Consider the following 144,179-nt stretch of genomic DNA (forward strand, 5'->3'; position numbering starts at 1 on the left):
GAAGAAGAAATATCTCGAAATATGTCCGTCAGGCCCCTTCCCTTGAGATAAATCTGCAAATATCTCGGAAACGAAGCGAGCTATGGCAAAATGTTAAGAGACCTTTTTCGTAGAGAATTAAGTTTCCTACTTTTTATGTTCTATGATATTTTTTGATCAGATGCGTAGTTCTCGAGATATATCAAGATATTTAAAAGTTCCGAAGCCGCACCAACAGAATAGAGATACAGAAACACCGTGGCCCCTTTCTTTGAGATAACTCTGCACTAGTGCGAGCCGCAAATGCCACTTCCAGCTTAGCTGTGCAGAAGAAGAACAACAAGAAGAAGAAATATCTCGAAATATGTCCGTCAGGCCCCTTCCCTTGAGATATATCTGCAAATATCTCGGAAACGAAGCGAGCTATGGCAAAATGTTAAGAGACCTTTTTTGTAGAGAATTATGTTTCCTACTTTTTACGTTCTATGATATTTTTTGAGCAGACGCGTAGTTCTCGAGATATATCAAGATATTTAAAAGTTCCGAAGCCGCACCAACATAATAGAGATACAGAAACACCGTGGCCCCTTTCTTTGAGATATCTCTGCACTATTGCGAGCTGCAAATGCCACTTCCAGCTTAGCTGTGCAGAAGAAGAACAACAAGAAGAAGAAATATCTCGAAATATGTCCGTCAGGCCCCTTCCCTTGAGATAAATCTGCAAATATCTTGGAAACGAAGCGAGCTATGGCAAAATGTTAAGAGACCTTATTTGTAGAGAATTATGTTTCCTACAATTTATGTTCTATGATATTTTTTGATCAGATGCGTAGTTTTCGAGATATATCGAGATATTTAAAAGTTCCGAAGCCGCACCAACATAATAGAGATGCAGAAACACCGTGGCCCCTTTCTTTGAGATAACTGTGCACTAGTGCGAGCCGCAAATGCCACGTCCAGCTTAGCTGTGCAGAAGAAGTACAACAAGAAGAAGAAATATCTCGAAATATGTCCGTCAGGCCCCTTCCCTTGAGATAAATCTGCAAATATCTCGGAAACGAAGAGAGCTATGGCAAAATGTTAAGAGACCTTTTCTGTAGAGAATTAAGTTTCCTACTTTTTATGTTCTATGATATTTTTTGATCAGACGCGTAGTTCTCGAGATATATCAAGATATTTAAAAGTTCCGAAGCCGCACCAACATAATAGAGATACAGAAACACCGTGGCCCCTTTCTTTGAGATATCTCTGCACTATTGCGAGCCGCAAATGCCACTTCCAGCTTAGCTGTGCAGAAGAAGTACAACAAGAAGAAGAAATATCTCGAAATATGTCCGTCAGGCCCCTTCCCTTGAGATATATCTGCAAATATCTCGGAAACGAAGCGAGCTATGGCAAAATGTTAAGAGACCTTTTTTGTAGAGAATTATGTTTCCTACAATTTATGTTCTATGATATTTTTTGATCAGAAGCGTAGTTTTCGAGATATATCGAGATATTTAAAAGTTCCGAAGCCGCACCAACATAATAGAGATACAGAAACACCGTGGCCCCTTTCTTTGAGATAACTCTGCACTAGTGCGAGCCGCAAATGCCACTTCCAGCTTAGCTGTGCAGAAGAAGAACAACAAGAAGAAGAAATATCTCGAAATATGTCCGTTAGGCCCCTTCCCTTGAGATAAACCTGCAAATATCTCGGAAACGAAGCGAGCTATGGCAAAATGTTAAGAGACCTTTTTTGTAGAGAATTAAGTTTCCTACTTTTTATGTTCTATGATATTTTTTGATCAGATGCGTAGTTCTCGAGATATATCAAGATATTTAAAAGTTCCGAAGCCGCACCAACATAATAGAGATACAGAAACACCGTGGCCCCTTTCTTTGAGATAACTCTGCACTAGTGCGAGCCGCAAATGCCACTTCCAGCTTAGCTGTGCAGAAGAAGAACAACAAGAAGAAGAAATATCTCGAAATATGTCCGTCATGCCCCTTCCCTTGTGATAAATCTGCAAATATCTCGGAAACGAAGCGAGCTATGGCAAAATGTTAAGAGACCTTTTTTGTAGAGAATTATGTTTCCTACAATTTGTGCTCTATGATATTTTTTGATCAGAAGCGTAGTTTTCGAGATATATCGAGATATTTAAAAGTTCCGAAGCCGCACCAACATAATAGAGATACAGAAACACCGTGGCCCCTTTCTTTGAGATAACTCTGCACTAGTGCGAGCCGCAAATGCCACTTCCAGCTTAGCTGTGCAGAAGAAGAACAACAAGAAGAAGAAATATCTCGAAATATGTCCGTCATGCCCCTTCCCTTGAGATAAATCTGCAAATATCTCGGAAACGAAGCGAGCTATGGCAAAATGTTAAGAGACCTTTTTCGTAGAGAATTAAGTTTCCTACTTTTTATGTTCTATGATATTTTTTGATCAGATGCGTAGTTCTCGAGATATATCAAGATATTTAAAAGTTCCGAAGCCGCACCAACAGAATAGAGATACAGAAACACCGTGGCTCCTTTCTTTGAGATAACTCTGCACTATTGCGAGCTGGAAATGCCACTTCCAGTTTAGCTGTGCAGAAGAAGAACAACAAGAAGAAGAAATATCTCGAAATATGTCCGTTAGGCCCCTTCCCTTGAGATAAACCTGCAAATATCTCGGAAACGAAGCGAGCTATGGCAAAATGTTAAGAGACCTTTTTTGTAGAGAATTAAGTTTCCTACTTTTTATGTTCTATGATATTTTTTGATCAGATGCGTAGTTCTCGAGATATATCAAGATATTTAAAAGTTCCGAAGCCGCACCAACATAATAGAGATACAGAAACACCGTGGCCCCTTTCTTTGAGATAACTCTGCACTAGTGCGAACCGCAAATGCCACTTCCAGCTTAGCTGTGCAGAAGAAGAACAACAAGAAGAAGAAATATCTCGAAATATGTCCGTCAGGCCCCTTCCCTTGAGATAAATCTGCAAATATCTCGGAAACGAAGCGAGCTATGGCAAAATGTTAAGAGACCGTTTTTGTAGAGAATTAAGTTTCCTACTTTTTATGTTCTATGATATTTTTTGATCAGATGCGTAGTTCTCGAGATATATCAAGATATTTAAAAGTTCCGAAGCCGCACCAACATAATAGAGATACAGAAACACCGTGGCCCCCTTCTTTGAGATAACTCTGCACTATTGCGAGCTGCAAATGCCACTTCCAGCTTAGCTGTGCAGAAGAAGAACAACAAGAAGAAGAAATATCTCGAAATATGTCCGTCAGGCCCCTTCCCTTGAGATATATCTGCAAATATCTCGGAAACGAAGCGAGCTGTGGCAAAATGTTAAGAGACCTTTTTTGTAGAGAATTATGTTTCCTACTTTTTATGTTCTATGATATTTTTTGATCAGACGCGTAGTTCTCGAGATATATCAAGATATTTAAAAGTTCCGAAGCCGCACCAACATAATAGAGATACAGAAACACCGTGGCCCCTTTCTTTGAGATATCTCTGCACTATTGCGAGCTGCAAATGCCACTTCCAGCTTAGCTGTGCAGAAGAAGAACAACAAGAAGAAGAAATATCTCGAAATATGTCCGTCAGGCCCCTTCCCTTGAGATAAATCTGCAAATATCTCGGAAACGAAGCGAGCTATGGCAAAATGTTAAGAGACCTTATTTGTAGAGAATTATGTTTCCTACAATTTATGTTCTATGATATTTTTTGATCAGAAGCGTAGTTTTCGAGATATATCGAGATATTTAAAAGTTCCGAAGCCGCACCAACATAATAGAGATACAGAAACACCGTGGCCCCTTTCTTTGAGATAACTGTGCACTAGTGCGAGCCGCAAATGCCACTTCCAGCTTAGCTGTGCAGAAGAAGAACAACAAGAAGAAGAAATATCTCGAAATATGTCCGTCAGGCCCCTTCCCTTGAGATAAATCTGCAAATATCTCGGAAACGAAGCGAGCTATGGCAAAATGTTAAGAGACCGTTTTTGTAGAGAATTAAGTTTCCTACTTTTTATGTTCTATGATATTTTTTGATCAGATGCGTAGTTCTCGAGATATATCAAGATATTTAAAAGTTCCGAAGCCGCACCAACATAATAGAGATACAGAAACACCGTGGCCCCCTTCTTTGAGATAACTCTGCACTATTGCGAGCTGCAAATGCCACTTCCAGCTTAGCTGTGCAGAAGAAGAACAACAAGAAGAAGAAATATCTCGAAATATGTCCGTCAGGCCCCTTCCCTTGAGATATATCTGCAAATATCTCGGAAACGAAGCGAGCTGTGGCAAAATGTTAAGAGACCTTTTTTGTAGAGAATTAAGTTTCCTACTTTTTATGTTCTATGATATTTTTTGATCAGATGCGTAGTTCTCCAGATATATCAAGATATTTAAAAGTTCCGAAGCCGCACCAACATAATAGAGATAGAGAAACACCGTGGCCCCTTTCTTTGAGATAACTCTGCACTAGTGCGAGCCGCAAATGCCACTTTAAGCTTAGCTGTGCAGAAGAAGAACAACAAGAAGAAGAAATATCTCGAAATATGTCCGTCAGGCCCCTTCCCTTGAGATATATCTGCAAATATCTCGGAAACGAAGCGAGCTATGGCAAAATGTTAAGAGACCTTTTTTGTAGAGAATTATGTTTCCTACAATTTATGTTCTATGATATTTTTTGATCAGAAGCGTAGTTTTCGAGATATATTGAGATATTTAAAAGTTCCGAAGCCGCACCAACATAATAGAGATACAGAAACACCGTGGCCCCTTTCTTTGAGATAACTCTGCACTAGTGCGAGCCGCAAATGCCACTTCCAGCTTAGCTGTGCAGAAGAAGAACAACAAGAAGAAGAAATATCTCGAAATATGTCCGTCATGCCCCTTCCCTTGAGATAAATCTGCAAATATCTCGGAAACGAAGCGAGCTATGGCAAAATGTTAAGAGACCTTTTTTGTAGAGAATTAAGTTTCCTACTTTTTATGTTCTATGATATTTTTTGATCAGATGCGTAGTTCTCGAGATATATCAAGATATTTAAAAGTTCCGAAGCCGCACCAACATAATAGAGATACAGAAACACCGTGGCCCCTTTCTTTGAGATAACTCTGCACTAGTGCGAGCCGCAAATGCCACTTCCAGCTTAGCTGTGCAGAAGAAGAACAACAAGAAGAAGAAATATCTCGAAATATGTCCGTCATGCCCCTTCCCTTGTGATAAATCTGCAAATATCTCGGAAACGAAGCGAGCTATGGCAAAATGTTAAGAGACCTTTTTTGTAGAGAATTAAGTTTCCTACTTTTTATGTTCGATGATATTTTTTGATCAGATGCGTAGTTCTCGAGATATATCAAGATATTTAAAAGTTCCGAAGCCGCACCAACATAATAGAGATACAGAAACACCGTGGCCCCTTTCTTTGAGATAACTTTGCACTATTGCGAGCTGTAAATGCCACTTTCAGCTTAGCTGTGCAGAAGAAGAACAACAAGAAGAAGAAATATCTCGAAATATGTCCGTCAGGCCCCTTGCCTTGAGATAAATCTGCAAATATCTCGGAAACGAAGCGAGCTATGGCAAAATGTTAAGAGACCTTTTTTGTAGAGAATTATGTTTCCTACTTTTTATGTTCTATGATATTTTTTGATCAGACGCGTAGTTCTCGAGATATATCAAGATATTTAAAAGTTCCGAAGCCGCACCAACATAATAGAGATACAGAAACACCGTGGCCCCTTTCTTTGAGATATCTCTGCACTATTGCGAGCTGCAAATGCCACTTCCAGCTTAGCTGTGCAGAAGAAGAACAACAAGAAGAAGAAATATCTCGAAATATGTCCGTCAGGCCCCTTCCCTTGAGATAAATCTGCAAATATCTCGGAAACGAAGCGAGCTATGGCAAAATGTTAAGAGACCTTATTTGTAGAGAATTATGTTTCCTACAATTTACGTTCTATGATATTTTTTGATCAGAAGCGTAGTTTTCGAGATATATCGAGATATTTAAAAGTTCCGAAGCCGCACCAACATAATAGAGATACAGAAACACCGTGGCCCCTTTCTTTGAGATAACTGTGCACTAGTGCGAGCCGCAAATGCCACTTCCAGCTTAGCTGTGCAGAAGAAGAACAACAAGAAGAAGAAATATCTCGAAATATGTCCGTCAGGCCCCTTCCCTTGAGATAAATCTGCAAATATCTCGGAAACGAAGCGAGCTATGGCAAAATGTTAAGAGACCGTTTTTGTAGAGAATTAAGTTTCCTACTTTTTATGTTCTATGATATTTTTTGATCAGATGCGTAGTTCTCGAGATATATCAAGATATTTAAAAGTTCCGAAGCCGCACCAACATAATAGAGATACAGAAACACCGTGGCCCCCTTCTTTGAGATAACTCTGCACTATTGCGAGCTGCAAATGCCACTTCCAGCTTAGCTGTGCAGAAGAAGAACAACAAGAAGAAGAAATATCTCGAAATATGTCCGTCAGGCCCCTTCCCTTGAGATATATCTGCAAATATCTCGGAAACGAAGCGAGCTGTGGCAAAATGTTAAGAGACCTTTTTTGTAGAGAATTAAGTTTCCTACTTTTTATGTTCTATGATATTTTTTGATCAGATGCGTAGTTCTCCAGATATATCAAGATATTTAAAAGTTCCGAAGCCGCACCAACATAATAGAGATAGAGAAACACCGTGGCCCCTTTCTTTGAGATAACTCTGCACTAGTGCGAGCCGCAAATGCCACTTCCAGCTTAGCTGTGCAGAAGAAGAACAACAAGAAGAAGAAATATCTCGAAATATGTCCGTTAGGCCCCTTCCCTTCAGATAAATCTGCAAATATCTCGGAAACGAAGCGAGCTATGGCAAAATGTTAAGAGACCTTTTTTGTAGAGAATTAAGTTTCCTACAATTTATGTTCTATGATATTTTTTGATCAGAAGCGTAGTTTTCGAGATATATCGAGATATTTAAAAGTTCCGAAGCCGCACCAACATAATAGAGATACAGAAACACCGTGGCCCCTTTCTTTGAGATAACTTTGCACTATTGCGAGCTGTAAATGCCACTTTAAGCTTAGCTGTGCAGAAGAAGAACAACAAGAAGAAGAAATATCTCGAAATATGTCCGTCAGGCCCCTTCCCTTGAGATATATCTGCAAATATCTCGGAAACGAAGCGAGCTATGGCAAAATGTTAAGAGACCTTTTTTGTAGAGAATTATGTTTCCTACAATTTATGTTCTATGATATTTTTTGATCAGAAGCGTAGTTTTCGAGATATATTGAGATATTTAAAAGTTCCGAAGCCGCACCAACATAATAGAGATACAGAAACACCGTGGCCCCTTTCTTTGAGATAACTCTGCACTAGTGCGAGCCGCAAATGCCACTTCCAGCTTAGCTGTGCAGAAGAAGAACAACAAGAAGAAGAAATATCTCGAAATATGTCCGTCATGCCCCTTCCCTTGAGATAAATCTGCAAATATCTCGGAAACGAAGCGAGCTATGGCAAAATGTTAAGAGACCTTTTTTGTAGAGAATTATGTTTCCTACAATTTATGTTCTATGATATTTTTTGATCAGAAGCGTAGTTTTCGAGATATATCGAGATATTTAAAAGTTCCGAAGCCGCACCAACATAATAGAGATACAGAAACACCGTGGCGCCTTTCTTTGAGATAACTCTGCACTAGTGCGAGCCGCAAATGCCACTTCCAGCTTAGCTGTGCAGAAGAAGAACAACAAGAAGAAGAAATATCTCGAAATATGTCCGTCATGCCCCTTCCCTTGAGATAAATCTGCAAATATGTCGGAAACGAAGCGAGCTATGGCAAAATGTTAAGAGACCTTTTTTGTAGAGAATTAAGTTTCCTACTTTTTATGTTCTATGATATTTTTTGATCAGATGCGTAGTTCTCGAGATATATCAAGATATTTAAAAGTTCCGAAGCCGCACCAACATAATAGAGATACAGACACACCGTGGGCCCTTTCTTTGAGATAACGCTGCACTAGTGCGAGCCGCAAATGCCACTTCCAGCTTAGCTGTGCAGAAGAAGAACAACAAGAAGAAGAAATATCTCGAAATATGTCCGTCATGCCCCTTCCCTTGAGATAAATCTGCAAATATCTCGGAAACGAAGCGAGCTATGGCAAAATGTTAAGAGACCTTTTTTGTAGAGAATTAAGTTTCCTACTTTTTATGTTCTATGATATTTTTTGATCAGATGCGTAGTTCTCGAGATATATCAAGATATTTAAAAGTTCCGAAGCCGCACCAACATAATAGAGATACAGAAACACCGTGGCCCCTTTCTTTGAGATAACGCTGCACTAGTGCGAGCCGCAAATGCCACTTCCAGCTTAGCTGTGCAGAAGAAGTACAACAAGAAGAAGAAATATCTCGAAATATGTCCGTCAGGCCCCTTCCCTTGAGATATATCTGCAAATATCTCGGAAACGAAGCGAGCTATGGCAAAATGTTAAGAGACCTTCTTTGTAGAGAATTATGTTTCCTATAATTTATGTTCTATGATATTTTTTGATCAGAAGCGTAGTTTTCGAGATATATCGAGATATTTAAAAGTTCCGAAGCCGCACCAACATAATAGAGATACAGAAACACCGTGGCCCCTTTCTTTGAGATAACTCTGCACTAGTGCGAGCCGCAAATGCCACTTCCAGCTTAGCTGTGCAGAAGAAGAACAACAAGAAGAAGAAATATCTCGAAATATGTCCGTCAGGCCCCTTCCCTTGAGATAAATCTGCAAATATCTCGGAAACGAAGCGAGCTATTGCAAAATGTTAAGAGACCTTTTTTGTAGAGAATTAAGTTTTCTACAATTTATGTTCTATGATATTTTTTGATCAGAAGCGTAGTTTTCGAGATATATCGAGATATTTAAAAGTTCCGAAGCCGCACCAACATAATAGAGATACAGAAACACCGTGGCCCCTTTCTTTGAGATAACTTTGCACTATTGCGAGCTGTAAATGCCACTTTCAGCTTAGCTGTGCAGAAGAAGAACAACAAGAAGAAGAAATATCTCGAAATATGTCCGTCATGCCCCTTCCCTTGAGATAAATCTGCAAATATCTCGGAAACGAAGCGAGCTATGGCAAAATGTTAAGAGACCTTTTTTGTAGAGAATTAAGTTTCCTACTTTTTATGTTCTATGATATTTTTTGATCAGATGCGTAGTTCTCGAGATATATCAAGATATTTAAAAGTTCCGAAGCCGCACCAACAGATTAGAGATACAGAAACAACGTGGCTCCTTTCTTTGAGATAACTCTGCACTATTGCGAGCTGGAAATGCCACTTCCAGTTTAGCTGTGCAGAAGAAGAACAACAAGAAGAAGAAATATCTCGAAATATGTCCGTTAGGCCCCTTCCCTTGAGATAAACCTGCAAATATCTCGGAAACGAAGCGAGCTATGGCAAAATGTTAAGAAACCTTTTTTGTAGAGAATTAAGTTTCCTACTTTTTATGTTCTATGATATTTTTTGATCAGATGCGTAGTTCTCGAGATATATCGAGATATTTAAAAGTTCCGAAGCCGCACCAACATAATAGAGATACAGAAACACCGTGGCGCCTTTCTTTGAGATAACTCTGCACTAGTGCGAGCCGCAAATGCCACTTCCAGCTTAGCTGTGCAGAAGAAGAACAACAAGAAGAAGAAATATCTCGAAATATGTCCGTCATGCCCCTTCCCTTGAGATAAATCTGCAAATATGTCGGAAACGAAGCGAGCTATGGCAAAATGTTAAGAGACCTTTTTTGTAGAGAATTAAGTTTCCTATTTTTTATGTTCTATGATATTTTTTGATCAGATGCGTAGTTCTCGAGATATATCAAGATATTTAAAAGTTCCGAAGCCGCACCAACATAATAGAGATACAGACACACCGTGGGCCCTTTCTTTGAGATAACGCTGCACTAGTGCGAGCCGCAAATGCCACTTCCAGCTTAGCTGTGCAGAAGAAGAACAACAAGAAGAAGAGATATCTCGAAATATGTCCGTCATGCCCCTTCCCTTGAGATAAATCTGCAAATATCTCGGAAACGAAGCGAGCTATGGCAAAATGTTAAGAGACCTTTTTTGTAGAGAATAATGTTTCCTACAATTTACGTTCTATGATATTTTTTGATCAGAAGCGTAGTTTTCGAGATATATCGAGATATTTAAAAGTTCCGAAGGCGCACCAACATAATAGAGATACAGAAACACCGTGGCCCCTTTCTTTGAGATAACTCTGCACTATTGCGACCTACAAATGCCACTTCCAGCTTAGCTGTGCAGAAGAAGAACAACAAGAAGAAGAAATATCTCGAAATATGTCCGTCAGGCCCCTTCCCTTGAGATAAATCTGCAAATATCTCGGAAACGAAGCGAGCTATGGCAAAATGTTAAGAGACCGTTTTTGTAGAGAATTAAGTTTCCTACTTTTTATGTTCTATGATATTTTTTGATCAGATGCGTAGTTCTCGAGATATATCAAGATATTTAAAAGTTCCGAAGTCGCACCAACATAATAGAGATACAGAAACACCGTGGCCCCTTTCTTTGAGATAACTCTGCACTATTGCGAGCTGCAAATGCCACTTCCAGCTTAGCTGTGCAGAAGAAGAACAACAAGAATAAGAAATATCTCGAAATATGTCCGTCAGGCCCCTTCCCTTGAGATAAATCTGCAAATATCTCGGAAACGAAGAGAGCTATGGCAAAATGTTAAGAGACCTTTTCTGTAGAGAATTAAGTTTCCTACTTTTTATGTTCTATGATATTTTTTCATCAGATGCGTAGTTCTCGAGATATATCAAGATATTTAAAAGTTCCGAAGCCGCACCAACATAATAGAGATACAGAAACACCGTGGCCCCTTTCTTTGAGATAACGCTGCACTAGTGCGAGCCGCAAATGCCAGTTCCAGCTTAGCTGTGCAGAAGAAGAACAACAAGAAGAAGAAATATCTCGAAATATGTCCGTCATGCCCCTTCCCTTGAGATAAATCTGCAAATATCTCGGAAACGAAGCGAGCTATGGCAAAATGTTAAGAGACCTTTTTTGTAGAGAATTAAGTTTCCTACTTTTTATGTTCTATGATATTTTTTGATCAGATGCGTAGTTCTCGAGATATATCAAGATATTTAAAAGTTCCGAAGCCGCACCAACATAATAGAGATACAGAAACACCGTGGCCCCTTTCTTTGAGATAACGCTGCACTAGTGCGAGCCGCAAATGCCACTTCCAGCTTAGCTGTGCAGAAGAAGTACAACAAGAAGAAGAAATATCTCGAAATATGTCCGTCAGGCCCCTTCCCTTGAGATATATCTGCAAATATCTCGGAAACGAAGCGAGCTACGGCAAAATGTTAAGAGACCTTTTCTGTAGGGAATTATGTTTCCTACAATTTATGTTCTATGATATTTTTTGATCAGAAGCGTAGTTTTCGAGATATATCGAGATATTTAAAAGTTCCGAAGCCGCACCAACATAATAGAGATACAGAAACACCGTGGCCCCTTTCTTTGAGATAACTGTGCACTAGTGCGAGCCGCAAATGCCACTTCCAGCTTAGCTGTGCAGAAGAAGAACAACAAGAAGAAGAAATATCTCGAAATATGTCCGTCAGGCCCCTTCCCTTGAGATAAATCTGCAAATATCTCGGAAACGAAGCGAGCTATGGCAAAATGTTAAGAGACCGTTTTTGTAGAGAATTAAGTTTCCTACTTTTTATGTTCTATGATATTTTTTGATCAGATGCGTAGTTCTCGAGATATATCAAGATATTTAAAAGTTCCGAAGTCGCACCAACATAATAGAGATACAGAAACACCGTGGCCCCTTTCTTTGAGATAACTCTGCACTATTGCGAGCTGCAAATGCCACTTCCAGCTTAGCTGTGCAGAAGAAGAACAACAAGAATAAGAAATATCTCGAAATATGTCCGTCAGGCCCCTTCCCTTGAGATAAATCTGCAAATATCTCGGAAACGAAGAGAGCTATGGCAAAATGTTAAGAGACCTTTTCTGTAGAGAATTAAGTTTCCTACTTTTTATGTTCTATGATATTTTTTGATCAGATGCGTAGTTCTCGAGATATATCAAGATATTTAAAAGTTCCGAAGCCGCACCAACATAATAGAGATACAGAAACACCGTGGCCCCTTTCTTTGAGATAACGCTGCACTAGTGCGAGCCGCAAATGCCACTTCCAGCTTAGCTGTGCAGAAGAAGTACAACAAGAAGAAGAAATATCTCGAAATATGTCCGTCAGGCCCCTTCCCTTGAGATATATCTGCAAATATCTCGGAAACGAAGCGAGCTATGGCAAAATGTTAAGAGACCTTTTTTGTAGAGAATTATGTTTCCTACAATTTATGTTCTATGATATTTTTTGATCAGAAGCGTAGTTTTCGAGATATATCGAGATATTTAAAAGTTCCGAAGCCGCACCAACATAATAGAGATACAGAAACACCGTGGCCCCTTTCTTTGAGATAACTCTGCACTAGTGCGAGCCGCAAATGCCACTTCCAGCTTAGCTGTGCAGAAGAAGAACAACAAGAAGAAGAAATATCTCGAAATATGTCCGTCAGGCCCCATCCCTTGAGATAAATCTGCAAATATCTCGGAAACGAAGCGAGCTATGGCAAAATGTTAAGAGACCTTTTTTGTAGAGAATTAAGTTTCCTACAATTTATGTTCTATGATATTTTTTGATCAGATGCGCAGTTCTCGAGATATATCAAGATATTTAAAAGTTCCGAAGCCGCACCAACATAATAGAGATACAGAAACACAGTGGCCCCTTTCTTTGAGATAACTCTGCACTATTGCGAGCTGCAAATGCCACTTCCAGGTTAGCTGTGCAGAAGAAGAACAACAAGAAGAAGAAATATCTCGAAATATGTCCGTTAGGCCCCTTCCCTTGAGATAAACCTGCAAATATCTCGGAAACGAAGCGAGCTATGGCAAAATGTTAAGAGACCTTTTTTGTAGAGAATTAAGTTTCCTACTTTTTATGTTCTATGATATTTTTTGATCAGATGCGTAGTTCTCGAGATATATCAAGATATTTAAAAGTTCCGAAGCCGCACCAACATAATAGAGATACAGAAACACCGTGGCCCCTTTCTTTGAGATAACTCTGCACTAGTGCGAGCCGCAAATGCCACTTCCAGCTTAGCTGTGCAGAAGAAGAACAACAAGAAGAAGAAATATCTCGAAATATGTCCGTCAGGCCCCTTCCCTTGAGATAAATCTGAAAATATCTCGGAAACGAAGCGAGCTATGGCAAAATGTTAAGAGACCTTTTTTGTAGAGAATTGTGTTTCCTACAATTTATGTTCTATGATATTTTTTGATCAGAAGCGTAGTTTTCGAGATATATCGAGATATTTAAAAGTTCCGAAGCCGCACCAACATAATAGAGATACAGAAACACCGTGGCCCCTTTCTTTGAGATAACTCTGCACTAGTGCGAGCCGCAAATGCCGCTTCCAGCTTAGCTGTGCAGAAGAAGAACAACAAGAAGAAGAAATATCTCGAAATATGTCCGTCAGGCCCCTTGCCTTGAGATAAATCTGCAAATATCTCGGAAACGAAGCGAGCTATGGCAAAATGTTAAGAGACCTTTTTTGTAGAGAATTAAGTTTCCTACTTTTTATGTTCTATGATATTTTTTGATCAGATGCGTAGTTCTCGAGATATATCAAGATATTTAAAAGTTCCGAAGCCGCACCAACATAATAGAGATACAGAAACACAGTGGCCCCTTTCTTTGAGATAACTCTGCACTATTGCGAGCTGCAAATGCCACTTCCAGGTTAGCTGTGCAGAAGAAGAACAACAAGAAGAAGAAATATCTCGAAATATGTCCGTTAGGCCCCTTCCCTTGAGATAAACCTGCAAATATCTCGGAAACGAAGCGAGCTATGGCAAAATGTTAAGAGACCTTTTTTGTAGAGAATTAAGTTTCCTACTTTTTATGTTCTATGATATTTTTTGATCAGATGCGTAGTTCTCGAGATATATCAAGATATTTAAAAGTTCCGAAGCCGCACCAACATAATAGAGATACAGAAACACCGTGGCCCCTTTCTTTGAGATAACTCTGCACTAGTGCGAGCCGCAAATGCCACTTCCAGCTTAGCTGTGCAGAAGAAGAACAACAAGAAGAAGAAATATCTCGAAATATGTCCGTCAGGCCCCTTCCCTTGAGATAAATCTGAAAATATCTCGGAAACGAAGCGAGCTATGGCAAAATGTTAAGAGACCTTTTTTGTAGAGAATTGTGTTTCCTACAATTTATGTTCTATGATATTTTTTGATCAGAAGCGTAGTTTTCGAGATATATCGAGATATTTAAAAGTTCCGAAGCCGCACCAACATAATAGAGATACAGAAACACCGTGGCCCCTTTCTTTGAGATAACTCTGCACTAGTGCGAGCCGCAAATGCCGCTTCCAGCTTAGCTGTGCAGAAGAAGAACAACAAGAAGAAGAAATATCTCGAAATATGTCCGTCAGGCCCCTTGCCTTGAGATAAATCTGCAAATATCTCGGAAACGAAGCGAGCTATGGCAAAATGTTAAGAGACCTTTTTTGTAGAGAATTAAGTTTCCTACTTTTTATGTTCTATGATATTTTTTGATCAGATGCGTAGTTCTCGAGATATATCAAGATATTTAAAAGTTCCGAAGCCGCACCAACAGAATAGAGATACAGAAACACCGTGGCTCCTTTCTTTGAGATAACTCTGCACTATTGCGAGCTGGAAATGCCACTTCCAGTTTAGCTGTGCAGAAGAAGAACAACAAGAAGAAGAAATATCTCGAAATATGTGCGTTAGGCCCCTTCCCTTGAGATAAACCTGCAAATATCTCGGAAACGAAGCGAGCTATGGCAAAATGTTAAGAGACCTTTTTGTAGAGAATTAAGTTTCCTACTTTTTATGTTCTATGATATTTTTTGATCATACGCGTAGTTCTCGAGATATATCAAGATATTTAAAAGTTCCGAAGCCGCACCAACATAATAGAGATACAGAAACACCGTGGCCCCGTTCTTTGAGATATCTCTGCACTATTGCGAGCTGCAAATGCCACTTCCAGCTTAGCTGTGCAGAAGAAGAACAACAAGAAGAAGAAATATCTCGAAATATGTCCGTCAGGCCCCTTCCCTTGAGATAAATCTGCAAATATCTCGGAAACGAAGCGAGCTATGGCAAAATGTTAAGAGACCTTTTTTGTAGAGAATTAAGTTTCCTACTTTTTATGTTCTATGATATTTTTTGATCAGATGCGTAGTTCTCGAGATATATCAAGATATTTAAAAGTTCCGAAGCCGCACCAACATAATAGAGATACAGAAACACCGTGGCCCCCTTCTTTGAGATAACGCTGCACTAGTGCGAGCCGCAAATGCCACTTCCAGCTTAGCTGTGCAGAAGAAGAACAACAAGAAGAAGAAATATCTCGAAATATGTCCGTCAGGCCCCTTCCCTTGAGATAAATCTGCAAATATCTCGGAAACGAAGCGAGCTATGGCAAAATGTTAAGAGACCTTTTTTGTAGAGAATTATGTTTCCTACAATTTATGTACTATGATATTTTTTGATCAGAAGCGTAGTTTTCGAGATATATCGAGATATTTAAAAGTTCCGAAGCCGCACCAACATAATAGAGATACAGAAACACCGTGGCCCCTTTCTTTGAGATAACTCTGCACTAGTGCGAGCCGCAAATGCCACTTCCAGCTTAGCTGTGCAGAAGAAGAACAACAAGAAGAAGAAATATCTCGAAATATGTCCGTCAGGCCCCTTGCCTTGAGATAAATCTGCAAATATCTCGGAAACGAAGCGAGCTATGGCAAAATGTTAAGAGACCTTTTTTGTAGAGAATTAAGTTTCCTACTTTTTATGTTCTATGATATTTTTTGATCAGATGCGTAGTTCTCGAGATATATCAAGATATTTAAAAGTTCCGAAGCCGCACCAACAGAATAGAGATACAGAAACACCGGGGCTCCTTTCTTTGAGATAACTGTGCACTATTGCGAGCTGGAAATGCCACTTCCAGTTTAGCTGTGCAGAAGAAGAACAACAAGAAGAAGAAATATCTCGAAATATGTGCGTTAGGCCCCTTCCCTTGAGATAAACCTGCAAATATCTCGGAAACGAAGCGAGCTATGGCAAAATGTTAAGAGACGTTTTTTGTAGAGAATTAAGTTTCCTACTTTTTATGTTCTATGATATTTTTTGATCAGACGCGTAGTTCTCGAGATATATCAAGATATTTAAAAGTTCCGAAGCCGCACCAACATAATAGAGATACAGAAACACCGTGGCCCCGTTCTTTGAGATATCTCTGCACTATTGCGAGCTGCAAATGCCACTTCCAGCTTAGCTGTGCAGAAGAAGAACAACAAGAAGAAGGAATATCTCGAAATATGTCCGTCAGGCCCCTTCCCTTGAGATAAATCTGCAAATATCTCGGAAACGAAGCGAGCTATGGCAAAATGTTAAGAGACCTTATTTGTAGAGAATTATGTTTCCTACAATTTATGTTCTATGATATTTTTTGATCAGAAGCGTAGTTTTCAAGATATATCGAGATATTTAAAAGTTCCGAAGCCGCACCAACATAATAGAGATACAGAAACACCGTGGCCCCTTTCTTTGAGATAACTCTGCACTAGTGCGAGCCGCAAATGCCACTTCCAGCTTAGCTGTGCAGAAGAAGAACAACAAGAAGAAGAAATATCTCGAAATATGTCCGTCAGGCCCCTTGCCTTGAGATAAATCTGCAAATATCTCGGAAACGAAGCGAGCTATGGCAAAATGTTAAGAGACCTTTTTTGTAGAGAATTATGTTTCCTACTTTTTATGTTCTATGATATTTTTTGATCAGACGCGTAGTTCTCGAGATATATCAAGATATTTAAAAGTTCCGAAGCCGCACCAACAGAATAGAGATACAGAAACACCGTGGCTCCTTTCTTTGAGATAACTCTGCACTATTGCGAGCTGGAAATGCCACTTCCAGCTTAGCTGTGCAGAAGAAGGACAACAAGAAGAAGAAATATCTCGAAATATGTCCGTCAGACCCTTTCCCTGCAGATAAATCTGCAAATATCTCGGAAACGAAGCGAGCTATGGCAAAATGCTAAGAGACCTTTTTTGTAGGGAATTATGTTTCCTACAATTTATGTTCTATGATATTTTTTGATCAGAAGCGTAGTTTTCGAGATATATCGAGATATTTAAAAGTTCCGAAGCCGCACCAACATAATAGAGATACAGAAACACCGTGGCCCCTTTCTTTGAGATAACTCTGCACTAGTGCGAGCCGCAAATGCCACTTCCAGCTTAGCTGTGCAGAAGAAGAACAACAAGAAGAAGAAATATCTCGAAATATGTCCGTCAGGCCCCTTCCCTTGAGATAAATCTGCAAATATCTCGGAAACGAAGCGAGCTATGGCAAAATGTGAAGAGACCTTTTTTGTAGAGAATTAAGTTTCCTACTTTTTATGTTCTATGATATTTTTTGATCAGATGCGTAGTTCTCGAGATATATCAAGATATTTGAAAGTTCCGAAGCCGCACCAACATAATAGAGATACAGAAACACCGTCGCCCCTTTCTTTGAGATAACTTTGCACTATTGCGAGCTGTAAATGCCACTTCCAGCTTAGCTGTGCAGAAGAAGTACAACAAGAAGAAGAAATATCTCGAAATATGTCCGTTAGGCCCCTTCCCTTGAGATAAACCTGCAAATATCTCGGAAACGAAGCGAGCTATGGCAAAATGTTGAGAGACTTTATTTGTTGAGAATTAAGTTTCCTACTTTTTATGTTCTATAATATTTTTTGATCAGATGCGTAGTTCTCGAGATATATCAAGATATTTAAAAGTTCCGAAGCCGCACCAACATAATAGAGATACAGAAACACCGTGGCCCCTTTCTTTGAGATAACTCTGCACTAGTGCGAGCCGCAAATGCCACTTCCAGCTTAGCTGTGCAGAAGAAGAACAACAAGAAGAAGAAATATCTCGAAATATGTCCGTCAGGCCCCTTCCCTTGAGATAAATCTGCAAATATCTCGGAAACCAAGCGAGCTATGGCAAAATGTTAAGAGACCTTTTTTGTAGAGAATTAAGTTTCCTACTTTTTATGTTCTATGATATTTTTTGATCAGATGCGTAGTTCTCGAGATATATCAAGATATTTAAAAGTTCCGAAGCCGCACCAACAGAATAGAGATACAGAAACACCGTGGCTCCTTTCTTTGAGATAACTCTGCACTATTGCGAGCTGGAAATGCCACTTCCAGTTTAGCTGTGCAGAAGAAGAACAACAAGAAGAAGAAATATCTCGAAATATGTCCGTTAGGCCCCTTCCCTTGAGATAAACCTGCAAATATCTCGGAAACGAAGCGAGCTATGGCAAAATGTTGAGAGACTTTATTTGTTGAGAATTAAGTTTCCTACTTTTTATGTTCTATAATATTTTTTGATCAGATGCGTAGTTCTCGAGATATATCAAGATATTTAAAAGTTCCGAAGCCGCACCAACATAATAGAGATACAGAAACACCGTGGCCCCTTTCTTTGAGATAACTCTGCACTATTGCGAGCTGGAAATGCGACTTCCAGTTTAGCTGTGCAGAAGAAGAACTACAAGAAGAAGAAATATCTCGAAATATGTCCGTTAGGCCCCTTCCCTTCAGATAAATCTGCAAATATCTCGGAAACGAAGCGAGCTATGGCAAAATGTTAAGAGACCTTTTTTGTAGAGAATTGAGTTTCCTACTTTTTATGTTCTATGATATTTTTTGATCAGATGCGCAGTTCTCGAGATATATCAAGATATTTAAAAGTTCCGAAGCCGCACCAACATAATAGAGATACAGAAACACAGTGGCCCCTTTCTTTGAGATAACTCTGCACTATTGCGAGCTGCAAATGCCACTTCCAGCTTAGCTGTGCAGAAGAAGAACAACAAGAAGAAGAAATATCTCGAAATATGTCCGTCAGGCCCTTTCCCTTCAGATAAATCTGCAAATATCTCGGAAACGAAGCGAGCTATGGCAAAATGCTAAGAGACCTTTTTTGTAGAGAATTATGTTTCCTACAATTTATGTTCTATGATATTTTTTGATCAGAAGCGTAGTTTTCGAGATATATCGAGATATTTAAAAGTTCCGAAGCCGCACCAACATAATAGAGATACAGAAACACCGTGGCCCCTTTCTTTGAGATAACTCTGCACTAGTGCGAGCCGCAAATGCCACTTCCAGCTTAGCTGTGCAGAAGAAGAACAACAAGAAGAAGAAATATCTCGAAATATGTCCGTCAGGCCCCTTCCCTTGAGATAAATCTGCAAATATCTCGGAAACGAAGCGAGCTATGGCAAAATGTTAAGAGACCTTTTTTGTAGAGAATTAAGTTTCCTACTTTTTATGTTCTATGATATTTTTTGATCAGATGCGTAGTTCTCGAGATATATCAAGATATTTAAAAGTTCCGAAGCCGCACCAACATAATAGAGATACAGAAACACCGTGGCCCCTTTCTTTGAGATAACTTTGCACTATTGCGAGCTGTAAATGCCACTTCCAGCTTAGCTGTGCAGAAGAAGAACAACAAGAAGAAGAAATATCTCGAAATATGTCCGTCAGGCCCCTTCCCTTGAGATAAATCTGCAAATATCTCGGAAACGAAGCGAGCTATGGCAAAATGCTAAGAGACCTTTTTTGTAGAGAATTATGTTTGCTACAATTTATGTTCTATGATATTTTTTGATCAGAAGCGTAGTTCTCGAGATATATCGAGATATTTAAAAGTTCCGAAGCCGCACCAACATAATAGAGATTCAGAAACACCGTGGCCCCTTTCTTCGAGATAACTCTGCGTTTAGTGCGAGCCGCAAATGCCACTTCCAGCTTAGCTGTGCAGAAGAAGAACAACAAGAAGAAGAAATATCTCGAAATATGTCCGTCAGGCCCCTTCCCTTGAGATAAATCTGCAAATATCTCGGAAACGAAGCGAGCTATGGCAAAATGTTAAGAGACCTTTTTTGTAGAGAATTAAGTTTCCTACTTTTTATGTTCTATGATATTTTTTGATCAGATGCGTAGTTCTCGAGATATATCAAGATATTTAAAAGTTCCCAAGCCGCACCAACAGAATAGAGATACAGAAACACCGTGGCTCCTTTCTTTGAGATAACACTGCACTATTGCGAGCTGGAAATGCCACTTCCAGTTTAGCTGTGCAGAAGAAGAACAACAAGAAGAAGAAATATCTCGAAATATGTCCGTTAGGCCCCTTCCCTTGAGATAAACCTGCAAATATCTCGGAAACGAAGCGAGCTATGGCAAAATGTTGAGAGACTTTATTTGTTGAGAATTAAGTTTCCTACTTTTTATGTTCTATAATATTTTTTGATCAGATGCGTAGTTCTCGAGATATATCAAGATATTTAAAAGTTCCGAAGCCGCACCAACATAATAGAGATACAGAAACACCGTGGCCCCTTTCTTTGAGATAACTCTGCACTATTGCGAGCTGCAAATGCCACTTCCAGGTTAGCTGTGCAGAAGAAGAACAACAAGAAGAAGAAATATCTCGAAATATGTCCGTCAGGCCCCTTCCCTTGAGATAAATCTGCAAATATCTCGGAAACGAAGCGAGCTATGGCAAAATGTTAAGAGACCTTTTTTGTAGAGAATTAAGTTTCCTACTTTTTATGTTCTATGATATTTTTTGATCAGATGCGTAGTTCTCGAGATATATCAAGATATTTAAAAGTTCCGAAGCCGCACCAACATAATAGAGATTCAGAAACACCGTGGCCCCTTTCTTCGAGATAACTCTGCGTTTAGTGCGAGCCGCAAATGCCACTTCCAGCTTAGCTGTGCAGAAGAAGAACAACAAGAAGAAGAAATATCTCGAAATATGTCCGTCAGGCCCCTTCCCTTGAGATAAATCTGCAAATATCTCGGAAACGAAGCGAGCTATGGCAAAATGTTAAGAGACCTTTTTTGTAGAGAATTAAGTTTCCTACTTTTTATGTTCTATGATATTTTTTGATCAGATGCGTAGTTCTCGAGATATATCAAGATATTTAAAAGTTCCGAAGCCGCACCAACAGAATAGAGATACAGAAACACCGTGGCTCCTTTCTTTGAGATAACTCTGCACTATTGCGAGCTGCAAATGCCACTTCCAGGTTAGCTGTGCAGAAGAAGAACAACAAGAAGAAGAAATATCTCGAAATATGTCCGTCAGGCCCCTTCCCTTGAGATAAATCTGCAAATATCTCGGAAACGAAGCGAGCTATGGCAAAATGTTAAGAGACCTTTTTTGTAGAGAATTAAGTTTGCTACTTTTTATGTTCTATGATATTTTTTGATCAGATGCGTAGTTCTCGAGATATATCAAGATATTTAAAAGTTCCGAAGCCGCACCAACATAATAGAGATACAGAAACACCGTGGCCCCCTTCTTTGAGATAACGCTGCACTAGTGCGAGCCGCAAATGCCACTTCCAGCTTAGCTGTGCAGAAGAAGAACAACAAGAAGACGAAATATCTCGAAATATGTCCGTCAGGCCCCTTCCCTTGAGATAAATGTGCAAATATCTCGGAAACGAACCGAGCTATGGCAAAATGTTAAGAGACTTTATTTGTAGGGAATTATGTTTCCTACAATTTATGTTCTATGATATTTTTTGATCAGAAGCGTAGTTTTCGAGATATATCGAGATATTTAAAAGTTCCGAAGCCGCACCAACATAATAGAGATACAGAAACACCGTGGCCCCTTTCTTTGAGATAACTCTGCACTAGTGCGAGCCGCAAATGCCACTTCCAGCTTAGCTGTGCAGAAGAAGAACAACAAGAAGAAGAAATATCTCGAAATATGTCCGTCAGGCCCCTTCCCTTGAGATAAATCTGCAAATATCTCGGAAACGAAGCGAGCTATGGCAAAATGTTAACAGACCTTTTTTGTAGAGAATTAAGTTTCCTACTTTTTATGTTCTATGATATTTTTTGATCAGATGCGTAGTTCTCGAGATATATCAAGATATTTAAAAGTTCCGAAGCCGCACCAACATAATAGAGATACAGAAACACCGTGGCCCCTTTCTTTGAGATAACTCTGCACTAGTGCGAGCCGCAAATGCCACTTCCAGCTTAGCTGTGCAGAAGAAGAACAACAAGAAGAAGAAATATCTCGAAATATGTCGGTCAGGCCCCTTCCCTTGAGATAAATCTGCAAATATCTCGGAAACGAAGCGAGCTATGGCAAAATGTTAACAGACCTTTTTTGTAGAGAATTCAGTTTCCTACTTTTTATGTTCTATGATATTTTTTGATCAGATGCGTAGTTCTCGAGATATATCAAGATATTTAAAAGTTCCGAAGCCGCACCAACATAATAGAGATACAGAAACACCGTGGCCCCCTTCTTTGAGATAACGCTGCACTAGTGCGAGCCGCAAATGCCACTTCCAGCTTAGCTGTGCAGAAGAAGAACAACAAGAAGAAGAAATATCTCGAAATATGTCCGTCAGGCCCCTTCTCTTGAGATAAATCTGCAAATATCTCGGAAACGAAGCGAGCTATGGCAAAATGTTAAGAGACCTTTTTTGTAGAGAATTAAGTTTCCTACTTTTTATGTTCTACGATATTTTTTGATCAGATGCGTAGTTCTCGAGATATATCAAGATATTTAAAAGTTCCGAAGCCGCACCAACATAATAGAGATACAGAAACACCGTGGCTCCTTTCTTTGAGATAACTCTGCACTATTGCGAGCTGGAAATGCCACTTCCAGTTTAGCTGTGCAGAAGAAGAACAACAAGAAGAAGAAATATCTCGAAATATGTCCGTCAGGCCCCTTCCCTTGAGATAAATCTGCAAATATCTCGGAAACGAAGCGAGCTATGGCAAAATGTTAAGAGACCTTTTTTGTAGAGAATTAAGTTTCCTACTTTTTATGTTCTATAATATTTTTTGATCAGAAGCGTAGTTTTCGAGATATATCGAGATATTTAAAAATTCCGAAGCCGCACCAACATAATAGAAATACAGAAACACCGTGGCCCCTTTCTTTGAAATAACTCTGCACTATTGCGACCTGCAAATGCCAGTTCCAGCTTAGCTGTGCAGAAGAGGAACAACAAGAAGAAGAAATATCTCGGAATATGTCCGTCAGGCCCCTTCCCTTGAGCTAAATCTGCAAATATCTCGGAAACGATGCCAGCTATGGGAAAATGTTAAGAGACCTTTATTGTAGAGAATTAAGTTTCCTACTTTTTATGTTCTATGATATTTTTTGATCAGATGCGTAGTTCTCGAAGTATATCAAGATATTTAAAAGTTCCGAAGCCGCACCAACATAATAGAGATACAGAAACAACGTGGCCCCTTTCTTTGAGATAACTCTGCACTATTGCGCGCTGCAAATGCCACTTCCAGCTTAGCTGTGCAGAAGAAGAACAACAAGAAGAAGAAATATCTCGAAATATGTCCGTCAGGCCCCTTCCCTTGAGATAAATCTGCAAATATCTCGGAAACGAAGCGAGCTATGGCAAAATGTTAAGAGACCTTTTTTGTAGAGAATTAAGTTTCCTACTTTTTATGTTCTATGATATTTTTCGATCAGAGGCGTAGTTCTCGAGATATATCAAGATATTTAAAAGTTCCGAAGCCGCACCAACATAATAGAGATACAGAAACACCGTGGCCCCTTTCTTTGAGATAACTCTGCACGATTGCGAGCTGGAAATGCCACTTCCAGTTTAGCTGTGCAGAAGAAGAACAACAAGAGGAAGAAATATCTCGAAATATGTCCATCAGGACCCTTCCCTTGAGATAAATCTGCAAATATCTCGGAAACGAAGCGAGCTATCGCAAAATGTTAAGAGACCTCTTTTGTAGAGAATTATGGTTCCTACAATTTATGTTCTATGATATTTTTTGATCAGAAGCGTAGTTCTCGAGATATATCAAGATATTTAAAAGTTCCGAAGCCGCACCAACATAATAGAGATACAGAAACACCGTGGCCCCTTTCTTTGAGATAACTCTGCACTATTGCGAGCTGCAAATGCCACTTCCAGCTTAGCTGTGCAGAGGAAGAACAACAAGAAGAAGAAATATCTCGAAATATGTCCGTCAGGCCCCTTCCCTTGAGATAAATCTGCAAATATCTCGGAAACGAAGCGAGCTATGGCCAAATGTTAAGAGACCTTTTTTGTAGAGAATTAAGTTTCCTACTTTTTATGTTCTATGATATTTTTTGATCAGATGCGTAGTTCTCGAGATATATCAAGATATTTAAAAGTTCCGAAGCCGCACCAACATAATAGAGATACAGAAACACCGTGGCCCCTTTCTTTGAGATAACTCTGCACGATTGCGAGCTGGAAATGCCACTTCCAGTTTAGCTGTGCAGAAGAACAACAACAAGAAGAAGAAATATCTCGAAATATGTCCATCAGGACCCTTCCCTTGAGATAAATCTGCAAATATCTCGGAAACGAAGCGAGCTATGGCAAAATGTTAAGAGACCTTTTTTGTAGAGAATTATGTTTCCTACAATTTACGTTCTCTGATATTATTTGATCAGAAGCGTAGTTTTCGAGATATATCGAGATATTTAAAAGTTCCGAAGCCGCACCAACATAATAGAGATACAGAAACACCGTGGCCCCTTTCTTTGAGATAACTCTGCACTATTGCGACCTGCAAATGCCAGTTCCAGCTTAGCTATGCAGAAGAGGAACAACAAGAAGAAGAAATATCTCGGAATATGTCCGTCAGGCCCCTTCCCTTGAGATAAATGTGCAAATATCTCGGAAACGAAGCGAGCGACGGCAAAATGTTAAGAGACCTTTTTTGTAGAGAATTAAGTTTCCTACTTTTTATGTTCTATGATATTTTTTGATCAGATGCGTAGTTCTCGAGATATATCAAGATATTTAAAAGTTCCGAAGCCGCACCAACATAATAGAGATACAGAAACACCGTGGCCCCCTTCTTTGAGATAACGCTGCACTAGTGCGAGCCGCAAATGCCACTTCCAGCTTAGCTGTGCAGAAGAAGAACAACAAGAAGAAGAAATATCTCGAAATATGTCCGTCAGGCCCCTTCTCTTGAGATAAATCTGCAAATATCTCGGAAACGAAGCGAGCTATGGCAAAATGTTAAGAGACCTTTTTTGTAGAGAATTAAGTTTCCTACTTTTTATGTTCTACGATATTTTTTGATCAGATGCGTAGTTCTCGAGATATATCAAGATATTTAAAAGTTCCGAAGCCGCACCAACATAATAGAGATACAGAAACACCGTGGCTCCTTTCTTTGAGATAACTCTGCACTATTGCGAGCTGGAAATGCCACTTCCAGTTTAGCTGTGCAGAAGAAGAACAACAAGAAGAAGAAATATCTCGAAATATGTCCGTCAGGCCCCTTCCCTTGAGATAAATCTGCAAATATCTCGGAAACGAAGCGAGCTATGGCAAAATGTTAAGAGACCTTTTTTGTAGAGAATTAAGTTTCCTACTTTTTATGTTCTATAATATTTTTTGATCAGAAGCGTAGTTTTCGAGATATATCGAGATATTTAAAAATTCCGAAGCCGCACCAACATAATAGAAATACAGAAACACCGTGGCCCCTTTCTTTGAAATAACTCTGCACTATTGCGACCTGCAAATGCCAGTTCCAGCTTAGCTGTGCAGAAGAGGAACAACAAGAAGAAGAAATATCTCGGAATATGTCCGTCAGGCCCCTTCCCTTGAGCTAAATCTGCAAATATCTCGGAAACGATGCCAGCTATGGGAAAATGTTAAGAGACCTTTATTGTAGAGAATTAAGTTTCCTACTTTTTATGTTCTATGATATTTTTTGATCAGATGCGTAGTTCTCGAAGTATATCAAGATATTTAAAAGTTCCGAAGCCGCACCAACATAATAGAGATACAGAAACAACGTGGCCCCTTTCTTTGAGATAACTCTGCACTATTGCGCGCTGCAAATGCCACTTCCAGCTTAGCTGTGCAGAAGAAGAACAACAAGAAGAAGAAATATCTCGAAATATGTCCGTCAGGCCCCTTCCCTTGAGATAAATCTGCAAATATCTCGGAAACGAAGCGAGCTATGGCAAAATGTTAAGAGACCTTTTTTGTAGAGAATTAAGTTTCCTACTTTTTATGTTCTATGATATTTTTCGATCAGAGGCGTAGTTCTCGAGATATATCAAGATATTTAAAAGTTCCGAAGCCGCACCAACATAATAGAGATACAGAAACACCGTGGCCCCTTTCTTTGAGATAACTCTGCACGATTGCGAGCTGGAAATGCCACTTCCAGTTTAGCTGTGCAGAAGAAGAACAACAAGAGGAAGAAATATCTCGAAATATGTCCATCAGGACCCTTCCCTTGAGATAAATCTGCAAATATCTCGGAAACGAAGCGAGCTATCGCAAAATGTTAAGAGACCTCTTTTGTAGAGAATTATGGTTCCTACAATTTATGTTCTATGATATTTTTTGATCAGAAGCGTAGTTCTCGAGATATATCAAGATATTTAAAAGTTCCGAAGCCGCACCAACATAATAGAGATACAGAAACACCGTGGCCCCTTTCTTTGAGATAACTCTGCACTATTGCGAGCTGCAAATGCCACTTCCAGCTTAGCTGTGCAGAGGAAGAACAACAAGAAGAAGAAATATCTCGAAATATGTCCGTCAGGCCCCTTCCCTTGAGATAAATCTGCAAATATCTCGGAAACGAAGCGAGCTATGGCCAAATGTTAAGAGACCTTTTTTGTAGAGAATTAAGTTTCCTACTTTTTATGTTCTATGATATTTTTTGATCAGATGCGTAGTTCTCGAGATATATCAAGATATTTAAAAGTTCCGAAGCCGCACCAACATAATAGAGATACAGAAACACCGTGGCCCCTTTCTTTGAGATAACTCTGCACGATTGCGAGCTGGAAATGCCACTTCCAGTTTAGCTGTGCAGAAGAACAACAACAAGAAGAAGAAATATCTCGAAATATGTCCATCAGGACCCTTCCCTTGAGATAAATCTGCAAATATCTCGGAAACGAAGCGAGCTATGGCAAAATGTTAAGAGACCTTTTTTGTAGAGAATTATGTTTCCTACAATTTACGTTCTCTGATATTATTTGATCAGAAGCGTAGTTTTCGAGATATATCGAGATATTTAAAAGTTCCGAAGCCGCACCAACATAATAGAGATACAGAAACACCGTGGCCCCTTTCTTTGAGATAACTCTGCACTATTGCGACCTGCAAATGCCAGTTCCAGCTTAGCTATGCAGAAGAGGAACAACAAGAAGAAGAAATATCTCGGAATATGTCCGTCAGGCCCCTTCCCTTGAGATAAATGTGCAAATATCTCGGAAACGAAGCGAGCGACGGCAAAATGTTAAGAGACCTTTTTTGTAGAGAATTAAGTTTCCTACTTTTTATGTTCTATGATATTTTTTGATCAGATGCGTAGTTCTCGAGATATATCAAGATATTTAAAAGTTCCGAAGCCGCACCAACATAATAGAGATACAGAAACATCGTGGCCCCTTTCTTTGAGATAACTCTGCACTATTGCGAGCTGTAAAGGCCACTTCCAGCTTAGCTGTGCAGAAGAAGAACAACAAGAAGAAGAAATATCTCGAAATATGTCCGTCAGGCCCCTTCCCTTGAGATAAATTTGCAAATATCTCGGAAACGAAGCGAGCTATGGCCAAATGTTAAGAGACCTTTTTTGTAGAGAATTAGGTTTCCTACTTTTTATGTTCTATGATATTTTTTGATCAGATGCGTAGTTCTCGAGATATATCAAAATATTTAAAAGTTCCGAAGCCGCACCAACATAATAGAGATACAGAAACACCGTGGCCCCTTTCTTTGAGATAACTCTGCACTATTGCGAGCTGCAAATGTCACTTCCAGCTTAGCTGTGCAGAAGAAGAACAACAAGAAGAAGAAATATCTCGAAATCTGTCCGACAGGCCCTTCCCTTGAGATAAATCTGTTAATATCTCGGAAACGAAGCGAGCTATGGCAAAATGTTAAGAGACCTTTTTTGTAGAGAATTAAGTTTCCTACTTTTTATGTTCTATCATATTTTTTGATCAGATGCGTAGTTCTCGAGATATATCAAGATATTTAAAAGTTCCGAAGCCGCACCAACATAATAGAGATACAGAAACACCGTGGCCCCTTTCTTTGAGATAACTCTGCACTCTTACGAGCTGCAAATGCCACTTCCAGCTTCGCTGTGCAGAAGAAGAACAACAAGAAGAAGAAATATCTCGAAATATGTCCGTCAGGCCCCTTCCCTTGAGATATATCTGCAAATATCTCGGAAACGAAGCGAGCTATGGCAAAATGTTAAGAGACCTTTTTTGTAGAGAATTACGTTTCCTACAATTTATGTTCTATGATATTTTTTGATCAGAAGCGTAGTTTTCGAGATATATCGAGATAGTTAAAAGTTCCGAAGCCGCACCAACATAATAGAGATACAGAAACACCGTGGCCCCTTTCTTTGAGATAACTCTGCACTAGTGCGAGCCGCAAATGCCGCTTCCAGCTTAGCTGTGCAGAAGAAGAACAACAAGAAGAAGAAATATCTCGAAATATGTCCGTTAGGCCCCTTCCCTTGAGATAAATGTGCAAATATCTCGGAAACGAACCGAGCTATGGCAAAATGTTAAGAGACTTTATTTGTAGGGAATTATGTTTCCTACAATTTATGTTCTATGATATTTTTTGATCAGAAGCGTAGTTTTCGAGATATATCGAGATATTTAAAAGTTCCGAAGCCGCACCAACATAATAGAGATACAGAAACACCGTGGCCCCTTTCTTTGAGATAACTCTGCACTATTGCGAGCTGGAAATGCCACTTCCAGTTTAGCTGTGCAGAAGAAGAACAACAAGAAGAAGAAATATCTCGAAACATGTCCGTCAGGCCCCTTCCCTTGAGATAAATCTGCAAATATCTCGGAAACGAAGCGAGCTATGGCAAAATGTTAAGAGAGCTTTTTTGTGGAGAATTTAGTTTGCTACTTTTTATGTTCTATGATATTTTTTGATCAGATGCGTAGTTCTCGAGATATATCAAGATATTTAAAAGTTCCGAAGCCGCACCAACATAATAGAGATACAGAAACACCGTGGCCCCTTTCTTTGAGATAACTCTGCACTATTGCGAGCTGCAAATGCCACTCCCAGCATAGCTGTGCAGAAGAAGAACAACAAGAAGAAGAAATATCTCGAAATATGTCCGTCAGGCCCCTTCCCTTGAGATAAATCTGCAAATATCTCGGAAACGAAGCGAGCTATGGCAAAATGTTAAGAGACCTTTTTTGTAGAGAATTAAGTTTCCTACTTTTTATGTTCTATGATATTTTTTGATCAGATGCGTAGTTCCCGAGATATATCAAGATATTTAAAAGTTCCGAAGCCGCACCAACATAATAGAGATACAGAAACACCGTGGCCCCTTTCTTTGAGATAAGTCTGCACTATTGCGAGCTGCAAATGCCACTTCCAGCTTAGCTGTGCAGAAGAAGAACAACAAGAAGAAGAAATATCTCGAAATATGTCCGTCAGGCCCCTTCCCTTGAGATAAATCTGCAAATATCTCGGAAACGAAGAGAGCTATGGCAAAATGTTAAGAGACCTTTTTTGTAGAGAATTAAGTTTCCTACTTTTCATGTTGAATGATATTTTTTGATCAGATGCGTAGTTCTCGAGATATATCAAGATATTTAAAAGTTCCGAAGCCGCACCAACATAATAGAGATACAGAAACACCGTGGCCCCTTTCTTTGAGATAACTCTGCACTAGTGCGAGCCGCAAATGCCACTTCCAGCTTAGCTGTGCAGAAGAAGAACAACAAGAAGAAGAAATATCTCGAAATATGTCCGTCAGGCCCCTTCTCTTGAGATAAATCTGCAAATATCTCCGAAACGAAGCGAGCTATGGCAAAATGTTAAGAGACCTTTTTTGTAGAGAATTAAGTTTCCTACTTTTTATGTTCTACGATATTTTTTGATCAGATGCGTAGTTCTCGAGATATATCAAGATATTTAAAAGTTCCGAAGCCGCACCAACATAATAGAGATACAGAAACACCGTGGCTCCTTTCTTTGAGATAACTCTGCACTATTGCGAGCTGGAAATGCCACTTCCAGTTTAGCTGTGCAGAAGAAGAACAACAAGAAGAAGAAATATCTCGAAATATGTCCGTCAGGCCCCTTCCCTTGAGATAAATCTGCAAATATCTCGGAAACGAACCGAGCTATGGCAAAATGTTAAGAGACTTTATTTGTAGGGAATTATGTTTCCTACAATTTATGTTCTATGATATTTTTTGATCAGAAGCGTAGTTTTCGAGATATATCGAGATATTTAAAAGTTCCGAAGCCGCACCAACATAATAGAGATACAGAAACACCGTGGCCCCTTTCTTTGAGATAACTCTGCACTATTGCGAGCTGGAAATGCCACTTCCAGTTTAGCTGTGCAGAAGAAGAACAACAAGAAGAAGAAATATCTCGAAACATGTCCGTCAGGCCCCTTCCCTTGAGATAAATCTGCAAATATCTCGGAAACGAAGCGAGCTATGGCAAAATGTTAAGAGAGCTTTTTTGTGGAGAATTAAGTTTGCTACTTTTTATGTTCTATGATATTTTTTGATCAGATGCGTAGTTCTCGAGATATATCAAGATATTTAAAAGTTCCGAAGCCGCACCAACATAATAGAGATACAGAAACACCGTGGCCCCTTTCTTTGAGATAACTCTGCACTATTGCGAGCTGCAAATGCCACTCCCAGCATAGCTGTGCAGAAGAAGAACAACAAGAAGAAGAAATATCTCGAAATATGTCCGTCAGGCCCCTTCCCTTGAGATAAATCTGCAAATATCTCGGAAACGAAGCGAGCTATGGCAAAATGTTAAGAGACCTTTTTTGTGGAGAATTAAGTTTGCTACTTTTTATGTTCTATGATATTTTTTGATCAGATGCGTAGTTCTCGAGATATATCAAGATATTTAAAAGTTCCGAAGCCGCACCAACATAATAGAGATACAGAAACACCGTGGCCCCTTTCTTTGAGATAACTCTGCACTATTGCGAGCTGCAAATGCCACTCCCAGCATAGCTGTGCAGAAGAAGAACAACAAGAAGAAGAAATATCTCGAAATATGTCCGTCAGGCCCCTTCCCTTGAGATAAATCTGCAAATATCTCGGAAACGAAGCGAGCTATGGCAAAATGTTAAGAGACCTTTTTTGTAGAGAATTAAGTTTCCTACTTTTTATGTTCTATGATATTTTTTGATCAGATGCGTAGTTCCCGAGATATATCAAGATATTTAAAAGTTCCGAAGCCGCACCAACATAATAGAGATACAGAAACACCGTGGCCCCTTTCTTTGAGATAAGTCTGCACTATTGCGAGCTGCAAATGCCACTTCCAGCTTAGCTGTGCAGAAGAAGAACAACAAGAAGAAGAAATATCTCGAAATATGTCCGTCAGGCCCCTTCCCTTGAGATAAATCTGCAAATATCTCGGAAACGAAGAGAGCTATGGCAAAATGTTAAGAGACCTTTTTTGTAGAGAATTAAGTTTCCTACTTTTCATGTTCAATGATATTTTTTGATCAGATGCGTAGTTCTCGAGATATATCAAGATATTTAAAAGTTCCGAAGCCGCACCAACATAATAGAGATACAGAAACACCGTGGCCCCTTTCTTTGAGATAACTCTGCACTAGTGCGAGCCGCAAATGCCACTTCCAGCTTAGCTGTGCAGAAGAAGAACAACAAGAAGAAGAAATATCTCGAAATATGTCCGTCAGGCCCCTTCTCTTGAGATAAATCTGCAAATATCTCGGAAACGAAGCGAGCTATGGCAAAATGTTAAGAGACCTTTTTTGTAGAGAATTAAGTTTCCTACTTTTTATGTTCTACGATATTTTTTGATCAGATGCGTAGTTCTCGAGATATATCAAGATATTTAAAAGTTCCGAAGCCGCACCAACATAATAGAGATACAGAAACACCGTGGCTCCTTTCTTTGAGATAACTCTGCACTATTGCGAGCTGGAAATGCCACTTCCAGTTTAGCTGTGCAGAAGAAGAACAACAAGAAGAAGAAATATCTCGAAATATGTCCGTCAGGCCCCTTCCCTTGAGATAAATCTGCAAATATCTCGGAAACGAAGCGAGCTATGGCAAAATGTTAAGAGACCTTTTTTGTAGAGAATTAAGTTTCCTACTTTTTATGTTCTATAATATTTTTTGATCAGAAGCGTAGTTTTCGAGATATATCGAGATATTTAAAAATTCCGAAGCCGCACCAACATAATAGAGATACAGAAACACCGTGGCCCCTTTCTTTGAGATAACTCTGCACTAGTGCGAGCCGCAAATGCCACTTCCAGCTTAGCTGTGCAGAAGAAGAACAACAAGAAGAAGAAATATCTCGAAATATGTCCGTTAGGCCCCTTCCCTTGAGATAAATGTGCAAATATCTCGGAAACGAACCGAGCTATGGCAAAATGTTAAGAGACTTTATTTGTAGGGAATTATGTTTCCTACAATTTATGTTCTATGATATTTTTTGATCAGAAGCGTAGTTTTCGAGATATATCGAGATATTTAAAAGTTCCGAAGCCGCACCAACATAATAGAGATACAGAAACACCGTGGCCCCTTTCTTTGAGATAACTCTGCACTATTGCGAGCTGGAAATGCCACTTCCAGTTTAGCTGTGCAGAAGAAGAACAACAAGAAGAAGAAATATCTCGAAACATGTCCGTCAGGCCCCTTCCCTTGAGATAAATCTGCAAATATCTCGGAAACGAAGCGAGCTATGGCAAAATGTTAAGAGAGCTTTTTTGTGGAGAATTAAGTTTGCTACTTTTTATGTTCTATGATATTTTTTGATCAGATGCGTAGTTCTCGAGATATATCAAGATATTTAAAAGTTCCGAAGCCGCACCAACATAATAGAGATACAGAAACACCGTGGCCCCTTTCTTTGAGATAACTCTGCACTATTGCGAGCTGCAAATGCCACTCCCAGCATAGCTGTGCAGAAGAAGAACAACAAGAAGAAGAAATATCTCGAAATATGTCCGTCAGGCCCCTTCCCTTGAGATAAATCTGCAAATATCTCGGAAACGAAGCGAGCTATGGCAAAATGTTAAGAGACCTTTTTTGTAGAGAATTAAGTTTCCTACTTTTTATGTTCTATGATATTTTTTGATCAGATGCGTAGTTCCCGAGATATATCAAGATATTTAAAAGTTCCGAAGCCGCACCAACATAATAGAGATACAGAAACACCGTGGCCCCTTTCTTTGAGATAAGTCTGCACTATTGCGAGCTGCAAATGCCACTTCCAGCTTAGCTGTGCAGAAGAAGAACAACAAGAAGAAGAAATATCTCGAAATATGTCCGTTAGGCCCCTTCCCTTGAGATAAATGTGCAAATATCTCGGAAACGAAGCGAGCTATGGCAAAATGTTAAGAGACCTTTTTTGTAGAGAATTAAGTTTCCTACTTTTTATGTTCTATGATATTTTTTGATCAGATGCGTAGTTTTCGAGATATATCGAGATATTTAAAAGTTCCGAAGCCGCACCAACATAATAGAGATACAGAAACACCGTGGCCCCTCTCTTTGAGATAACTCTGCACTATTGCGAGCTGAAATGCCACTTCCAGTTTAGCTGTGCAGAAGAAGAACAACAAGAAGAAGAAATATCTCGAAATATGTCCGTCAGGCCCCTTCCCTTGAGGTAAACCTGCAAATATCTCGGAAACGAAGAGAGCTATGGCAAAATGTTAAGAGACCTTTTTTGTAGAGAATTAAGTTTCCTACCTTTCATGTTCTATGATATTTTTTGATCAGAAGCGTAGTTTTCGAGATATATCGAGATATTTAAAAGTTCCGAAGCCGCACCAACATAATAGAGATACAGAAACACCGTGGCCCCTTTCTTTGAGATAACTCTGCACTAGTGCGAGCGGCAAATGCCACTTCCAGCTTAGCTGTGCAGAAGAAGAACAACAAGAAGAAGAAATATCTCGAAATATGTCCGTCAGGCCCCTTCCCTTGAGATAAATTTGCAAATATCTCGGAAACGAAGCGAGCTATGGCCAAATGTTAAGAGACCTTTTTTGTAGAGAATTAGGTTTCCTACTTTTTATGTTCTATGATATTTTTTGATCAGATGCGTAGTTCTCGAGATATATCAAGATATTTAAAAGTTCCGAAGCCGCACCAACATAATAGAGATACAGAAACACCGTGGCCCCTTTCTTTGAGATAACTCTGCACTATTGCGAGCTGCAAATGTCACTTCCAGCTTAGCTGTGCAGAAGAAGAACAACAAGAAGAAGAAATATCTCGAAATCTGTCCGACAGGCCCTTCCCTTGAGATAAATCTGTTAATATCTCGGAAACGAAGCGAGCTATGGCAAAATGTTAAGAGACCTTTTTTGTAGAGAATTAAGTTTCCTACTTTTTATGTTCTATCATATTTTTTGATCAGATGCGTAGTTCTCGAGATATATCAAGATATTTAAAAGTTCCGAAGCCGCACCAACATAATAGAGATACAGAAACACCGTGGCCCCTTTCTTTGAGATAACTCTGCACTCTTACGAGCTGCAAATGCCACTTCCAGCTTCGCTGTGCAGAAGAAGAACAACAAGAAGAAGAAATATCTCGAAATATGTCCGTCAGGCCCCTTCCCTTGAGATATATCTGCAAATATCTCGGAAACGAAGCGAGCTATGGCAAAATGTTAAGAGACCTTTTTTGTAGAGAATTACGTTTCCTACAATTTATGTTCTATGATATTTTTTGATCAGAAGCGTAGTTTTCGAGATATATCGAGATATTTAAAAGTTCCGAAGCCGCACCAACATAATAGAGATACAGAAACACCGTGGCCCCTTTCTTTGAGATAACTCTGCACTAGTGCGAGCCGCAAATGCCACTTCCAGCTTAGCTGTGCAGAAGAAGAACAACAAGAAGAAGAAATATCTCGAAATATGTCCGTTAGGCCCCTTCCCTTGAGATAAATGTGCAAATATCTCGGAAACGAACCGAGCTATGGCAAAATGTTAAGAGACTTTATTTGTAGGGAATTATGTTTCCTACAATTTATGTTCTATGATATTTTTTGATCAGAAGCGTAGTTTTCGAGATATATCGAGATATTTAAAAGTTCCGAAGCCGCACCAACATAATAGAGATACAGAAACACCGTGGCCCCTTTCTTTGAGATAACTCTGCACTATTGCGAGCTGCAAATGCCACTCCCAGCATAGCTGTGCAGAAGAAGAACAAGAAGAAGAAGAAATATCTCGAAATATGTCCGTCAGGCCCCTTCCCTTGAGATAAATCTGCAAATATCTCGGAAACGAAGCGAGCTATGGCAAAATGTTAAGAGACCTTTTTTGTAGAGAATTAAGTTTCCTACTTTTTATGTTCTATGATATTTTTTGATCAGATGCGTAGTTCCCGAGATATATCAAGATATTTAAAAGTTCCGAAGCCGCACCAACATAATAGAGATACAGAAACACCGTGGCCCCTTTCTTTGAGATAAGTCTGCACTATTGCGAGCTGCAAATGCCACTTCCAGCTTAGCTGTGCAGAAGAAGAACAACAAGAAGAAGAAATATCTCGAAATATGTCCGTCAGGCCCCTTCCCTTGAGATAAATCTGCAAATATCTCGGAAACGAAGAGAGCTATGGCAAAATGTTAAGAGACCTTTTTTGTAGAGAATTAAGTTTCCTACTTTTCATGTTCAATGATATTTTTTGATCAGATGCGTAGTTCTCGAGATATATCAAGATATTTAAAAGTTCCGAAGCCGCACCAACATAATAGAGATACAGAAACACCGTGGCCCCTTTCTTTGAGATAACTCTGCACTAGTGCGAGCCGCAAATGCCACTTCCAGCTTAGCTGTGCAGAAGAAGAACAACAAGAAGAAGAAATATCTCGAAATATGTCCGTTAGGCCCCTTCCCTTGAGATAAATGTGCAAATATCTCGGAAACGAAGCGAGCTATGGCAAAATGTTAAGAGACCTTTTTTGTAGAGAATTAAGTTTCCTACTTTTTATGTTCTATGATATTTTTTGATCAGATGCGTAGTTTTCGAGATATATCGAGATATTTAAAAGTTCCGAAGCCGCACCAACATAATAGAGATACAGAAACACCGTGGCCCCTCTCTTTGAGATAACTCTGCACTATTGCGAGCTGAAATGCCACTTCCAGTTTAGCTGTGCAGAAGAAGAACAACAAGAAGAAGAAATATCTCGAAATATGTCCGTCAGGCCCCTTCCCTTGAGATAAACCTGCAAATATCTCGGAAACGAAGAGAGCTATGGCAAAATGTTAAGAGACCTTTTTTGTAGAGAATTAAGTTTCCTACTTTTCATGTTCTATGATATTTTTTGATCAGATGCGTAGTTCTCGAGATATATCAAGATATTTAAAAGTTCCGAAGCCGCGCCAACATAATAGAGATACAGAAACACCGTGGCCCCTTTCTTTGAGATAACTCTGCACTAGTGCGAGCCGCAAATGCCACTTCCAGCTTAGCTGTGCAGAAGAAGAACAACAAGAAGAAGAAATATCTCGAAATATGTCCGTTGGGCCCCTTCCCTTGAGATAAATGTGCAAATATCTCGGAAACGAAGCGAGCGATGGCAAAATGTTAAGAGACCTTTTTTGTAGAGAATTAAGTTTCCTACTTTTTATGTTCTATGATATTTTTTGATCAGATGCGTAGTTTTCGAGATATATCGAGATATTTAAAAGTTCCGAAGCCGCACCAACATAATAGAGATACAGAAACACCGTGGCCCCTCTCTTTGAGATAACTCTGCACTATTGCGAGCTGAAATGCCACTTCCAGTTTAGCTGTGCAGAAGAAGAACAACAAGAAGAAGAAATATCTCGAAATATGTCCGTCAGGCCCCTTCCCTTGAGATAAATCTGCAAATATCTCGGAAACGAAGAGAGCTATGGCAAAATGTTAAGAGACCTTTTTTGTAGAGAATTAAGTTTCCTACTTTTCATGTTCTATGATATTTTTTGATCAGAAGCGTAGTTTTCGAGATATATCGAGATATTTAAAAGTTCCGAAGCCGCACCAACATAATAGAGATACAGAAACACCGTGGCCCCTTTCTTTGAGATAACTCTGCACTAGTGCGAGCGGCAAATGCCACTTCCAGCTTAGCTGTGCAGAAGAAGAACAACAAGAAGAAGAAATATCTCGAAATATGTCCGTCAGGCCCCTTCCCTTGAGATAAATCTGCAAATATCTCGGAAACGAAGCGAGCTATGGCAAAATGTTAAGAGACCTTTTTTGTAGAGAATTAAGTTTCCTACTTTTCATGTTCAATGATATTTTTTGATCAGATGCGTAGTTCTCGAGATATATCAAGATATTTAAAAGTTCCGAAGCCGCACCAACATAATAGAGATACAGAAACACCGTGGCCCCTTTCTTTGAGATAACTCTGCACGATTGCGAGCTGGAAATGCCACTTCCAGTTTAGCTGTGCAGAAGAACAACAACAAGAAGAAGAAATATCTCGAAATATGTCCATCAGGACCCTTCCCTTGAGATAAATCTGCAAATATCTCGGAAACGAAGCGAGCTATGGCAAAATGTTAAGAGACCTTTTTTGTAGAGAATTATGTTTCCTACAATTTACGTTCTCTGATATTTTTTGATCAGAAGCGTAGTTTTCGAGATATATCGAGATATTTAAAAGTTCCGAAGCCGCACCAACATAATAGAGATACAGAAACACCGTGGCCCCTTTCTTTGAGATAACTCTGCACTAGTGCGAGCGGCAAATGCCACTTCCAGCTTAGCTGTGCAGAAGAAGAACAACAAGAAGAAGAAATATCTCGAAATATGTCCGTCAGGCCCCTTCCCTTGAGATAAATCTGCAAATATCTCGGAAACGAAGCGAGCTATGGCAAAATGTTAAGAGACCTTTTTTGTAGAGAATTAAGTTTCCTACTTTTCATGTTCAATGATATTTTTTGATCAGATGCGTAGTTCTCGAGATATATCAAGATATTTAAAAGTTCCGAAGCCGCACCAACATAATAGAGATACAGAAACACCGTGGCCCCTTTCTTTGAGATAACTCTGCACTAGTGCGAGCCGCAAATGCCACTTCCAGCTTAGCTGTGCAGAAGAAGAACAACAAGAAGAAGAAATATCTCGAAATATGTCCGTTAGGCCCCTTCCCTTGAGATAAATGTGCAAATATCTCGGAAACGAAGCGAGCTATGGCAAAATGTTAAGAGACCTTTTTTGTAGAGAATTAAGTTTCCTACTTTTTATGTTCTATGATATTTTTTGATCAGATGCGTAGTTTTCGAGATATATCGAGATATTTAAAAGTTCCGAAGCCGCACCAACATAATAGAGATACAGAAACACCGTGGCCCCTCTCTTTGAGATAACTCTGCACTATTGCGAGCTGAAATGCCACTTCCAGTTTAGCTGTGCAGAAGAAGAACAACAAGAAGAAGAAATATCTCGAAATATGTCCGTCAGGCCCCTTCCCTTGAGATAAATCTGCAAATATCTCGGAAACGAAGAGAGCTATGGCAAAATGTTAAGAGACCTTTTTTGTAGAGAATTAAGTTTCCTACTTTTCATGTTCTATGATATTTTTTGATCAGAAGCGTAGTTTTCGAGATATATCGAGATATTTAAAAGTTCCGAAGCCGCACCAACATAATAGAGATACAGAAACACCGTGGCCCCTTTCTTTGAGATAACTCTGCACTAGTGCGAGCGGCAAATGCCACTTCCAGCTTAGCTGTGCAGAAGAAGAACAACAAGAAGAAGAAATATCTCGAAATATGTCCGTCAGGCCCCTTCCCTTGAGATAAATCTGCAAATATCTCGGAAACGAAGCGAGCTATGGCAAAATGTTAAGAGACCTTTTTTGTAGAGAATTAAGTTTCCTACTTTTTATCGTCTATGATATTTTTTGATCAGATGCGTAGTTCTCGAGATATATCAAGATATTTAAAAGTGCCGAAGGCGCACCAACATAATAGAGATACAGAAACACCGTGGCCCCTTTCTTTGAGATAACTCTGCACGATTGCGAGCTGGAAATGCCACTTCCAGTTTAGCTGTGCAGAAGAACAACAACAAGAAGAAGAAATATCTCGAAATATGTCCATCAGGACCCTTCCCTTGAGATAAATCTGCAAATATCTCGGAAACGAAGCGAGCTATGGCAAAATGTTAAGAGACCTTTTTTGTAGAGAATTATGTTTCCTACAATTTACGTTCTCTGATATTTTTTGATCAGAAGCGTAGTTTTCGAGATATATCGAGATATTTAAAAGTTCCGAAGCCGCACCAACATAATAGAGATACAGAAACACCGTGGCCCCTTTCTTTGAGATAACTCTGCACTATTGCGACCTGCAAATGCCAGTTCCAGCTTAGCTGTGCAGAAGAGGAACAACAAGAAGAAGAAATATCTCGGAATATGTCCGTCAGGCCCCTTCCCTTGAGATAAATGTGCAAATATCTCGGAAACGAAGCGAGCTATGGCAAAATGTTAAGAGACCTTTTTTGTAGAGAATTAAGTTTCCTACTTTTTATGTTCTATGATATTTTTTGATCAGATGCGTAGTTCTCGAGATATATCAAGATATTTAAAAGTTCCGAAGCCGCACCAAGATAATAGAGATACAGAAACACCGTGGCCCCTTTCTTTGAGATAACTCTGCACTATTGCGAGCTGCAAATGCCACTCCCAGCATAGCTGTGCAGAAGAAGAACAACAAGAAGAAGAAATATCTCGAAATATGTCCGTCAGGCCCCTTCCCTTGAGATAAATCTGCAAATATCTCGGAAACGAAGAGAGCTATGGCAAAATGTTAAGAGACCTTTTTTGTAGAGAATTAAGTTTCCTACTTTTCATGTTCTATGATATTTTTTGATCAGAAGCGTAGTTTTCGAGATATATCGAGATATTTAAAAGTTCCGAAGCCGCACCAACATAATAGAGATACAGAAACACCGTGGCCCCTTTCTTTGAGATAACTCTGCACTAGTGCGAGCGGCAAATGCCACTTCCAGCTTAGCTGTGCAGAAGAAGAACAACAAGAAGAAGAAATATCTCGAAATATGTCCGTCAGGCCCCTTCCCTTGAGATAAATCTGCAAATATCTCGGAAACGAAGCGAGCTATGGCAAAATGTTATGAGACGTTTTTTGTAGAGAATTATGTTTCCTACAATTTAGGTTCTATGATATTTTTTGATCAGAAGCGTAGTTTTCGAGATATATCGAGATATTTAAAAGTTCCGAAGCCGCACCAACATAATAGAGATACAGAAACACCGTGGCCCCTTTCTTTGAGATAACTCTGCACTAGTGCGAGCCGCAAATGCCACTTCCAGCTTAGCTGTGCAGAAGAAGAACAACAAGAAGAAGAAATATCTCGAAATATGTCCGTCAGGCCCCTTCCCTTGAGATATATCTGCAAATATCTCGCAAACGAAGCGAGCTATGGCAAAATGTTGAGAGACCTTTTTTGTAGAGAATTATGTTTCCTACAATTTATGTTCTATGATATTTTTTGATCAGAAGCGTAGTTATCGAGATATATCGAGATATTTAAAAGTTCCGAAGCCGCACCAACATAATAGAGATACAGAAACACCGTGGCCCCTTTCTTTGAGATTACTCTGCACTATTGCGAGCTGGAAATGCCACTTCCAGTTTAGCTGTGCAGAAGAAGAACAACAAGAAGAAGAAATATCTCGAAATATGTCCGTCAGGCCCGTTCCTTTGAGCTGAATCTGCAAATATCTCGGAAACGAAGCGAGTTATGGCAAAATGTTAAGAGACCTTTTTTGTAGAGAATTATGTTTCCTACAATTTATGTTCTATGATATTTTTTGATCAGAAGCGTAGTTTTCGAGATATATCGAGATATTTAAAAGTTCCGAAGCCGCACCAACATAATAGAGATACAGAAACACCGTGGCCCCTTTCTTTGAGATAACTCTGCACTATTGCGAGCTGTAAATGCCACTTCCAGCTTAGCTGTGCAGAAGAAGAACAACAAGAAGAAGAAATATCTCGAAATATGTCCGTCAGGCCCGTTTCCTTGAGATAAATCTGCAAATATCTCGGAAACGAAGCGAGCTATGGCAAAATGTTAAGAGACCTTTTTTGTAGAGAATTAAGTTTGCAACTTTTTATGTTCTATGATATTTTTTGATCAGATGCGTAGTTCTCGAGATATATCAAGATATTTAAAAGTTCCGAAGCCGCACCAACGTAATAGAGATACAGAAACACCGTGGCCCCTTTCTTTGAGATAACTCTGCACTATTGCGAGCTGCAAATGCCACTTCCAGCTTAGCTGTGCAGAAGAAGAACAACAAGAAGAAGAAATATCTCGAAATATGTCCGTCAGACCCCTTCCCTTGAGATGTATCTGCAAATATCTCGGAAACGAAGCGAGCTATGGCAAAATGTTAAGAGACCTTTTTTGTGGAGAATTATGTTTTCTACAATTTATGTTCTATGATATTTTTTGATCAGAAGCGTAGTTTTCGAGATATATCGAGATATTTAAAAGTTCCGAAGGCGCACCAACATAATAGAGATACAGAAACACCGTGGCCCCTTTCTTTGAGATAACTCTGCACTATTGCGAGCTGCAAATGCCAGGTCCAGCTTAACTGTGCAGAAGAAGCACAACAAGAACTAGAAATATCTCGGGATATGTCCGTCAGGCCCCTTCCCTTGAGCTAAATCTGCAAATATCTCGGAAACGATGCGAGCTATGGCAAAATGTTAAGAGACCTTTTTCGTAGGAAATTAAGTTTCCTACTATTTATCTTCTATGATATTTTTTGATCAGATGCGTAGTTTTCGAGATATATCGAGATATTTAAAAGTTCCGAAGCCGCACCAACATAATAAAGATACAGAAACACCGTGGCCCTGTTCTTTGAGATAACTCTGCACTATTGCGAGCTGCAAATGCCACTTCCAGCTTAGCTGTGCAGAAGAAGAACAACAATAGGAAGAAGTATCTCCGAATATGCCCGTGAGGCCCCTTTCCTTGACCTAGATCTGCAGATATGTAATGTACATTTAATACCAATATCATTATTACGATATCTACATGAGATATAATGTAATGTACTGATTACTACCCGCAGATCAATGTACATTTAATAACAATATCATTATTGCCATATCTACATTAGATATAATGTAATATACTGATTCATTCCCACAGATCAATGTACATTTAATAACAATATCGTTAGTACGATATCTACATTAGATTTGTAGTGCACATTTAAAAACAATATCATTATTACCATATCTACATTAGATATAATGTAATATACAGATCCATTCCCACAGATCAATGTACATTTAATAACAATATCATTAGTACTATATCTACATTCGATATATTGTAATATACTTATTCGTTCCCACAGACCAATGTACTGTTACGTCGCGAGCGAGAGAGAGAGAGAGACGGCGCGCGACGTACAAAATAAGAAAAATTTTTGATTTTACGTGAGGTTAATTAAATTGTTGGCTGATACGCGGTTGAGAACGGTATTAGCGGCTGCCACCAGTCCTAATCGCTTGAGACGATGTTAGATCTTTCGCGATTAGAACAATAAAAGAGTTGATAGATTAATTAATAGTTAATTAAGAATTTATTTGGGTTCGTCAATGCTCTAGTCCCATACGGGCCCGTCGTGTGAATTTGTACGGAGATGGTAGGCGTGAAAATGCAGGAAAAGAAGTGGCTTGAAGCGTAAATGAATTAAAACAGTTTAGGCGTAACAAAAATATAATCTCAAAAAAAGGTAAACGTGACAATAAAATGGTTGGTTAACAGAAAATGCGAGCTGTTTGAAATACAAGGGAAAATAAATGCATTGTTAAGAAAGGTTTAGGTTGTATGAAAGTGAGACTATTGATTATGGAATAGTTAATGTTTGATTAAACGATTCGACGATTCGAGCGACGATGTCGTATAAAGAATTAAACGCGAACAAAAGGAAAGAACGGTCCCAGAGGGTAAACTACCAGAATCACGGTTTCGTGGGGCCGCCTTCTTTTGTGTGAAATCGGAGTTTTCTAAATATTTTAAATATTCGATACCTTATGTCTCTATTGTGAACGGAACGATCTAGAGGGAAACTTTCCAGAATACGCGGTTTCGTAGATCGCCCGTTTTGCCTCGCTACGTCCAGATTCGTCGTATTAGATAAAATGAAATGGACAACTTACCAGGAAACAAGATGAAATAATATCTAATAATAGTGAGTGATAGACGCTTTCTTTTGCTGGTGTCGTTGAGAAATCTGGAAATCAAAGAAAAGATGAGGAAACTGCCACTGCACCACGCGTTCGCGATCGGCCTTTATTACGGTGTTACGAGACGAATTCAAACTATTACAAACGAACACAAAGTATTTTTAAATCAACGCGGCGCAGAAAAAGAAAGAAAAATAATTAATACACGAGACGATATAAAATGAAAGAGAAAAGATAGAATTTGAAGAGTATGAAAAGAATTTAACGTATCCGTTTGAGTCCTTGTCACAAAACCCCGAACCGAAACTCTCTCGACACTCTGCCTTGAAGAGGACTTGCCGAGCAATCTAATTACGCGGGTTTTGATTAACAACTCTATCTCTACGCGAACACGGGCTCCCCGTCACGCACCTTGCGACTTATCGACGAAGAGTGATTTGCCTCCGTCAAGCGATCGTGTCTGAGGGTTCGACCCGCGATCAAGGGCCCAAAGTGGGGACATCATTTGGCAAATCGGGGTACGTGACGGAGGGGAAATCCCGCGCGTATTGGGCTAATTGGCCGCTCTTCCTAGTTCCCTCAGCCCTTCCTGGCTTTTCCTTCTACCTTCGTCCAAGGTTGTCCATTTCTTTCTACCCCTCTAACGCTACAACAGGTTTCATGCGTCGCAATTCTAAAGTTCTGGAATATTCGAAATCTATTACGACTTAGTTCATTCGTGTTTGCTTAATTAAAGTGGCCTTTACAATGATATTTCCGGTATCGAAAGAGATCTTTGTTTTATTAGAAGAGCACAAGATCGGAGAAGCGCGAACAGGTAACGATGAGAAGAAATAAATTAGCAAGGCCCTTCCTTGCGCCCCTCACGTGGAAAGTTCCAGATGCAGCGTACCCGATGAGGAACGCAAGGTCGGGATAAATGAAAATTAGCAAAAAATGTACATTTAATAACAACATCATTAGTACTGTATCTACATTATATATGTAATGTACATTTAAAAACAATTTCATTATTACCATATCTACATTAGATATAATGTAATACACAGATCCATTCCCACAGATCAATGTACATTTAATAACAATATCATTGGATCTATATCTACATTCGATGTAATGTAATATACTGATACATTCCCACAAATCAATATACATTTAATAACAATATCATTGGTACTATATCTACATTCGGTATAATGTAATATACTGATCTCTACCCACAGATCAATGTACATGTAAGTACAATATCATTATTACCATATCTTCATTAGATACAATGTAATATACTGATTCATTCCCACAGATCAATGTACATTTAATAACAATATCATTAGTACTATATCTACATTCGATATAATGTAATATACTTACTCGTTCCCACAGATCAATGTACATTTAATAGCAATATCATTATTATCACATCTACATTAGATATAATGTAATATACTGATTCCTTCCCACAGATCAATGTACATTTAATAACAATATCATTGGTACTATGTGTACATTCTATATAATGCGATATACTGATTCATTCCCACCGATCAATGTACATTTAATAACCATATCATTGGTACTATGTCTACATTCGATATAATGTAATATACTGATTCATTCCCACAGATCAATGTACATTTAATAACAATATCATTAGTACTATATTTACATTAGGTATGTAATGTACATTTAATAACAATATCACTAATACCATGTCTACATTAGATATAACGTATAATACTGATTCCTTCCCACAGATCAATGGACATTTAATAACAATATCATCGGTACTATAGCTACATTCTATACAATGTAATATATTGATTCATTCCCACAGACCAATGTACATTTAATAACAATATCATTGGTACTACATCTACATTAGATATGTAATGTACATTTAATAACAATATCATTATTACCATATCTACATTAGATATAATGTAATACACTGATTCCCACCCACAGATCAATGTTCCTTTAATATCAATATCTCTATTACTACATCTACATTAGATAAAATGTCACATACAGATTCATTCCCACAGATCAATGTACATTTAATAACAATATCGTGAACACTATATCTACCTACGATATAATGTAATATACTGATTCATCCCACAGATCAATGTGCATTTAATAACAATATCATTAGTACTATATCTACATGAGATATGTAATGTACATTTAATAACAATATCATTAGTACTATATCTACAATCGATATAATGTAATATACTGATTCATTCCCACAAATCAATTTACATTTAATAAGAATACCATTAGTCCTATATCTACATTCGATATAATGTAATATACTGATTCATTCCCACAGATCAATGTTCATTTAGTAACAAAATCATTAGTACTATATCTACATTAGATATGTAATGTACATTTAATAACAATATCATTAGTACTATATCTACATTCGATATAATGTAATATATTAATTCATTACAACAGATCAATGTACATTTAATAACAATATCATTGGTACTATGTGTACATTCTATATAATGCGATATACTGATTCATTCCCACCGATCAATGTACATTTAATAACCATATCATTGGTACTATATCTACATACGATATAATGTAATATACTGATTCATTCCCACAGATCAATGTACATTTAATAACAATATCATTAGTACTATATTTACATTAGATATGTAATGTACATTTAATACCAATATCACTAATACCATGTCTACATTAGATATAACGTATAATACTGATTCCTTCCCACAGATCAATGGACATTTAATAACAATATCATTGGTACTATAGCTACATTCTATACAATGTAATATATTGATTCATTCCCACAGATCAATGTACATTTAATAACAATATCATTGGTACTACATCTACATTAGATATGTAATGTACATTTAATAACAATATCATTATTACCATATCTACATTAGATATAATGTAATACACTGATTCCCACCCACAGATCAATGTTCCTTTAATATCAATATCTCTATTACTACATCTACATTAGATAAAATATCACGTACAGATTCATTCCCACAGATCAATGTACATTTAATAACAATATCGTGAACACTATATCTACCTACGATATAATGTAATATACTGATTCATTCCCACAGATCAATGTTCATTTAGTAACAAAATCATTAGTACTATATCTACATTAGATATGTAATGTACATTTAATAACAATATCATTAGTACTATATCTACATTCGATATAATGTAATATATTGATTCATTCCAACAGATCAATGTACATTTAATAACAATATCATTATTACTATATCTACATTAGATATAATGTAATATACTTATTCGTTCCCACAGATGAATGTGCATTTAATAACATTATCATTAGTACTGTATCTACATTAGATATGTAATGTATATTTAAAAACAATATCATTATTACCATATCTACATTAGATATAATGTAATATACAGACTCCTTCCCACAGATCAATGTACATTTAATAACAATATCATTATTACTATATCTACATTATAAATAATGTCATATACAGATACATTTCAACAGATCAATGTACCTACATTTAATGCCAATGTCATTATTACGATATCTACATGAGATATAATGTAATATACTGATTGCTACCCACAGATCTATGTACATTTAATAACAATATCATTGGTACTATATCTACATTAGATATGTAATGTACATTTAAAAACAATATCATTATTACCATATCTACATTAGATATAATGTAATATGCTGATTCCTTCCCACAGATAAATGTACATTTTCTAACAATATCCTTGGTACTACAGCTACATCCTATATAATGTAATATATTGATTCATTCCCGCAGATCAATGTACATTTAATAACACTACCATTAGTACTATATCTACATTAGATATGTAATGTGCATTTAATACCAATGTCATTATTACCATATCTAGATTAGATATAATGTAATGTACTGATTACTACCCACAGACCAATGTACATTTAATAACAATATCATTATTACTATATCTACATTATAAATAATGTCATATACAGATACATTCCAACAGATCAATGTGCCTACATTTAATACCAATGTCATTATTACGATATCTACATGAGATATAATGTAATGTACTGATTACTACACACAGATCAATGAACATTTAATAACAATATCATTATTACCATATCTACAATAGATATAACGTAATATACGGATTCCTTCCCACAGATCAATTTACGTTTAATAACAATATCATTGGTACTATATCTACATTCTATATAATGTAATATATTGATTCGTTCCCACAGATCAATGTACATTTAATAACAATATCATTATTACTATGACTACATTAGATATAATGTCATATAATGATACATTCCAACAGATGAATGTGCCTACATTTGGTACCAATGTCGTTATTACCATATCTACACTAGACATAATGTAATATCCTGATTCCATCCCACAGATCAATGTACATTTAATAACGATATTATTATTACCATATCTACATTAGATATAATGTAATATACTGATACCTTCCCACAGATCAATGTACATTTATAAACAATATCATTATTCACATGACTACATTAGATATAATGTCATATAGTGATACATTCCAACAGATCAATGTGCCTACATTTTGTACCAATGTCATTATTACGATATCTACATGAGATATAATGTAATGTACTGATTACTACCCACAGATCAATGTACATTTAATAACAATATCATTATTACTATGACTACATTACATATAATGTCATATAATGATACATTCCAACAGATGAATGTGCCTACATTTGGTACCAATGTCGTTATTACCATATCTACACTAGACATAATGTAATATACTGATTCCATCCCACAGATCAATGTACATTTAATAACGATATTATTATTACCATATCTACATTAGATATAATGTAATATACTGATACCTTCCCTAAGATCAATGTACATTGATAAACAATATCATTATTACTATGACTACATTAGATATAATGTCATATAGTGATACATTCCAACAGATCAATGTGCCTACATTTTGTACCAATGTCGTTATTACCATATCTACACTAGATATAATGTAATATACTGATTAATCCCCACAGATCAATGTACATTTAATAACAATATCATTAGTACTATATCTACATTATATATGTAATGTACATTTAATAACAATATCATTAGTACCATATCTACATTATATGTGTAATGTACATTTAATAACAACATCATTAGCACTATATCTACATTATATATGTAATGTACATTTAATAACAATATCATTAGCACTATATCTACATTCGATATAATGTAATATACTGATTCCCTCCCACAGATCAATGTACATTTAATAACAATATCATTATTACTATATCTACATTCGAAATAATGTAATATACTGATTCGTTCCCACAGAACAATGTACATTTAATAACAATATCATTAGTACTATATCTACAGTAGATATGTAATATACATTTACAAACAATGCCATTATTACTATATTTCCGTTGGACATAATGTAATATACTGATTCCTTCCAACAGATCAATGTATATTTAATAACAATATCCTTAGTACTATATCTACATTCGATATAATGTAATATAGTTATTCGTTCCCACAGATGAATGTGCATTTAATAACAATATCATTAGTACTATATCTACATTGGATATGTAATGTGCACTTAATAACAATATCATTATTACCATATCTACACTAGATATAATGTAATATACTGATTAATCCCCACAGATCAATGTACATTTAATAACAATATCATTAGTACTATATCTACATTAGATATAATGTCATATAGTGATACATTCCAACAGACCAATGTACCTACATTTAGTACCAATGTCATAATTACCATATCTACACTAGATATAATGTAATACACTGATTCCCACCCACAGATCAATGTTCCTTTAATATCAATATCTCTATTACTACATCTACATTAGATAAAATGTCACGTACAGATTCATTCCCACAGATCAATGTACATTTAATAACAATATCGTGAACACTATATCTACCTACGATATAATGTAATATACTGATTCATTCCCACAGATCAATGTTCATTTAGTAACAAAATCATTAGTACTATATCTACATTAGATATGTAATGTACATTTAATAACAATATCATTAGTACTATATCTACATTCGATATAATGTAATATATTGATTCATTCCAACAGATCAATGTACATTTAATAACAATATCATTATTACTATATCTACATTAGATATAATGTAATATACTTATTCGTTCCCACAGATGAATGTGCATTTAATAACATTATCATTAGTACTGTATCTACATTAGATATGTAATGTATATTTAAAAACAATATCATTATTACCATATCTACATTAGATATAATGTAATATACAGACCCCTTCCCACAGATCAATGTACATTTAATAACAGTATCATTGGTACTATATCTACATTGAATATAATGTAATATACTCATTCATTCCCACAGATCAATGTACATTTAGTAACAATATCATTAGTACTATATCTACATTAGATACGTAATGTACATTTAATAACAATATCATTATTACTATATCTACATTAGGTATAATGTAATGTACTGATCACTACCCACAGATCAATGTACATTTAATAACAATATCATTATTACTATATCTACATTATAAATAATGTCATATACAGATACATTTCAACAGATCAATGTACCTACATTTAATGCCAATGTCATTATTACGATATCTACATGAGATATAATGTAATATACTGATTGCTACCCACAGATCTATGTACATTTAATAACAATATCATTGGTACTATATCTACATTAGATATGTAATGTACATTTAAAAACAATATCATTATTACCATATCTACATTAGATATAATGTAATATACTGATTCCTTCCCACAGATAAATGTACATTTTCTAACAATATCCTTGGTACTACAGCTACATCCTATATAATGTAATATATTGATTCATTCCCGCAGATCAATGTACATTTAATAACACTACCATTAGTACTATATCTACATTAGATATGTAATGTGCATTTAATACCAATGTCATTATTACCATATCTAGATTAGATATAATGTAATGTACTGATTACTACCCACAGACCAATGTACATTTAATAACAATATCATTATTACTATATCTACATTATAAATAATGTCATATACAGATACATTCCAACAGATCAATGTGCCTACATTTAATACCAATGTCATTATTACGATATCTACATGAGATATAATGTAATGTACTGATTACTACCCACAGATCAATGTACATTTAATAACAATATCATTATTACCATATCTACAATAGATATAACGTAATATACGGATTCCTTCCCACAGATCAATGTACGTTTAATAACAATATCATTGGTACTATATCTACATTCTATATAATGTAATATATTGATTCATTCCCACAGATCAATGTACATTTAATAACAATATCATTATTACTATGACTACATTAGATATAATGTCATATAATGATACATTCCAACAGATGAATGTGCCTACATTTGGTACCAATGTCGTTATTACCATATCTACACTAGACATAATGTAATATACTGATTCCATCCCACAGATCAATGTACATTTAATAACGATATTATTATTACCATATCTACATTAGATATAATGTAATATACTGATACCTTCCCACAGATCAATGTACATTTATAAACAATATCATTATTCAGATGACTACATTAGATATAATGTCATATAGTGATACATTCCAACAGATCAATGTGCCTACATTTTGTACCAATGTCATTATTACGATATCTACATGAGATATAATGTAATGTACTGATTACTACCCACAGATCAATGTACATTTAATAACAATATCATTATTACTATGACTACATTACATATAATGTCATATAATGATACATTCCAACAGATGAATGTGCCTACATTTGGTACCAATGTCGTTATTACCATCTCTACACTAGACATAATGTAATATACTGATTCCATCCCACAGATCAATGTACATTTAATAACAATATCATTATTACTATATCTACATTCGAAATAATGTAATATACTGATTCGTTCCCACAGAACAATGTACATTTAATAACAATATCATTAGTACTATATCTACAGTAGATATGTAATGTACATTTACAAACAATGCCATTATTACTATATTTCCGTTGGACATAATGTAATATACTGATTCCTTCCAACAGATCAATGTATATTTAATAACAATATCCTTAGTACTATATCTACATTCGATATAATGTAATATACTGATTCATTCCCACAGATCAATGTACATTTTATAACAATATCATTAGTACTATATCTACTTTCGATATAATGTAATATATTGATTCATTCCTACAGATCAATGTACATTTAATACCAATATCATTATTACGATATCTACATTAGATATAATGTCATATACAGAATCATTTCCACAGATCAATGTACATTTAATAACAATATCATTACCACTATATCTACATTAGATATGTTATATACATATAGGAACTATGCCATTATTACTATATCTGCGTTGGACATAATGTAATATACTGATTCCTTCCCCCAGATCAGTGAACATTTAAGAACAATATCATTAGTACTATATCTACATTCGATATAATGTAATATACTTATTCGTTCCCAAAGATCAATGTACATTTCATAACAATGTCATTAATAATGATATTGTTATTAAGCGTACATTGATCTGTGGGAATGAATCTGTATATGAAATTGTATCTAATGTAGATATAGTGATAATGATATTGTTATTAAATGTATGTTGATCTGTGGAAATGAATCAGTCTCTTACATTATATCGAATGAAGATATAGTACTAATGATATTGTTATTAAATGTACATTGATCTGGGGGAAGGAATCAGTATATTGGATTATGTCCAACGCAGATATAGTAATAATGGCATCGTTTCAAAATGTATATTACATATCTAATGTAGTTATAGTACTAATGATATTGTTATTAAATGTACATTGATCTGTGGGAACGAATAACTATATTACATTATATCGAATGTAGATATAGTACTAATGATATTGATATTATATGTACATTGATCTGTGGAAATGAATCTGTATATGACATTATATCTAATGTAGATATAGTGCTAATGATATTCTTATTAAATGTACATTGATCTGTGGGTAGTAATCAGTATATTACGTTATATCTAATTTAGATATGGTAATAATGACATTGGTATTAAAGGTAGGTAGATCGATCTGTTGGAATGTATCTGTATATGACATTATAGCTAATGTAGATATAGTACTAATGATATTGTTATTAAATGTACATTGATCTGTGGGAATGAATCTGTATATGACATTATATCTAATGTAGATATAGCGCTAATGATATTCTTATTAAATGTACATTGATCTGTGGGTAGTAATCAGTATATTACGTTATATCTAATTTAGATATGGTAATAATGACATTGGTATTAAATGTAGGTACATCGATCTGTTGGAATGTATCTGTATATGACATTATAGCTAATGTAGATGTAGTACTAATGATATTGTTATTAAATGTACATTGATCTGTAGGAATGAATCTGTATATGACATTATACCGAATGTAGATATGGTATTAACGACATTGGTATTAAATGTAGCTACATTGATCTGTGGGAATGAATCACTATATTACATTATATCGAATGTAGATATAGTACCAATGATATTGTTATTAAATGTACATTGATCTGTGCGAAGGAATCAGTATATTACTTTATACCGAATGTAGATAAAGTACTAATGATATTGTTATTAAATGTACATTGATCTGTGGGAATGAATCTGTATATTACATTATATCCATGTAGATATAGTAATAACGATATTGTTATTAAATGACATTGATCTGTGGGAGTGAATCAGTATATTACGTTATATCATATGTAGATATAGTACTATTGATATTGTTATTAAATGTCCATTGATCTGTGGGAATGAATCAGTATATTACATTATATCTCTGGTAGATATCGTAATAATGACATTGGTATTAAATGTAGGTACATTGATCTGTTGGAATGTATCTGTATATGACATTATATCTAATGTAAATATAGTAATAATGATATTGTTATTAAATGTACATCGATATGTGGGAAGTCGATATGTCGAAATATGTCCGTCAGGCCTCTTCCCTTGGGTTAAATCTGCAAATATATCGGAAACAATGCGAGCTATGGCAAAATCTTAAGAGACCTTTTTTGTAGGAAATTAAGTTTCCTACTATTCATGTCCTATGATATTTTTTGATCAGATGCGTAGTTTTCGAGATGTATGGAGATATTTAAACGTTCCGAAGCCACACCAACATAAGAAAGATACAGAAACACCGTGGCCCCTTTCTTTGAGATAACTCTGCACTACTGCGAGCTGCAAATGCGAGTTCCAGCTTAGCTGTGCAGAAGAAGAACAACAAGAAGAAGAAATATCTCGGAATATGTCCGTCAGGCCCCGTCACTTGAGCTACATCTGCAAATATCTCGGAAACGATGCGAGCTATGGCAAAATGTTGAGAGACCTTTGTTGTAGGAAATTATGTTTCCTACTATTTATGTTCTATGATATTTTTTGGTCAGATGCGTAGTTTTCGAGATATATCGAGATATTTAAAAGTTCCGAAGCCGCACCAACATAATAGAGATACAGAAACACCGTGGCCCCTTTCTTTGAGATAACTCTGCACTATTGCGAGCTGTAAATGCCACTTCCAGCTTAGCTGTGCAGAAGAAGAACAACAAGAAGAAGAAATATCTCGAAATATGTCCGTCAGGCCCCTTCCCTTGAGATATATCTGCAAATATCTCGGAAAGGAAGCGCGCTATGGCAAAATGTTAAGAGACCTTTTTTGTAGAGAATTATGTTTCCTACAATTTATGTTCTATGATATTTTTTGATCAGAAGCGTAGTTTTCGAGATATATCGAGATATTTAAAAGTTCCGAAGGCGCACCAACATAATAGAGATACAGAAACACCGTGGCCCCTTTCTTTGAGATAACTCTGCACTATTGCGAGCTGCAAATGCCACTTCCAGCTTAGCTGTGCAGAAGAAGAACAACAAGAAGAAGAAATATCTCGAAATATGTCCGTCAGGCCCCTTCCCTTGAGATAAATCTGCAAATATCTCGGAAACGAAGCGAGCTATGGCAAAATGTTAAGCGACTTTATTTGTAGAGAATTAAGTTTCCTACTTTTTACGTTCTATGATATTTTTTGATCAGATGCGTAGTTCTCGAGATATATCAAGATATTTTAAAGTTCCGAAGCCGCACCAACATAATAGAGATACAGAAACAGCGTGGCCCCTTTCTTTGAGATAACTCTGCACTACTGCGAGCTGGAAATGCCACTTCCAGTTTAGCTGTGCAGAAGAAGAACAACAAGAAGAAGAAATATCTCGAAATATGTCCGTCAGGCCCCTTCCCTTGAGATAAATCTGCAAATATCTCGGAAACGAAGCGAGCTATCGCAAAATCTTAAGAGACCTTTTTTGTTGAGAATTAAGTTTCCTACTTTTTATGTTCCATAATATTTTTTGATCAGATGCGTAGTTCTCGAGATATATCAAGATATTTAAAAGTTCCGAAGCCGCACCAACATAATAGAGATACAGAAACACCGTGGCCCCTTTCTTTGAGATAACTCTGCACTATTGCGAGCTGTAAATGCCACGTCCAGCTTAGCTGTGCAGAAGAAGAACAACAAGAAGAAGAAATATCTCGAAATATGTCCGTCAGGCCCCTTCCCTCGAGATAAATCTGCAAATATCTCGGAAACGAAGCGAGCTATGGCAAAATGTTAAGAGACCTTTTTTGTAGAGAATTAAGTTTCCTACTTTTTATGTTCTATGATATTTTTTGATCGGATGCGTAGTTCTCGAGATATATCAAGATATTTAAAAGTTCCGAAGCCGCACCAACATAATAGAGATACAGAAACACCGTGGCCCCTTTCTTTGAGATAACTCTGCACTATTGCGAGCTGCAAATGCCACTTCCAGCTTAGCTGTGCAGAAGAAGAACAACAAGAAGAAGAAATATCTCGAAATATGTCCGTCAGACCCCTTCCCTTGAGATAAATCTGCAAATATCTCGGAAACGAAGCGAGCTATGGCAAAATGTTCAGAGACCTTTTTTGTAGAGAATTATGTTTCCCACAATTTACGTTCTATGATATTTTTTTATCAGAAGCGTAGTTTTCGAGATATATCGAGATATTTAAAAGATCCGAAGCCGCACCAACATAATAGAGATACAGAAACACCGTGGCCCCTTTCTTCGAGATAACTCTGCACTATTGCGAGCTGCAAATGCCACTTCCAGCTTAGCTGTGCAGAAGAAGACCAACAAGAAGAAGAAATATCTCGAAATATGTCCGTCAGGCCTCTTCCCTTGAGATAAATCTGCAAATATCTCGGAAACGAAGCGAGCTATGGCAAAATGTTAAGAGACCTTATTTGTGGAGAATTAAGTTTCCTACTTTTTATGTTCTATGATATTATTTGATCAGATGCGTAGTTCTCGAGATATATCAAGATATTTAAAAGTTCCGAAGCCGCACCAACATAATAGAGATACAGAAACACCGTGGCCCCTTTCTTTGAGATAACTCTGCACTATTGCGAGCTGCAAATGCCACTTCCAGCTTAGCTGTGCAGAAGAAGAACAACAAGAAGAAGAAATATCTCGAAATATGTCCGTCAGGCCCCTTCCCTTGAGGTAAATCTGCAAATATCTCGGAAACGAAGCGAGCTATGGCAAAATGTTAAGAGACCTTTTTTGTAGAGAATTAAGTTTCCTACTTTTTATGTTCTATGATATTTTTTGATCAGATGCGTAGTTCTCGAGATATATCAAGATATCTAAAAGTTCCGAAGCCGCACCAACATAATAGAGATACAGAAACACCGTGGCCCCTTTCTTCGAGATAACTCTGCACTATTGCGAGCTGCAAATGCCACTTCCAGCTTAGCTGTGCAGAAGAAGAACAACAAGAAGAAGAAATATCTCGAAAAATGTCCGTCAGGCCCCTTCCCTTGAGATAAATCTGCAAATATCTCGGAAACGAAGCGAGCTATGGCAAAATGTTAAGAGACCTTATTTGTAGAGAATTATGTTTCCTACAATTTATGTTCTATGATATTTTTTGATCAGAAGCGTAGTTTTCGAGATATATCGAGATATTTAAAAGATCCGAAGCCGCACCAACATAATAGAGATACAGAAACACCGTGGCCCCTTTCTTTGAGATAACTCTGCACCATTGCGAGCTGCAAATGCCACTTCCAGCTTAGCTGTGCAGAAGAAGACCAACAAGAAGAAGAAATATCTCGAAATATGTCCGTCAGGCCCCTTCCCTTGAGATAAATCTGCAAATATCTCGGAAACGAAGCGAGCTATGGCAAAATGTTAAGAGACCTTATTTGTAGAGAATTAAGTTTCCTACTTTTTATGTTCTATGATATTATTTGATCAGATGCGTAGTTCTCGAGATATATCAAGATATTTAAAAGTTCCGAAGCCGCACCAACATAATAGAGATACAGAAACACCGTGGCCCCTTTCTTTCAGATAACTCCGCACTATTGCGAGCTGGAAATGCCACTTCCTGTTTAGCTGTGCAGAAGAAGAACAACAAGAAGAAGAAATATCCCGAAATATGTCCGTCAGGCCCCTTCCCTTGAGATAAATCTGCATATATCTCGGAAACGAAGCGAGCTATGGCAAAATGTTAAGAGACCTTTTTGGTAGAGAATGAAGTTTCCTACTTTTTATGTTCTATGATATTTTTTGATCAGATGCGTAGTTCTCGAGATATATCAAGATATTTAAAAGTTCCGAAGCCGCACCAACATAATAGAGATACAGAAACACCGTGGCCCCTTTCTTTGAGATAACTCTGCACTATTGCGAGCTGCAAATGCCACTTCCAGCTTAGCTGTGCAGAAGAAGAACAACAAGAAGAAGAAATATCTCGAAATATGTCCGTCAGGCCCCTTCCCTTGAGATAAATCTGCAAATATCTCGGAAACGAAGCGAGCTATGGCAAAATGTTAAGCGACTTTATTTGTAGAGAATTAAGTTTCCTACTTTTTACGTTCTATGATATTTTTTGATCAGATGCGTAGTTCTCGAGATATATCAAGATATTTTAAAGTTCCGAAGCCGCACCAACATAATAGAGATACAGAAACACCGTGGCCCCTTTCTTTGAGATAACTCTGCACTACTGCGAGCTGGAAATGCCACTTCCAGTTTAGCTGTGCAGAAGAAGAACAACAAGAAGAAGAAATATCTCGAAATATGTCCGTCAGGCCCCTTCCCTTGAGATAAATCTGCAAATATCTCGGAAACGAAGCGAGCTATGGCAAAATGTTAAGAGACCTTTTTTGTTGAGAATTAAGTTTCCTACTTTTTATGTTGCATGATATTTTTTGATCAGATGCGTAGTTCTCGAGATATATCAAGATATTTAAAAGTTCCGAAGCCGCACCAACATAATAGAGATACAGAAACACCGTGGCCCCTTTCTTTGAGATAACTCTGCACTATTGCGAGCTGTAAATGCCACGTCCAGCTTAGCTGTGCAGAAGAAGAACAACAAGAAGAAGAAATATCTCGAAATATGTCCGTCAGGCCCCTTCCCTCGAGATAAATCTGCAAATATCTCGGAAACGAAGCGAGCTATGGCAAAATGTTAAGAGACCTTTTTTGTAGAGAATTAAGTTTCCTACTTTTTATGTTCTATGATATTTTTTGATCGGATGCGTAGTTTTCGAGATATATCGAGATATTTAAAAGATCTGAAGCCGCACCAACATAATAGAGATACAGAAACACCGTGGCCCCTTTCTTCGAGATAACTCTGCACTATTGCGAGCTGCAAATGCCACTTCCAGCTTAGCTGTGCAGAAGAAGAACAACAAGAAGAAGAAATATCTCGAAAAATGTCCGTCAGGTCCCTTCCCTTGAGATAAATCTGCAAATATCTCGGAAACGAAGCGAGCTATGGCAAAATGTTAAGAGACCTTATTTGTAGAGAATTAAGTTTCCTACTTTTTATGTTCTATGATATTTTTTGATCAGATGCGTAGTTCTCGAGATATATCAAGATATTTAAAAGTTCCGAAGCCGCACCAACATAATAGAGATACAGAAACACCGTGGCCCCTTTCTTTGAGATAACTCTGCACTATTGCGAGCTGTAAATGCCACGTCCAGCTTAGCTGTGCAGAAGAAGAACAACAAGAAGAAGAAATATCTCGAAATATGTCCGTCAGGCCCCTTCCCTCGAGATAAATCTGCAAATATCTCGGAAACGAAGCGAGCTATGGCAAAATGTTAAGAGACCTTTTTTGTAGAGAATTAAGTTTCCTACTTTTCATGTTCTATGATATTTTTTGATCGGATGCGTAGTTCTCGAGATATATCAAGATATTTAAAAGTTCCGAAGCCGCACCAACATAATAGAGATACATAAACACCGTGGCCCCTTTCTTTGAGATAACTCTGCACTATTGCGAGCTGCAAATGCCACTTCCAGCTTAGCTGTGCAGAAGAAGAACAACAAGAAGAAGAAATATCTCGAAATATGTCCGTCAGACCCCTTCACTTGAGATAAATCTGCAAATATCTCGGAAACGAAGCGAGCTATGGCAAAATGTTAAGAGACCTTTTTTGTAGAGAATTATGTTTCCCACAATTTACGTTCTATGATATTTTTTGATCAGAAGCGTAGTTTTCGAGATATATCGAGATATTTAAAAGATCCGAAGCCGCACCAACATAATAGAGATACATAATCACCGTGGCCCCTTTCTTTGAGATAACTCTGCACTATTGCGAGCTGCAAATGCCACTTCCAGCTTAGCTGTGCAGAAGAAGAACAACAAGAAGAAGAAATATCTCGAAATATGTCCGTCAGACCCCTTCCCTTGAGATAAATCTGCAAATATCTCGGAAACGAAGCGAGCTATGGCAAAATGTTAAGAGACCTTATTTGTGGAGAATTAAGTTTCCTACTTTTTATGTTCTATGATATTATTTGATCAGATGCGTAGTTCTCGAGATATATCAAGATATTTAAAAATTCCGAAGCCGCACCAACATAATAGAGATACAGAAACACCGTGGCCCCTTTCTTTGAGATAACTCTGCACTATTGCGAGCTGCAAATGCCACGTCCAGCTTAGCTGTGCAGAAGAAGAACAACAAGAAGAAGAAATATCTCGAAATATGTCCGTCAGGCCCCTTCCCTCGAGATAAATCTGCAAATATCTCGGAAACGAAGCGAGCTATGGCAAAATGTTAAGAGACCTTTTTTGTAGAGAATTAAGTTTCCTACTTTTTATGTTCTATGATATTTTTTGATCGGATGCGTAGTTTTCGAGATATATCGAGATATTTAAAAGATCCGAAGCCGCACCAACATAATAGAGATACAGAAACACCGTGGCCCCTTTCTTCGAGATAACTCTGCACTATTGCGAGCTGCAAATGCCACTTCCAGCTTAGCTGTGCAGAAGAAGAACAACAAGAAGAAGAAATATCTCGAAAAATGTCCGTCAGGCCCCTTCCCTTGAGATAAATCTGCAAATATCTCGGAAACGAAGCGAGCTATGGCAAAATGTTAAGAGACCTTATTTGTAGAGAATTAAGTTTCCTACTTTTTATGTTCTATGATATTTTTTGATCAGATGCGTAGTTCTCGAGATATATCAAGATATTTAAAAGTTCCGAAGCCGCACCAACATAATAGAGATACAGAAACACCGTGGCCCCTTTCTTTGAGATAACTCTGCACTATTGCGAGCTGTAAATGCCACGTCCAGCTTAGCTGTGCAGAAGAAGAACAACAAGAAGAAGAAATATCTCGAAATATGTCCGTCAGGCCCCTTCCCTCGAGATAAATCTGCAAATATCTCGGAAACGAAGCGAGCTATGGCAAAATGTTAAGAGACCTTTTTTGTAGAGAATTAAGTTTCCTACTTTTCATGTTCTATGATATTTTTTGATCGGATGCGTAGTTCTCGAGATATATCAAGATATTTAAAAGTTCCGAAGCCGCACCAACATAATAGAGATACATAAACACCGTGGCCCCTTTCTTTGAGATAACTCTGCACTATTGCGAGCTGCAAATGCCACTTCCAGCTTAGCTGTGCAGAAGAAGAACAACAAGAAGAAGAAATATCTCGAAATATGTCCGTCAGACCCCTTCCCTTGAGATAAATCTGCAAATATCTCGGAAACGAAGCGAGCTATGGCAAAATGTTCAGAGACCTTTTTTGTAGAGAATTATGTTTCCCACAATTTACGTTCTATGATATTTTTTGATCAGAAGCGTAGTTTTCGAGATATATCGAGATATTTAAAAGATCCGAAGCCGCACCAACATAATAGAGATACATAATCACCGTGGCCCCTTTCTTTGAGATAACTCTGCACTATTGCGAGCTGCAAATGCCACTTCCAGCTTAGCTGTGCAGAAGAAGAACAACAAGAAGAAGAAATATCTCGAAAAATGTCCGTCAGGCCCCTTCCCTTGAGATAAATCTGCAAATATCTCGGAAACGAAGCGAGCTATGGCAAAATGTTAAGAGACCTTATTTGTAGAGAATTAAGTTTCCTACTTTTTATGTTCTATGATATTTTTTGATCAGATGCGTAGTTCTCGAGATATATCAAGATATTTAAAAATTCCGAAGCCGCACCAACATAATAGAGATACAGAAACACCGTGGCCCCTTTCTTTGAGATAACTCTGCACTATTGCGAGCTGCAAATGCCACGTCCAGTTTAGCTGTGCAGAAGAAGAACAACAAGAAGAAGAAATATTTCGAAATATGTCCGCCAGGCCCCTTCCCTTGAGATAAATCTGCAAGTATCTTGGAAACGAAGCGAGCTATGGCAAAATGTTAAGAGACCTTTTTTGTAGAGAATTAAGTTTCCTACTTTTTATGTTCTATGATATTTTTTGATCAGATGCGTAGTTCTCGAGATATATCAAGATATTTAAAAGCTCCGAAGCTGCACCAACATAATAGAGGTACAGAAACACCGTGGCCCCTTTCTTTGAGATAACTCTGCACTATTGCGAGCTGCAAATGCCACTTCCAGCTTAGCTGTGGAGAAGAAGAACAACAAGAATAAGAAATATTTCGAAATATGTCCGTCAGGCCCCTTCCCTTGAGATAAATCTGCAAATATCTCGGAAACGAAGCGAGCTACGGCAAAATGTTAAGAGACCTTTTTTGTAGAAAAGTAGGTTTCCTACTTTTTATGTTCTATGATATTTTTTGATCAGATGCGTAGTTCTCGAGATATATCAAGATATTTAAAAGTTCCGAAGCCGCACCAACATAATAGAGATACAGAAACACCGTGGCCCCTTTCTTTGAGATAACTCTGCACTATTGCGAGCTGCAAATGGCACTTCCAGCTTAGCTGTGCAGAAGAAGAACAACAAGAAGAAGAAATATCTCGAAATATGTCCGTCAGGCCCCTTCCCTTGAGATAAATCTGCAAATATCTCGGAAACGAAGCGAGCTATGGCAAAATGTTAAGCGACTTTATTTGTAGAGAATTAAGTTTCCTACTTTTTACGTTCTATGATATTTTTTGATCAGATGCGTAGTTCTCGAGATATATCAAGATATTTTAAAGTTCCGAAGCCGCACCAACATAATAGAGATACAGAAACACCGTGGCCCCTTTCTTTGAGATAACTCTGCACTACTGCGAGCTGGAAATGCCACTTCCAGTTTAGCTGTGCAGAAGAAGAACAACAAGAAGAAGAAATATCTCGAAATATGTCCGTCAGGCCCCTTCCCTTGAGATAAATCTGCAAATATCTCGGAAACGAAGCGAGCTATGGCAAAATGTTAAGAGACCTTTTTTGTTGAGAATTAAGTTTCCTACTTTTTATGTTCCATGATATTTTTTGATCAGATGCGTAGTTCTCGAGATATATCAAGATATTTAAAAGTTCCGAAGCCGCACCAACATAATAGAGATACAGAAACACCGTGGCCCCTTTCTTTGAGATAACTCTGCACTATTGCGAGCTGTAAATGCCACGTCCAGCTTAGCTGTGCAGAAGAAGAACAACAAGAAGAAGAAATATCTCGAAATATGTCCGTCAGGCCCCTTCCCTCGAGATAAATCTGCAAATATCTCGGAAACGAAGCGAGCTATGGCAAAATGTTAAGAGACCTTTTTTGTAGAGAATTAAGTTTCCTACTTTTTATGTTCTATGATATTTTTTGATCGGATGCGTAGTTTTCGAGATATATCGAGATATTTAAAAGATCCGAAGCCGCACCAACATAATAGAGATACAGAAACACCGTGGCCCCTTTCTTCGAGATAACTCTGCACTATTGCGAGCTGCAAATGCCACTTCCAGCTTAGCTGTGCAGAAGAAGACCAACAAGAAGAAGAAATATCTCGAAATATGTCCGTCAGGCCCCTTCCCTTGAGATAAATCTGCAAATATCTCGGTAACGAAGCGAGCTATGGCAAAATGTTAAGAGACCTTATTTGTGGAGAATTAAGTTTCCTACTTTTTATGTTCTATGATATTATTTGATCAGATGCGTAGTTCTCGAGATATATCAAGATATTTAAAAGTTCCGAAGCCGCACCAACATAATAGAGATACAGAAACACCGTGGCCCCTTTCTTTGAGATAACTCTGCACTATTGCGAGCTGCAAATGCCACTTCCAGCTTAGCTGTGCAGAAGAAGAACAACAAGAAGAAGAAATATCTCGAAAAATGTCCGTCAGGCCCCTTCCCTTGAGATAAATCTGCAAATATCTCGGAAACGAAGCGAGCTATGGCAAAATGTTAAGAGACCTTATTTGTAGAGAATTAAGTTTCCTACTTTTTATGTTCTATGATATTTTTTGATCAGATGCGTAGTTCTCGAGATATATCAAGATATTTAAAAGTTCCGAAGCCGCACCAACATAATAGAGATACAGAAACACCGTGGCCCCTTTCTTTGAGATAACTCTGCACTATTGCGAGTTGTAAATGCCACGTCCAGCTTAGCTGTGCAGAAGAAGAACAACAAGAAGAAGAAATATCTCGAAATATGTCCGTCAGGCCCCTTCCCTCGAGATAAATCTGCAAATATCTCGGAAACGAAGCGAGCTATGGCAAAATGTTAAGAGACCTTTTTTGTAGAGAATTAAGTTTCCTACTTTTCATGTTCTATGATATTTTTTGATCGGATGCGTAGTTCTCGAGATATATCAAGATATTTAAAAGTTCCGAAGCCGCACCAACATAATAGAGATACATAAACACCGTGGCCCCTTTCTTTGAGATAACTCTGCACTATTGCGAGCTGCAAATGCCACTTCCAGCTTAGCTGTGCAGAAGAAGAACAACAAGAAGAAGAAATATCTCGAAATATGTCCGTCAGACCCCTTCCCTTGAGATAAATCTGCAAATATCTCGGAAACGAAGCGAGCTATGGCAAAATGTTAAGAGACCTTTTTTGTAGAGAATTGAGTTTCCTACTTTTTATGTTCTATGATATTTTTTGATCAGATTCGTAGTTCTCGAGATATATCAAGATATTTAAAAGTTAAGAAGCCGCACCAACATAATAGAGATACAGAAACACCGTGGCCCCTTTCTTTGAGATAACTCTGCACTAATGCGAGCTGCAAATGCCACTTCCAGCTTAGCTGTGCAGAAGAAGAACAACAAGAAGAAGAAATATCACGAAATATGTCCGTTAGGCCCCTTCCCTTGAGATAAATCTGCAAATATCTCGGAAACGAAGCGAGCTATGGCAAAATGTTAACAGACCTTTTTGTAGCGAATTAAGTTTCCTACTTTTTATGTTCTATGATATTTTTTGATCAGATGCGTAGTTCTCGAGATATATCAATATATTTAAAAGTTCCGAAGCCGCACCAACATAATAGAGATACAGAAACACCGTGGCCCCTTTCTTTGAGATAACTCTGCACTAGTGCGAGCCGCAAATGCCACTTCCAGCTTAGCTGTGCAGAAGAAGAACAACAAGAAGAAGAAATATCTGGAAATATGTCCGTTAGGCCCCTTCCCTTGAGATAAATCTGCAAATATCTCGGAAACGAAGCGAGCTATGGCAAAATGTTAAGAGACCTTATTTGTGGAGAATTAAGTTTCCTACTTTTTATGTTCTATGATATTATTTGATCAGATGCGTAGTTCTCGAGATATATCAAGATATTTAAAAGTTCCGAAGCCGCACCAACATAATAGAGATACAGAAACACCGTGGCCCCTTTCTTTGAGATAACTCTGCACTATTGCGAGCTGCAAATGCCACTTCCAGCTTAGCTGTGCAGAAGAAGAACAACAAGAAGAAGAAATATCTCGAAAAATGTCCGTCAGGCCCCTTCCCTTGAGATAAATCTGCAAATATCTCGGAAACGAAGCGAGCTATGGCAAAATGTTAAGAGACCTTATTTGTAGAGAATTAAGTTTCCTACTTTTTATGTTCTATGATATTTTTTGATCAGATGCGTAGTTCTCGAGATATATCAAGATATTTAAAAATTCCGAAGCCGCACCAACATAATAGAGATACAGAAACACCGTGGCCCCTTTCTTTGAGATAACTCTGCACTATTGCGAGCTGCAAATGCCACGTCCAGCTTAGCTGTGCAGAAGAAGAACAACAAGAAGAAGAAATATCTCGAAATATGTCCGTCAGGCCCCTTCCCTCGAGATAAATCTGCAAATATCTCGGAAACGAAGCGAGCTATGGCAAAATGTTAAGAGACCTTTTTTGTAGAGAATTAAGTTTCCTACTTTTTATGTTCTATGATATTTTTTGATCGGATGCGTAGTTTTCGAGATATATCGAGATATTTAAAAGATCCGAAGCCGCACCAACATAATAGAGATACAGAAACACCGTGGCCCCTTTCTTCGAGATAACTCTGCACTATTGCGAGCTGCAAATGCCACTTCCAGCTTAGCTGTGCAGAAGAAGAACAACAAGAAGAAGAAATATCTCGAAAAATGTCCGTCAGGCCCCTTCCCTTGAGATAAATCTGCAAATATCTCGGAAACGAAGCGAGCTATGGCAAAATGTTAAGAGACCTTATTTGTAGAGAATTAAGTTTCCTACTTTTTATGTTCTATGATATTTTTTGATCAGATGCGTAGTTCTCGAGATATATCAAGATATTTAAAAGTTCCGAAGCCGCACCAACATAATAGAGATACAGAAACACCGTGGCCCCTTTCTTTGAGATAACTCTGCACTATTGCGAGCTGTAAATGCCACGTCCAGCTTAGCTGTGCAGAAGAAGAACAACAAGAAGAAGAAATATCTCGAAATATGTCCGTCAGGCCCCTTCCCTCGAGATAAATCTGCAAATATCTCGGAAACGAAGCGAGCTATGGCAAAATGTTAAGAGACCTTTTTTGTAGAGAATTAAGTTTCCTACTTTTCATGTTCTATGATATTTTTTGATCGGATGCGTAGTTCTCGAGATATATCAAGATATTTTAAAGTTCCGAAGCCGCACCAACATAATAGAGATACATAAACACCGTGGCCCCTTTCTTTGAGATAACTCTGCACTATTGCGAGCTGCAAATGCCACTTCCAGCTTAGCTGTGCAGAAGAAGAACAACAAGAAGAAGAAATATCTCGAAATATGTCCGTCAGACCCCTTCCCTTGAGATAAATCTGCAAATATCTCGGAAACGAAGCGAGCTATGGCAAAATGTTAAGAGACCTTTTTTGTAGAGAATTATGTTTCCCACAATTTACGTTCTATGATATTTTTTGATCAGAAGCGTAGTTTTCGAGATATATCGAGATATTTAAAAGATCCGAAGCCGCACCAACATAATAGAGATACATAATCACCGTGGCCCCTTTCTTTGAGATAACTCTGCACTATTGCGAGCTGCAAATGCCACTTCCAGCTTAGCTGTGCAGAAGAAGAACAACAAGAAGAAGAAATATCTCGAAAAATGTCCGTCAGGCCCCTTCCCTTGAGATAAATCTGCAAATATCTCGGAAACGAAGCGAGCTATGGCAAAATGTTAAGAGACCTTATTTGTAGAGAATTAAGTTTCCTACTTTTTATGTTCTATGATATTTTTTGATCAGATGCGTAGTTCTCGAGATATATCAAGATATTTAAAAATTCCGAAGCCGCACCAACATAATAGAGATACAGAAACACCGTGGCCCCTTTCTTTGAGATAACTCTGCACTATTGCGAGCTGCAAATGCCACGTCCAGCTTAGCTGTGCAGAAGAAGAACAACAAGAAGAAGAAATATCTCGAAATATGTCCGTCAGGCCCCTTCCCTCGAGATAAATCTGCAAATATCTCGGAAACGAAGCGAGCTATGGCAAAATGTTAAGAGACCTTTTTTGTAGAGAATTAAGTTTCCTACTTTTTATGTTCTATGATATTTTTTGATCGGATGCGTAGCTCTCGAGATATATCAAGATATTTAAAAGTTCCGAAGCCGCACCAACATAATAGAGATACAGAAACACCGTGGCCCCTTTCTTTGAGATAACTCTGCACTATTGCGAGCTGCAAATGCCACTTCCAGCTTAGCTGTGCAGAAGAAGACCAACAAGAAGAAGAAATATCTCGAAATATGTCCGTCAGGCCCCTTCCCTTGAGATAAATCTGCAAATATCTCGGAAACGAAGCGAGCTATGGCAAAATGTTAAGAGACCTTATTTGTGGAGAATTAAGTTTCCTACTTTTTATGTTCTATGATATTATTTGATCAGATGCGTAGTTCTCGAGATATATCAAGATATTTAAAAGTTCCGAAGCCGCACCAACATAATAGAGATAGAGAAACACCGTGGCCCCTTTCTTTGAGATAACTCTGCACTATTGCGAGCTGCAAATGCCACTTCCAGCTTAGCTGTGCAGAAGAAGAACAACAAGAAGAAGAAATATCTCGAAATATGTCCGTCAGGCCCCTTCCCTTGAGATAAATCTGCATATATCTCGGAAACGAAGCGAGCTATGGCAAAATGTTGAGAGACCTTTTTTGTAGAGAATTAAGTTCTCTACTTTTTATGTTCTATGATATTTTATGATCAGATGCGTAGTTCTCGAGATATATCAAGATATTTAAAAGTTCCGAAGCCGCACCAACATAATAGAGATACAGAAACACCGCGGCCCCTTTCATTGAGATAACTCGGCACTACTGCGAGCTGGAAATGCCACTTCCAGTTTAGCTGTGCAGAAGAAGAACAACAAGAAGAAGAAATATTTCGAAATATGTCCGTCAGGCCCCTTCCCTTGAGATAAATCTGCAAGTATCTTGGAAACGAAGCGAGCTATGGCAAAATGTTAAGAGACCTTTTTTGTAGAGAATTAAGTTTCCTACTTTTTATGTTCTATGATATTTTTTGATCAGATGCGTAGTTCTCGAGATATATCAAGATATTTAAAAGCTCCGAAGCTGCACCAACATAATAGGGATACAGAAACACCGTGGCCCCTTTCTTTGAGATAAGTCTGCACTAGTGCGAGCCGCAAATGCCACTTCCAGCTTAGCTGTGCAGAAGAAGTACAACAAGAAGAAGAAATATCTCGAAATATGTCCGTCAGGCCCCTTCCCTTGAGATAAATCTGCAAATATCTCGGAAACGAAGCGAGCTATGGCAAAATGTTAACAGACCTTTTTGTAGCGAATTAAGTTTCCTACTTTTTATGTTCTATGATATTTTTTGATCAGATGCGTAGTTCTCGAGATATATCAAGATATTTAAAAGTTCCGAAGCCGCACCAACATAATAGAGATACAGAAACACCGTGGCCCCTTTCTTTGAGATAACTCTGCACTAGTGCGAGCCGCAAATGCCACTTCCAGCTTAGCTGTGCAGAAGAAGAACAACAAGAAGAAGAAATATCTGGAAATATGTCCGTTAGGCCCCTTCCCTTGAGATAAATCTGCAAATATCTCGGAAACGAAGCGAGCTATGGCAAAATGTTAAGAGACCTTATTTGTGGAGAATTAAGTTTCCTACTTTTTATGTTCTATGATATTATTTGATCAGATGCGTAGTTCTCGAGATATATCAAGATATTTAAAAGTTCCGAAGCCGCACCAACATAATAGAGATACAGAAACACCGTGGCCCCTTTCTTTGAGATAACTCTGCACTATTGCGAGCTGCAAATGCCACTTCCAGCTTAGCTGTGCGGAAGAAGAACAACAAGAAGAAGAAATATCTCGAAAAATGTCCGTCAGGCCCCTTCCCTTGAGATAAATCTGCAAATATCTCGGAAACGAAGCGAGCTATGGCAAAATGTTAAGAGATCTTATTTGTAGAGAATTAAGTTTCCTACTTTTTATGTTCTATGATATTTTTTGATCAGATGCGTAGTTCTCGAGATATATCAAGATATTTAAAAATTCCGAAGCCGCACCAACATAATAGAGATACAGAAACACCGTGGCCCCTTTCTTTGAGATAACTCTGCACTATTGCGAGCTGCAAATGCCACGTCCAGCTTAGCTGTGCAGAAGAAGAACAACAAGAAGAAGAAATATCTCGAAATATGTCCGTCAGGCCCCTTCCCTCGAGATAAATCTGCAAATATCTCGGAAACGAAGCGAGCTATGGCAAAATGTTAAGAGACCTTTTTTGTAGAGAATTAAGTTTCCTATTTTTTATGTTCTATGATATTTTTTGATCGGATGCGTAGTTTTCGAGATATATCGAGATATTTAAAAGATCCGAAGCCGCACCAACATAATAGAGATACAGAAACACCGTGGCCCCTTTCTTCGAGATAACTCTGCACTATTGCGAGCTGCAAATGCCACTTCCAGCTTAGCTGTGCAGAAGAAGAACAACAAGAAGAAGAAATATCTCGAAAAATGTCCGTCAGGCCCCTTCCCTTGAGATAAATCTGCAAATATCTCGGAAACGAAGCGAGCTATGGCAAAATGTTAAGAGACCTTATTTGTAGAGAATTAAGTTTCCTACTTTTTATGTTCTATGATATTTTTTGATCAGATGCGTAGTTCTCGAGATATATCAAGATATTTAAAAGTTCCGAAGCCGCACCAACATAATAGAGATACAGAAACACCGTGGCCCCTTTCTTTGAGATAACTCTGCACTATTGCGAGCTGTAAATGCCACGTCCAGCTTAGCTGTGCAGAAGAAGAACAACAAGAAGAAGAAATATCTCGAAATATGTCCGTCAGGCCCCTTCCCTCGAGATAAATCTGCAAATATCTCGGAAACGAAGCGAGCTATGGCAAAATGTTAAGAGACCTTTTTTGTAGAGAATTAAGTTTCCTACTTTTCATGTTCTATGATATTTTTTGATCGGATGCGTAGTTCTCGAGATATATCAAGATATTTTAAAGTTCCGAAGCCGCACCAACATAATAGAGATACATAAACACCGTGGCCCCTTTCTTTGAGATAACTCTGCACTATTGCGAGCTGCAAATGCCACTTCCAGCTTAGCTGTGCAGAAGAAGAACAACAAGAAGAAGAAATATCTCGAAATATGTCCGTCAGACCCCTTCCCTTGAGATAAATCTGCAAATATCTCGGAAACGAAGCGAGCTATGGCAAAATGTTAAGAGACCTTTTTTGTAGAGAATTATGTTTCCCACAATTTACGTTCTATGATATTTTTTGATCAGAAGCGTAGTTTTCGAGATATATCGAGATATTTAAAAGATCCGAAGCCGCACCAACATAATAGAGATACATAATCACCGTGGCCCCTTTCTTTGAGATAACTCTGCACTATTGCGAGCTGCAAATGCCACTTCCAGCTTAGCTGTGCAGAAGAAGAACAACAAGAAGAAGAAATATCTCGAAAAATGTCCGTCAGGCCCCTTCCCTTGAGATAAATCTGCAAATATCTCGGAAACGAAGCGAGCTATGGCAAAATGTTAAGAGACCTTATTTGTAGAGAATTAAGTTTCCTACTTTTTATGTTCTATGATATTTTTTGATCAGATGCGTAGTTCTCGAGATATATCAAGATATTTAAAAATTCCGAAGCCGCACCAACATAATAGAGATACAGAAACACCGTGGCCCCTTTCTTTGAGATAACTCTGCACTATTGCGAGCTGCAAATGCCACGTCCAGCTTAGCTGTGCAGAAGAAGAACAACAAGAAGAAGAAATATCTCGAAATATGTCCGTCAGGCCCCTTCCCTCGAGATAAATCTGCAAATATCTCGGAAACGAAGCGAGCTATGGCAAAATGTTAAGAGACCTTTTTTGTAGAGAATTAAGTTTCCTACTTTTTATGTTCTATGATATTTTTTGATCGGATGCGTAGCTCTCGAGATATATCAAGATATTTAAAAGTTCCGAAGCCGCACCAACATAATAGAGATACAGAAACACCGTGGCCCCTTTCTTTGAGATAACTCTGCACTATTGCGAGCTGCAAATGCCACTTCCAGCTTAGCTGTGCAGAAGAAGACCAACAAGAAGAAGAAATATCTCGAAATATGTCCGTCAGGCCCCTTCCCTTGAGATAAATCTGCAAATATCTCGGAAACGAAGCGAGCTATGGCAAAATGTTAAGAGACCTTATTTGTGGAGAATTAAGTTTCCTACTTTTTATGTTCTATGATATTATTTGATCAGATGCGTAGTTCTCGAGATATATCAAGATATTTAAAAGTTCCGAAGCCGCACCAACATAATAGAGATAGAGAAACACCGTGGCCCCTTTCTTTGAGATAACTCTGCACTATTGCGAGCTGCAAATGCCACTTCCAGCTTAGCTGTGCAGAAGAAGAACAACAAGAAGAAGAAATATCTCGAAATATGTCCGTCAGGCCCCTTCCCTTGAGATAAATCTGCATATATCTCGGAAACGAAGCGAGCTATGGCAAAATGTTGAGAGACCTTTTTTGTAGAGAATTAAGTTCTCTACTTTTTATGTTCTATGATATTTTATGATCAGATGCGTAGTTCTCGAGATATATCAAGATATTTAAAAGTTCCGAAGCCGCACCAACATAATAGAGATACAGAAACACCGCGGCCCCTTTCATTGAGATAACTCGGCACTACTGCGAGCTGGAAATGCCACTTCCAGTTTAGCTGTGCAGAAGAAGAACAACAAGAAGAAGAAATATTTCGAAATATGTCCGTCAGGCCCCTTCCCTTGAGATAAATCTGCAAGTATCTTGGAAACGAAGCGAGCTATGGCAAAATGTTAAGAGACCTTTTTTGTAGAGAATTAAGTTTCCTACTTTTTATGTTCTATGATATTTTTTGATCAGATGCGTAGTTCTCGAGATATATCAAGATATTTAAAAGCTCCGAAGCTGCACCAACATAATAGGGATACAGAAACACCGTGGCCCCTTTCTTTGAGATAAGTCTGCACTAGTGCGAGCCGCAAATGCCACTTCCAGCTTAGCTGTGCAGAAGAAGTACAACAAGAAGAAGAAATATCTCGAAATATGTCCGTCAGGCCCCTTCCCTTGAGATAAATCTGCAAATATCTCGGAAACGAAGCGAGCTATGGCAAAATGTTAAGAGACCTTTTTTGTAGAGAATTAAGTTTCCTACTTTTTATGTTCTATGATATTTTTTGATCAGATGCGTAGTTCTCGAGATATATCAAGATATTTAAAAGTTCCGAAGCCGCACCAACATAATAGAGATACAGAAACACCGTGGCCCCTCTCTTTGTGATAACTCTGCACTATTGCGAGCTGGAAATGCCACTTCCAGTTTAGCTGTGCAGAAGAAGAACAACAAGAAGAAGAAATATCTCGAAATATGTCCGTTAGGCCCCTTCCCTTGAGATAAATCTGCAAATATCTCGGAAACGAAGCGAGCTATGGCAAAATGTTAAGAGACCTTTTTTGTAGAGAATTAAGTTTCCTACTTTTTATGTTCTATGATATTTTTTGATCAGATGCGTAGTTCTCGAGATATATCAAGATATTTAAAAGTTCCGAAGCCGCACCAACATAATAGAGATACAGAAACAGCGTGGCCCCTTCCTTTGAGATAACTCTGCACTATTGCGAGCTGTAAATGCCACTTCCAGCTTAGCTGTGCAGAAGAAGAACAACAAGAAGAAGACATATCTCGAAATATGTCCGTCAGGCCCCTTCCCTTGAGATAAATCTGCAAATATCTCGGAAACGAAGCGAGCTATGGCAAAATGTTAAGAGACCTTTTTTGTAGAGAATTAAGTTTCCTACTGTTTATGTTCTATGATATTTTTTGATCAGATGCGTAGTTCTCGAGATATATCAAGATATTTAAAAGTTCCGAAGCCGCACCAACATAATAGAGATACAGAAACACCGTGGCCCCTTTCTTTGAGATAACTCTGCACTAGTGCGAGCCGCAAATGCCACTTCCAGCTTCGCTGTGCAGAAGAAGAACAACAAGAAGAAGAAATATCTCGAAATATGTCCGTCAGGCCACTTCCCTTGAGATAAATCTGCAAATATCTCGGAAACGAAGCGAGCTATGGCAAAATGTTAAGAGACCTTTTTTGTAGAGAATTATGTTTCCTACTTTTTATGTTCTATGATATTTTTTGATCAGACGCGTAGCTCTCGAGATATATCAAGATATTTAAAAGTTCCGAAGCCGCACCAACATAATAGAGATACAGAAACACCGTGGCCCCTTTCTTTGAGATAACTCTGTACTATTGCGAGCTGGAAATGCCACTTCCAGTTTAGCTGTGCAGAAGAAGAACAACAAGAAGAAGAAATATCTCGAAATATGTCCGTTAGGCCCCTTCCCTTGAGATGAATCTGCAAATATCTCGGAAACGAAGCGAGCTATGGCAAAATGTTAAGAGACGTTTTTTGTAGAGAATTATGTTTCCTACAATTTATGTTCTATGATATTTTTTGATCAGAAGCGTAGTTTTCGAGATATATCGAGATATTTAAAAGTTCCGAAGCAGCACCAACATAATAGAGATACAGAAACACCGTGGCCCCTCTCTTTGAGATAACTCTGCACTATTGCGAGCTGGAAATGCCACTTCCAGTTTAGCTGTGCAGCAGAAGAACAACAAGAAGAAGAAATATCTCGAAATATGTCCGTCAGGCCAGTTCCTTTGAGCTGAATCTGCAAATATCTCGGAAACGAAGCGAGCTATGGCTAAATGTTAAGAGACGTTTTTTGTAGAGAATTATGTTTCCTACAATTTATGTTCTATGATATTTTTTGATCAGAAGCGTAGTTTTCGAGATATATCGAGATATTTAAAAGTTCCGAAGCCGCACCAACATAATAGGGATACAGAAACACCGTGGCCCCTTTCTTTGAGATAACTCTGCACTAGTGCGAGCCGCAAATGCCACTTCCAGCTTAGCTGTGCAGAAGAAGAACAACAAGAAGAGGAAATATCTCGAAATATGTCCGTCAGGCCCCTTCCCTTGAGATAAATCTGCAAATATCTCGGAAACGAAGCGAGCTATGGCAAAATGTTAGGAGACCTTTTCTGTAGAGAATTAAGTTTCCTACTTTTTATGTTCTATGATATTTTTTGATCAGATGCGTAGTTCTCGAGATATATCAAGATATTTAAAAGTTCCGAAGCCGCACAAACATAATAGAGATACAGAAACACCGTGGCCCCTTTCTTTGAGATAACTCTGCACTATTGCGAGCTGCAAATGCCACTTCCAGCTTAGCTGTGCAGAGGAAGAACAACAAGAAGAAGAAATATCTCGAAATATGTCCGTCAGGCCAGTTCCTTTGAGCTGAATCTGCAAATATCTCGGAAACGAAGCGAGCTATGGCAAAATGTTAAGAGACCTTTTTTGTAGAGAATTAAGTTTCCTACTTTTTATGTTCTATGATATTTTTTGATCAGATGCGTAGTTCTCGAGATATATCAAGATATTTAAAAGTTCCGAAGCCGCACCAACATAATAGAGATACAGAAACAGCGTGGCCCCTTCCTTTGAGATAACTCTGCACTATTGCGAGCTGTAAATGCCACTTCCAGCTTAGCTGTGCAGAAGAAGAACAACAAGAAGAAGACATATCTCGAAATATGTCCGTCAGGCCCCTTCCCTTGAGATAAATCTGCAAATATCTCGGAAACGAAGCGAGCTATGGCAAAATGTTAAGAGACCTTTTTTGTAGAGAATTAAGTTTCCTACTGTTTATGTTCTATGATATTTTTTGATCAGATGCGTAGTTCTCGAGATATATCAAGATATTTAAAAGTTCCGAAGCCGCACCAACATAATAGAGATACAGAAACACCGTGGCCCCTTTCTTTGAGATAACTCTGTACTATTGCGAGCTGGAAATGCCACTTCCAGTTTAGCTGTGCAGAAGAAGAACAACAAGAAGAAGAAATATCTCGAAATATGTCCGTTAGGCCCCTTCCCTTGAGATGAATCTGCAAATATCTCGGAAACGAAGCGAGCTATGGCAAAATGTTAAGAGACGTTTTTTGTAGAGAATTATGTTTCCTACAATTTATGTTCTATGATATTTTTTGATCAGAAGCGTAGTTTTCGAGATATATCGAGATATTTAAAAGTTCCGAAGCCGCACAAACATAATAGAGATACAGAAACACCGTGGCCCCTTTCTTTGAGATAACTCTGCACTATTGCGAGCTGCAAATGCCACTTCCAGCTTAGCTGTGCAGAGGAAGAACAACAAGAAGAAGAAATATCTCGAAATATGTCCGTCAGGCCAGTTCCTTTGAGCTGAATCTGCAAATATCTCGGAAACGAAGCGAGCTATGGCAAAATGTTAAGAGACGTTTTTTGTAGAGAATTATGTTTCCTACAATTTATGTTCTATGATATTTTTTGATCAGAAGCGTAGTTTTCGAGATATATCGAGATATTTAAAAGTTCCGAAGCCGCACCAACATAATAGGGATACAGAAACACCGTGGCCCCTTTCTTTGAGATAACTCTGCACTAGTGCGAGCCGCAAATGCCACTTCCAGCTTAGCTGTGCAGAAGAAGAACAACAAGAAGAGGAAATATCTCGAAATATGTCCGTCAGGCCCCTTCCCTTGAGATAAATCTGCAAATATCTCGGAAACGAAGCGAGCTATGGCAAAATGTTAGGAGACCTTTTCTGTAGAGAATTAAGTTTCCTACTTTTTATGTTCTATGATATTTTTTGATCAGATGCGTAGTTCTCGAGATATATCAAGATATTTAAAAGTTCCGAAGCCGCACCAACATAATAGAGATACAGAAACACCGTGGCCCCTCTCTTTGAGATAACTCTGCACTATTGCGAGCTGGAAATGCCACTTCCAGTTTAGCTGTGCAGAAGAAGAACAACAAGAAGAAGAAATATCTCGAAATATGTCCGTTAGGCCCCTTCCCTTGAGATAAATCTGCAAATACCTCGGAAACGAAGCGAGCTATGGCAAAATGTTAAGAGACCTTTTTTGTAGAGAATTAAGTTTCCTACTTTTCATGTTCTATGATATTTTTTGATCAGATGCGTAGTTCGCGAGATATATCAAGATATTTAAAAGTTCCGAAGCCGCACCAACATAATAGAGATACAGAAACACCGTGGCCCCTTTCTTTGAGATAACTCTGCACTATTGCGAGCTGTAAATGCCACTTCCAGCTTAGCTGTGCAGAAGAAGAACAACAAGAAGAAGACATATCTCGAAATATGTCCGTCAGGCCCCTTCCCTTGAGATATATCTGCAAATATCTCGGAAACGAAGCGAGCTATGGCAAAATGTTAAGAGACCTTTTTTGTAGAGAATTATGTTTCCTACAATTTATGTTCTATGATATTTTTTGATCTGATGCGTAGTTCTCGAGATATATCAAGATATTTAAAAGTTCCGAAGCCGCACCAACATAATAGAGATACAGAAACACCGTGGCCCCTCTCTTTGAGATAACTCTGCACTATTGCGAGCTGGAAATGCCACTTCCAGTTTAGCTGTGCAGAAGAAGAACAATAAGAAGAAGAAATATCTCGAAATATGTCCGGCAGGCCCCTTCCCTTGAGATAAATCTGCAAATATCTCGGAAACGAAGCGAGCTATGGCAAAATGTTAAGAGACATTTTTTGTAGAGAATTATGTTTCCTACAATTTATGTTCTATGATATTTTTTGATCAGAAGCGTAGTTTTCGAGATATATCGAGATATTTAAAAGTTCCGAAGCCGCACCAACATAATAGGGATACAGAAACACCGTGGCCCCTTTCTTTGAGATAACTCTGCACTAGTGCGAGCCGCAAATGCCACTTCCACCTTAGCTGTGCAGAAGAAGAACAACAAGAAGAAGGAATATCTCGAAATATGTCCGTCAGGCCCCTTCCCTTGAGATAAATCTGCAAATATCTCGGAAACGAAGCGAGCTATGGCAAAATGTTGAGAGACCTTTTTTGTAGAGAATTAAGTTTCCTACTTTTTATGTTGTATGATATTTTTTGATCAGATGCGTAGTTCTCGAGATATATCAAGATATTTAAAAGTTCCGAAGCCGCACCAACATAATAGAGATACAGAAACACCGTGGCCCCTCTCTTTGAGATAACTCTGCACAATTGCGAGCTGGAAATGCCACTTCCAGTTTAGCTGTGCAGAAGAAGAACAACAAGAAGAAGAAATATCTCGAAATATGTCCGTCAGGCCCCTTCCCTTGAGATATATCTGCAAATATCTCGGAAACGAAGCGAGCTATGGCAAAATGTTAGGAGACCTTTTTTGTAGAGAATTATGTTTCCTACAATTTATGTTCTATGATATTTTTTGATCAGAAGCGTAGTTTTCGAGATATATCGAGATATTTAAAAGTTCCGAAGCCGCACCAACATAATAGGGATACAGAAACACCGTGGCCCCTTTCTTTGAGATAACTCTGCACTAGTGCGAGCCGCAAATGCCACTTCCAGCTTAGCTGTGCAGAAGAAGAACAACAAGAAGAAGAAATATCTCGAAATATGTCCGTCAGGCCCCTTCCCTTGAGATAAATCTGCAAATATCTCGGAAACGAAGCGAGCTATGGCAAAATGTTGAGAGATCTCTTTTGTAGAGAATTAAGTTTCCTACTTTTTATGTTCTATGATATTTTTTGATCAGATGCGTAGTTCGCGAGATATATCAAGATATTTAAAAGTTCCGAAGCCGCACCAACATAATAGAGATACAGAAACACCGTGGCCCCTTTCTTTGAGATAACTCTGCACTATTGCGAGCTGTAAATGCCACTTCCAGCTTAGCTGTGCAGAAGAAGAACAACAAGAAGAAGACATATCTCGAAATATGTCCGTCAGGCCCCTTCCCCTGAGATATATCTGCAAATATCTCGGAAACGAAGCGAGCTATGGCAAAATGTTAAGAGACCTTTTTTGTAGAGAATTATGTTTCCTACAATTTATGTTCTATGATATTTTTTGATCTGATGCGTAGTTCTCGAGATATATCAAGATATTTAAAAGTTCCGAAGCCGCACCAACATAATAGAGATACGGAAACACCGTGGCCCCTCTCTTGGAGATAACTCTGCACTATTGCGAGCTGGAAATGCCACTTCCAGTTTAGCTGTGCAGAAGAAGAACAACAAGAAGAAGAAATATCTCGAAATATGTCCGGCAGGCCCCTTCCCTTGAGATAAATCTGCAAATATCTCGGAAACGAAGCGAGCTATGGCAAAATGTTAAGAGACATTTTTTGTAGAGAATTATGTTTCCTACAATTTATGTTCTATGATATTTTTTGGTCAGAAGCGTAGTTTTCGAGATATATCGAGATATTTAAAAGTTCCGAAGCCGCACCAACATAATAGGGATACAGAAACACCGTGGCCCCTTACTTTGAGATAACTCTGCACTAGTGCGAGCCGCAAATGCCACTTCCACCTTAGCTGTGCAGAAGAAGAACAACAAGAAGAAGGAATATCTCGAAATATGTCCGTCAGGCCCCTTCCCTTGAGATAAATCTGCAAATATCTCGGAAACGAAGCGAGCTATGGCAAAATGTTGAGAGACCTTTTTTGTAGAGAATTAAGTTTCCTACTTTACATGTTCTATGATATTTTTTGATCAGATGCGTAGTTCTCGAGATATATCAAGATATTTAAAAGTTCCGAAGCCGCACCAACATAATAGAGATACAGAAACACCGTGGCCCCTCTCTTTGAGATAACTCTGCACTATTGCGAGCTGGAAATGCCACTTCCAGTTTAGCTGTGCAGAAGAAGAACAACAAGAAGAAGAAATATCTCGAAATATGTCCGTCAGGCCCCTTCCCTTGAGATAAATCTGCAAATATCTCGGAAACGAAGCGAGCTATGGCAAAATGTTAAGAGACCTTTTTTGTAGAGAATTATGTTTCCTACTTTTTATGTTCTATGATATTTTTTGATCAGACGCGTAGCTCTCGAGATATATCAAGATATTTAAAAGTTCCGAAGCCGCACCAACATAATAGAGATACAGAAACACCGTGGCCCCTTTCTTTGAGATAACTCTGTACTATTGCGAGCTGGAAATGCCACTTCCAGTTTAGCTGTGCAGAAGAAGAACAACAAGAAGAAGAAATATCTCGAAATATGTCCGTTAGGCCCCTTCCCTTGAGATGAATCTGCAAATATCTCGGAAACGAAGCGAGCTATGGCAAAATGTTAAGAGACGTTTTTTGTAGAGAATTATGTTTCCTACAATTTATGTTCTATGATATTTTTTGATCAGAAGCGTAGTTTTCGAGATATATCGAGATATTTAAAAGTTCCGAAGCAGCACCAACATAATAGAGATACAGAAACACCGTGGCCCCTCTCTTTGAGATAACTCTGCACTATTGCGAGCTGGAAATGCCACTTCCAGTTTAGCTGTGCAGCAGAAGAACAACAAGAAGAAGAAATATCTCGAAATATGTCCGTCAGGCCAGTTCCTTTGAGCTGAATCTGCAAATATCTCGGAAACGAAGCGAGCTATGGCTAAATGTTAAGAGACGTTTTTTGTAGAGAATTATGTTTCCTACAATTTATGTTCTATGATATTTTTTGATCAGAAGCGTAGTTTTCGAGATATATCGAGATATTTAAAAGTTCCGAAGCCGCACCAACATAATAGGGATACAGAAACACCGTGGCCCCTTTCTTTGAGATAACTCTGCACTAGTGCGAGCCGCAAATGCCACTTCCAGCTTAGCTGTGCAGAAGAAGAACAACAAGAAGAGGAAATATCTCGAAATATGTCCGTCAGGCCCCTTCCCTTGAGATAAATCTGCAAATATCTCGGAAACGAAGCGAGCTATGGCAAAATGTTAGGAGACCTTTTCTGTAGAGAATTAAGTTTCCTACTTTTTATGTTCTATGATATTTTTTGATCAGATGCGTAGTTCTCGAGATATATCAAGATATTTAAAAGTTCCGAAGCCGCACAAACATAATAGAGATACAGAAACACCGTGGCCCCTTTCTTTGAGATAACTCTGCACTATTGCGAGCTGCAAATGCCACTTCCAGCTTAGCTGTGCAGAGGAAGAACAACAAGAAGAAGAAATATCTCGAAATATGTCCGTCAGGCCACTTCCCTTGAGATAAATCTGCAAATATCTCGGAAACGAAGCGAGCTATGGCAAAATGTTAAGAGACCTTTTTTGTAGAGAATTATGTTTCCTACTTTTTATGTTCTATGATATTTTTTGATCAGACGCGTAGCTCTCGAGATATATCAAGATATTTAAAAGTTCCGAAGCCGCACCAACATAATAGAGATACAGAAACACCGTGGCCCCTTTCTTTGAGATAACTCTGTACTATTGCGAGCTGGAAATGCCACTTCCAGTTTAGCTGTGCAGAAGAAGAACAACAAGAAGAAGAAATATCTCGAAATATGTCCGTTAGGCCCCTTCCCTTGAGATGAATCTGCAAATATCTCGGAAACGAAGCGAGCTATGGCAAAATGTTAAGAGACGTTTTTTGTAGAGAATTATGTTTCCTACAATTTATGTTCTATGATATTTTTTGATCAGAAGCGTAGTTTTCGAGATATATCGAGATATTTAAAAGTTCCGAAGCAGCACCAACATAATAGAGATACAGAAACACCGTGGCCCCTCTCTTTGAGATAACTCTGCACTATTGCGAGCTGGAAATGCCACTTCCAGTTTAGCTGTGCAGCAGAAGAACAACAAGAAGAAGAAATATCTCGAAATATGTCCGTCAGGCCAGTTCCTTTGAGCTGAATCTGCAAATATCTCGGAAACGAAGCGAGCTATGGCAAAATGTTAAGAGACGTTTTTTGTAGAGAATTATGTTTCCTACAATTTATGTTCTATGATATTTTTTGATCAGAAGCGTAGTTTTCGAGATATATCGAGATATTTAAAAGTTCCGAAGCCGCACCAACATAATAGGGATACAGAAACACCGTGGCCCCTTTCTTTGAGATAACTCTGCACTAGTGCGAGCCGCAAATGCCACTTCCAGCTTAGCTGTGCAGAAGAAGAACAACAAGAAGAGGAAATATCTCGAAATATGTCCGTCAGGCCCCTTCCCTTGAGATAAATCTGCAAATATCTCGGAAACGAAGCGAGCTATGGCAAAATGTTAGGAGACCTTTTCTGTAGAGAATTAAGTTTCCTACTTTTTATGTTCTATGATATTTTTTGATCAGATGCGTAGTTCTCGAGATATATCAAGATATTTAAAAGTTCCGAAGCCGCACAAACATAATAGAGATACAGAAACACCGTGGCCCCTTTCTTTGAGATAACTCTGCACTATTGCGAGCTGCAAATGCCACTTCCAGCTTAGCTGTGCAGAGGAAGAACAACAAGAAGAAGAAATATCTCGAAATATGTCCGTCAGGCCAGTTCCTTTGAGCTGAATCTGCAAATATCTCGGAAACGAAGCGAGCTATGGCAAAATGTTAAGAGACGTTTTTTGTAGAGAATTATGTTTCCTACAATTTATGTTCTATGATATTTTTTGATCAGAAGCGTAGTTTTCGAGATATATCGAGATATTTAAAAGTTCCGAAGCCGCACCAACATAATAGGGATACAGAAACACCGTGGCCCCTTTCTTTGAGATAACTCTGCACTAGTGCGAGCCGCAAATGCCACTTCCAGCTTAGCTGTGCAGAAGAAGAACAACAAGAAGAGGAAATATCTCGAAATATGTCCGTCAGGCCCCTTCCCTTGAGATAAATCTGCAAATATCTCGGAAACGAAGCGAGCTATGGCAAAATGTTAGGAGACCTTTTCTGTAGAGAATTAAGTTTCCTACTTTTTATGTTCTATGATATTTTTTGATCAGATGCGTAGTTCTCGAGATATATCAAGATATTTAAAAGTTCCGAAGCCGCACCAACATAATAGAGATACAGAAACACCGTGGCCCCTCTCTTTGAGATAACTCTGCACTATTGCGAGCTGGAAATGCCACTTCCAGTTTAGCTGTGCAGAAGAAGAACAACAAGAAGAAGAAATATCTCGAAATATGTCCGTTAGGCCCCTTCCCTTGAGATAAATCTGCAAATATCTCGGAAACGAAGCGAGCTATGGCAAAATGTTAAGAGACCTTTTTTGTAGAGAATTAAGTTTCCTACTTTTCATGTTCTATGATATTTTTTGATCAGATGCGTAGTTCGCGAGATATATCAAGATATTTAAAAGTTCCGAAGCCGCACCAACATAATAGAGATACAGAAACACCGTGGCCCCTTTCTTTGAGATAACTCTGCACTATTGCGAGCTGTAAATGCCACTTCCAGCTTAGCTGTGCAGAAGAAGAACAACAAGAAGAAGACATATCTCGAAATATGTCCGTCAGGCCCCTTCCCTTGAGATATATCTGCAAATATCTCGGAAACGAAGCGAGCTATGGCAAAATGTTAAGAGACCTTTTTTGTAGAGAATTATGTTTCCTACAATTTATGTTCTATGATATTTTTTGATCTGATGCGTAGTTCTCGAGATATATCAAGATATTTAAAAGTTCCGAAGCCGCACCAACATAATAGAGATACAGAAACACCGTGGCCCCTCTCTTTGAGATAACTCTGCACTATTGCGAGCTGGAAATGCCACTTCCAGTTTAGCTGTGCAGAAGAAGAACAATAAGAAGAAGAAATATCTCGAAATATGTCCGGCAGGCCCCTTCCCTTGAGATAAATCTGCAAATATCTCGGAAACGAAGCGAGCTATGGCAAAATGTTAAGAGACATTTTTTGTAGAGAATTATGTTTCCTACAATTTATGTTCTATGATATTTTTTGATCAGAAGCGTAGTTTTCGAGATATATCGAGATATTTAAAAGTTCCGAAGCCGCACCAACATAATAGGGATACAGAAACACCGTGGCCCCTTTCTTTGAGATAACTCTGCACTAGTGCGAGCCGCAAATGCCACTTCCACCTTAGCTGTGCAGAAGAAGAACAACAAGAAGAAGGAATATCTCGAAATATGTCCGTCAGGCCCCTTCCCTTGAGATAAATCTGCAAATATCTCGGAAACGAAGCGAGCTATGGCAAAATGTTGAGAGACCTTTTTTGTAGAGAATTAAGTTTCCTACTTTTTATGTTGTATGATATTTTTTGATCAGATGCGTAGTTCTCGAGATATATCAAGATATTTAAAAGTTCCGAAGCCGCACCAACATAATAGAGATACAGAAACACCGTGGCCCCTCTCTTTGAGATAACTCTGCACAATTGCGAGCTGGAAATGCCACTTCCAGTTTAGCTGTGCAGAAGAAGAACAACAAGAAGAAGAAATATCTCGAAATATGTCCGTCAGGCCCCTTCCCTTGAGATATATCTGCAAATATCTCGGAAACGAAGCGAGCTATGGCAAAATGTTAGGAGACCTTTTTTGTAGAGAATTATGTTTCCTACAATTTATGTTCTATGATATTTTTTGATCAGATGCGTAGTTCGCGAGATATATCAAGATATTTAAAAGTTCCGAAGCCGCACCAACATAATAGAGATACAGAAACACCGTGGCCCCTTTCTTTGAGATAACTCTGCACTATTGCGAGCTGTAAATGCCACTTCCAGCTTAGCTGTGCAGAAGAAGAACAACAAGAAGAAGACATATCTCGAAATATGTCCGTCAGGCCCCTTCCCCTGAGATATATCTGCAAATATCTCGGAAACGAAGCGAGCTATGGCAAAATGTTAAGAGACCTTTTTTGTAGAGAATTATGTTTCCTACAATTTATGTTCTATGATATTTTTTGATCTGATGCGTAGTTCTCGAGATATATCAAGATATTTAAAAGTTCCGAAGCCGCACCAACATAATAGAGATACGGAAACACCGTGGCCCCTCTCTTTGAGATAACTCTGCACTATTGCGAGCTGGAAATGCCACTTCCAGTTTAGCTGTGCAGAAGAAGAACAACAAGAAGAAGAAATATCTCGAAATATGTCCGGCAGGCCCCTTCCCTTGAGATAAATCTGCAAATATCTCGGAAACGAAGCGAGCTATGGCAAAATGTTAAGAGACATTTTTTGTAGAGAATTATGTTTCCTACAATTTATGTTCTATGATATTTTTTGGTCAGAAGCGTAGTTTTCGAGATATATCGAGATATTTAAAAGTTCCGAAGCCGCACCAACATAATAGGGATACAGAAACACCGTGGCCCCTTACTTTGAGATAACTCTGCACTAGTGCGAGCCGCAAATGCCACTTCCACCTTAGCTGTGCAGAAGAAGAACAACAAGAAGAAGGAATATCTCGAAATATGTCCGTCAGGCCCCTTCCCTTGAGATAAATCTGCAAATATCTCGGAAACGAAGCGAGCTATGGCAAAATGTTGAGAGACCTTTTTTGTAGAGAATTAAGTTTCCTACTTTACATGTTCTATGATATTTTTTGATCAGATGCGTAGTTCTCGAGATATATCAAGATATTTAAAAGTTCCGAAGCCGCACCAACATAATAGAGATACAGAAACACCGTGGCCCCTCTCTTTGAGATAACTCTGCACTATTGCGAGCTGGAAATGCCACTTCCAGTTTAGCTGTGCAGAAGAAGAACAACAAGAAGAAGAAATATCTCGAAATATGTCCGTCAGGCCCCTTCCCTTGAGATAAATCTGCAAATATCTCGGAAACGAAGCGAGCTATGGCAAAATGTTAGGAGACCTTTTTTGTAGAGAATTAAGTTTCCTACTTTTTATGTTCTATGATATTTTTTGATCAGATGCGTAGTTCTCGAGATATATCAAGATATTTAAAAGTTCCGAAGCCGCACCAACATAATAGAGATACAGAAACACCGTGGCCCCTCTCTTTGAGATAACTCTGCACTATTGCGAGCTGTAAATGCCACTTCCAGCTTAGCTGTGCAGAAGAAGAACAACAAGAAGAAGACATATCTCGAAATATGTCCGTCAGGCCCCTTCCCTTGAGATATATCTGCAAATATCTCGGAAACGAAGCGAGCTATGGCAAAATGTTAAGAGACCTTTTTTGTAGAGAATTATGTTTCCTACAATTTATGTTCTATGATATTTTTTGATCAGAAGCGCAGTTTTCGAGATATATCGAGATATTTAAAAGTTCCAAAGCCGCACCAACATAATAGAGATACAGAAACACCGTGGCCCCTTTCTTTGAGATAACTCTGCACTATTGCGAGCTGCAAATGCCACTTCCAGCTTAGCTGTGCAGAGGAAGAACAACAAGAAGAAGAAATATCTCGAAATATGTCCGTCAGGCCAGTTCCTTTGAGCTGAATCTGCAAATATCTCGGAAACGAAGCGAGCTATGGCAAAATCTTAAGAGACGTTTTTTGTAGAGAATTATGTTTCCTACAATTTATGTTCTATGATATTTTTTGATCAGAAGCGTAGTTTTCGAGATATATCGAGATATTTAAAAGTTCCGAAGCCGCACCAACATAATAGGGATACAGAAACACCGTGGCCCCTTTCTTTGAGATAACTCTGCAGTATTGCGAGCTGTAAATGCCACTTCCAGCTTAGCTGTGCAGAAGAAGAACAACAAGAAGAAGAAATATCTCGAAATATGTCCGTCAGGCCAGTTCCTTTGAGCTGAATCTGCAAATATCTCGGAAACGAAGCGAGCTATGGCCAATTGTTAAGAGACCTTTTTTGTAGAGAATTAAGTTTCCTACTTTTTATGTTCTATGATATTTTTTGATCAGATGCGTAGTTCTCGAGATATATCAAGATATTTAAAAGTTCCGAAGCCGCACCAACATAATAGGGATACAGAAACACCGTGGCCCCTTTCTTTGAGATAACTCTGCACTATTGCGAGCTGCAAATGCCACTTCCAGCTTAGCTGTGCAGAGGAAGAACAACAAGAAGAAGAAATATCTCGAAATATGTCCGTCAGGCCAGTTCCTTTGAGCTGAATCTGCAAATATCTCGGAAACGAAGCGAGCTATGGCAAAATCTTAAGAGACGTTTTTTGTAGAGAATTATGTTTCCTACAATTTATGTTCTATGATATTTTTTGATCAGAAGCGTAGTTTTCGAGATATATCGAGATATTTAAAAGTTCCGAAGCCGCACCAACATAATAGGGATACAGAAACACCGTGGCCCCTTTCTTTGAGATAACTCTGCAGTATTGCGAGCTGTAAATGCCACTTCCAGCTTAGCTGTGCAGAAGAAGAACAACAAGAAGAAGAAATATCTCGAAATATGTCCGTCAGGCCAGTTCCTTTGAGCTGAATCTGCAAATATCTCGGAAACGAAGCGAGCTATGGCCAATTGTTAAGAGACCTTTTTTGTAGAGAATTAAGTTTCCTACTTTTTATGTTCTATGATATTTTTTGATCAGATGCGTAGTTCTCGAGATATATCAAGATATTTAAAAGTTCCGAAGCCGCACCAACATAATAGGGATACAGAAACACCGTGGCCCCTTTCTTTGAGATAACTCTGCACTATTGCGAGCTGTAAATGCCACTTCCAGCTTAGCTGTGCAGAAGAAGAACAACAAGAAGAAGACATATCTCGAAATGTGTCCGTCAGGCCCCTTCCCTTGAGATATATCTGCAAATATCTCGGAAACGAAGCGAGCTATGGCAAAAAGTTAAGAGACCTTTTTTGTAGAGAATTATGTTTCCTACAATTTATGTTCTATGATATTTTTTGATCAGAAGCGTAGTTTTCGAGATATATCGAGATATTTAAAAGTTCCAAAGCCGCACCAACATAATAGCGATACAGAAACACCGTGGCCCCTTTCTTTGAGATAACTCTGCACTATTGCGAACTGCAAATGCCACTTCCAGCTTAGCTGTGCAGAGGAAGAACAACAAGAAGAAGAAATATCTCGAAATATGTCCGTCAGGCCAGTTCCTTTGAGCTGAATCTGCAAATATCTCGGAAACGAAGCGAGCTATGGCAAAATGTTAAGAGACATTTTTTGTAGAGAATTATGTTTCCTACAATTTATGTTCTATGATATTTTTTGATCAGAAGCGTAGTTTTCGAGATATATCGAGATATTTAAAAGTTCCGAAGCCGCACCAACATAATAGGGATACAGAAACACCGTGGCCCCTTTCTTTGAGATAACTCTGCAGTATTGCGAGCTGTAAATGCCACTTCCAGCTTAGCTGTGCAGAAGAAGAACAACAAGAAGAAGAAATATCTCGAAATATGTCCGTCAGGCCCCTTCCCTTGAGATAAATCTGCAAATATCTCGGAAACGAAGAGAGCTATGGCAAAATGTTAAGAGACGTTTTTTGTAGAGAATTAAGTTTCCTACAATTTATGTTCTATGATATTTTTTTATCAGAAGCGTAGTTTTCGAGATATATCGAGATATTTAAAAGTTCCGAAGCCGCACCAACATAATAGGGATACAGAAACACCGTGGCCCCTTTCTTTGAGATAACTCTGCACTAGTGCGAGCCGCAAATGCCACTTCCAGCTTAGCTGTGCAGAAGAAGAACAACAAGAAGAAGAAATATCTCTAAATATGTCCGTCAGGCCCCTTCCCTTGAGATAAATCTGCAAATATCTCGGAAACGAAGCGAGCTATGGCCAATTGTTAAGAGACCTTTTTTGTAGAGAATTATGTTTCCTACAATTTATGTTCTATGATATTTTTTGATCTGATGCGTAGTTCTCGAGATATATCAAGATATTTAAAAGTTCCGAAGCCGCACCAACATAATAGAGATACGGAAACACCGTGGCCCCTCTCTTTGAGATAACTCTGCACTATTGCGAGCTGGAAATGCCACTTCCAGTTTAGCTGTGCAGAAGAAGAACAACAAGAAGAAGAAATATCTCGAAATATGTCCGGCAGGCCCCTTCCCTTGAGATAAATCTGCAAATATCTCGGAAACGAAGCGAGCTATGGCAAAATGTTAAGAGACATTTTTTGTAGAGAATTATGTTTCCTACAATTTATGTTCTATGATATTTTTTGGTCAGAAGCGTAGTTTTCGAGATATATCGAGATATTTAAAAGTTCCGAAGCCGCACCAACATAATAGGGATACAGAAACACCGTGGCCCCTTACTTTGAGATAACTCTGCACTAGTGCGAGCCGCAAATGCCACTTCCACCTTAGCTGTGCAGAAGAAGAACAACAAGAAGAAGGAATATCTCGAAATATGTCCGTCAGGCCCCTTCCCTTGAGATAAATCTGCAAATATCTCGGAAACGAAGCGAGCTATGGCCAATTGTTAAGAGACCTTTTTTGTAGAGAATTAAGTTTCCTACTTTTTATGTTCTATGATATTTTTTGATCAGATGCGTAGTTCTCGAGATATATCAAGATATTTAAAAGTTCCGAAGCCGCACCAACATAATAGGGATACAGAAACACCGTGGCCCCTTTCTTTGAGATAACTCTGCACTATTGCGAGCTGCAAATGCCACTTCCAGCTTAGCTGTGCAGAGGAAGAACAACAAGAAGAAGAAATATCTCGAAATATGTCCGTCAGGCCAGTTCCTTTGAGCTGAATCTGCAAATATCTCGGAAACGAAGCGAGCTATGGCAAAATCTTAAGAGACGTTTTTTGTAGAGAATTATGTTTCCTACAATTTATGTTCTATGATATTTTTTGATCAGAAGCGTAGTTTTCGAGATATATCGAGATATTTAAAAGTTCCGAAGCCGCACCAACATAATAGGGATACAGAAACACCGTGGCCCCTTTCTTTGAGATAACTCTGCAGTATTGCGAGCTGTAAATGCCACTTCCAGCTTAGCTGTGCAGAAGAAGAACAACAAGAAGAAGAAATATCTCGAAATATGTCCGTCAGGCCAGTTCCTTTGAGCTGAATCTGCAAATATCTCGGAAACGAAGCGAGCTATGGCCAATTGTTAAGAGACCTTTTTTGTAGAGAATTAAGTTTCCTACTTTTTATGTTCTATGATATTTTTTGATCAGATGCGTAGTTCTCGAGATATATCAAGATATTTAAAAGTTCCGAAGCCGCACCAACATAATAGGGATACAGAAACACCGTGGCCCCTTTCTTTGAGATAACTCTGCACTATTGCGAGCTGTAAATGCCACTTCCAGCTTAGCTGTGCAGAAGAAGAACAACAAGAAGAAGACATATCTCGAAATGTGTCCGTCAGGCCCCTTCCCTTGAGATATATCTGCAAATATCTCGGAAACGAAGCGAGCTATGGCAAAAAGTTAAGAGACCTTTTTTGTAGAGAATTATGTTTCCTACAATTTATGTTCTATGATATTTTTTGATCAGAAGCGTAGTTTTCGAGATATATCGAGATATTTAAAAGTTCCAAAGCCGCACCAACATAATAGCGATACAGAAACACCGTGGCCCCTTTCTTTGAGATAACTCTGCACTATTGCGAACTGCAAATGCCACTTCCAGCTTAGCTGTGCAGAGGAAGAACAACAAGAAGAAGAAATATCTCGAAATATGTCCGTCAGGCCAGTTCCTTTGAGCTGAATCTGCAAATATCTCGGAAACGAAGCGAGCTATGGCAAAATGTTAAGAGACATTTTTTGTAGAGAATTATGTTTCCTACAATTTATGTTCTATGATATTTTTTGATCAGAAGCGTAGTTTTCGAGATATATCGAGATATTTAAAAGTTCCGAAGCCGCACCAACATAATAGGGATACAGAAACACCGTGGCCCCTTTCTTTGAGATAACTCTGCACTAGTGCGAGCCGCAAATGCCACTTCCAGCTTAGCTGTGCAGAAGAAGAACAACAAGAAGAAGAAATATCTCTAAATATGTCCGTCAGGCCCCTTCCCTTGAGATAAATCTGCAAATATCTCGGAAACGAAGCGAGCTATGGCCAATTGTTAAGAGACCTTTTTTGTAGAGAATTATGTTTCCTACAATTTATGTTTTATGATATTTTTTGATCTGATGCGTAGTTCTCGAGATATATCAAGATATTTAAAAGTTCCGAAGCCGCACCAACATAATAGAGATACGGAAACACCGTGGCCCCTCTCTTTGAGATAACTCTGCACTATTGCGAGCTGGAAATGCCACTTCCAGTTTAGCTGTGCAGAAGAAGAACAACAAGAAGAAGAAATATCTCGAAATATGTCCGGCAGGCCCCTTCCCTTGAGATAAATCTGCAAATATCTCGGAAACGAAGCGAGCTATGGCAAAATGTTAAGAGACATTTTTTGTAGAGAATTATGTTTCCCACAATTTATGTTCTATGATATTTTTTGGTCAGAAGCGTAGTTTTCGAGATATATCGAGATATTTAAAAGTTCCGAAGCCGCACCAACATAATAGGGATACAGAAACACCGTGGCCCCTTACTTTGAGATAACTCTGCACTAGTGCGAGCCGCAAATGCCACTTCCACCTTAGCTGTGCAGAAGAAGAACAACAAGAAGAAGGAATATCTCGAAATATGTCCGTCAGGCCCCTTCCCTTGAGATAAATCTGCAAATATCTCGGAAACGAAGCGAGCTATGGCAAAATGTTGAGAGACCTTTTTTGTAGAGAATTAAGTTTCCTACTTTACATGTTCTATGATATTTTTTGATCAGATGCGTAGTTCTCGAGATATATCAAGATATTTAAAAGTTCCGAAGCCGCACCAACATAATAGAGATACAGAAACACCGTGGCCCCTCTCTTTGAGATAACTCTGCACTATTGCGAGCTGGAAATGCCACTTCCAGTTTAGCTGTGCAGAAGAAGAACAACAAGAAGAAGAAATATCTCGAAATATGTCCGTCAGGCCCCTTCCCTTGAGATAAATCTGCAAATATCTCGGAAACGAAGCGAGCTATGGCAAAATGTTAGGAGACCTTTTTTGTAGAGAATTAAGTTTCCTACTTTTTATGTTCTATGATATTTTTTGATCAGATGCGTAGTTCTCGAGATATATCAAGATATTTAAAAGTTCCGAAGCCGCACCAACATAATAGAGATACAGAAACACCGTGGCCCCTCTCTTTGAGATAACTCTGCACTATTGCGAGCTGTAAATGCCACTTCCAGCTTAGCTGTGCAGAAGAAGAACAACAAGAAGAAGACATATCTCGAAATATGTCCGTCAGGCCCCTTCCCTTGAGATATATCTGCAAATATCTCGGAAACGAAGCGAGCTATGGCAAAATGTTAAGAGACCTTTTTTGTAGAGAATTATGTTTCCTACAATTTATGTTCTATGATATTTTTTGATCAGAAGCGCAGTTTTCGAGATATATCGAGATATTTAAAAGTTCCAAAGCCGCACCAACATAATAGAGATACAGAAACACCGTGGCCCCTTTCTTTGAGATAACTCTGCACTATTGCGAGCTGCAAATGCCACTTCCAGCTTAGCTGTGCAGAGGAAGAACAACAAGAAGAAGAAATATCTCGAAATATGTCCGTCAGGCCAGTTCCTTTGAGCTGAATCTGCAAATATCTCGGAAACGAAGCGAGCTATGGCAAAATCTTAAGAGACGTTTTTTGTAGAGAATTATGTTTCCTACAATTTATGTTCTATGATATTTTTTGATCAGAAGCGTAGTTTTCGAGATATATCGAGATATTTAAAAGTTCCGAAGCCGCACCAACATAATAGGGATACAGAAACACCGTGGCCCCTTTCTTTGAGATAACTCTGCAGTATTGCGAGCTGTAAATGCCACTTCCAGCTTAGCTGTGCAGAAGAAGAACAACAAGAAGAAGAAATATCTCGAAATATGTCCGTCAGGCCAGTTCCTTTGAGCTGAATCTGCAAATATCTCGGAAACGAAGCGAGCTATGGCCAATTGTTAAGAGACCTTTTTTGTAGAGAATTAAGTTTCCTACTTTTTATGTTCTATGATATTTTTTGATCAGATGCGTAGTTCTCGAGATATATCAAGATATTTAAAAGTTCCGAAGCCGCACCAACATAATAGGGATACAGAAACACCGTGGCCCCTTTCTTTGAGATAACTCTGCACTATTGCGAGCTGCCAATGCCACTTCCAGCTTAGCTGTGCAGAGGAAGAACAACAAGAAGAAGAAATATCTCGAAATATGTCCGTCAGGCCAGTTCCTTTGAGCTGAATCTGCAAATATCTCGGAAACGAAGCGAGCTATGGCAAAATCTTAAGAGACGTTTTTTGTAGAGAATTATGTTTCCTACAATTTATGTTCTATGATATTTTTTGATCAGAAGCGTAGTTTTCGAGATATATCGAGATATTTAAAAGTTCCGAAGCCGCACCAACATAATAGGGATACAGAAACACCGTGGCCCCTTTCTTTGAGATAACTCTGCAGTATTGCGAGCTGTAAATGCCACTTCCAGCTTAGCTGTGCAGAAGAAGAACAACAAGAAGAAGAAATATCTCGAAATATGTCCGTCAGGCCAGTTCCTTTGAGCTGAATCTGCAAATATCTCGGAAACGAAGCGAGCTATGGCCAATTGTTAAGAGACCTTTTTTGTAGAGAATTAAGTTTCCTACTTTTTATGTTCTATGATATTTTTTGATCAGATGCGTAGTTCTCGAGATATATCAAGATATTTAAAAGTTCCGAAGCCGCACCAACATAATAGGGATACAGAAACACCGTGGCCCCTTTCTTTGAGATAACTCTGCACTATTGCGAGCTGTAAATGCCACTTCCAGCTTAGCTGTGCAGAAGAAGAACAACAAGAAGAAGACATATCTCGAAATGTGTCCGTCAGGCCCCTTCCCTTGAGATATATCTGCAAATATCTCGGAAACGAAGCGAGCTATGGCAAAAAGTTAAGAGACCTTTTTTGTAGAGAATTATGTTTCCTACAATTTATGTTCTATGATATTTTTTGATCAGAAGCGTAGTTTTCGAGATATATCGAGATATTTAAAAGTTCCAAAGCCGCACCAACATAATAGCGATACAGAAACACCGTGGCCCCTTTCTTTGAGATAACTCTGCACTATTGCGAACTGCAAATGCCACTTCCAGCTTAGCTGTGCAGAGGAAGAACAACAAGAAGAAGAAATATCTCGAAATATGTCCGTCAGGCCAGTTCCTTTGAGCTGAATCTGCAAATATCTCGGAAACGAAGCGAGCTATGGCAAAATGTTAAGAGACATTTTTTGTAGAGAATTATGTTTCCTACAATTTATGTTCTATGATATTTTTTGATCAGAAGCGTAGTTTTCGAGATATATCGAGATATTTAAAAGTTCCGAAGCCGCACCAACATAATAGGGATACAGAAACACCGTGGCCCCTTTCTTTGAGATAACTCTGCAGTATTGCGAGCTGTAAATGCCACTTCCAGCTTAGCTGTGCAGAAGAAGAACAACAAGAAGAAGAAATATCTCGAAATATGTCCGTCAGGCCCCTTCCCTTGAGATAAATCTGCAAATATCTCGGAAACGAAGAGAGCTATGGCAAAATGTTAAGAGACGTTTTTTGTAGAGAATTAAGTTTCCTACAATTTATGTTCTATGATATTTTTTTATCAGAAGCGTAGTTTTCGAGATATATCGAGATATTTAAAAGTTCCGAAGCCGCACCAACATAATAGGGATACAGAAACACCGTGGCCCCTTTCTTTGAGATAACTCTGCACTAGTGCGAGCCGCAAATGCCACTTCCAGCTTAGCTGTGCAGAAGAAGAACAACAAGAAGAAGAAATATCTCTAAATATGTCCGTCAGGCCCCTTCCCTTGAGATAAATCTGCAAATATCTCGGAAACGAAGCGAGCTATGGCCAATTGTTAAGAGACCTTTTTTGTAGAGAATTAAGTTTCCTACTTTTTATGTTCTATGATATTTTTTGATCAGATGCGTAGTTCTCGAGATATATCAAGATATTTAAAAGTTCCGAAGCCGCACCAACATAATAGAGATACAGAAACACCGTGGCCCCTTTCTTTGAGATAACTCTGCACTATTGCGAGCTGCAAATGCCACTTCCAGCTTAGCTGTGCAGAAGAAGAACAACAAGAAGAAGAAATATCTCGAAATATGTCCGTCAGGCCCCTTCCCTTGAGATATATCTGCAAATATCTCGGAAACGAAGCGAGCTATGGCAAAATGTTAAGAGACCTTTTTTGTAGAGAATTATGTTTCGTACAATTTATGTTCTATGATATTTTTTGGTGAGAAGCGTAGTTTTCGAGATATATCGAGATATTTAAAAGTTCCAAAGCCGCACCAACATAATAGAGATACAGAAACACCGTGGCCCCTTTCTTTGAGATAACTCTGCACTATTGCGAGCTGTAAATGCCACTTCCAGCTTAGCTGTGCAGAAGAAGAACAACAAGAAGAAGAAATATCTCGAAATATGTCCGTCAGGCCCCTTCCCTTGAGATATATCTGCAAATATCTCGGAAACGAAGCAAGCTATGGCAAAATGTTAAGAGACCTTTTTTGTAGAGAATTATGTTTCGTACAATTTATGTTCTATGATATTTTTTGGTGAGAAGCGTAGTTTTCGAGATATATCGAGATATTTAAAAGTTCCGAAGCCGCACCAACATAATAGAGATACAGAAACACCGTGGCCCCTCTCTTTGAGATAACTCTGCACTATTGCGAGCTGGAAATGCCACTTCCAGTTTAGCTGTGCAGAAGAAGAACAACAAGAAGAAGAAATATCTCGAAATATGTCCGTCAGGCCCCTTCCCTTGAGATAAATCTGCAAATATCTCGGAAACGAAGCGAGCTATGGCAAAATGTTAAGAGACCTTTTTTGTAGAGAATTAAGTTTCCTACTTTTTATGTTCTATCATATTTTTTGATCTGATGCGTAGTTCTCGAGATATATCAAGATATTTAAAAGTTCCGAAGCCGCACCAACATAATAGAGATACAGAAACACCGTGGCCCCTTTCGTTGAGATAACTCTGCACTAGTGCGAGCCGCAAATGCCACTTCCAGCTTAGCTGTGCAGAAGAAGAACAACAAGAAGAAGAAATATCTCGAAATATGTCCGTCAGGCCCCTTCCCTTGAGATAAATCTGCAAATATCTCGGAAACGAAGCGAGCTATGGCAAAATGTTAAGAGACCTTTTTTGTAGAGAATTAAGTTTCCTACTTTTTATGTTCTATGATATTTTTTGATCAGATGCGTAGTTCTCGAGATATATCAAGATATCTAAAAGTTCCGAAGCCGCACCAACATAATAGAGATACAGAAACACCGTGGCCCCTTTCTTTGAGATAACTCTGCACTATTGCGAGCTGCAAATGCCACTTCCAGCTTAGCTGTGCAGAAGAAGAACAACAAGAAGAAGAAATATCTCGAAATATGTCCGTCAGGCCCCTTCCCTTGAGATAAATCTGCAAATATCTCGGAAACGAAGAGAGCTATGGCAAAATGTTAAGAGACCTTTTTTGTAGAGAATTAAGTTTCCTACTTTTTATGTTCTATGATATTTTTTGATTAGATGCGTAGTTCTCGAGATATATCAAGATATTTAAAAGTTCCGAAGCCGCACCAACATCATAGAGATACAGAAACACCGTGGCCCCTTTCTTTCAGATAACTATGCACTATTGCGAGCTCCAAATGCCACTTCCAGCTTAGCTGTGCAGAAGAACAACAAGAAGAAGAAATATCTCGAAATATGTCCGTCAGGCCCCTTCCCTTGAGATAAATCTGCAAATATCTCGGAAACGAAGAGAGCTATGGCAAAATGTTAAGAGACCTTTTTTGTAGAGAATTAAGTTTCCTACAATTTATGTTCTATGATATTTTTTGATCAGAAGCGTAGTTTTCGAGATATATCGAGATATTTAAAAGTTCCGAAGCCGCACCAACATAATAGAGATACAGAAACACCGTGGCCCCTTTCGTTGAGATAACTCTGCACTAGTGCGAGCCGCAAATGCCACTTCCAGCTTAGCTGTGCAGAAGAAGAACAACAAGAAGAAGAAGTATCTCGAAATATGTCCGTCAGGCCCCTTCCCTTGAGATAAATCTGCAAATATCTCGGAAACGAAGCAAGCTATGGCAAAATGTTGAGAGACCTTTTTTGTAGAGAATTAAGTTTCCTACGTTTCATGTTCTATGATATTTTTTGATCAGATGCGTAGTTCTCGAGATATATCAAGATATTTAAAAGTTCCGAAGCCGCACCAACATAATAGAGATACAGAAACACCGTGGCCCCTCTCTTTGAGATAACTCTGCACTATTGCGAGCTGGAAATGCCACTTCCAGTTTAGCTGTGCAGAAGAAGAACAACAAGAAGAAGAAATATCTCGAAATATGTCCGTCAGGCCCCTTCCCTTGAGATATATCTGCAAATATCTCGGAAACGAAGCGAGCTATGGCAAAATGTTAGGAGACCTTTTTTGTAGAGAATTATGTTTCCTACAATTTATGTTCTATGATATTTTTTGATCAGAAGCGTAGTTTTCGAGATATATCGAGATATTTAAAAGTTCCGAAGCCGCACCAACATAATAGAGATACAGAAACACCGTGGCCCCTTTCGTTGAGATAACTCTGCACTAGTGCGAGCCGCAAATGCCACTTCCAGCTTAGCTGTGCAGAAGAAGAACAACAAGAAGAAGAAATATCTCGAAATATGTCCGTCAGGCCCCTTCCCTTGAGATAAATCTGCAAATATCTCGGAAACGAAGCGAGCTATGGCAAAATGTTAAGAGACCTTTTTTGTAGAGAATTAAGTTTCCTACTTTTTATGTTCTATGATATTTTTTGATCAGATGCGTAGTTCTCGAGATATATCAAGATATCTAAAAGTTCCGAAGCCGCACCAACATAATAGAGATACAGAAACACCGTGGCCCCTTTCTTTGAGATAACTCTGCACTATTGCGAGCTGCAAATGCCACTTCCAGCTTAGCTGTGCAGAAGAAGAACAACAAGAAGAAGAAATATCTCGAAATATGTCCGTCAGGCCCCTTCCCTTGAGATAAATCTGCAAATATCTCGGAAACGAAGAGAGCTATGGCAAAATGTTAAGAGACCTTTTTTGTAGAGAATTAAGTTTCCTACTTTTTATGTTCTATGATATTTTTTGATTAGATGCGTAGTTCTCGAGATATATCAAGATATTTAAAAGTTCCGAAGCCGCACCAACATCATAGAGATACAGAAACACCGTGGCCCCTTTCTTTCAGATAACTATGCACTATTGCGAGCTCCAAATGCCACTTCCAGCTTAGCTGTGCAGAAGAACAACAAGAAGAAGAAATATCTCGAAATATGTCCGTCAGGCCCCTTCCCTTGAGATAAATCTGCAAATATCTCGGAAACGAAGAGAGCTATGGCAAAATGTTAAGAGACCTTTTTTGTAGAGAATTAAGTTTCCTACAATTTATGTTCTATGATATTTTTTGATCAGAAGCGTAGTTTTCGAGATATATCGAGATATTTAAAAGTTCCGAAGCCGCACCAACATAATAGAGATACAGAAACACCGTGGCCCCTTTCGTTGAGATAACTCTGCACTAGTGCGAGCCGCAAATGCCACTTCCAGCTTAGCTGTGCAGAAGAAGAACAACAAGAAGAAGAAGTATCTCGAAATATGTCCGTCAGGCCCCTTCCCTTGAGATAAATCTGCAAATATCTCGGAAACGAAGCAAGCTATGGCAAAATGTTGAGAGACCTTTTTTGTAGAGAATTAAGTTTCCTACGTTTCATGTTCTATGATATTTTTTGATCAGATGCGTAGTTCTCGAGATATATCAAGATATTTAAAAGTTCCGAAGCCGCACCAACATAATAGAGATACAGAAACACCGTGGCCCCTCTCTTTGAGATAACTCTGCACTATTGCGAGCTGGAAATGCCACTTCCAGTTTAGCTGTGCAGAAGAAGAACAACAAGAAGAAGAAATATCTCGAAATATGTCCGTCAGGCCCCTTCCCTTGAGATAAATCTGCAAATATCTCGGAAACGAAGCGAGCTATGGCAAAATGTTAGGAGACCTTTTTTGTAGAGAATTAAGTTTCCTACTTTTTATGTTCTATGATATTTTTTGATCAGATGCGTAGTTCTCGAGATATATCAAGATATTTAAAAGTTCCGAAGCCGCACCAACACAATAGAGATACAGAAACACCGTGGCCCCTCTCTTTGAGATAACTCTGCATTATTGCGAGCTGTAAATGCCACTTCCAGCTTAGCTGTGCAGAAGAAGAACAACAAGAAGAAGACATATCTCGAAATATGTCCGTCAGGCCCCTTCCCTTGAGATATATCTGCAAATATCTCGGAAACGAAGCGAGCTATGGCAAAATGTTAAGAGACCTTTTTTGTAGAGAATTATGTTTCCTACAATTTATGTTCTATGATATTTTTTGATCAGAAGCGTAGTTTTCGAGATATATCGAGATATTTAAAAGTTCCGAAGCCGCACCAACATAATAGGGATACAGAAACACCGTGGCCCCTTTCTTTGAGATAACTCTGCACTAGTGCGAGCCGCAAATGCCACTTCCACCTTAGCTGTGCAGAAGAAGAACAACAAGAAGAAGGAATATCTCGAAATATGTCCGTCAGGCCCCTTCCCTTGAGATAAATCTGCAAATATCTCGGAAACGAAGCGAGCTATGGCAAAATGTTGAGAGACCGTTTTTGTAGAGAATTAAGTTTCCTACTTTTCATGTTCTATGATATTTTTTGATCAGATGCGTAGTTCTCGAGATATATCAAGATATTTAAAAGTTCCGAAGCCGCACCAACATAATAGAGATACAGAAACACCGTGGCCCCTCTCTTTGAGATAACTCTGCACTATTGCGAGCTGGAAATGCCACTTCCAGTTTAGCTGTGCAGAAGAAGAACAACAAGAAGAAGAAATATCTCGAAATATGTCCGTCAGGCCCCTTCCCTTGAGATAAATCTGCAAATATCTCGGAAACGAAGCGAGCTATGGCAAAATGTTAGGAGACCTTTTTTGTAGAGAATTAAGTTTCCTACTTTTTATGTTCTATGATATTTTTTGATCAGATGCGTAGTTCTCGAGATATATCAAGATATTTAAAAGTTCCGAAGCCGCACCAACATAATAGAGATACAGAAACACCGTGGCCCCTCTCTTTGAGATAACTCTGCATTATTGCGAGCTGTAAATGCCACTTCCAGCTTAGCTGTGCAGAAGAAGAACAACAAGAAGAAGACATATCTCGAAATATGTCCGTCAGGCCCCTTCCCTTGAGATATATCTGCAAATATCTCGGAAACGAAGCGAGCTATGGCAAAATGTTAAGAGACCTTTTTTGTAGAGAATTAAGTTTCCTACTTTTTATGTTCTATGATATTTTTTGATCAGATGCGTAGTTCTCGAGATATATCAAGATATTTAAAAGTTCCGAAGCCGCACCAACATAATAGAGATACAGAAACACCGTGGCCCCTTTCTTTGAGATAACTCTGCACTAGAGCGAGCCGCAAATGCCACTTCCAGCTTAGCTGTGCAGAAGAAGAACAACAAGAAGAAGAAATATCTCGAAATATGTCCGTCAGGCCACTTCCCTTGAGATAAATCTGCAAATATCTCGGAAACGAAGCGAGCTATGGCAAAATGTTAAGAGACCTTTTTTGTAGAGAATTATGTTTCCTACTTTTTATGTTCTATGATATTTTTTGATCAGACGCGTAGCTCTCGAGATATATCAAGATATTTAAAAGTTCCGAAGCCGCACCAACATAATAGAGATACAGAAACAGCGTGGCCCCTTTCTTTGAGATATCTCTGCACTATTGCGAGCTGCACATGCCACTTCCAGCTTAGCTGCGCAGAAGAAGAACAACAAGAAGAACAAATATCTCGAAATATGTCCGTCAGGCCCCTTCCCTTGAGATAAATCTGCAAATATCTCGGAAACGAAGCGAGCTATGGCAAAATGTTAAGAGACCTTATTTGCAGAGAATTATGTTTCCTACTTTTTATGTTCTATGATATTTTTTGATCAGATGCGTAGTTCTCGAGATATATCAAGATATTTAAAAGTTCCGAAACCGCACCAACATAATAGAGATACAGAAACACGGTGGCCCCTTTCTTTGAGATAACTCTGCACTAGTGCGAGCCGCAAATGCCACTTCCAGCTTAGCTGTGCAGAAGAAGAACAACAAGAAGAAGAAATATCTCGAAATATGTCCGTCAGGCCCCTTCCCTTGAGATAAATCTGCAAATATCTCGGAAACGAAGCGAGCTATGGCAAAATGTTAAGAGACGTTTTTTATAGAGAATTATGTTTCCTACAATTTATATTCTATGATATTTTTTGATCAGAAGCGTAGTTTTCGAGATATATCGAGATATTTAAAAGTTCCGAAGCCGCACCAACATAATAGGGATACAGAAACACCGTGGCCCCTTTCTTTGAGATAACTCTGCACTAGTGCGAGCCGCAAATGCCACTTCCAGCTTAGCTGTGCAGAAGAAGAACAACAAGAAGAAGAAATATCTCGAAATATGTCCGTCAGGCCCCTTCCCTCGAGATAAATCTGCAAATATCTCGGAAACGAAGCGAGCTATGGCAAAATGTTAAGAGACCTTTTTTGTAGAGAATTAAGTTTCCTACTTTTTATCTTCTATGATATTTTTTGATCAGATGCGTAGTTCTCGAGATATATTAAGTTATTTAAAAGTTCCGAAGCCGCACCAACATAATAGAGATACAGAAACACCGTGGCCCCTTTCTTTGAGATAACTCTGCACGATTGCGAGCTGTAAATGCCACTTCCAGCTTAGCTGTGCAGAAGAAGGACAACAAGAAGAAGAAATATCTCGAAATATGTCCGTCAGGCCCCTTCCCTTGAGATAAATCTGCAAATATCTCGGAAACGAAGCGAGCTATGGCAAAATGTTAAGAGACCTTATTTGCAGAGAATTAAGTTTCCTACTTTTTATGTTCTATGACATTTTTTGATCAGATGCGTAGTTCTCGAGATATATCAAGATATTTAAAAGTTCCGAAACCGCACCAACATAATAGAGATACAGAAACACGGTGGCCCCTTTCTTTGAGATAACTCTGCACTATTGCGAGCTGCAAATGCCACTTCCAGCTTAGCTGTGCAGAGGAAGAACAACAAGAAGAAGAAATATCTCGAAATATGTCCGTCAGGCCAGTTCCTTTGAGCTGAATCTGCAAATATCTCGGAAACGAAGCGAGCTATGGCAAAATGTTAAGAGACGTTTTTTATAGAGAATTATGTTTCCTACAATTTATGTTCTATGATATTTTTTGATCAGAAGCGTAGTTTTCGAGATATATCGAGATATTTAAAAGTTCCGAAGCCGCACCAACATAATAGGGATACAGAAACACCGTGGCCCCTTTCTTTGAGATAACTCTGCACTAGTGCGAGCCGCAAATGCCACTTCCAGCTTAGCTGTGCAGAAGAAGAACAACAAGAAGAAGAAATATCTCGAAATATGTCCGTCAGGCCCCTTCCCTTGAGATAAATCTGCAAATATCTCGGAAACGAAGCGAGCTATGGCAAAATGTTAAGAGACCTTTTTTGTAGAGAATTAAGTTTCCTACTTTTTATCTTCTATGATATTTTTTGATCAGATGCGTAGTTCTCGAGATATATTAAGATATTTAAAAGTTCCGAAGCCGCACCAACATAATAGAGATACAGAAACACCGTGGCCCCTTTCTTTGAGATAACTCTGCACGATTGCGAGCTGTAAATGCCACTTCCAGCATAGCTGTGCAGAGGAAGAACAACAAGAAGAAGAAATATCTCGAAATATGTCCGTCAGGCCAGTTCCTTTGAGCTGAATCTGCAAATATCTCGGAAACGAAGCAAGCTATGGCAAAATGTTAAGAGACATTTTTTGTAGAGAATTATGTTTCCTACAATTTATCTTCTATGATATTTTTTGATCAGAAGCGTAGTTTTCGAGATATATCGAGATATTTAAAAGTTCCGAAGCCGCACCAACATAATAGGGATACAGAAACACCGTGGCCCCTTTCTTTGAGATAACTCTGCACTAGTGCGAGCCGCAAATGCCACTTCCAGCTTAGCTGTGCAGAAGAAGAACAACAAGAAGAAGAAATATCTCGAAATATGTCCGTCAGGCCCCTTCCCTTGAGATAAATCTGCAAATATCTCGGAAACGAAGCGAGCTATGGCAAAATGTTAAGAGACCTTTTTTGTAGAGAATTAAGTTTCCTACTTTTTATCTTCTATGATATTTTTTGATCAGATGCGTAGTTCTCGAGATATATTAAGATATTTAAAAGTTCCGAAGCCGCACCAACATAATAGAGATACAGAAACACCGTGGCCCCTTTCTTTGAGATAACTCTGCACGATTGCGAGCTGTAAATGCCACTTCCAGCATAGCTGTGCAGAGGAAGAACAACAAGAAGAAGAAATATCTCGAAATATGTCCGTCAGGCCAGTTCCTTTGAGCTGAATCTGCAAATATCTCGGAAACGAAGCAAGCTATGGCAAAATGTTAAGAGACGTTTTTTGTAGAGAATTATGTTTCCTACAATTTATCTTCTATGATATTTTTTGATCAGAAGCGTAGTTTTCGAGATATATCGAGATATTTAAAAGTTCCGAAGCCGCACCAACATAATAGGGATACAGAAACACCGTGGCCCCTTTCTTTGAGATAACTCTGCACTAGTGCGAGCCGCAAATGCCACTTCCAGCTTAGCTGTGCAGAAGAAGAACAACAAGAAGAAGAAATATCTCGAAATATGTCCGTCAGGCCCCTTCCCTTGAGATAAATCTGCAAATATCTCAGAAACGAAGCGAGCTATGGCAAAATGTTAAGAGACCTTTTTTGTAGAGAATTAAGTTTCCTACTTTTTATGTTCTATGATATTTTTTGATCAGATGCGTAGTTCTCGAGATATATCAAGATATTTAAAAGTTCCGAAGCCGCACCAACATAATAGAGATACAGAAACACCGTGGCCCCTTTCTTTGAGATAACTCTGCACTATTGCGAGCTGTAAATGCCACTTCCAGCTTAGCTGTGCAGAAGAAGAACAACAAGAAGAAGAAATATCTCGAAATATGTCCGTCAGGCCCCTTCCCTTGAGATATATCTGCAAATATCTCGGAAACGAAGCGAGCTATGGCAAAATGTTAAGAGACGTTTTTTGTAGAGAATTATGTTTCCTACAATTTATGTTCTATGATATTTTTTGATCAGAAGCGTAGTTTTCGAGATATATCGAGATATTTAAAAGTTCCGAAGCCGCACCAACATAATAGGGATACAGAAACACCGTGGCCCCTTTCTTTGAGATAACTCTGCACTAGTGCGAGCCGGAAATGCCACTTCCAGCTTAGCTGTGCAGAAGAAGAACAACAAGAAGATGAAATATCTCGAAATATGTCCGTCACGCCAGTTCCTTTGAGCTGAATCTGCAAATATCTCGGAAACGAAGCGAGCTATGGCAAAATGTTAAGAGACGTTTTTTGTAGGGAATTATGTTTCCTACAATTTATGTTCTATGATATTTTTTGATCAGAAGCGTAGTTTTCGAGATATATCGAGATATTTAAAAGTTCCGAAGCCGCACCAACATAATAGGGATACAGAAACACCGTGGCCCCTTTCTTTGAGATAACTCTGCACTATTGCGAGCTGCTAATGCCACTTCCAGCTTAGCTGTGCAGAGGAAGAACAACAAGAAGAAGAAATATCTCGAAATATGTCCGTCAGGCCAGTTCCTTTCAGCTGAATCTGCAAATATCTCGGAAACGAAGCGAGCTATGGCAAAATGTTAAGAGACGTTTTTTGTAGAGAATTATGTTTCCTACAATTCATGTTCTATGATATTTTTTGATCAGAAGCGTAGTTTTCGAGATATATCGAGATATTTAAAAGTTCCGAAGCCGCACCAACATAATAGGGATACAGAAACACCGTGGCCCCTTTCTTTGAGATAACTCTGCACTAGTGCGAGCCGCAAATGCCACTTCCAGCTTAGCTGTGCAGAAGAAGAACAACAAGAAGAAGAAATATCTCGAAATATGTCCGTCAGGCCCCTTCCCTTGAGATAAATCTGCAAATATCTCGGAAACGAAGCGAGCTATGGCAAAATGTTAAGAGACCTTTTTTGTAGAGAATTAAGTTTCCTACTTTTTATGTTCTATGATATTTTTTGATCAGATGCGTAGTTCTCGAGATATATCAAGATATTTAAAAGTTCCGAAGCCGCACCAACATAATAGAGATACAGAAACACCGTGGCCCCTTTCTTTGAGATAACTCTGCACTATTGCGAGCTGCAAATGCCACTTCCAGCTTAGCTGTGCAGAGGAAGAACAACAAGAAGAAGAAATATCTCGAAATATGTCCGTCACGCCAGTTCCTTTGAGCTGAATCTGCAAATATCTCGGAAACGAAGCGAGCTATGGCAAAATGTTAAGAGACGTTTTTTGTAGAGAATTATGTTTCCTACAATTTATGTTCTATGATATTTTTTGATGAGAAGCGTAGTTTTCGAGATATATCGAGATATTTAAAAGTTCCGAAGCCGCACCAACATAATAGGGATACAGAAACACCGTGGCCCCTTTCTTTGAGATAACTCTGCACTAGTGCGAGCCGCAAATGCCACTTCCAGCTTAGCTGTGCAGAAGAAGAACAACAAGAAGAAGAAATATCTCGAAATATGTCCGTCAGGCCCCTTCCCTTGAGATAAATCTGCAAATATCTCGGAAACGAAGCGAGCTATGGCAAAATGTTAAGAGACCTTTTTTGTAGAGAATTAAGTTTCCTACTTTTTATCTTCTATGATATTTTTTGATCAGATGCGTAGTTCTCGAGATATATTAAGATATTTAAAAGTTCCGAAGCCGCACCAACATAATAGAGATACAGAAACACCGTGGCCCCTTTCTTTGAGATAACTCTGCACGATTGCGAGCTGTAAATGCCACTTCCAGCATAGCTGTGCAGAGGAAGAACAACAAGAAGAAGAAATATCTCGAAATATGTCCGTCAGGCCCCTTCCCTTGAGATAAATCTGCAAATATCTCGGAAACGAAGCGAGCTATGGCAAAATGTTAAGAGACCTTTTTTGTAGAGAATTAAGTTTCCTACTTTTTATGTTGTATGATATTTTTTGATCAGATGCGTAGTTCTCGAGATATATCAAGATATTTAAAAGTTCCGAAGCCGCACCAACATAATAGAGATACAGAAACACCGTGGCCCCTTTCTTTGAGATAACTCTGCACTATTGCGAGCTGCAAATGCCACTTCCAGCTTAGCTGTGCAGAGGAAGAACAACAAGAAGAAGAAATATCTCGAAATATGTCCGTCAGGCCAGTTCCTTTGAGCTGAATCTGCAAATATCTCGGAAACGAAGCGAGCTATGGCAAAATGTTAAGAGACGTTTTTTGTAGAGAATTATGTTTCCTACAATTTATGTTCTATGATATTTTTTGATCAGAAGCGTAGTTTTCGAGATATATCGAGATATTTAAAAGTTCCGAAGCCGCACCAACATAATAGGGATACAGAAACACCGTGGCCCCTTTCTTTGAGATAACTCTGCACTAGTGCGAGCCGCAAATGCCACTTCCAGCTTAGCTGTGCAGAAGAAGAACAACAAGAAGAAGAAATATCTCGAAATATGTCCGTCAGGCCCCTTCCCTTGAGATAAATCTGCAAATATCTCAGAAACGAAGCGAGCTATGGCAAAATGTTAAGAGACCTTTTTTGTAGAGAATAATGTTTCCTACAATTTACGTTCTATGATATTTTTTGATCAGAAGCGTAGTTTTCGAGATATATCGAGATATTTAAAAGTTCCGAAGCCGCACCAACATAATAGAGATACAGAAACACCGTGGCCCCTTTCTTTGAGATAACTCTGCACTAGTGCGAGCCGCAAATGCCACTTCCAGCTTAGCTGTGCAGAAGAAGAACAACAAGAAGAAGAAATATCTCGAAATATGTCCGTCAGGCCCCTTCCCTTGAGATAAATCTGCAAATATCTCGGAAACGAAGCGAGCTATGGCAAAATGTTCAGAGACCTTTTTTGTAGAGAATTAAGTTTCCTACTTTTTATGTTCTATGATATTTTTTGATCAGATGCGTAGTTCTCGAGATATATCAAGATATTTAAAAGTTCCGAAGCCGCACCAACATAATAGAGATACAGAAACACCGTGGCCCCTTTCTTTGAGATAACTCTGCACTATTGCGAGCTGCAAATGCCACTTCCAGCTTAGCTGTGCAGAGGAAGAACAACAAGATGAAGAAATATCTCGAAATATGTCCGTCAGGCCAGTTCCTTTGAGCTGAATCTGCAAATATCTCGGAAACGAAGCGAGCTATGGCAAAATGTCAAGAGACGTTTTTTGTAGAGAATTATGTTTCCTACAATTCATGTTCTATGATATTTTTTGATCACAAGCGTAGTTTTCGAGATATATCGAGATATTTAAAAGTTCCGAAGCCGCACCAACATAATAGGGATACAGAAACACCGTGGCCCCTTTCTTTGAGATAACTCTGCACTAGTGCGAGCCGGAAATGCCACTTCCAGCTTAGCTGTGCAGAAGAAGAACAACAAGAAGATGAAATATCTCGAAATATCTCCGTCAGGCCCCTTCCCTTGAGATAAATCTGCAAATATCTCGGAAACGAAGCGAGCTATGGCAAAATGTTAAGAGACCTTTTTTGTAGAGAATTAAGTTTCCTACTTTTTATGTTCTATGATATTTTTTGATCAGATGCGTAGTTCTCGAGATATATCAAGATATTTAAAAGTTCCGAATCCGCACCAACATAATAGAGATACAGAAACACCGTGGCCCCTTTCTTTGAGATAACTCTGCACTATTGCGAGCCGCAATGCCACTTCCAGCTTAGCTGTGCAGAAGAAGAACAACAAGAAGAAGAAATATCTCGAAATATGTCCGTCAGGCCCCTTCCCTTGAGATACATCTGCAAATATCTCGGAAACGAAGCGAGCTATGGCAAAATGTTAAGAGACCTTTTTTGTAGAGAATTCTGTGTCCTACAATTTATGTTCTATGATATTTTATGATCAGAAGCGTAGTTTTCGAGATATATCGAGATATTTAAAAGTTCCGAAGCCGCACCAACATAATAGGGATACAGAAACACCGTGGCCCCTTTCTTTGAGATAACTCTGCACTAGTGCGAGCCGCAAATGCCACTTCCAGCTTAGCTGTGCAGAAGAAGAACAACAAGAAGAAGAAATATCTCGAAATATGTCCGTCAGGCCCCTTCCCTTGAGATAAATCTGCAAATATCTCGGAAACCAAGCGAGCTATGGCAAAATGTTAAGAGACCTTTTTTGTAGAGAATTAAGTTTCCTACTTTTTATGTTCTATGATATTTTTTGATCAGATGCGTAGTTCTCGAGATATATCAAGATATTTAAAAGTTCCGAAGCCGCACCAACATAATAGAGATACAGAAACACCGTGGCCCCTTTCTTTGAGATAACTCTGCACTATTGCGAGCTGCAAATGCCACTTCCAGCTTAGCTGTGCAGAGGAAGAACAACAAGAAGAAGAAATATCTCGAAATATGTCCGTCACGCCAGTTCCTTTGAGCTGAATCTGCAAATATCTCGGAAACGAAGCGAGCTATGGCAAAATGTTAAGAGACGTTTTTTGTAGGGAATTATGTTTCCTACAATTTATGTTCTATGATATTTTTTGATCAGAAGCGTAGTTTTCGAGATATATGGAGATATTTAAAAGTTCCGAAGCCGCACCAACATAATAGGGATACAGAAACACCGTGGCCCCTTCCTTTGAGATAACTCTGCACTATTGCGAGCTGCTAATGCCACTTCCAGCTTAGCTGTGCAGAGGAAGAACAACAAGAAGAAGAAATATCTCGAAATATGTCCGTCAGGCCAGTTCCTTTGCGCTGAATCTGCAAATATCTCGGAAACGAAGCGAGCTATGGCAAAATGTTAAGAGACCTTTTTTGTAGAGAATTAAGTTTCCTACTTTTTATGTTCTATGATATTTTTTGATCAGATGCGTAGTTCTCGAGATATATCAAGATATTTAAAAGTTCCGAAGCCGCACCAACATAATAGAGATACAGAAACACCGTGGCCCCTTTCTTTGAGATAACTCTGCACTATTGCGAGCTGCAAATGCCACTTCCAGCTTAGCTGTGCGGAGGAAGAACAAGAAGAAGAAGAAATATCTCGAAATATGTCCGTCACGCCAGTTCCTTTGAGCTGAATCTGCAACTATCTCGGAAACGAAGCGAGCTATGGCAAAATGTTAAGAGACGTTTTTTGTAGAGAATTATATTTCCTACAATCTATGTTCTATGATATTTTTTGATCAGAAGCGTAGTTTTCGAGATATATCGAGATATTTAAAAGTTCCGAAGCCGCACCAACATAATAGGGATACAGAAACACCGTGGCCCCTTTCTTTGAGATAACTCTGCACTAGTGCGAGCCGCAAATGCCACTTCCAGCTTAGCTGTGCAGAAGAAGAACAACAAGAAGAAGAAATATCTCGAAATATGTCCGTCAGGCCCCTTCCCTTGAGATAAATCTGCAAATATCTCGGAAACGAAGCGAGCTATGGCAAAATGTTAAGAGACCTTTTTTGTAGAGAATTAAGTTTCCTACTTTTTATGTTCTATGATATTTTTTGATGAGATGCGTAGTTCTCGAGATATATCAAGATATTTAAAAGTTCTGAAGCCGCACCAACATAATAGAGATACAGAAACACCGTGGCCCCTTTCTTTGAGATAACTCTGCACTATTGCGAGCTGTAAATGCCACTTACAGCTTAGCTGTGCAGAAGAAGAACAACAAGAAGAAGAAATATCTCGAAATATGTCCGTCAGGCCCCTTCCCTTGAGATATATCTGCAAATATCTCGGAAACGAAGCGAGCTATGGCAAAATGTTAAGAGACCTTTTTTGTAGAGAATTCTGTTTCCTACAATTTATGTTCTATGATATTTTTTGATCAGAAGCGTAGTTTTCGAGATATATCGAGATATTTAAAAGTTCCGAAGCCGCACCAACATAATAGAGATACAGAAACACCGTGGCCCCTTTCATTGAGATAACTCTGCACTAGTGCGAGCCGCAAATGCCACTTCCAGCTTAGCTGTGCAGAAGAAGAACAACAAGAAGAAGAAATATCTCGAAATATGTCCGTCAGGCCAGTTCCTTTGAGCTGAATCTGCAAATATCTCGGAAACGAAGCGAGCTATGGCAAAATGTTAAGAGACGTTTTTTGTAGAGAATTATGTTTCCTACAATTTATGTTCTATGATATTTTTTGATCAGAAGCGTAGTTTTCGAGATATATCGAGATATTTAAAAGTTCCGAAGCCGCACCAACATAATAGGGATACAGAAACACCGTGGCCCCTTTCTTTGAGATAACTCTGCACTAGTGCGAGCCGCAAATGCCACTTCCAGTTTAGCTGTGCAGAAGAAGAACAACAAGAAGAAGAAATATCTCGAAATATGTCCGTCAGGCCCCTTCCCTTGAGATAAATCTGCAAATATCTCGGAAACGAAGCGAGCTATGGCAAAATGTTAAGAGACCTTTTTTGTAGAGAATTAAGTTTCCTACTTTTTATGTTCTATGATATTTTTTGATCAGATGCGTGGTTCTCGAGATATATCAAGATATTTAAAAGTTCCGAAGCCGCACCAACATAATAGAGATACAGAAACACCGTGGCCCCTTTCTTTGAGATAACTCTGCACTATTGCGAGCTGTAAATGCCACTTCCAGCTTAGCTGTGCAGAAGAAGAACAACAAGAAGAAGAAATATCTCGAAATATGTCCGTCAGGCCCCTTCCCTTGAGATATATCTGCAAATATCTCGGAAACGAAGCGAGCTATGGCAAAATGTTAAGAGACCTTTTTTGTAGAGAATTCTGTTTCCCACAATTTATGTTCTATGATATTTTTTGATCAGAAGCGTAGTTTTCGAGATATATCGAGATATTTAAAAGTTCCGAAGCCGCACCAACATAATAGAGATACAGAAACACCGTGGCCCCTTTCTTTGAGATAACTCTGCACTAGTGCGAGCCGCAAATGCCACTTCCAGCTTAGCTGTGCAGAAGAAGAACAACAAGAAGAAGAAATATCTCGAAATATGTCCGTCAGGCCCCTTCCCTTGAGATAAATCTGCAAATATCTCGGAAACGAAGCGAGCTATGGCAAAATGTTAAGAGACCTTTTTTGTAGAGAATTAAGTTTCCTACTTTTTATGTTCTATGATATTTTTTGATGAGATGCGTAGTTCTCGAGATATATCAAGATATTTAAAAGTTCTGAAGCCGCACCAACATAATAGAGATACAGAAACACCGTGGCCCCTTTCTTTGAGATAACTCTGCACTATTGCGAGCTGCAAATGCCACTTACAGCTTAGCTGTGCAGAAGAAGAACAACAAGAAGAAGAAATATCTCGAAATATGTCCGTCAGGCCCCTTCCCTTGAGATATATCTGCAAATATCTCGGAAACGAAGCGAGCTATGGCAAAATGTTAAGAGACCTTTTTTGTAGAGAATTCTGTTTCCTACAATTTATGTTCTATGATATTTTTTGATCAGAAGCGTAGTTTTCGAGATATATCGAGATATTTAAAAGTTCCGAAGCCGCACCAACATAATAGAGATACAGAAACACCGTGGCCCCTTTCATTGAGATAACTCTGCACTAGTGCGAGCCGCAAATGCCACTTCCAGCTTAGCTGTGCAGAAGAAGAACAACAAGAAGAAGAAATATCTCGAAATATGTCCGTCAGGCCCCTTCCCTTGAGATAAATCTGCAAATATCTCGGAAACGAAGCGAGCTATGGCAAAATGTTAAGAGACCTTTTTTGTAGAGAATTAAGTTTCCTACTTTTTATGTTCTATGATATTTTTTGATCAGATGCGTAGTTCTCGAGATATATCAAGATATTTAAAAGTTCCGAAGCCGCACCAACATAATAGAGATACAGAAACACCGTGGCCCCTTTCTTTGAGATAACTCTGCACTATTGCGAGCTGTAAATGCCACTTCCAGCTTAGCTGTGCAGAAGAAGAACAACAAGAAGAAGAAATATCTGGAAATATGTCCGTCAGGCCAGTTCCTTTGAGCTGAATCTGCAAATATCTCGGAAACGAAGCGAGCTATGGCAAAATGTTAAGAGACGTTTTTTGTAGAGAATTATGTTTCCTACAATTTATGTTCTATGATATTTTTTGATCAGAAGCGTAGTTTTCGAGATATATCGAGATATTTAAAAGTTCCGAAGCCGCACCAACATAATAGGGATACAGAAACACCGTGGCCCCTTTCTTTGAGATAACTCTGCACTAGTGCGAGCCGCAAATGCCACTTCCAGTTTAGCTGTGCAGAAGAAGAACAACAAGAAGAAGAAATATCTCGAAATATGTCCGTCAGGCCCCTTCCCTTGAGATAAATCTGCAAATATCTCGGAAACGAAGCGAGCTATGGCAAAATGTTAAGAGACCTTTTTTGTAGAGAATTAAGTTTCCTACTTTTTATGTTCTATGATATTTTTTGATCAGATGCGTAGTTCTCGAGATATATCAAGATATTTAAAAGTTCCGAAGCCGCACCAACATAATAGGGATACAGAAACACCGTGGCCCCTTTCTTTGAGATAACTCTGCACTAGTGCGAGCCGCAAATGCCACTTCCAGCTTAGCTGTGCAGAAGAAGAACAACAAGAAGAAGAAATATCTCGAAATATGTCCGTCAGGCCCCTTCCCTTGAGATAAATCTGCAAATATCTCGGAAACGAAGCGAGCTATGGCAAAATGTTAAGAGACCTTTTTTGTAGAGAATTAAGTTTCCTACTTTTTATGTTCTATGATATTTTTTGATCAGATGCGTAGTTCTCGAGATATATCAAGATATTTAAAAGTTCCGAAGCCGCACCAACATAATAGAGATACAGAAACACCGTGGCCCCTTTCTTTGAGATAACTCTGCACTATTGCGAGCTGCAAATGCCACTTCCAGCTTAGCTGTGCAGAGGAAGAACAACAAGAAGAAGAAATATCTCGAAATATGTCCGTCACGCCAGTTCCTTTGAGCTGAATCTGCAAATATCTCGGAAACGAAGCGAGCTATGGCAAAATGTTAAGAGACGTTTTTTGTAGAGAATTATGTTTCCTACAATTTATGTTCTATGATATTTTTTGATCAGAAGCGTAGTTTTCGAGATATATCGAGATATTTAAAAGTTCCGAAGCCGCACCAACATAATAGGGATACAGAAACACCGTGGCCCCTTTCTTTGAGATAACTCTGCACTAGTGCGAGCCGCAAATGCCACTTCCAGCTTAGCTGTGCAGAAGAAGAACAACAAGAAGAAGAAATATCTCGAAATATGTCCGTCAGGCCCCTTCCCTTGAGATAAATCTGCAAATATCTCGGAAACGAAGCGAGCTATGGCAAAATGTTAAGAGACCTTTTTTGTAGAGAATTAAGTTTCCTACTTTTTATCTTCTATGATATTTTTTGATCAGATGCGTAGTTCTCGAGATATATTAAGATATTTAAAAGTTCCGAAGCCGCACCAACATAATAGAGATACAGAAACACCGTGGCCCCTTTCTTTGAGATAACTCTGCACGATTGCGAGCTGTAAATGCCACTTCCAGCATAGCTGTGCAGAGGAAGAACAACAAGAAGAAGAAATATCTCGAAATATGTCCGTCAGGCCCCTTCCCTTGAGATAAATCTGCAAATATCTCGGAAACGAAGCGAGCTATGGCAAAATGTTAAGAGACCTTTTTTGTAGAGAATTAAGTTTCCTACTTTTTATGTTGTATGATATTTTTTGATCAGATGCGTAGTTCTCGAGATATATCAAGATATTTAAAAGTTCCGAAGCCGCACCAACATAATAGAGATACAGAAACACCGTGGCCCCTTTCTTTGAGATAACTCTGCACTATTGCGAGCTGCAAATGCCACTTCCAGCTTAGCTGTGCAGAGGAAGAACAACAAGAAGAAGAAATATCTCGAAATATGTCCGTCAGGCCAGTTCCTTTGAGCTGAATCTGCAAATATCTCGGAAACGAAGCGAGCTATGGCAAAATGTTAAGAGACGTTTTTTGTAGAGAATTATGTTTCCTACAATTTATGTTCTATGATATTTTTTGATCAGAAGCGTAGTTTTCGAGATATATCGAGATATTTAAAAGTTCCGAAGCCGCACCAACATAATAGGGATACAGAAACACCGTGGCCCCTTTCTTTGAGATAACTCTGCACTAGTGCGACCCGCAAATGCCACTTCCAGCTTAGCTGTGCAGAAGAAGAACAACAAGAAGAAGAAATATCTCGAAATATGTCCGTCAGGCCCCTTCCCTTGAGATAAATCTGCAAATATCTCAGAAACGAAGCGAGCTATGGCAAAATGTTAAGAGACCTTTTTTGTAGAGAATTAAGTTTCCTACTTTTTATGTTCTATGATATTTTTTGATCAGATGCGTAGTTCTCGAGATATATCAAGATATTTAAAAGTTCCGAAGCCGCACCAACATAATAGAGATACAGAAACACCGTGGCCCCTTTCTTTGAGATAACTCTGCACGATTGCGAGCTGGAAATGCCACTTCCAGTTTAGCTGTGCATAAGAAGAACAACAAGAAGAAGAAATATCTCGAAATATGTCCATCAGGACCCTTCCCTTGAGATAAATCTGCAAATATCTCGGAAACGAAGCGAGCTATGGCAAAATGTTAAGAGACCTTTTTTGTAGAGAATAATGTTTCCTACAATTTACGTTCTATGATATTTTTTGATCAGAAGCGTAGTTTTCGAGATATATCGAGATATTTAAAAGTTCCGAAGCCGCACCAACATAATAGAGATACAGAAACACCGTGGCCCCTTTCTTTGAGATAACTCTGCACTAGTGCGAGCCGCAAATGCCACTTCCAGCTTAGCTGTGCAGAAGAAGAACAACAAGAAGAAGAAATATCTCGAAATATGTCCGTCAGGCCCCTTCCCTTGAGATAAATCTGCAAATATCTCGGAAACGAAGCGAGCTATGGCAAAATGTTCAGAGACCTTTTTTGTAGAGAATTAAGTTTCCTACTTTTTATGTTCTATGATATTTTTTGATCAGATGCGTAGTTCTCGAGATATATCAAGATATTTAAAAGTTCCGAAGCCGCACCAACATAATAGAGATACAGAAACACCGTGGCCCCTTTCTTTGAGATAACTCTGCACTATTGCGAGCTGCAAATGCCACTTCCAGCTTAGCTGTGCAGAGGAAGAACAACAAGATGAAGAAATATCTCGAAATATGTCCGTCAGGCCAGTTCCTTTGAGCTGAATCTGCAAATATCTCGGAAACGAAGCGAGCTATGGCAAAATGTCAAGAGACGTTTTTTGTAGAGAATTATGTTTCCTACAATTCATGTTCTATGATATTTTTTGATCACAAGCGTAGTTTTCGAGATATATCGAGATATTTAAAAGTTCCGAAGCCGCACCAACATAATAGGGATACAGAAACACCGTGGCCCCTTTCTTTGAGATAACTCTGCACTAGTGCGAGCCGGAAATGCCACTTCCAGCTTAGCTGTGCAGAAGAAGAACAACAAGAAGATGAAATATCTCGAAATATCTCCGTCAGGCCCCTTCCCTTGAGATAAATCTGCAAATATCTCGGAAACGAAGCGAGCTATGGCAAAATGTTAAGAGACCTTTTTTGTAGAGAATTAAGTTTCCTACTTTTTATGTTCTATGATATTTTTTGATCAGATGCGTAGTTCTCGAGATATATCAAGATATTTAAAAGTTCCGAATCCGCACCAACATAATAGAGATACAGAAACACCGTGGCCCCTTTCTTTGAGATAACTCTGCACTATTGCGAGCTGTAAATGCCACTTACAGCTTAGCTGTGCAGAAGAAGAACAACAAGAAGAAGAAATATCTCGAAATATGTCCGTCAGGCCCCTTCCCTTGAGATATATCTGCAAATATCTCGGAAACGAAGCGAGCTATGGCAAAATGTTAAGAGACCTTTTTTGTAGAGAATTCTGTTTCCTACAATTTATGTTCTATGATATTTTTTGATCAGAAGCGTAGTTTTCGAGATATATCGAGATATTTAAAAGTTCCGAAGCCGCACCAACATAATAGAGATACAGAAACACCGTGGCCCCTTTCATTGAGATAACTCTGCACTAGTGCGAGCCGCAAATGCCACTTCCAGCTTAGCTGTGCAGAAGAAGAACAACAAGAAGAAGAAATATCTCGAAATATGTCCGTCAGGCCCCTTCCCTTGAGATAAATCTGCAAATATCTCGGAAACGAAGCGAGCTATGGCAAAATGTTAAGAGACCTTTTTTGTAGAGAATTAAGTTTCCTACTTTTTATGTTCTATGATATTTTTTGATCAGATGCGTAGTTCTCGAGATATATCAAGATATTTAAAAGTTCCGAAGCCGCACCAACATAATAGAGATACAGAAACACCGTGGCCCCTTTCTTTGAGATAACTCTGCACTATTGCGAGCTGTAAATGCCACTTCCAGCTTAGCTGTGCAGAAGAAGAACAACAAGAAGAAGAAATATCTCGAAATATGTCCGTCAGGCCAGTTCCTTTGAGCTGAATCTGCAAATATCTCGGAAACGAAGCGAGCTATGGCAAAATGTTAAGAGACGTTTTTTGTAGAGAATTATGTTTCCTACAATTTATGTTCTATGATATTTTTTGATCAGAAGCGTAGTTTTCGAGATATATCGAGATATTTAAAAGTTCCGAAGCCGCACCAACATAATAGGGATACAGAAACACCGTGGCCCCTTTCTTTGAGATAACTCTGCACTAGTGCGAGCCGCAAATGCCACTTCCAGTTTAGCTGTGCAGAAGAAGAACAACAAGAAGAAGAAATATCTCGAAATATGTCCGTCAGGCCCCTTCCCTTGAGATAAATCTGCAAATATCTCGGAAACGAAGCGAGCTATGGCAAAATGTTAAGAGACCTTTTTTGTAGAGAATTAAGTTTCCTACTTTTTATGTTCTATGATATTTTTTGATCAGATGCGTGGTTCTCGAGATATATCAAGATATTTAAAAGTTCCGAAGCCGCACCAACATAATAGAGATACAGAAACACCGTGGCCCCTTTCTTTGAGATAACTCTGCACTATTGCGAGCTGTAAATGCCACTTCCAGCTTAGCTGTGCAGAAGAAGAACAACAAGAAGAAGAAATATCTCGAAATATGTCCGTCAGGCCCCTTCCCTTGAGATATATCTGCAAATATCTCGGAAACGAAGCGAGCTATGGCAAAATGTTAAGAGACCTTTTTTGTAGAGAATTCTGTTTCCCACAATTTATGTTCTATGATATTTTTTGATCAGAAGCGTAGTTTTCGAGATATATCGAGATATTTAAAAGTTCCGAAGCCGCACCAACATAATAGAGATACAGAAACACCGTGGCCCCTTTCTTTGAGATAACTCTGCACTAGTGCGAGCCGCAAATGCCACTTCCAGCTTAGCTGTGCAGAAGAAGAACAACAAGAAGAAGAAATATCTCGAAATATGTCCGTCAGGCCCCTTCCCTTGAGATAAATCTGCAAATATCTCGGAAACGAAGCGAGCTATGGCAAAATGTTAAGAGACCTTTTTTGTAGAGAATTAAGTTTCCTACTTTTTATGTTCTATGATATTTTTTGATGAGATGCGTAGTTCTCGAGATATATCAAGATATTTAAAAGTTCTGAAGCCGCACCAACATAATAGAGATACAGAAACACCGTGGCCCCTTTCTTTGAGATAACTCTGCACTATTGCGAGCTGTAAATGCCACTTACAGCTTAGCTGTGCAGAAGAAGAACAACAAGAAGAAGAAATATCTCGAAATATGTCCGTCAGGCCCCTTCCCTTGAGATATATCTGCAAATATCTCGGAAACGAAGCGAGCTATGGCAAAATGTTAAGAGACCTTTTTTGTAGAGAATTCTGTTTCCTACAATTTATGTTCTATGATATTTTTTGATCAGAAGCGTAGTTTTCGAGATATATCGAGATATTTAAAAGTTCCGAAGCCGCACCAACATAATAGAGATACAGAAACACCGTGGCCCCTTTCATTGAGATAACTCTGCACTAGTGCGAGCCGCAAATGCCACTTCCAGCTTAGCTGTGCAGAAGAAGAACAACAAGAAGAAGAAATATCTCGAAATATGTCCGTCAGGCCCCTTCCCTTGAGATAAATCTGCAAATATCTCGGAAACGAAGCGAGCTATGGCAAAATGTTAAGAGACCTTTTTTGTAGAGAATTAAGTTTCCTACTTTTTATGTTCTATGATATTTTTTGATCAGATGCGTAGTTCTCGAGATATATCAAGATATTTAAAAGTTCCGAAGCCGCACCAACATAATAGAGATACAGAAACACCGTGGCCCCTTTCTTTGAGATAACTCTGCACTATTGCGAGCTGTAAATGCCACTTCCAGCTTAGCTGTGCAGAAGAAGAACAACAAGAAGAAGAAATATCTCGAAATATGTCCGTCAGGCCAGTTCCTTTGAGCTGAATCTGCAAATATCTCGGAAACGAAGCGAGCTATGGCAAAATGTTAAGAGACGTTTTTTGTAGAGAATTATGTTTCCTACAATTTATGTTCTATGATATTTTTTGATCAGAAGCGTAGTTTTCGAGATATATCGAGATATTTAAAAGTTCCGAAGCCGCACCAACATAATAGGGATACAGAAACACCGTGGCCCCTTTCTTTGAGATAACTCTGCACTAGTGCGAGCCGCAAATGCCACTTCCAGTTTAGCTGTGCAGAAGAAGAACAACAAGAAGAAGAAATATCTCGAAATATGTCCGTCAGGCCCCTTCCCTTGAGATAAATCTGCAAATATCTCGGAAACGAAGCGAGCTATGGCAAAATGTTAAGAGACCTTTTAGGTAGAGAATTAAGTTTCCTACTTTTTATGTTCTATGATATTTTTTGATCAGATGCGTGGTTCTCGAGATATATCAAGATATTTAAAAGTTCCGAAGCCGCACCAACATAATAGAGATACAGAAACACCGTGGCCCCTTTCTTTGAGATAACTCTGCACTATTGCGAGCTGTAAATGCCACTTCCAGCTTAGCTGTGCAGAAGAAGAACAACAAGAAGAAGAAATATCTCGAAATATGTCCGTCAGGCCCCTTCCCTTGAGATATATCTGCAAATATCTCGGAAACGAAGCGAGCTATGGCAAAATGTTAAGAGACCTTTTTTGTAGAGAATTCTGTTTCCCACAATTTATGTTCTATGATATTTTTTGATCAGAAGCGTAGTTTTCGAGATATATCGAGATATTTAAAAGTTCCGAAGCCGCACCAACATAATAGAGATACAGAAACACCGTGGCCCCTTTCTTTGAGATAACTCTGCACTAGTGCGAGCCGCAAATGCCACTTCCAGCTTAGCTGTGCAGAAGAAGAACAACAAGAAGAAGAAATATCTCGAAATATGTCCGTCAGGCCCCTTCCCTTGAGATAAATCTGCAAATATCTCGGAAACGAAGCGAGCTATGGCAAAATGTTAAGAGACCTTTTTTGTAGAGAATTAAGTTTCCTACTTTTTATGTTCTATGATATTTTTTGATCAGATGCGTAGTTCTCGAGATATATCAAGATATTTAAAAGTTCCGAAGCCGCACCAACATAATAGAGATACAGAAACACCGTGGCCCCTTTCTTTGAGATAACTCTGCACCATTGCGAGCTGCAAATGTCACTTCCAGCTTAGCTGTGCAGAGGAAGAACAACAAGAAGAAGAAATATCTCGAAATATGTCCGTCAGGCCAGTTCCTTTGAGCTGAATCTGCAAATATCTCGGAAACGAAGCGAGCTATGGCAAAATCTTAGAGACGTTTTTTGTAGAGAATTATGTTTCCTACAATTTATGTTCTATGATATTTTTTGATCAGAAGCGTAGTTTTCGAGATATATCGAGATATTTAAAAGTTCCGAAGCCGCACCAACATAATAGAGATACAGAAACACCGTGGCCCCTTTCTTTGAGATAACTCTGCACTAGTGCGAGCTGTAAATGCCACTTCCAGCTTAGCTGTGCAGAAGAAGAACAACAAGAAGAAGAAATATCTCGAAATATGTCCGTCAGGCCAGTTCCTTTGAGCTGAATCTGCAAATACCTCGGAAACGAAGCGAGCTATGGCAAAATGTTAAGAGACGTTTTTTGTAGAGAATTATGTTTCCTACAATTTATGTTCTATGATATTTTTTGATCAGAAGCGTAGTTTTCGAGATATATCGAGATATTTAAACGTTCCGAAGCCGCACCAACATAATAGGGATACAGAAACACCGTGGCCCCTTTCTTTGAGATAACTCTGCACTAGTGCGAGCCGCAAATGCCACTTCCAGCTTAGCTGTGCAGAAGAAGAACAACAAGAAGAAGAAATATCTCGAAATATGTCCGTCAGGCCCCTTCCCTTGAGATAAATCTGCAAATATCTCGGAAACGAAGCGAGCTATGGCAAAATGTTAAGAGACCTTTTTTGTAGAGAATTAAGTTTCCTACTTTTTATGTTCTATGATATTTTTTGATCAGATGCGTGGTTCTCGAGATATATCAAGATATCTAAAAGTTCCGAAGCCGCACCAACATAATAGAGATACAGAAACACCGTGGCCCCTTTGTTTGAGATAACTCTGCACTATTGCGAGCTGTAAATGCCACTTCCAGCTGAGCTGTGCAGAAGAAGAACAACAAGAAGAAGAAATATCTCGAAATATGTCCGTCAGGCCCCTTCCCTTGAGATATATCTGCAAATATCTCGGAAACGAAGCGAGCTATGGCAAAATGTTAAGAGACCTTTTTTGTAGAGAATTCTGTTTCCTACAATTTATGTTGTATGATATTTTTTGATCAGAAGCGTAGTTTTCGAGATATATCGAGATATTTAAAAGTTCCGAAGCCGCACCAACATAATAGAGATACAGAAACACCGTGGCCCCTTTCTTTGAGATAACTCTGCACTAGTGCGAGCCGCAAATGCCACTTCCAGCTTAGCTGTGCAGAAGAAGAACAACAAGAAGAAGAAATATCTCGAAATATGTCCGTCAGGCCCCTTCCCTTGAGATAAATCTGCAAATATCTCGGAAACAAAGCGAGCTATGGCAAAATGTTAAGAGACGTTTTTTGTAGAGAATTATGTTTCCTACAATTTATGTTCTATGATATTTTTTGATCAGAAGCGTAGTTTTCGAGATATATCGAGATATTTAAAAGTTCCGAAGCCGCACCAACATAATAGGGATACAGAAACACCGTGGCCCCTTTCTTTGAGATAACTCTGCACTATTGCGAGCTGCAAATGTCACTTCCAGCTTAGCTGTGCAGAGGAAGAACAACAAGAAGAAGAAATATCTCGAAATATGTCCGTCAGGCCAGTTCCTTTGAGCTGAATCTGCAAATATCTCGGAAACGAAGCGAGCTATGGCAAAATCTTAGAGACGTTTTTTGTAGAGAATTATGTTTCCTACAATTTATGTTCTATGATATTTTTTGATCAGAAGCGTAGTTTTCGAGATATATCGAGATATTTAAAAGTTCCGAAGCCGCACCAACATAATAGAGATACAGAAACACCGTGGCCCCTTTCTTTGAGATAACTCTGCACTAGTGCGAGCTGTAAATGCCACTTCCAGCTTAGCTGTGCAGAAGAAGAACAACAAGAAGAAGAAATATCTCGAAATATGTCCGTCAGGCCAGTTCCTTTGAGCTGAATCTGCAAATATCTCGGAAACGAAGCGAGCTATGGCAAAATGTTAAGAGACGTTTTTTGTAGAGAATTATGTTTCCTACAATTTATGTTGTATGATATTTTTTGATCAGAAGCGTAGTTTTCGAGATATATCGAGATATTTAAAAGTTCCGAAGCCGCACCAACATAATAGGGATACAGAAACACCGTGGCCCCTTTCTTTGAGATAACTCTGCACTAGTGCGAGCCGCAAATGCCACTTCCAGCTTAGCTGTGCAGAAGAAGAACAACAAGAAGAAGAAATATCTCGAAATATGTCCGTCAGGCCCCTTCCCTTGAGATAAATCTGCAAATATCTCGGAAACGAAGCGAGCTATGGCAAAATGTTAAGAGACCTTTTTTGTAGAGAATTAAGTTTCCTACTTTTTATGTTCTATGATATTTTTTGATCAGATGCGTGGTTCTCGAGATATATCAAGATATTTAAAAGTTCCGAAGCCGCACCAACATAATAGAGATACAGAAACACCGTGGCCCCTTTCTTTGAGATAACTCTGCACTATTGCGAGCTGTAAATGCCACTTCCAGCTTAGCTGTGCAGAACAAGAACAACAAGAAGAAGAAATATCTCGAAATATGTCCGTCAGGCCCCTTCCCTTGAGATATATCTGCAAATATCTCGGAAACGAAGCGAGCTATGGCAAAATGTTAAGAGACCTTTTTTGTAGAGAATTCTGTTTCCTACAATTTATGTTGTATGATATTTTTTGATCAGAAGCGTAGTTTTCGAGATATATCGAGATATTTAAAAGTTCCGAAGCCGCACCAACATAATAGAGATACAGAAACACCGTGGCCCCTTTCTTTGAGATAACTCTGCACTAGTGCGAGCCGCAAATGCCACTTCCAGCTTAGCTGTGCAGAAGAAGAACAACAAGAAGAAGAAATATCTCGAAATATGTCCGTCAGGCCCCTTCCCTTGAGATATATCTGCAAATATCTCGGAAACGAAGCGAGCTATGGCAAAATGTTAAGAGACCTTTTTTGTAGAGAATTCTGTTTCCCACAATTTATGTTCTATGATATTTTTTGATCAGAAGCGTAGTTTTCGAGATATATCGAGATATTTAAAAGTTCCGAAGCCGCACCAACATAATAGAGATACAGAAACACCGTGGCCCCTTTCTTTGAGATAACTCTGCACTAGTGCGAGCCGCAAATGCCACTTCCAGCTTAGCTGTGCAGAAGAAGAACAACAAGAAGAAGAAATATCTCGAAATATGTCCGTCAGGCCCCTTCCCTTGAGATAAATCTGCAAATATCTCGGAAACGAAGCGAGCTATGGCAAAATGTTAAGAGACCTTTTTTGTAGAGAATTAAGTTTCCTACTTTTTATGTTGTATGATATTTTTTGATCAGAAGCGTAGTTTTCGAGATATATCGAGATATTTAAAAGTTCCGAAGCCGCACCAACATAATAGGGATACAGAAACACCGTGGCCCCTTTCTTTGAGATAACTCTGCACTAGTGCGAGCCGCAAATGCCACTTCCAGCTTAGCTGTGCAGAAGAAGAACAACAAGAAGAAGAAATATCTCGAAATATGTCCGTCAGGCCCCTTCCCTTGAGATAAATCTGCAAATATCTCGGAAACGAAGCGAGCTATGGCAAAATGTTAAGAGACCTTTTTTGTAGAGAATTAAGTTTCCTACTTTTTATGTTCTATGATATTTTTTGATCAGATGCGTGGTTCTCGAGATATATCAAGATATTTAAAAGTTCCGAAGCCGCACCAACATAATAGAGATACAGAAACACCGTGGCCCCTTTCTTTGAGATAACTCTGCACTATTGCGAGCTGTAAATGCCACTTCCAGCTTAGCTGTGCAGAAGAAGAACAACAAGAAGAAGAAATATCTCGAAATATGTCCGTCAGGCCCCTTCCCTTGAGATATATCTGCAAATATCTCGGAAACGAAGCGAGCTATGGCAAAATGTTAAGAGACCTTTTTTGTAGAGAATTCTGTTTCCTACAATTTATGTTGTATGATATTTTTTGATCAGAAGCGTAGTTTTCGAGATATATCGAGATATTTAAAAGTTCCGAAGCCGCACCAACATAATAGAGATACAGAAACACCGTGGCCCCTTTCTTTGAGATAACTCTGCACTAGTGCGAGCCGCAAATGCCACTTCCAGCTTAGCTGTGCAGAAGAAGAACATCAAGAAGAAGAAATATCTCGAAATATGTCCGTCAGGCCCCTTCCCTTGAGATAAATCTGCAAATATCTCGGAAACGAAGCGAGCTATGGCAAAATGTTAAGAGACCTTTTTTGTAGAGAATTAAGTTTCCTACTTTTTATGTTCTATGATATTTTTTGATCAGATGCGTAGTTCTCGAGATATATCAAGATATTTAAAAGTTCCGAAGCCGCACCAACATAATAGAGATACAGAAACACCGTGGCCCCTTTCTTTGAGATAACTCTGCACTATTGCGAGCTGCAAATGTCACTTCCAGCTTAGCTGTGCAGAGGAAGAACAACAAGAAGAAGAAATATCTCGAAATATGTCCGTCAGGCCAGTTCCTTTGAGCTGAATCTGCAAATATCTCGGAAACGAAGCGAGCTATGGCAAAATCTTAGAGACGTTTTTTGTAGAGAATTATGTTTCCTACAATTTATGTTCTATGATATTTTTTGATCAGAAGCGTAGTTTTCGAGATATATCGAGATATTTAAAAGTTCCGAAGCCGCACCAACATAATAGAGATACAGAAACACCGTGGCCCCTTTCTTTGAGATAACTCTGCACTAGTGCGAGCCGCAAATGCCACTTCCAGCTTAGCTGTGCAGAAGAAGAACAACAAGAAGAAGAAATATCTCGAAATATGTCCGTCAGGCCAGTTCCTTTGAGCTGAATCTGCAAATATCTCGGAAACGAAGCGAGCTATGGCAAAATGTTAAGAGACGTTTTTTGTAGAGAATTATGTTTCCTACAATTTATGTTGTATGATATTTTTTGATCAGAAGCGTAGTTTTCGAGATATATCGAGATATTTAAAAGTTCCGAAGCCGCACCAACATAATAGGGATACAGAAACACCGTGGCCCCTTTCTTTGAGATAACTCTGCACTAGTGCGAGCCGCAAATGCCACTTCCAGCTTAGCTGTGCAGAAGAAGAACAACAAGAAGAAGAAATATCTCGAAATATGTCCGTCAGGCCCCTTCCCTTGAGATAAATCTGCAAATATCTCGGAAACGAAGCGAGCTATGGCAAAATGTTAAGAGACCTTTTTTGTAGAGAATTAAGTTTCCTACTTTTTATGTTCTATGATATTTTTTGATCAGATGCGTGGTTCTCGAGATATATCAAGATATTTAAAAGTTCCGAAGCCGCACCAACATAATAGAGATACAGAAACACCGTGGCCCCTTTCTTGGAGATAACTCTGCACTATTGCGAGCTGTAAATGCCACTTCCAGCTTAGCTGTGCAGAAGAAGAACAACAAGAAGAAGAAATATCTCGAAATATGTCCGTCAGGCCCCTTCCCTTGAGATATATCTGCAAATATCTCGGAAACGAAGCGAGCTATGGCAAAATGTTAAGAGACCTTTTTTGTAGAGAATTCTGTTTCCTACAATTTATGTTGTATGATATTTTTTGATCAGAAGCGTAGTTTTCGAGATATATCGAGATATTTAAAAGTTCCGAAGCCGCACCAACATAATAGAGATACAGAAACACCGTGGCCCCTTTCTTTGAGATAACTCTGCACTAGTGCGAGCCGCAAATGCCACTTCCAGCTTAGCTGTGCAGAAGAAGAACAACAAGAAGAAGAAATATCTCGAAATATGTCCGTCAGGCCCCTTCCCTTGAGATATATCTGCAAATATCTCGGAAACGAAGCGAGCTATGGCAAAATGTTAAGAGACCTTTTTTGTAGAGAATTCTGTTTCCCACAATTTATGTTCTATGATATTTTTTGATCAGAAGCGTAGTTTTCGAGATATATCGAGATATTTAAAAGTTCCGAAGCCGCACCAACATAATAGAGATACAGAAACACCGTGGCCCCTTTCTTTGAGATAACTCTGCACTAGTGCGAGCCGCAAATGCCACTTCCAGCTTAGCTGTGCAGAAGAAGAACAACAAGAAGAAGAAATATCTCGAAATATGTCCGTCAGGCCCCTTCCCTTGAGATAAATCTGCAAATATCTCGGAAACGAAGCGAGCTATGGCAAAATGTTAAGAGACCTTTTTTGTAGAGAATTAAGTTTCCTACTTTTTATGTTCTATGATATTTTTTGATCAGATGCGTAGTTCTCGAGATATATCAAGATATTTAAAAGTTCCGAAGCCGCACCAACATAATAGAGATACAGAAACACCGTGGCCCCTTTCTTTGAGATAACTCTGCACTATTGCGATCTGCAAATGTCACTTCCAGCTTAGCTGTGCAGAGGAAGAACAACAAGAAGAAGAAATATCTCGAAATATGTCCGTCAGGCCAGTTCCTTTGAGCTGAATCTGCAAATATCTCGGAAACGAAGCGAGCTATGGCAAAATGTTAAGAGACGTTTTTTGTAGAGAATTATGTTTCCTACAATTTATGTTGTATGATATTTTTTGATCAGAAGCGTAGTTTTCGAGATATATCGAGATATTTAAAAGTTCCGAAGCCGCACCAACATAATAGGGATACAGAAACACCGTGGCCCCTTTCTTTGAGATAACTCTGCACTAGTGCGAGCCGCAAATGCCACTTCCAGCTTAGCTGTGCAGAAGAAGAACAACAAGAAGAAGAAATATCTCGAAATATGTCCGTCAGGCCCCTTCCCTTGAGATAAATCTGCAAATATCTCGGAAACGAAGCGAGCTATGGCAAAATGTTAAGAGACCTTTTTTGTAGAGAATTAAGTTTCCTACTTTTTATGTTCTATGATATTTTTTGATCAGATGCGTGGTTCTCGAGATATATCAAGATATTTAAAAGTTCCGAAGCCGCACCAACATAATAGAGATACAGAAACACCGTGGCCCCTTTCTTGGAGATAACTCTGCACTATTGCGAGCTGTAAATGCCACTTCCAGCTTAGCTGTGCAGAAGAAGAACAACAAGAAGAAGAAATATCTCGAAATATGTCCGTCAGGCCCCTTCCCTTGAGATATATCTGCAAATATCTCGGAAACGAAGCGAGCTATGGCAAAATGTTAAGAGACCTTTTTTGTAGAGAATTCTGTTTCCTACAATTTATGTTGTATGATATTTTTTGATCAGAAGCGTAGTTTTCGAGATATATCGAGATATTTAAAAGTTCCGAAGCCGCACCAACATAATAGAGATACAGAAACACCGTGGCCCCTTTCTTTGAGATAACTCTGCACTAGTGCGAGCCGCAAATGCCACTTCCAGCTTAGCTGTGCAGAAGAAGAACAACAAGAAGAAGAAATATCTCGAAATATGTCCGTCAGGCCCCTTCCCTTGAGATATATCTGCAAATATCTCGGAAACGAAGCGAGCTATGGCAAAATGTTAAGAGACCTTTTTTGTAGAGAATTCTGTTTCCCACAATTTATGTTCTATGATATTTTTTGATCAGAAGCGTAGTTTTCGAGATATATCGAGATATTTAAAAGTTCCGAAGCCGCACCAACATAATAGAGATACAGAAACACCGTGGCCCCTTTCTTTGAGATAACTCTGCACTAGTGCGAGCCGCAAATGCCACTTCCAGCTTAGCTGTGCAGAAGAAGAACAACAAGAAGAAGAAATATCTCGAAATATGTCCGTCAGGCCCCTTCCCTTGAGATAAATCTGCAAATATCTCGGAAACGAAGCGAGCTATGGCAAAATGTTAAGAGACCTTTTTTGTAGAGAATTAAGTTTCCTACTTTTTATGTTCTATGATATTTTTTGATCAGATGCGTAGTTCTCGAGATATATCAAGATATTTAAAAGTTCCGAAGCCGCACCAACATAATAGAGATACAGAAACACCGTGGCCCCTTTCTTTGAGATAACTCTGCACTATTGCGATCTGCAAATGTCACTTCCAGCTTAGCTGTGCAGAGGAAGAACAACAAGAAGAAGAAATATCTCGAAATATGTCCGTCAGGCCAGTTCCTTTGAGCTGAATCTGCAAATATCTCGGAAACGAAGCGAGCTATGGCAAAATCTTACAGACGTTTTTTGTAGAGAATTATGTTTCCTACAATTTATGTTCTATGATATTTTTTGATCAGAAGCGTAGTTTTCGAGATATATCGAGATATTTAAAAGTTCCGAAGCCGCACCAACATAATAGAGATACAGAAACACCGTGGCCCCTTTCTTTGGGATAACTCTGCACTAGTGCGAGCTGTAAATGCCACTTCCAGCTTAGCTGTGCAGAAGAAGAACAACAAGAAGAAGAAATATCTCGAAATATGTCCGTCAGGCCAGTTCCTTTGAGCTGAATCTGCAAATATCTCGGAAACGAAGCGAGCTATGGCAAAATGTTAAGAGACGTTTTTTGTAGGGAATTATGTTTCCTACAATTTATGTTGTATGATATTTTTTGATCAGAAGCGTAGTTTTCGAGATATATCGAGATATTTAAAAGTTCCGAAGCCGCACCAACATAATAGGGATACAGAAACACCGTGGCCCCTTTCTTTGAGATAACTCTGCACTAGTGCGAGCCGCAAATGCCACTTCCAGCTTAGCTGTGCAGAAGAAGAACAACAAGAAGAAGAAATATCTCGAAATATGTCCGTCAGGCCCCTTCCCTTGAGATAAATCTGCAAATATCTCGGAAACGAAGCGAGCTATGGCAAAATGTTAAGAGACCTTTTTTGTAGAGAATTAAGTTTCCTACTTTTTATGTTCTATGATATTTTTTGATCAGATGCGTGGTTCTCGAGATATATCAAGATATTTAAAAGTTCCGAAGCCGCACCAACATAATAGAGATACAGAAACACCGTGGCCCCTTTCTTTGAGATAACTCTGCACTATTGCGAGCTGTAAATGCCACTTCCAGCTTAGCTGTGCAGAAGAAGAACAACAAGAAGAAGAAATATCTCGAAATATGTCCGTCAGGCCCCTTCCCTTGAGATATATCTGCAAATATCTCGGAAACGAAGCGAGCTATGGCAAAATGTTAAGAGACCTTTTTTGTAGAGAATTCTGTTTCCTACAATTTATGTTGTATGATATTTTTTGATCAGAAGCGTAGTTTTCGAGATATATCGAGATATTTAAAAGTTCCGAAGCCGAACCAGCATAATAGAGATACAGAAACACCGTGGCCCCTTTCTTTGAGATAACTCTGCACTATTGCGAGCTGCAAATGTCACTTCCAGCTTAGCTGTGCAGAGGAAGAACAACAAGAAGAAGAAATATCTCGAAATATGTCCGTCAGGCCAGTTCCTTTGAGCTGAATCTGCAAATATCTCGGAAACGAAGCGAGCTATGGCAAAATCTTAGAGACGTTTTTTGTAGAGAATTATGTTTCCTACAATTTATGTTCTATGATATTTTTTGATCAGAAGCGTAGTTTTCGAGATATATCGAGATATTTAAAAGTTCCGAAGCCGCACCAACATAATAGAGATACAGAAACACCGTGGCCCCTTTCTTTGAGATAACTCTGCACTAGTGCGAGCCGCAAATGCCACTTCCAGCTTAGCTGTGCAGAAGAAGAACAACAAGAAGAAGAAATATCTCGAAATATGTCCGTCAGGCCAGTTCCTTTGAGCTGAATCTGCAAATATCTCGGAAACGAAGCGAGCTATGGCAAAATCTTAGAGACGTTTTTTGTAGAGAATTATGTTTCCTACAATTTATGTTCTATGATATTTTTTGATCAGAAGCGTAGTTTTCGAGATATATCGAGATATTTAAAAGTTCCGAAGCCGCACGAACATAATAGTGATACAGAAACACCGTGGCCCCTTTCTCTGAGATAACTCTGCACTAGTGCGAGCTGTAAATGCCACTTCCAGATTAGCTGTGCAGAAGAAGAACAACAAGAAGAAGAAATATCTCGAAATATGTCCGTCAGGCCAGTTCCTTTGAGCTGAATCTGCAAATATCTCGGAAACGAAGCGAGCTATGGCAAAATGTTAAGAGACGTTTTTTGTAGAGAATTATGTTTCCTACAATTTATGTTGTATGATATTTTTTGATCAGAAGCGTAGTTTTCGAGATATATCGAGATATTTAAAAGTTCCGAAGCCGCACCAACATAATAGGGATACAGAAACACCGTGGCCCCTTTCTTTGAGATAATTCTGCACTAGTGCGAGCCGCAAATGCCACTTCCAGCTTAGCTGTGCAGAAGAAGAACAACAAGAAGAAGAAATATCTCGAAATATGTCCGTCAGGCCCCTTCCCTTGAGATATATCTGCATATATCTCGGAAACGAAGCGAGCTATGGCAAAATGTTAAGAGACCTTTTTTGTAGAGAATTCTGTTTCCCACAATTTATGTTCTATGATATTTTTTGATCAGAAGCGTAGTTTTCGAGATATATCGAGATATTTAAAAGTTCCGAAGCCGCACCAACATAGTAGAGATACAGAAACACCGTGGCCCCTTTCTTTGAGATAACTCTGCACTAGTGCGAGCCGCAAATGCCACTTCCAGCTTAGCTGTGCAGAAGAAGAACAACAAGAAGAAGAAATATCTCGAAATATGTCCGTCAGGCCCCTTCCCTTGAGATAAATCTGCAAATATCTCGGAAACGAAGCGAGCTATGGCAAAATGTTAAGAGACCTTTTTTGTAGAGAATTAAGTTTCCTACTTTTTATGTTCTATGATATTTTTTGATCAGATGCGTAGTTCTCGAGATATATCAAGATATTTAAAAGTTCCGAAGCCGCACCAACATAATAGATATACAGAAACACCGTGGCCCCTTTCTTTGAGATAACTCTGCACTATTGCGATCTGCAAATGTCACTTCCAGCTTAGCTGTGCAGAGGAAGAACAACAAGAAGAAGAAATATCTCGAAATATGTCCGTCAGGCCAGTTCCTTTGAGCTGAATCTGCAAATATCTCGGAAACGAAGCGAGCTATGGCAAAATCTTAGAGACGTTTTTTGTAGAGAATTATGTTTCCTACAATTTATGTTCTATGATATTTTTTGATCAGAAGCGTAGTTTTCGAGATATATCGAGATATTTAAAAGTTCCGAAGCCGCACCAACATAATAGAGATACAGAAACACCGTGGCCCCTTTCTTTGAGATAACTCTGCACTAGTGCGAGCTGTAAATGCCACTTCCAGCTTAGCTGTGCAGAAGAAGAACAACAAGAAGAAGAAATATCTCGAAATATGTCCGTCAGGCCAGTTCCTTTGAGCTGAATCTGCAAATATCTCGGAAACGAAGCGAGCTATGGCAAAATGTTAAGAGACGTTTTTTGTAGAGAATTATGTTTCCTACAATTTATGTTGTATGATATTTTTTGATCAGAAGCGTAGTTTTCGAGATATATCGAGATATTTAAAAGTTCCGAAGCCGCACCAACATAATAGGGATACAGAAACACCGTGGCCCCTTTCTTTGAGATAACTCTGCACTAGTGCGAGCCGCAAATGCCACTTCCAGCTTAGCTGTGCAGAAGAAGAACAACAAGAAGAAGAAATATCTCGAAATATGTCCGTCAGGCCCCTTCCCTTGAGATAAATCTGCAAATATCTCGGAAACGAAGCGAGCTATGGCAAAATGTTAAGAGACCTTTTTTGTAGAGAATTAAGTTTCCTACTTTTTATGTTCTATGATATTTTTTGATCAGATGCGTGGTTCTCGAGATATATCAAGATGTTTAAAAGTTCCGAAGCCGCACCAACATAATAGAGATACAGAAACACCGTGGCCCCTTTCTTTGAGATAACTCTGCACTATTGCGAGCTGTAAATGCCACTTCCAGCTTAGCTGTGCAGAAGAAGAACAACAAGAAGAAGAAATATCTCGAAATATGTCCGTCAGGCCCCTTCCCTTGAGATATATCTGCAAATATCTCGGAAACGAAGCGAGCTATGGCAAAATGTTAAGAGACCTTTTTTGTAGAGAATTCTGTTTCCTACAATTTATGTTGTATGATATTTTTTGATCAGAAGCGTAGTTTTCGAGATATATCGAGATATTTAAAAGTTCCGAAGACGCACCAACATAATAGAGATACAGAAACACCGTGGCCCCTTTCTTTGAGATAACTCTGCACTAGTGCGAGCCGCAAATGCCACTTCCAGCTTAGCTGTGCAGAAGAAGAACAACAAGAAGAAGAAATATCTCGAAATATGTCCGTCAGGCCCCTTCCCTTGAGATAAATCTGCAAATATCTCGGAAACGAAGCGAGCTATGGCAAAATGTTAAGAGACCTTTTTTGTAGAGAATTAAGTTTCCTACTTTTTATGTTCTATGATATTTTTTGATCAGATGCGTAGTTCTCGAGATATATCAAGATATTTAAAAGTTCCGAAGCCGCACCAACATAATAGAGATACAGAAACACCGTGGCCCCTTTCTTTGAGATAACTCTGCACTATTGCGAGCTGCAAATGTCACTTCCAGCTTAGCTGTGCAGAGGAAGAACAACAAGAAGAAGAAATATCTCGAAATATGTCCGTCAGGCCAGTTCCTTTGAGCTGAATCTGCAAATATCTCGGAAACGAAGCGAGCTATGGCAAAATCTTAGAGACGTTTTTTGTAGAGAATTATGTTTCCTACAATTTATGTTCTATGATATTTTTTGATCAGAAGCGTAGTTTTCGAGATATATCGAGATATTTAAAAGTTCCGAAGCCGCACCAACATAATAGAGATACAGAAACACCGTGGCCCCTTTCTTTGAGATAACTCTGCACTAGTGCGAGCCGCAAATGCCACTTCCAGCTTAGCTGTGCAGAAGAAGAACAACAAGAAGAAGAAATATCTCGAAATATGTCCGTCAGGCCAGTTCCTTTGAGCTGAATCTGCAAATATCTCGGAAACGAAGCGAGCTATGGCAAAATCTTAGAGACGTTTTTTGTAGAGAATTATGTTTCCTACAATTTATGTTCTATGATATTTTTTGATCAGAAGCGTAGTTTTCGAGATATATCGAGATATTTAAAAGTTCCGAAGCCGCACCAACATAATAGAGATACAGAAACACCGTGGCCCCTTTCTCTGAGATAACTCTGCACTAGTGCGAGCTGTAAATGCCACTTCCAGATTAGCTGTGCAGAAGAAGAACAACAAGAAGAAGAAATATCTCGAAATATGTCCGTCAGGCCAGTTCCTTTGAGCTGAATCTGCAAATATCTCGGAAACGAAGCGAGCAACGGCAAAATGTTAAGAGATGTTTTTTGTAGAGAATTATGTTTCCTACAATTTATGTTCTATGATATTTTTTGATCAGAAGCGTAGTTTTCGAGATATATCGAGATATTTAAAAGTTCCGAAGCCGCACCAACATAATAGAGATACAGAAACACCGTGGCCCCTTTCTTTGAGATAACTCTGCACGATTGCGAGCTGCAAATGCCACTTCCAGCTTAGCTGTGCAGAAGAAGAACAACAAGAAGAAGAAATATCTCGAAATATGTCCATCACGACCCTTCCCTTGAGATAAATCTGCAAATATCTCGGAAACGAAGCGAGCTATGGCAAAATGTTAAGAGACCTTTTTTGTAGAGAATAATGTTTCCTACAATCTACGTTCTATGATATTTTTTGATCAGAAGCGTAGTTTTCGAGATATATCGAGATATTTAAAAGTTCCGAAGCCGCACCAACATAATAGAGATACAGAAACACCGTGGCCCCTTTCTTTGAGATAACTCTGCACTATTGCGAGCTGTAAATGCCACTTCCAGCTTAGCTGTGCAGAAGAAGAACAACAAGAAGAAGAAATATCTCGAAATATGTCCGTCAGGCCAGTTCCTTTGAGCTGAATCTGCAAATATCTCGGAAACGAAGCGAGCTATGGCAAAATGTTAAGAGACGTTTTTTGTAGAGAATTATGTTTCCTACAATTTATGTTCTATGATATTTTTTGATCAGAAGCGTAGCTTTCGAGATATATCGAGATATTTAAAAGTTCCGAAGCCGCACCAACATAATAGGGATACAGATACACCGTGGCCCCTTTCTTTGAGATAACTCTGCACTAGTGCGAGCCGCAAATGCCACTTCCAGCTTAGCTGTGCAGAAGAAGAACAACAAGAAGAAGAAATATCTCGAAATATGTCCGTCAGGCCCCTTCCCTTGAGATAAATCTGCAAATATCTCGGAAACGAAGCGAGCTATGGCAAAATGTTAAGAGACCTTTTTTGTAGAGAATTAAGTTTCCTACTTTTTATGTTCTATGATATTTTTTGATCAGATGCGTGGTTCTCGAGATATATCAAGATATTTAAAAGTTCCGAAGCCGCACCAACATAATAGAGATACAGAAACACCGTGGCCCCTTTCATTGAGATAACTCTGCACTATTGCGAGCTGTAAATGCCACTTCCAGCTTAGCTGTGCAGAAGAAGAACAACAAGAAGAAGAAATATCTCGAAATATGTCCGTCACGCCCCTTCCCTTGAGATATATCTGCAAATATCTCGGAAACGAAGCGAGCTATGGCAAAATGTTAAGAGACCTTTTTTGTAGAGAATTCTGTTTCCTACAATTTATGTTCTATGATATTTTTTGATCAGATGCGTGGTTCTCGAGATATATCAAGATATTTAAAAGTTCCGAAGCCGCACCAACATAATAGAGATACAGAAACACCGTGGCCCCTTTCTTTGAGATAACTCTGCACTACTGCGAGCTGCAAATGTCACTTCCAGCTTAGCTGTGCTGAGGAAGAACAACAAGAAGAAGAAATATCTCGAAATAGGTCCGTCAGGCCAGTTCCTTTGAGCTGAATCTGCAAATATCTCGGAAACGAAGCGAGCAACGGCAAAATGTTAAGAGATGTTTTTTGTAGAGAATTATGTTTCCTACAATTTATGTTCTATGATATTTTTTGATCAGAAGCGTAGTTTTCGAGATATATCGAGATATTTAAAAGTTCCGAAGCCGCACCAACATAATAGAGATACAGAAACACCGTGGCCCCTTTCTTTGAGATAACTCTGCACGATTGCGAGCTGCAAATGCCACTTCCAGCTTAGCTGTGCAGAAGAAGAACAACAAGAAGAAGAAATATCTCGAAATATGTCCATCACGACCCTTCCCTTGAGATAAATCTGCAAATATCTCGGAAACGAAGCGAGCTATGGCAAAATGTTAAGAGACCTTTTTTGTAGAGAATAATGTTTCCTACAATCTACGTTCTATGATATTTTTTGATCAGAAGCGTAGTTTTCGAGATATATCGAGATATTTAAAAGTTCCGAAGCCGCACCAACATAATAGAGATACAGAAACACCGTGGCCCCTTTCTTTGAGATAACTCTGCACTATTGCGACCTGCAAATGCCACTTCCAGCTCAGCTGTGCAGAAGAAGAACAACAAGAAGAAGAAATATCTCGAAATATGTCCGTCAGGCCCCTTCCCTTGAGATAAATCTGCAAATATCTCGGAAACGAAGCGAGCTATGGCAAAATGTTAAGAGACCGTTTTTGTAGAGAATTAAGTTTCCTACTTTTTATGTTCTATGATATTTTTTGATCAGATGCGTAGTTCTCGAGATATATCAAGATATTTAAAAGTTCCGAAGCCGCACCAACATAATAGAGATACAGAAACACCGTGGCCCCTTTCTTTGAGATAACTCTGCACTATTGCGAGCTGTAAATGCCACTTCCAGCTTAGCTGTGCAGAAGAAGAACAACAAGAAGAAGAAATATCTCGAAATATGTCCGTCAGGCCAGTTCCTTTGAGCTGAATCTGCAAATATCTCGGAAACGAAGCGAGCTATGGCAAAATGTTAAGAGACGTTTTTTGTAGAGAATTATGTTTCCTACAATTTATGTTCTATGATATTTTTTGATCAGAAGCGTAGCTTTCGAGATATATCGAGATATTTAAAAGTTCCGAAGCCGCACCAACATAATAGGGATACAGATACACCGTGGCCCCTTTCTTTGAGATAACTCTGCACTAGTGCGAGCCGCAAATGCCACTTCCAGCTTAGCTGTGCAGAAGAAGAACAACAAGAAGAAGAAATATCTCGAAATATGTCCGTCAGGCCCCTTCCCTTGAGATAAATCTGCAAATATCTCGGAAACGAAGCGAGCTATGGCAAAATGTTAAGAGACCTTTTTTGTAGAGAATGAAGTTTCCTACTTTTTATGTTCTATGATATTTTTTGATCAGATGCGTGGTTCTCGAGATATATCAAGATATTTAAAAGTTCCGAAGCCGCACCAACATAATAGAGATACAGAAACACCGTGGCCCCTTTCATTGAGATAACTCTGCACTATTGCGAGCTGTAAATGCCACTTCCAGCTTAGCTGTGCAGAAGAAGAACAACAAGAAGAAGAAATATCTCGAAATATGTCCGTCAGGCCCCTTCCCTTGAGATATATCTGCAAATATCTCGGAAACGAAGCGAGCTATGGCAAAATGTTAAGAGACCTTTTTTGTAGAGAATTCTGTTTCCTACAATTTATGTTCTATGATATTTTTTGATCAGAAGCGTAGTTTTCGAGATATATCGAGATATTTAAAAGTTCCGAAGCCGCACCAACATAATAGAGATACAGAAACACCGTGGCCCCTTTCTTTGAGATAACTCTGCACTAGTGCGAGCCGCAAATGCCACTTCCAGCTTAGCTGTGCAGAAGAAGAACAACAAGAAGAAGAAATATCTCGAAATATGTCCGTCAGGCCCCTTCCCTTGAGATAAATCTGCAAATATCTCGGAAACGAAGCGAGCTATGGCAAAATGTTAAGAGACCTTTTTTGTAGAGAATTAAGTTTCCTACTTTTTATGTTCTATGATATTTTTTGATCAGATGCGTAGTTCTCGAGATATATCAAGATATTTAAAAGTTCCGAAGCCGCACCAACATAATAGAGATACAGAAACACCGTGGCCCCTTTCTTTGAGATAACTCTGCACTATTGCGAGCTGCAAATGTCACTTCCAGCTTAGCTGTGCAGAGGAAGAACAACAAGAAGAAGAAATATCTCGAAATATGTCCGTCAGGCCAGTTCCTTTGAGCTGAATCTGCAAATATCTCGGAAACGAAGCGAGCTATGGCAAAATCTTAGAGACGTTTTTTGTAGAGAATTATGTTTCCTACAATTTATGTTCATTGATATTTTTTGATCAGAAGCGTAGTTTTCGAGATATATCGAGATATTTAAAAGTTCCGAAGCCGCACCAACATAATAGAGATACAGAAACACCGTGGCCCCTTTCTTTGAGATAACTCTGCACTAGTGCGAGCCGCAAATGCCACTTCCAGCTTAGCTGTGCAGAAGAAGAACAACAAGAAGAAGAAATATCTCGAAATATGTCCGTCAGGCCCCTTCCCTTGAGATACATCTGCAAATATCTCGGAAACGAAGCGAGCTATGGCAAAATGTTAAGAGACCTTTTTTGTAGAGAATTAAGTTTCCTACTTTTTATGTTCTATGATATTTTTTGATCAGATGCGTGGTTCTCGAGATATATCAAGATATTTAAAAGTTCCGAAGCCGCACCAACATAATAGAGATACAGAAATACCGTGGCCCCTTTCTTTGAGATAACTCTGCACTATTGCGAGCTTCAAATGTCACTTCCAGCTTAGCTGTGCAGAGGAAGAACAACAAGAAGAAGAAATATCTCGAAATAGGTCCGTCAGGCCAGTTCCTTTGAGCTGAATCTGCAAATATCTCGGAAACGAAGCGAGCAACGGCAAAATGTTAAGAGACGTTTTTTGTAGAGAATTATGTTTCCTACAATTTATGTTCTATGATATTTTTTGATCAGAAGCGTAGTTTTCGAGATATATCGAGATATTTAAAAGTTCCGAAGCCGCACCAACATAATAGAGATACAGAAACACCGTGGCCCCTTTCTTTGAGATAACTCTGCACGATTGCGAGCTGCAAATGCCACTTCCAGCTTAGCTGTGCAGAAGAAGAACAACAAGAAGAAGAAATATCTCGAAATATGTCCGTCAGGCCCCTTCCCTTGAGATAAATCTGCAAGTATCTCGGAAACGAAGCGAGCTATGGCAAAATGTTAAGAGACCTTTTTTGTAGAGAATTAAGTTTCCTACTTTTTATGTTCTATGATATTTTTTGATCAGATGCGTGGTTCTCGAGATATATCAAGATATTTAAAAGTTCCGAAGCCGCACCAACATAATAGAGATACAGAAACACCGTGGCCCCTTTCTTTGAGATAACTCTGCACTATTGCGAGCTGTAAATGCCACTTCCAGCTTAGCTGTGCAGAAGAAGAACAACAAGAAGAAGAAATATCTCGAAATATGTCCGTCAGGCCCCTTCCCTTGAGATATATCTGCAAATATCTCGGAAACGAAGCGAGCTATGGCAAAATGTTAAGAGACCTTTTTTGTAGAGAATTCTGTTTCCTACAATTTATGTTGTATGATATTTTTTGATCAGAAGCGTAGTTTTCGAGATATATCCAGATATTTAAAAGTTCCGAAGCCGCACCAACATAATAGAGATACAGAAACACCGTGGCCCCTTTCTTGGAGATAACTCTGCACTATTGCGAGCTGTAAATGCCACTTCCAGCTTAGCTGTGCAGAAGAAGAACAACAAGAAGAAGAAATATCTCGAAATATGTCCGTCAGGCCCCTTCCCTTGAGATATATCTGCAAATATCTCGGAAACGAAGCGAGCTATGGCAAAATGTTGAGAGACCTTTTTTGTAGAGAATTAAGTTTCCTACTTTCCTTGTTCTATGATATTTTTTGATCAGGTGCGTGGTTCTCGAGATATATCAAGATATTTAAAAGTTCCGAAGCCGCACCAACATAATAGAGATACAGAAACACCGTGGCCCCTTTCTTTGAGATAACTCTGCACTATTGCGAGCTGCAAATGTCACTTCCAGCTTAGCTGTGCAGAGGAAGAACAACAAGAAGAAGAAATATCTCGAAATATGTCCGTCAGGCCAGTTCCTTTGAGCTGAATCTGCAAATATCTCGGAAACGAAGCGAGCTATGGCAAAATGTTAAGAGACCTTTTTTGTAGAGAATTAAGTTTCCTACTTTTTATGTTCTATGATATTTTTTGATCAGATGCGTGGTTCTCGAGATATATCAAGATATTTAAAAGTTCCGAAGCCGCACCAACATAATAGAGATACAGAAACACCGTGGCCCCTTTCTTTGAGATAACTCTGCACTATTGCGAGCTGCAAATGTCACTTCCAGCTTAGCTGTGCAGAGGAAGAACAACAAGAAGAAGAAATATCTCGAAATATGTCCGTCAGGCCAGTTCCTTTGAGCTGAATCTGCAAATATCTCGGAAACGAAGCGAGCTATGGCAAAATGTTAAGAGACGTTTTTTGTAGAGAATTATGTTTCCTACAATTTATGTTCTATGATATTTTTTGATCAGAAGCGTAGTTTTCGAGATATATCGAGATATTTAAAAGTTCCGAAGCCGCACCAACATAATAGAGATACAGAAACACCGTGGCCCCTTTCTTTGAGATAACTCTGCACTAGTGCGAGCCGCAAATGCCACTTCCAGCTTAGCTGTGCAGAAGAAGAACAACAAGAAGAAGAAATATCTCGAAATATGTCCGTCAGGCCCCTTCCCTTGAGATAAATCTGCAAATATCTCGGAAACGAAGCGAGCTATGGCAAAATGTTAAGAGACCTTTTTTGTAGAGAATAATGTTTCCTACAATTTACATTCCGTGATATTTTTTGATCAGAAGCGTAGTTTTCGAGATATATCGAGATATTTAAAAGTTCCGAAGCCGCACCAACATAATAGAGATACAGAAACACCGTGGCCCCTTTCTTTGAGATAACTCTGCACTAGTGCCAGCCGCAAATGCCACTTCCAGCTTAGCTGTGCAGAAGAAGAACAACAAGAAGAAGAAATATCTCGAAATATGTCCGTCAGGCCCCTTCCCTTGAGATAAATCTGCAAATATCTCGGAAACGAAGCGAGCTATGGCAAAATGTTAAGAGACCTTTTTTGTAGAGAATTAAGTTTCCTACTTTTTATGTTCTATGATATTTTTTGATCAGATGCGTGGTTCTCGAGATATATCAAGATATTTAAAAGTTCCGAAGCCGCACCAACATAATAGAGATACAGAAACACCGTGGCCCCTTTCTTTGAGATAACTCTGCACTATTGCGACCTGCAAATGCCACTTCCAGCTCAGCTGTGCAGAAGAAGAACAACAAGAAGAAGAAATATCTCGAAATATGTCCGTCAGGCCCCTTCCCTTGAGATAAATCTGCAAATATCTCGGAAACGAAGCGAGCTATGGCAAAATGTTAAGAGACCGTTTTTGTAGAGAATTAAGTTTCCTACTTTTTATGTTCTATGATATTTTTTGATCAGATGCGTAGTTCTCGAGATATATCAAGATATTTAAAAGTTCCGAAGCCGCACCAACATAATAGAGATACAGAAACACCGTGGCCCCTTTCTTTGAGATAACTCTGCACTAGTGCGAGCCGCAAATGCCACTTCCAGCTTAGCTGTGCAGAAGAAGAACAACAAGAAGAAGAAATATCTCGAAATATGTCCGTCAGGCCCCTTCCCTTGAGATAAATCTGCAAATATCTCGGAAACGAAGCGTGCTATGGCAAAATCTTAAGAGACCTTTTTTGTAGAGAATTAAGTTTCCTACTTTTTATGTTCTATGATATTTTTTGATCAGATGCGTAGTTCTCGAGATATATCAAGATATTTAAAAGTTCCGAAGCCGCACCAACATAATAGAGATACAGAAACACCGTGGCCCCTTTCTTTGAGATAACTCTGCACTATTGCGAGCTGCAAATGCCACTTCCAGCTTAGCTGTGCAGAGGAAGAACAAGAAGAAGAAGAAATATCTCGAAATATGTCCGTCACGCCAGTTCCTTTGAGCTGAATCTGCAAATATCTCGGAAACGAAGCGAGCTATGGCAAAATGTTAAGAGACGCTTTTTGTAGAGAATTATGTTTCCTACAATTTACGTTCTATGATATTTTTTGATCAGAAGCGTAGTTTTCGAGATATATCGAGATATTTAAAAGTTCCGAAGCCGCACCAACATAATAGGGATACAGAAACACCGTGGCCCCTTTCTTTGAGATAACTCTGCGCTAGTGCGAGCCGCAAATGCCACTTCCAGCTTAGCTGTGCAGAAGAAGAACAACAAGAAGAAGAAATATCTCGAAATATGTCCGTTAGGCCCCTTCCCTTGAGATAAATCTGCAAATATCTCGGAAACGAAGCGAGCTATGGCAAAATGTTAAGAGACCTATTTTGTAGAGAATTAAGTTTCCTACTTTTTATGTTCTATGATATTTTTTGATCAGATGCGTGGTTCTCGAGATATATCAAGATATTTAAAAGTTCCGAAGCCGCACCAACATAATAGAGATACAGAAACACCGTGGCCCCTTTCTTTGAGATAACTCTGCACTATTGCGAGCTGCAAATGTCACTTCCAGCTTAGCTGTGCAGAGGAAGAACAACAAGAAGAAGAAATATCTCGAAATATGTCCGTCAGGCCAGTTCCTTTGAGTTGAATCTGCAAATATCTCGGAAACGAAGCGAGCAACGGCAAAATGTTAAGAGACGTTTTTTGTAGAGAATTATGTTTCCTACAATTTATGTTCTATGATATTTTTTGATCAGAAGCGTAGTTTTCGAGATATATCGAGATATTTAAAAGTTCCGAAGCCGCACCAACATAATAGAGATACAGAAACACCGTGGCCCCTTTCTTTGAGATAACTCTGCACGATTGCGAGCTGCAAATGCCACTTCCAGCTTAGCTGTGCAGAAGAAGAACAACAAGAAGAAGAAATATCTCGAAATATGTCCATCACGACCCTTCCCTTGAGATAAATCTGCAAGTATCTCGGAAACGAAGCGAGCTATGGCAAAATGTTAAGAGACCTTTTTTGTAGAGAATAATGTTTCCTACAATTTACGTTCTATGATATTTTTTGATCAGAAGCGTAGTTTTCGAGATATATCGAGATATTTAAAAGTTCCGAAGCCGCACCAACATAATAGAGATACAGAAACACCGTGGCCCCTTTCTTTGAGATAATTCTGCACTATTGCGACCTGCAAATGCCACTTCCAGCTCAGCTGTGCAGAAGAAGAACAACAAGAAGAAGAAATATCTCGAAATATGTCCGTCAGGCCCCTTCCCTTGAGATAAATCTGCAAATATCTCGGAAACGAAGCGAGCTATGGCAAAATGTTAAGAGACCGTTTTTGTAGAGAATTAAGTTTCCTACAATTTACGTTCTATGACATTTTTTGATCAGAAGCGTAGTTTTCGAGATATATCGAGATATTTAAAAGTTCCGAAGCCGCACCAACATAATAGAGATACAGAAACACCGTGGCCCCTTTCTTTGAGATAACTCTGCACTATTGCGCGCTGCAAATGCCACTTCCAGCTTAGCTGTGCAGAAGAAGAACAACAAGAAGAAGAAATATCTCGAAATATGTCCGTCAGGCCCCTTCCCTTGAGATAAATCTGCAAATATCTCGGAAACGAAGCGAGCTATGGCGAAATGTTAAGAGACCTTTTCTGTAGAGAATTAAGTTTCCTACTTTTTATCTTCTATGATATTTTTTGATCAGATGCGTAGTTCTCGAGATATATCAAGATATTTAAAAGTTCCGAAGCCGCACCAACATAATAGAGATACAGAAACACCGTGGCCCCTCTCTTTGAGATAACTCTGCACTATTGCGAGCTGCAAATGCCACTTCCAGCTTAGCTGTGCAGAAGAAGAACAACAAGAAGAAGAAATATCTCGAAATATGTCCGTCAGGCCCCTTCCCTTGAGATAAATCTGCAAATATCTCGGAAACGAAGCGAGCTATGGCAAAATGTTTACAGACCTTTCTTGTAGAGAATTAAGTTTCCTACTTTTTATGTAGTATGATATTTTTTGATCAGATGCGTAGTTCTCGAGATATATCAAGATATTTAAAAGTTCCGAAGCCGCACCAACATAATAGAGATACAGAAACACCGTGGCCCCTCTCTTTGAGATAACTCTGCACTATTGCGAGCTGCAAATGCCACTTCCAGCTTAGCTGTGCAGAAGAAGAACAACAAGAAGAAGAAATATCTCGAAATATGTCCATCAGGACCCTTCCCTTGAGATAAATCTGCAAATATCTCGGAAACGAAGCGAGCTATGGCAAAATGTTAAGAGACCTTTTTTGTAGAGAATAATGTTTCCTACAATTTACGTTCTATGACATTTTTTGATCAGAAGCGTAGTTTTCGAGATATATCGAGATATTTAAAAGTTCCGAAGCCGCACCAACATAATAGAGATACAGAAACACCGTGGCCCCTTTCTTTGAGATAACTCTGCACTATTGCGCGCTGCAAATGCCACTTCCAGCTTAGCTGTGCAGAAGAAGAACAACAAGAAGAAGAAATATCTCGAAATATGTCCGTCAGGCCCCTTCGCTTGAGATAAATCTGCAAATATCTCGGAAACGAAGCGAGCTATGGCGAAATGTTAAGAGACCTTTTCTGTAGAGAATTAAGTTTCCTACTTTTTATCTTCTATGATATTTTTTGATCAGATGCGTAGTTCTCGAGATATATCAAGATATTTAAAAGTTCCGAAGCCGCACCAACATAATAGAGATACAGAAACACCGTGGCCCCTCTCTTTGAGATAACTCTGCACTATTGCGACCTGCAAATGCCACTTCCAGCTCAGCTGTGCAGAAGAAGAACAACAAGAAGAAGAAATATCTCGAAATATGTCCGTCAGGCCCCTTCCCTTGAGATAAATCTGCAAATATCTCGGAAACGAAGCGAGCTATGGCAAAATGTTTACAGACCTTTCTTGTAGAGAATTAAGTTTCCTACTTTTTATGTAGTATGATATTTTTTGATCAGATGCGTAGTTCTCGAGATATATCAAGATATTTAAAAGTTCCGAAGCCGCACCAACATAATAGAGATACAGAAACACCGTGGCCCCTTTCTTTGAGATAACTCTGCACTATTGCGACCTGCAAATGCCACTTCCAGCTCAGCTGTGCAGAAGAAGAACAACAAGAAGAAGTAATATCTCGAAATATGTCCGTCAGGCCCCTTCCCTTGAGATAAATCTGCAAATATCTCGGAAACGAAGCGAGCTATGGCAAAATGTTTACAGACCTTTCTTGTAGAGAATTAAGTTTCCTACTTTTTATGTAGTATGATATTTTTTGATCAGATGCGTAGTTCTCGAGATATATCAAGATATTTAAAAGTTCCGAAGCCGCACCAACATAATAGAGGTACAGAAACACCGTGGCCCCTTTCTTTGAGATAACTCTGCACTATTGCGACCTGCAAATGCCACTTCCAGCTCAGCTGTGCAGAAGAAGAACAACAAGAAGAAGAAATATCTCGAAATATGTCCGTCAGGCCCCTTCCCTTGAGATAAATCTGCAAATATCTCGGAAACGAAGCGAGCTATGGCAAAATGTTAAGAGACCGTTTTTGTAGAGAATTAAGTTTCCTACTTTTTATGTTCTATGATATTTTTTGATCAGATGCGTAGTTCTCGAGATATATCAAGATATTTAAAAGTTCCGAAGCCGCACCAACATAATAGAGATACAGAAACACCGTGGCCCCTTTCTTTGAGATAACTCTGCACTATTGCGAGCTGCAAATGCCACTTCCAGCTTAGCTGTGCAGAAGAAGAACAACAAGAAGAAGAAATATCTCGAAATATGTCCATCAGGACCCTTCCCTTGAGATAAATCTGCAAATATCTCGGAAACGAAGCGAGCTATGGCAAAATGTTAAGAGACCTTTTTTGTAGAGAATAATGTTTCCTACAATTTACGTTCTATGACATTTTTTGATCAGAAGCGTAGTTTTCGAGATATATCGAGATATTTAAAAGTTCCGAAGCCGCACCAACATAATAGAGATACAGAAACACCGTGGCCCCTTTCTTTGAGATAACTCTGCTCTATTGCGACCTGCAAATGCCACTTCCAGCTCAGCTGTGCAGAAGAAGAACAACAAGAAGAAGAAATATCTCGAAATATGTCCGTCAGGCCCCTTCCCTTGAGATAAATCTGCAAATATCTCGGAAACGAAGCGAGCTATGGCAAAATGTTAAGAGACCTTTTTTGTAGAGAATTAAGTTTCCTACTTTTTATGTTCTATGATATTTTTTGATCAGATGCGTAGTTCTCGAGATATATCAAGATATTTAAAAGTTCCGAAGCCGCACCAACATAATGGAGATACAGAAACACCGTGGCCCCTTTCTTTGAGATAACTCTGCACTATTGCGAGCTGCAAATGCCACTTCCAGCTTAGCTGTGCAGAGGAAGAACAACAAGAAGAAGAAGTATCTCGAAATATGTCCGTCAGGCCCGTTCCTTTGAGCTGAATCTGCAAATATCTCGGA

Source organism: Osmia lignaria, unplaced genomic scaffold (assembly GCF_051020975.1).
Source record: "Osmia lignaria lignaria isolate PbOS001 unplaced genomic scaffold, iyOsmLign1 scaffold0005, whole genome shotgun sequence".
Classification (NCBI taxonomy): domain Eukaryota; kingdom Metazoa; phylum Arthropoda; class Insecta; order Hymenoptera; family Megachilidae; genus Osmia; species Osmia lignaria.